Genomic DNA, 138,261 nt, shown 5'->3' on the forward strand with positions numbered 1-138,261 from the left:
TTTTAGAGTGATCTAATTCAGAAGGTCACGTTTTTCACCAACTGATGGGCCCCTGGGGTCAGCCCAGGTTCAGAGTGGTATTCTGACTTGCAGTGGGTTTCCCAAGACCAGCACTGAGGTTTTGTGGGGCCCCAGAGTTGTCATGGCCCTTGGGGTATCCCCTAGAAATACCTGAAAGCCTGAAGGCACCCTTTACACCATCACCATCATAAAGCATCCTCCGCTTGTTTTTCCTCAGTTACACTTTGTTTACATTGGTTGGGATACTCCAGTTCTGTGGAGGAGCACTGACACACAACTCTGAACATTTGAATCAGTATTTTCTGGAACACAAAATACTTAGTATATTTTGTATACTTTCAAAATCAGACAGAATTTAAAGCCCATCAAATGAAAGAATGACTCACTTTGAATTTCACTTAGATCCTGCAAAATCCTAACCCTTATCTTATCCCTAGTTGTTACTAGACTTGAAGATGAATCTTACTATTTGGGTGAACAAAATCTGCCATATTCTTGCTAATAAGAAGGGGCTATTTCATAGAAAATTCTCTTGTCCTTGGTGTCTTAGCCACTCACCTTACATGAAGACTGTCCAGATGCTAACACCACATTTACTTTTCCTGTGTGCCTCTTTAAAGAGACAATTAATCCAGTGATGTGAAGGAGAGCCCACGGTAAAACATCTGTTAAATAATGCTTGGAGTCCTAGAGTTAGTTTTTATTAATTCATGTGCCAAAGTTCTTCATGCCCTCGTAAGATCCAATGCATGTACCAGGTTTCCAATCTATGACCTCAAAACCAAAGAATTTTAATTACCTCATATAATAGCAACATCATATTAAGGGTAATGGTAAGGAAACCCATCACCCATAAATGAGAATTCCCAAACTGAAAAACTTCCTTTAACTAAAAACTGCACAGAAAGCAAAATGTAATGCTGAACATGAACTGTAAAAATACTTGTGGTTTATATAGGACTAGAGGACTGGTGCACGAATTTGTGCACAGGTGGGGTCCCTCAGCCTGGCTAGCTATCGGGGTTCATCTCGCACAGTCCTGATTGGGCTATTGGGGCTGGGGGTTTGGCCAGCCCTGACTGAGCAAGGCTGATCAGGCCCCCGCTGGCTGAGGGGAGAGACCACTGGAGGTTGGCTGTGGAAGCACACTGACCACCTGCATTAAGCATCTGCCCCATAGTCATCAGTGTGTTGTCATAGCAACCAGTCATTTGGCCAACTGGTTCTAATGGTCACTTGGGCTTTTATATATATAGATGTGCTGCAAGGTTGAAGTATGCTAACATTCGATTATTTATGGGAATGGCACCAAGGCAGAAATTTTTCATTAAAAAGGTGAATTTATCTTAGGGCAAAAGAAATGTCATAGAAACAGTTTACTTGGGCAATGGGTAAGTTGGGTGAGGGTGTAGGGAAAGAAGTACCACACCAAAAAGGAAGAGTCCACTCCTCACTGTCTCCCTTTCTCTTTACATGGCCTGGAAAGTTGACCTCTGAGGTCCTTTGACCTCTAAAAGTGAATGGGTCCATGCTGGCTTGTCATTGGACCTTATAATACAAAAGTTTTTAGGAAATGTGTCAGAGCCCTTTCTCCCCCTTGGTAAAGTGTCAGACAACATAGCTTTTATTCTATTTTTAGGAAGCTATATTAACAGGCCCAAGTATGCTGTGCCATCTGCATGTCTGAATAAGGATTAGACCTGTGATAAATGTTCTCATGTGGCAAATTGATAATGTCATGAAAAGACAGGAGAACTAATGCTGGTTTTCTTGGTCCAGCATCTAGAAGGGTTCAGAAATCTGGAGAAGGTGCTGTGTGTAAATTAATCAAGAGTCCAGAGACAAAACAATTTTGGAAGGCATTTGGGGGGCCAGAGGAGTTGGCCAAGTTCTCCCCTGTCTCAGGACCCCTTGCTTTTTATTAACACAAATTGTCCTAAGGCAAGGTACATCTACACATCAAAGGTCAGGGTTTAGTACACAGAGTCCATTGTCAGATTATCAGGTTTGGGAAAAACTGCCTTAGGCTGTTCAGGTATTTGGTCAGCAGGAGGAAATAACTTGTAGATTGAAATGCCCTCAGCCATTTCCAGATGATTCAGCCCTGCTGACATGCTGGAGTTGGCTTCTGGCAGAGATCCATTTGCATTGGATCAGTTCTGTTTTTAATGATCTTGACTGTTTTTGAAAGTATTTAAATTATATATTTACATCTTTTTCTACAGACTTTTGAGCCTGGGTATTTTAGAATAGCCTTTTAATGGCATAATTTCACTCAAGGTATGTTTTAGAAACAGACCTCAATGGTCTAACACAGTGGTCGGCAATCTGTGGCTTGCGCAAGCTGCGGTTTGCCAACCACTGGTCTAACATATCTTTTGACAGTCATTGATGAATAACATTCCTGATGCCCTTCACTCTTTGCTTCCAATACTCAACTGCACTGTAGGAATGCTTTTATACGTTGTAAATGTCTCAGCATTTTGCTGACAGGGAAAGCAATAGTACTGTACATAGCTTGCAGATAAACATGGAGCCTTATGCTTTTAATACATGTTAAAATGAATGGAATGTTTAGATACAGCATATATGTGATGTAAATAATGTTAATAGTAGTCTCTCCCTTAGAGCTATAGGCTGGTAGGTAACAATCAGTTTGCCATTAATAAGTTTTAAAAGTATGCCTGTTCAACCAAAATGCCATTTAACATTCAATTCACTTAAATGAAAGCTTTGGTTTTCATTAAAATAATACTTGTTCAGTTTCCTTGTCTATCTCAGAGTCAGAGAAATCAGGCTTTCTCCCAACTATAAAACATTCAGACGTTCACTTTTTCCTTTCACCTGCCTTTTGAACAAGCAAGACAATAAGCTCCTATTTCTCATTGCTGTAGGATACTTAGGAATTCATATCTAATTCTAATTTAAAAAAAAAAATGAAGCTTGCAAGCAAGCAGACTTTTTTCTCTTTAGAAATATCATTGCTTTCTGGAGGCAGCAATAATTTTATTTTTGAACATGGGAGATGATAGATCTAGGCAGATCTGTGCCCTGGATGTAAGTTATATACAGCTTGCCTCTGCACAACACAAGTTGTATTTTAGAAATTATTTGGGGAGTACAAAATTGGCAAGGAAGATATGTTTATTTTACATATTTAAAATCTTGTGGGTTTTGAGGCATGGGTAACCCATAGTGTGATGAGTTTTATTCTGAATGCCTTGAATCTACCCCATCCTCAACTCAGATTTTACATACTAAGTATTGTTGGTTGCCTAACAACAACAACAAAAGCAGTTAATGATTATTTGTTTGCTTCTGTCTCTATAAGCTCCTTGAGGCAGGGACCGTGTTTATTTTTCTTATATTACCCTTAGCACCTCTCCTGATGCCTTACTATATAGAAGGTACTCAAATAGTGATTGATTGAGTTATCGGCACATTTCTAAAGCTCTATAGAGGTCATCAAAGACAAAAGCATCATGGCTTCCAGTCCGTGGGTTATATTAGATCTGTGGAGCTGGTTCTAAGATTGATGTCTGGCTGCATATTTTAAAGTGAAGAGGGGCTTGGACCTCACCTGGAAGGTGGCAACAGTGCCCAGGCAGCACCCTCTCTGTTTGCACTGGAACAGAGCAAAGCCTGGGGGGACCAGGAGGTGTCTCCAAGGCTTGTTATGGTGCCCCTTCTTTTTCTAACCTTCCCAACACCCAACCTGCTGGCCTTGAGCTCCTCTAGCCTGGAATGTAAGCCTACCTTGACTGTTGGGCCCAGACCAGACCCACCACTCTTTCCCTGGGGCCCTCAGGTGGCCCTGCTATTCCTGACTGGCTTTTTTTCCCCTCCTTCCAAGGCGGGAGAAAGCTCCTCCAGTGAAGCTTGTTTAGAAAGGCATTCCTCTGGGGAGCTTGCTTTGGAGTTGAAGAATCTGGGACCAAATCCCTCAGGATGTTCTCGGGGCTGCTTATTGTCTGGAAGTTTCTATGGTAATTGTCTCAAAGTCCATGAACCCTCCTAGGAATAGGTCTGTGGCGTCTTGGTTTGCTGCTGCATGCCAGCAGGGTCCATGGGGCTTGTGGCCTGGAGCTGAACAGCTTAATAGCTTCAGGAACAAAATCATCAGGTGTGAGTAGGTATTTCTATGTAACAATCAAATGGCAAATTCTTAATAGAATCATCAATAGAAGAGTGAATTCTAAGTATGAAATATTCAACTAAATAAATCTCAGAATAATGTAAAACCTATATAGTATGCAAAATTATTTTCTCTTTTTAAATTGTTAAAATACGATTCCTGTAAGATCAACACAACACAGAGGAAAGAACAGGATTTGGGCCTGGGCAGAGGACATTAATTGTCTGTAAGATTGTAGACAAACTGACTCTTCCAAGTTGGTTCTCATCCATGTAATGGGGATTACAGAGCCACCTCGTTAGATTGCTTTGAGATGATAGGCATAAAACATCTGATAAAATGTGTGGCAGTCATAAGCATCCAATAATTATTCATTCCCTGAATTCACATTCTTGACATGTGATTCTGTTACACTTTTGATAGCTTCTAGAATATCAGGTTTTTCAATAAGGTTTAAATGAACATCAAGAGTAGCCCTAAAAAAAAAAAAAAAAAAAAAGTTACACGTAAAACACTGTTTTCATCAATATTTGAGTGCCTGTGAGTGCCAGACAGTTATGGTGCTCAGCAGTGAACATAATTCTTTTTTTTAATCTTTATTGTTCAGATTATTACAATTGTTTCTCCTTTTCCCCCCAATAGTTTCCTTCCACCCGGTTCCCACCCCACCCTCTGACCTTACCTCCCCTCCCTCCCCCCCAACATAATTCTTTACCTGATCCAGTTTACATTCCAGCGGGAGAAGCAACAAATAATGCAAGATAAATAGGATATTAGTGGTAAGTGCTGAGGAAAAACAAAGCAGGAAAGGGTGATGATTCATGTTTCTCAGATTATAAGAATTATGCAAATTAAAAGAACTATAGTACAATTAAAAGAGCAATAAATGAACTAAGGTGCATAATGCAAAGCTAATACCCCACCACACCAGTTCACCCCCACTTCTCAATGGCCTGAATTGTGTATTTTTCTTCATCATACAAATATGTATACACATATTACATATGGGGTTTTGTCTTCTGCAACAAAATTTTTATGTGTATTGTGAGCATTTTACAAGTGTGTATATATATATATATATATATATATATATATAGTTTTTAAATTTAATATACATATATAATCTTATGCATAAAGTGAAGTTTTTCTAGTGGGTCAGTTGGTTTTAGATAATTGGGATATATATATATATATAGCATCTTTTCTCATCCAACAATATATGGTGAAAATCCCTCCAAGTTACCTTTAGCTCTTATTTCATTCTTTTTTAATGCCATGTAGTATTTTATGACGATGACTTATTAAGCCTCTTCCATAATCAATGGGTATTTACTTTGTTACCAGATTTTTATGACTATGGTAATTTTGCCTGAGCACATATTTACAATCCTGATTCTCTGGAGTAAAATTGCTGGGTTGAGAGATATATACATTAAAACATTAAAACATTTTTAATACCCATTGTCAGATTGGTTCACAAAATGGCTGGAACAATTTATATATGTATAAAAATAATATTAACCTTTATACCCACTAGCAATAGCTATTGCATCATTAAAAACAACAATAAAGACACCTGGCAGTGAGTATTTCTCAGTGTTATTTTGTTTGCATTTTCCTAACAAGTAGAAAGCAGGACAAGTTTTCATTTGTTCTTTGGTCATTTGGATTTCACCTAAATTAAATTACCTAATGCATTAGTGCTCTATTGCTGCATAACAAATTTCCATAACTTAGCAGCTAAAAACAGGACCCATGTATTATAGTTCTATCTAGGGGTTAGAACGTCCAGCACACTTGATTGGGCTCTCTGGTGTCCAAATAAATCTGAAACAAAGGTGTGTGCCAGGCGGGGCTCTTCACTGAAGGCTGGGGAAGAATTCACTCCGAGCTGACTCATTTTGTTGGCGGAATTCATTTCCTTGCCATTGCTGGACGCAGGGTGGCAGTAGGATGGAGGTCTCTGTTTCCTTGCTGCCTTTCGCCAGGCATTGTTCTCCGTGCCTAGAGGTTGCTCTGCAGTGCTTGCCATGGTCACCTCCATCTTCAAAGCAATCAAGGATTCATTAGACCCTTTTTATGCTTAACTCCCTCTGTAATCTCTTATGCTAGCAGCCAGAGAAAATCCTCTGCTTCCTTTTAAAGGGCTCATGTGACTAGGTTAGACCCATGCAGATAATTCCAGTATCTTAAGGTGACCTGGTTAGTGACCTTGATGACATCTGCAGAATCTTTTTATTCTGTAACTATAACCATCATGGGAGTAACACCAGGGGCAAAAAATGTTGGGGGCCATTCTTTAGAATTCCTCCTATCATGAATATTTATATTTTTACTTCTTCCTTTACATTTATTTTATTTATATTTTGTTGCCCATGTTTCTTTTGTGTTTGGCTTTTTATTTAACTAGTTTGTAGGAGCTTTTTGTACATTATATATATTAAGAGTTTCTACTCTTGGTTGCAAATATTTTTTCCAACTATTATAAGTTCCCTATTGATCACATTAATAAATACCTTTTCCCTAGAAAACTTGGCCATTTAGATTTTACTCTTAAGGTGAATTACATATTTATATTTTTATTACCACTTAAATTTTTTAAAAAAAATAATATATTTTTATTGATTTCAGAGAGGAAGGGAGAGGGAGAGAGAGAGAAACATCAATTATGAGAGGGAATCATTGATCGGCTGCCTCCTGCGCACCTCACACTGGGGATCCAGCCCACAACCCAGCCATGTCCCCCTGATCGGGAATCGAATTGTGACTTCCTGGTTCATAGATTGATGTTCAACCAGTAAGTCATGCCGGCCAGGCCACACTTAAAATTTTTATTTTTATTTTTTCCATTCATTTCATTTTATTAATATTTTGTCCATATTTGCACTTTTTAAAAAAATTGTAAGTGCTCTTTGTATATTGTATATAAACTCATTTGCAAGTTTTCTCCAAAATCTATAATTTGTCTGTTAATTATAATTTCTTTTTCCATTCAAAACTTTATTGTAGTATGTATTAAAGTACATTATTTTACAAAATATATACATTTATGAATATATAAAAATTTCAAAGTATTCTATTGATTTAAGTTCTTGACTCCTGGGTGGCATGTATAGTCTGGAATGGCTCCTGCATTTTACTGTTGGTTTTTGTTGTTAGTGGTTTTACATTTGTCTTTACTCGATTTGGAATTTGTTTTTATATTGAATACAAGCTACGGATCCCACTGTACTTCCTCCTAATGGTTTGCCAGTTGTTTCAGCACCCTTTAGTAAATAAATTGTCTTTTCCCAATGAATTAAAATGTCGTCTTTGTCATATATTAAATTTTCACGTACAATGAGATTTCTCAGTGTATGATTCTGTAGCACTTATAGTTCTCTTTACATATGGCAATATCATATGGATTCAATTACAGTGACTAATAACGTGTTTGTATTCAGTGACTTAATAAAATGGCCAGGCAGAGCTTTTTCCCACCCTGCACTCCTGCCTGCTGTTTTTTTTTCATTTGTTTGTTTGTTTGTTTTTAATTTAAAAAAAAGTTTACTCCCTTTCTTTGCTATTCTCAGGTATTTAAACTTTGTGATTATTTTATCCAATTAAGGGTTGAAATTGCATGAAATTTACAGGTTAATTTTGGGAAATTGGACATTGTCTTCTAAGAACTAAGAAAATCATATTTTCCATTTGCTCAGATCTTGTCTATATTTTCAGTAAGTTTTGAGAGGTTTTCTCATTTAAATCCTGAGACTTTTTTTATTAGATGTATTCTTGTTTCTTAGTCTTTTGGTTATTACTGTGAATGGATTTTTAAAGTCCATTTCCATTTCTAAAAGCTTATAAATGAAAAGCCTATTTTTATGTGTACTTTCCTTTAATACAACAAATTTATTATATATACTTACTAAGTTTTATCATTAATTCCAGAAATTTTCCCTAGAAATATAATGATGACTCTCACAGAAATAATTTCCCCCCAATGTTTGACAGATCCTTTTCTTTTCTAGAATCTTCGTTGTATAAAACACTATTATAGTATTGAGTGATAATGGTGATAGTAGGCATTTCTGTTAATGATTTTAGTTGAAAGAGTTTGAATAGTTATTTAGAATATTTGTGTTGCTCTGGTGAAGACTCTTATTTTATTTAAATAAGTTATTTCCCGTTTTAACGAGATTTCAGTAGGAATAACTGCTGAATTTTATCAAACATTTTCAGCATCTCTTGGCATGGTCATGTGTTACGTGTTACTCTCTAATCTGTTGACTGACTGGATTGTATGTAGAGTTGCTGACCTTAAATCACTCTTGTGTGTCCTTGGAATAAAGCCTACTTGGTCATAATGTGTTATTCTTCTCTTATAATCAGTATTTCAGTTGCTAATCATTTAGAATTTTAACATGCATATTCATAACAGATTATAACTTTCCTTAGTGGACAATTTTACTAAATGTAAGAAATGATGAAGTTCAGCAAAATGTGGAAGTAGTCAAGTCTCACTCACTCTTGGTGAGAATGTAAATTTTTTCAAACATGGAGAACCATTTGGCAAGATCTGCAAGAGTGAAATATTCATAACATTTAGTCACTGTACTTCTAAGCATATATCCAACAAAATGCATACATATGTTCATCAAAGGTATGTCTTAGAATATGTATAACAACACTATTAGTAATAGCCTCAAACCAGAAACTACCTAAGTATCCCCCAACTATTGAATGGATAAATATGTTTTTATGTATTCATATAATGAACTATTGTAAGTACATGCAACATATGAATGAATCTCAGATATTATGTTGAGCCTTAAAAAGCCAGATATAAAAGAATACTGTATGCTTTCCTTTAAATAAAAGATAAAACAGATAAAACTAAAATAACTCTATCCTATGCTCTATGATCATAAATGGTGAACAGTTCAAACAAAAGAAATACTCATTTTTCACATATAATTCATGGCATGCTGAAGGATGAGAAAATCAAGGTGGATCAAGAATTTGCTCAGAATCCCTTATAAAGGTTCCTGGATCAGTAACTGAGGTGGTATATTGCTCAGCCTCTCCATTTCCCTTACCATTGGAAAGTAAGGATACCAATTATTTTCTCCTCTTTCCTCAGATCTAATTGCTTTACCCAAACTTACCTCTTTTTCATGTCACTTGGAATGTTTTTAAATTAGCTTGATTTCTGATATAGTTAGTAGACAGTTTCCCACCAATTGAAAAACTCTTCCAATAAAAAAGCACAAGAAATTGTAATAAATTGAAAATGACCCAAAATTAACACATATGATGAATTTAGTAAACAATGACATTTAAGTGTTTTATAACTATACTGGAGGCCCAGTGCATGAATTTGTGCATGAGTAAGGTCCCTGGCAGCTGCTGGCTGGGGCCTCCCTTCCTGAGGTTGGCTGGCAAAACTCCCAGTCCAGGGGCAATTTGCATATTAGGCCTTTATTATATAGGACTGATATCCCAGAAAATAATGGAATACTATCTTTACTGAAAAGAAAAAAAATCCCCATCAACTTGCAATTCTATACCCAACAGAAATATCTTTCAAAAAACAAAGGCAAAGACAAAGAGTCAAAAGTATTCATGACTACTAGATATATTAAAGCAAGTCTTCTAGGCGTAAGAAATTGATACCAGATGGAATCAATATCAGCTAATAACAAAAAAAATGACTTTTAAAATCACCTTAAGTAAAATTGACAATTTAAAACTGTCAATAATATACGAGGGTTATAAAACAAATGTATAAGTAAAATAAATGACAATAACACAAAAGTCTAGAAGAGGTAAATAGAAGTATACTGATAAGTTTTTATACTATATATGAAGTAGTATAATATTAAAGATAGACTGTGATAAGTTGTATACTATTAAACTTAAGCCACTTTTAAAAAAGTGTAGCTAATAAGCCAACAAAAAATACAAAATAGAGCAATAATAAAATAGCCAATTAATCCAAAAGAAAACAAAAGGGAAAGGGGACAAGTAACAGATGTGGCAAATAAAAAACCTACCAACATGGTATATTTAATGCCAACCATATAAGTAATCACATTAAGTGTAAATGGTCATAATTAAAATGCCAGATTTACAGGTTGGGGTACAAAAAATGGGACCTTATTTACATGAAATACTGCATACAAAAATAACCATTTTAAACAAAGACAGTGCTTACTCTGGTCTGAGATGTTGACAGTGGGGGAGTCTGGGGGCTGGCCAGGGGGTATATGGGAAATTTCTTATTCCTTCTGCTCAGTTTTGTTGTAAATGTAAAACTCCAAGTCTTTTGAAAAAATATTGTTGGGAAAGTATTTTGAATAAGCTCCTGCCTGGATGGATCAAGGACTTACCACACCTTCTCACACTCAGGAAAAATGACAAATTAGAACAGACTTGCTGAATCTCAGGGGGAATGCAGGGGAGGGTGGGTGAGTGGGAAGAGATCCACCAAAGAACTTGTATGCATATTATATGCATATCCCATGGACACAGACAATAGAGTGGTGAAGGCCTGAGGTGGGCGTGGGGGGTGGTGGGAAGGGTTAGAAGGGTCAAAGGGGGAAATGGGAGACATATGTAATACTTTCAACGGTAAATAGTTTGTGTAAAAAATGAAAATAGGTCTCTGGTAACAAGAAATACTTCTTTTCTACGTGCTGGTGGCTGATCGAATTCCAAAAATCAAGGAAGACTTAATGTGCTTACCTGTGAGGAAAAGGCACGGGATTTCTTTGTTCTAGGGAAGTTGTTCTTACCTAGTGTTTGGGGAGTTTCTATATATACTTGAAACATCTCCAACAGTGTTGTTTCCATACTTCTTCATGTTTTAGAGATCTTTCTTTCATCTTTACTCCATATGATTTAGAATTTATAAAGTTGAACCTTCTTTGTAGCTTCATTTAATGTTTGATGGCCTTTTAGCTGATTGCCTTTCTGTTCTATGAGGACAAACCTTAAATAACTGTTGTCTCCCCAAAAATATTGGTGCATAGTGTTGTTGCATTTACTTGAATTATATTGTATTTAAGTGTTTTTTGTTTGTTTGCTTTTTGGTTTTTCTGAGACAGACTTGGGTTTAAACCTGCCTGTATATCAGATGTTTGACCCTGGGACAAATTACTTAACCTCTCTGAGTCTCTATTTTTCCCCTCTAAAAATTGTGTCTTCACATCTGTGATCCCAAGTAAGTCCCCCAAAGATAGTGGCAGATGCAAAACAGCCCCTCAGAAAGGCCAGTTTCTCCACTCCCTTTTTCCTCCTTCCCGCCCCTGCACACCCAGGGCAGCTGCTAACAGTGCCTACCCCACACTGACAGACTCCACTGGAGAGCTCTGGACCCAGCAATCAAAAGCAGCACACTAACTACAAAGACCTCTTGGTTTAGAAGCACGCATGGCCTGAATGTTTCCAGGTGATTTATTTAGAAACCTCCTTGAGTCAAATGAAAGCAAAACTAATTTTCTCCAGACCTATTTCCCCCCCCCTTAGAACATAGATTTATTTAAGTAAACTTACAGGCGATGCCATATTCATGAAGAAAGGCTAAGAATCATTTTGATTCCCCAACTGTGCTTTTCAAGATGCAGCGTTGCTCCTTAAATCAGAGAGGAGGGTAAATACCAACTAGGACAGCGGTCGGCAAACTCCTTAGTCAACAGAGCCAAATATCAACAGCACAACGATTGAAATTTCTTTGGAGAGCCACATTTTTTAAACTTAAACTTCTTCTAACGCCACTTCTTCAAAATAGACTTGCCAAGGCCGTGGTGTTTTGTGGAAGAGCCACACTCAAGGGGCCAAAGAGCCGCATGTGGCTCGCGAGCCGCAGTTTGCTGAGCACGGAACTAGGAGAACTGACACGGCCCCTCCCTCGCCTTGCCAGACATCACGAGTTGATTTTAGCATCTCTCTCTTTGAGGGCCTCCTAACGTTCATATGCTTCTGCAGGCCGTCACTCCCAGCTGATCTGCCCAGGCAACACCTACCCCCCCATCCCAGGCCAGAAGCTCTCTGGGCGGCCCTGGGGTGAAGGCAGTGTAATTCATTGTCAACATTCACAGATCCGAAAAGAAAATTCTTTTTTTTTTCTTCTTCTTTTTCTGCACTTTGCGAAGGAGGCTCCTTCATATGAAAAAGTTCCCCAATCGCTGGCAGGTCCCCTGCAGCTGTGGTGAATGTGCAGGATCAGGAGCCTTCGGAAACCTCCTCTGGCGGTAGGAGGGCCTGGCACCTGGAACAAACAGCTGCTGTCGGGGAGCCAGTCTCTACGCCGTCGGCATTACTGTCATGGCTGGGTGGCTGTCACTGAGCAGCAGGCTTGGCAGGTAAGGACTCAGCAGACCTGAGTGGCTGAAGACAGCTTACTGCATAGTCCGCTCTCTTGCCAAACGAAAGAGGCCAGACGTCAGGCAGAGTGAGTGATGGGGCAACCATTCCAAAGGGCCGTGGATTCACTCCATAGGCGGCAGCTGGGCCCTAAGGCAGGCCCAGGTGGAAATTCCTGGGCATCTCTGAAGCCATGGAGGCTAAAATGAATGTTTATAAAAAATATATTTTACTGATTTTTTTTACAGAGAGAAAGGGAGAGGGACAGAGCCTTAGAAACGTTGATCATCTGCCTCTTGCACACCCCCTACTGCAGAGGTGCCCTTGAGAATGGAATCGAACCTGGGACCTCTCGGTCCGCAGGCGGATACGTTATCCACTGAGCCAAACAGGTTGGGGCTAACATGAATGTTTTGTGGACCCTCGTAGGAGACGGAGAGGGGAATGAAAGTGGCCTTGGGACAGCCTCTCCGAAGCTGCCTAGGTATCTCGCTTTGTTCTTTGGATCATCTTCAGACATTCCAACAAGACTCTGGTCATACTGTGGCTGAGCCTTGCCCACTCGGCTGTGTGAAGGTGGCAAGGTTGCCAGAGTGCCACGGTGTAACTCCAGAAGGAATATAGCTAACAAGGTGCACGGACACCTGAGCACAGATTCACACTCAGGCCCAGCAGCCATTGCTGACAGAGGCCTCTCACACGCCCTGCACTTCGGGGCGAAGCCACAGACTGAGCTCTCAGCCTGGGGCACTGTGCTCCCGCTTCTGAGTCAGCCCTTCTAAGGGAGCTCAGCCCCTGGTGTCCTCCTTCCCCAATGGGCTTCTAATCAGAACCGCTCAGCTGCAGTCTCCTTTGCATCAGGCCCATCAGAGCAGCCTGATGATAAGGACCAATCAGAATGCACGGCTCTGACCAGTCAGGCCTTGTGCTATTTGGACCAATCAGAACTGCGTGATTCGGAGTCCTCATTTACATAAAAACGGACCAATCGGGAACCAGGGCGGGGGTGGGGCTTTATAAAAGAGGAGCCCACTTCCAGTTTCCACCTGGCGCCGTGTTCTCCGGTTTGCGAGCTTCACCTGCACGGAGGCCTTCCTCTTCCCGCCTCCGTTCGAGGACTTCTGTGGGGCCACCCCGTCTGGAAGCAAGCTTCCCCCTGGGAGTCTGGAGCGGAGCGTGCATGGCACACACCTGAGACGGCTTTTCCTCAAGGTAAGTATCCAGAGCTACAAGCAGGGTGTTGGTCAAAGACAGTTTTGTAGAGCAGCTTGTTTCTAAGAACGCTCAGTGGCAAATGTTCAGAGCCCCTCGAACATGCTGCTGAAAGCCAAAACCGTTCGTTCATTCCCTTCTCTGTAAACGGGAAGAAGGTCCGCGCTGGGACTCCCCCGGGCTCACCCCTGGGCTGCCCAGCGAGGTCCAGAGGCACCTGAGCACGTACTTTCCGAGATCCTGGGTCCCGTGCTGCAGAGGAGATGGAGAAAAACATAGAGGCACAGTGTGCGGAGCTGAAAACATGGGCCTAGGAGGGCGGAGGAGGGGAACAGCTGAGGGGGGAAGGGGGCACTCACAGGTGAAGCGAGAGGAGAAGCCAGGCCAGGCGGCTGTTCTGTGCTTAAGAGGGCGGGAAGGCTGGAGTCAGCAGACGCAGGTGCCTGCGGCCTTGGCCAAAGCCTTAACCTCTCTGAGTCCCATCATCCTCATTTGGAAAACGGAATACTAATGGAAGGTGTAATCAACCATGAAGATATACATACACACACACACACACACACACACACACACACCGGTATATATATTCATCCTGATAGATCCTCCCTTCCTCTTACCTGGTGTGTCGGGAAGGAGCGAGGGCGGGCCCCACCCTGAGAAGAGCATGGATGGCAGATATCACAGTGTTTCCCCGAAAATAAGACATCCTCCGAAAATAAGACCTAGCGCAACTTTGGGAGAAAAAATTAATATAAGACCCTGTCTTGTTTTCGGGGAAACAGGGTAGTTAGCTCCTGTGTGAAGGAGGATAAAGACGGGAAGGACTGAAAGCTGGTGGTGTATAGCAGAAGGCACACCGGGTAAAGAGAGGGAGCATCTGTCACATCCCATAGCCAACTCCCAGCGATGACTGTCATTCAAGGCCAAGGCCCCCCAAATGGAGCGTGGGAGAAGGGCTTCGAAGCGCACATTCGTTTGGCAACGTCCATTTTGTGTGTCTTGCATGGCATGGCCCAGTGGTGCGGGGCACGTTGGGACTCCATCGCTGATGTCTGATTGGTTTTTATTCTTGTGATTAGAATGTCCCGCCCCAGCAGGGGGTGCAAACCAAGTCCTACGACCACGAACTGATGACTCAGTGGTGTTGGGCTGCCCTCGCTGGCAGGGACCCGGTGTTCTGGCAGCAGAGGCATTTCTGAGAGACGTCCCAGATCTGCCCGTGAACAAGCCTGCAGTCCTGCTGGGACAGTCTGGCTGCCCATGTGGCCACCCCTCCCGGAGGCTGCCCTGGCTGCCCCGGTATTATGTTTCCAGAGATCTTTGCTCACTGTCCAGGATCAGAAGGGCGCCAGCAGGAGTGGTTTCTCCACTCCAGGAGAAGGCCCCCTGTCTGTAGGGAGAGACAGGCATGTGGGTGTTCCAGGCCTTTCATTGAGGTCACAGGAGCTGGATAGATCCCCCGAGTTTCCACACTGCAGTAGGAGGGCCCCGGTTCAAAGAGTCTCTTCTCCGGAGAAATCCAAATGACACTGCTGCTTTGCCCTTCAGAAAACTTCATCTGCTCATTTATTTTGCTTGGTGTGTGTGTGTCATGACCACAGTGGTTTGTAACCTTCGACTTGTCCCTGTTCCGTCTTTGGCTTTAAAATGCCACACAACCTCCTCCTGTTGAGATTGGAAAGAAACTCCCTTTCACTCCGAATGCAGGGAGAAACTGGTGGAGGATTAAGATGATTGGGGGTGGGGGAGAATCGATATCATAATTAAACAATTAAAATGATTTCGGGTCTTGTTTTGGTGTTGATACAGTTCCCATGGCTTCCAGACCCTCCCGGAGTCTGGGCCCTGGGCAGTCATGTAAAGGCTCTTTGTTGAGAACCCAGATTCCAATTTGCCATTAACCTGAATACACCCTGCTCACCTCAAGGAACTGTGAAAACAGAGGAGTCACAGAAAGGAGCTATTCAGCTGGAATTGTGTGTGTGTTTTTTTATAAGAAAGTCTCAGTTGCCAAGCCCAGGATAGCATTTGCTTACTTGGGCAGCTTGTTTGCTACAGGCTCCGTTTGTATAAGAGGGATGGCAGGGATAAAGCTAAGCTCAGTATTTTTCAATTACGGGACAAGTTTCTGTTACTTGCAACCAATGGGGGTGCGGGGCGGGGGGAGGAGAGAAAGAGGGGGAGGGGGAAGGAGAGGAAAAGAGGGGGGGAAAAACGAGCAAAGCCTGCACTGAAATCGTGGTGTTTTAACCTCATTTGTTTTCAACGCGGATGTTATCAAAATAGACATTTATCCTCAGCCAGACCTTTGTGCTAAAGACAGAAAATGGCCCAAACCGCTTTGGCTCAGTGGTAGAGCGTCGGTTTGTGGACTGAAAGGTCCCAGGTTCGATTCCGGTCAAGGGCATGTGCATTGGTTGCGGGCACATCCCCGGTAGGGGGTATGCAAGAGGCAGCTGGTTGATGTTTCTCTCTCATTGACGTTTCTAGCTCTCTATCCCTCTCTCCTCCTCTCTGTAAAAAATCAATAAAATATATTTCAAAAAATAAAATAAAGACAGAAAATGGACCCCAGAATGAGCACCTAAAGCCTCCTTCACAGTTTTCAACCACTCATGTCCTATAAATGAGTGACATCTTGTAGCCATTGAGGCAAGAGAAGGAAAGGCGAGTCTGAGAGAGTGATTTGTTTTCTTGGGTAAAAGCTTCTAAGCAAAACAGAGGAAGACTGTTAGCCAGCCTGCATCTGGTTTTCCAAGCTCAGGTACCAGTGGACATATATCTGTCAGCATTTAAGACCACTTGGCGCTTCAAGGAATTTCCAAAGGCTATTCTTTGCAAGGTGATCAGACAGAACTCTGTGGTTTGCTGGTGGCCGTGTGGAAGGAGGCTGGGTCGTGGGGTCGGTCTTTACTGGGTGGGAAGTCCTGCTTGGTTCCCTCTGCTGGGATGTTCTGTTCAACAATTCCCAGAGGAAGATCCTTCTGGAGGAAAGGAGTGTGAGAGGGTCAGGTCTCCCTGACCTTGGAGTTCATGAGTTACTCCAGTTTCTGTTCAGAAATTCCCCTTTTGCTTGAGCTAATGCGAATTGAGTTTCTGTTAACTTGCAACCGAGAGAACTTGAGCCAACACCACCTTCCATGGCCTGGCCCCTGCTCCTCCTCCGGCCTCATTTCCTGACAAGCCTGCCTCCAGCTTTACGCTGTCCTTCTGTCTGTCACCCTGTTCCGTGCTCCCATTCTTTGCTCTGTTGGGACACCTTGTCACCCATCGCCACTAGGACCTTTATCTCTAAACTGCTCTGTGCAAACTCAGGCCTGACCCAGCCCCACTCCCACCTCAGCCTCCCCACCACGTGGTGAGGGGCTGCTCTCTGTTGTCGGTGAGCTCCCAGAAGCCTCCACCCTTTCTCGCCTCCACTTACCTGGAACCTGGGTGTCTTCTGCTACTTTCCTAGTGGAGCCTGTGCTCTCTCACCCCTTGGACTTCAGGTCTGGAAGGGATGGGTCTGCTCTTTGCCTCCATTGCTCTTCCAAGCTTCTTGTTTTCTTCCCTCAAAGCACCCTGCTCTCTGGAGATCTAGCGTCAGCTCTCCACTCCTGTCACTGCTGCCTTCTCCCACCCTCCCAGTCACCTTCTTTCACTTGCTGAACCTACCAGAGCTGGGTTCCCTCTTTCCTTTTCCATCCTGACTCCTCTCACCGTCTTTGGTGACTTGAACATCCACATAGACAATTCTATGTGATGATACCATAGCCATAAGCACCTCATTTCTGGTGATGCCTTCCTCCACACTCAAGCATTTATTGACGACAAGCATAGAGACAATGGGCCCAACGGAGGAGGTTCTATGATATTTATCTTCAAAATTATAATTTCTGTAACTGGGGTGACTTTATTTATTTCTCAAACTGGGACAATTTTGTGAATGAGAGAGGATACCAAAGTAATTAAATTATATTATTTTGGGAAATATTTACTTATTGATGACAAATGGCTTTTGTACTAAGACCCCTATAAGATAATTATACTCAAACTATTTTCCGAAAGAACATTTTTCTTTTTTTAAAGAACATTTTTCTTAAAATAATAAATTACTTGTGTGTGTACATTGAAAAACAAACAAACTCCTTTATATCGATTATATAGATGTTTAAAAATATAGGCAGAGTAACTGTTCGTAGTACTTACTGACGTTCTTTGATTAGTTTCTGAGCAGAATCTGTCACTAATCGTGTATCACTGGTATCTTTACAAAGAATTTCATTTTTTTGAAAAATAGTTTTCGTATTTTGAAGTTTTTGAACGTATTTGTGTGCAATTGCCTTTAAACTTAAATTTATGGTTAATAAATTTGAAATTGCTGTCACTTTCATTGACTCTTCTTTGTAGCCCACATTTTAAATTGTTATACTCTCTCTCCAGGTACTGAGAGATTTGGTAAGCTTTATGCAAATTCTGCTAAATGGATGATGACTTCGATTCAAAATGTTTTATGTAAATCTTTTGTGCCAGGTATTTACACAGGTGTTAACCTTTTTGCCTCCTGTCAGAGTAGCATGCTTCAACACACATTTCTACAAAACATAACTTGTCGAATGTCATCTCTATTTGTGATTCTTCTGAGCGTTTCCCGGTTGCACATGAGTTTACAACCTAACACACCAGTCCTTCGCAGAAGCTGGGCGCAGAAAGTGGAGGTCAGCCAAACCCATCCCATCGTAATGCTGCCATGAATGATAACATCCGGTTAACAAACAAAAGCATCCGGGACAGATGCCACACTGGGTGGGACCCAAACAGGCCTCCTGCAGGAAACAGCTGTGACACTGCCTGCTCAGAGGGAGCTCAGAGGTTCTCAATTCCGATGACATCTCAGCCCCACAGAGAGCTCCATTCCCAGACCCCGACTTCACTGGACTGGGGTGGGGACTGGGAAGCAGCGTTGTAGTCTTCACATGATTCTAACCTGCAGCCTGGGCTGAGAGCCTCTGCACCAGCTCAGTGCACCACTGGTAAGCCGGATGGCCGTGGCTCTCTATGGCCCTAACACCAGCGGGTGCCAGCACAGTGTCTGCACCCGTGGGTGTGCGTCACCCCGAGCTGGGAGCGAGGGCACGGCAGGAGGTCTGGGGAAGGAGAAGAGCAGGGGTGGCCCTGCCACACACACTGTACCCCTGCCCGTGACGCAGAACGATCACATGTATCCTTTTCAACATTTAATTAAGCCACTCCTACACGGTCACAACAAAACGAAACCCGTTGACGGTTACAGAGTTCTAATGACAGGCCAAAACAAAACAAAAAACAACAAAAGCTTTGGTTAGGCCTGTCTCAAGTGCTGTCCTCTATTCTGTGTAGTTATTTTGAAAACAGTTGTCAAAACGTCAAACTCTCAGCATCCTCAAAAGGATGTCTCATTTGGGCTCATTTCTACACATTCATGATCATCTCCCTAACTCCAAGGTTTGAGATAGGAAAAGGGCACACTGGCAGAGAATAGTAGCCCACGTGCCTCCTGCCCAGTGCGCGCCCAGGAGGCCCGGGGGGCTGTCCCGGCGCCAGGCAGGACAGCGGCGACTGGCCGCCCAGCCCGGATTCAGTTCCGAGGCCGGGAGTTGAACTCCGCACAGATGTTCCGGATGACCTTGGGGACCAGGGTGTGGAGGCTGTCGAACTCGTCCACGAAGAAGGCGTGGTCCCTGGCCGGGTGCGTGGCGATGACGTCCAGCTCGTCCTGGGCGGCCCAGGCGATGCCCACGGCGTAGGTGATGACTCCTGTGGGGACAGAGCGGCCGTGAAGCAGACGGACAGTTCCAGGCAGAGGCCCTGCTCATGAGCACTCGCCTTCCCGCTGCTCTGCTGGCGGCCAAATGCAGACTGGGAAATGTGCGCCAGAGTATGGGCATCTGCCAGGTACCCGCAGGAATAAAGTGAATGCAGGTGCTATCTCACCGGAGCTTATCGTCTTTTGAGGAAAAAACCCACCACAGATAAAATGCAGTGAATGCATGATCAGAATTCCATATCCATGAGCCACAGAGGGCGTGACATTTTGGGACAACTATAAACTCTTGCTGCCCATGCAGACCATACCATTCGGCGCAGGCCTGCTCTACCTGCGTGAGGAGCCAAACGAAATGTCAGTCTCAAGTGCATCAAAGAGTCAGTTCAAGATCTTTCTAACTAAGACGGTGGCATTGGAGGATTCGAAGCTCTATAAGCCACGACCTCCAAGCTCAGCCCCAGAGCAGGAACCCTGCACAAGGACCCGGAGAGACGGCCACTGAGGACGGGCTCCATCGCCACCGGGAAGGGAGGGTCTCAGGATAAGTCAGTGGCCAAGCGTGTTGAATGCCGCAAGGAGGCCATGTAAGATGCAAACAAAGACGTGCTCAGTGGATTCAGAAAACAGGAAAACGAGGCATTGGTAGCCTGAGGGAGCAGCTTCAGGGGAGCAGATGCAGAAGGAACCAGATGAACTGCAGTGCATTGAGAGGGAAGAAGGAATGGAGATCCGGGCAGCACAGACGGCTGACCCTCTCCAGTAGAAGGGCTGTAAGGGGAGGAGGCTGGAGCATGGGGCCAAAGAACATGTCTTATTTGTCGGGAAGGGAGAGGCTTGAGGAAGTCTAGATGCAGATGGGGAAGAAGATAGTGGGGTTCCAGGGGTGGGACTGCAGCAGGGAGCAGGGTGTCCAGGGAGCAGAGGACAGATTCAGAGACGGGGCATCCGCTCTCGGTGGGAAATCAGGGACACGGCCTGGTGTATGGTTCTTGATTTGGGGTGGGGGCAGCTGGTCAGCAAGTGCATGACCTCACTGTACAAAAAGCCTATTCCCAGGCCACCTTCAGGCTGGCCGGAGTGGGGTGAGCAGGCTGCTGTGAAACAGAGGGCAGAACGGGTGAGTGGCGATGAGATCTGGCTCATCCTGTGCGGCCCAGGCGATGCCGACTGCATAGGGCGATCACTCCTGCGGGCCGTCCTGTCCAGGCCTCCGTCCTTCGGCCACCCAAGTGGCCCATGCCATGATCTCATGATCGCTAGCGTCCTCTGGGCGCCCCGTCCTGCCGACTGGAGAGCCATCCACACCTCACATGGCTCTGGTCTAAGCTGCTTTTCAGCTCTGGCTCATTAAACTGCACGTAAGCTGCCAGTCCCCGTGCTGACCGTTCCAGGGTCTTCTCTGAACACCGCCCACGTTGGGGACATCCAGCTTTGGGCCTCAACACGCTGGCAAGTGGCAGAGGAACAGCTTTGCGGCAGAACGGGGCTGGCTTAGACCGGCTAAGCGCTCATTTCTGCTCAAAGTCGGAAAGGCTGTCCCCTCACCCCAATAAAAATGCAAACGGTGTTAGACATTTGGTTTTTCAGCTCCTCGAGCCCACCCTTGTAGAGAACCTTGTACTAGCAATTCTGATGGATGTCTGCCCAGCCTTGGCTCGGATATTTCCAGGGACACGTATATATATGCTCTTGACTGGAATCGAACCCGGGACCCTTCAGTCTGGGGGCTGATGCCCTATCCACCTAACCGTACCGGCCAGGGTTCTGCCTGTGGTTCTGCACATCCTATGAAGTGTTAGGCGAAAGCCAGGCATCAAAAGACAGGCGCTTCCTCGTCCCACCGGCCCCCTCGGCAGCAGCCTGGCCGGCAGGACCCACTCACCCTTGAGATGAGCTGCCATGGCCGGGATCCGGATGTCGTCGTAGGACCTCCCGTCGGTGATGAGGACCATCAGCTTCCTCTTGTTGGGCTTGGACTCCTTGAAGAGCCGCTCCAGGGCGTAGTTGATGGCGGCGCCCGTGCTGGTCCCGCCGCTCCAGTAGCCCACCCTCCTGATGGCGCTGAGGACGTCGGGCTTGGTGCGGTAGGCGTCGAACCCGAACTCCAGCCGCTGCTCGTAGGTGTACTGCACGGCCCCGACGCGCGTGTCCGTGTCCGAGATCTCGAACTCCCTGCTGAGGTTGGCCACGAACTGCAGGACGGTGCGGAAGTTGGCGGTGCCCACGCTGCTGGAGCCGTCCACCACGAAGCCCAGGTCGGCCGAGTTGAGGCAGGTCTTGCTGCAGGCCAGCCGGCCGGCGTCGCACACCCGCTTCACCAGGGGCTGCGCGCTCTTGTGCAGACTGAACCAGCTGGGCACGCTGAGCGAGTAGAAGCCGTTGGTCCTGCACACGGCCTGGAAGACAGAGGGGGACACCTGCCATGTCAGGGGTTCAAGTCTCCAGTCTGTCTTTTTTTTTTTAAAAAAAAAACACATATATTTTATCGATTTTTTTTTTTTTTTAACAGAGAGGAGGAGAGAGGGATAGAGAGCTAGAAACGTCGATGAGAGAGAAACATCGACCAGCTGCCTCTGGCACCCCCCCACCCCCACTGGGGATGTGCCCGCAACCCAGGTACATGCCCTTGACTGGAATTGAACCTGGGACCTTTCAGTCCGCAGACCGACACTCAACCACTGAGCCAAACCGATTTCGGCTCCAGTCTGTCTTGATTACCCCCGTGGTCGGCAAACTGTGGCTCGCGAGCCACATGCGGCTCTTTGGCCCCTTGAGTGAGGCTCTTCCACAAAATACCACGGCCTGGGTGAGTCTGTTTTGAAGAAGTGGCGTTAGAAGAAATTTACGTTTAAAAAATTTGACTGTCAAAAGAAATTTCAATCGTTGTACTGTTGATACTTGGCTCTGTTGACTAATGAGTTTGCTGACCACTGGACTAGTCCACCAGGCCAAGGAAAAAGCAAACAGACTCGTGTTTGCTACGCCAGTTAGTCCTCCTAACGTTGTCTATCTCGGTTCACCTGGTTTGGCCCTCGCTGGGGTCGACCCCTCATGTTTTCTCTGAACTCACTCCCACCCCGTCCTCAGCAGGGTCTCTGTGGGGGAGAGCCATCCATTAAGCACTGGCTCTGGCTTCATATTTATGCCTCTGCAGAGTTGTTGGTTCATCTGTGCTGGCAGTCGGCCATACGATTGGCGCTGGTGGCCACCAGACGCAGGAGGATTAAAGAATGCTTTCGATCTGATAGGGAAAACGAGACACACACGAGAGGCAGCTACAGAGATGTCTTCAGAGCCGCCCTGGGCCCAGCGAGAAGGGGCCCCATGTGTGTCACGGGTTACAGTCCCTGGAAGAGATTCTCTCTCATTAAACCCCCACCCTCATCCTGCAAACTGGAATTATCACCCCTCTGCCATGACGGGACAAACCCAAGGCCAGCTGGGAAGGGACATCCCCAGTCCCCGAGACCAGCACATAAATCTCTCTGCCTGAAAAACCCAGCCCGTGTCCTCCAGACAACCCTGGCTCCGGGCAAATGAGTATTTACTTGTGCCCAAGCTCATTCCAGAAAAACTGTAATGCAGCTGCGAATAAACACGGAGCCACCTGGTCAGTGAGCTCCTGGAAGTGACCGGGCTGGCCTTCCTGGAGAGGAAAATCGCAGACCTGCTGTCGCCACATGAGTTGGTATAGTTCACATTTTATTTAAAATAAGAAATGGCTTAAAAGTGTCCCAAGAAATATTTTAAGTTGGTTTCTAAGGACCTAAATGGCGTTCATAACGCTTTGCCCGGGCGAGGTGACATTTGAGATGCGTGTGGAGGCTGAGCTGAAATCCAGCCGATGGATGGAGAGGAGAGATCCCCCGGCAGCCTGAGTAAATCCTGGCGGAAGAGAGCAGTGGTGTGGGTGTGGACAGACACCCGTGGGAGCCCAGGGCCTGTGTGTGGGAGTCACAGAAGGTGGGCCAGGAGCGGCGTTTGAAAGCATGATCTCCCTGACCGGGCTCAGCACCGCCCTTCCCTTGGTCATCAGAGTGGTTAGCCTGCAGTGTGCCTGCATGCACATGTGTGAGCTAGTGTTGGTGCCCATGTGCATGCTCACAGAGAGGCCTGCTGGCTGCCTGGCTGAGGTCCCTTGATATGTGGAGGAGCCTCTTTGTGGGACCTGGGGACTCTGCTCCCCCAACGTGCTGGCGCTGGCCTCCGCGCACCGGCTGCTGTGGGGTTTTGCTTTGAGAGGGCAGATCCTGGCCCTGGAGGTACTACACCCTCCCTGGAGGGCCCTGCCTGGACGTGAGCTTAGCATTTGTTCGGAGGAACAGGAAGCACAGCCTCGATGGCTGTTACCGCTTTGCGAGGTGCAGAGAAGCCTGGCGGCAGGTGGGCCTCCGGCAGTCACACACCTTGCTTGCGAAGTTGGGCTCCATCACGTACGGCTTCTCATGTTCCACGGCGCCCTCCACGGTGATGAAGAAAATGTTGATCCCTGACTCTCTGGCGAGCCGGGAGGCTTCCTCCACCATGTCGGTGGGCCAGCCGTCCACCAGCACCACGGCCACGTTGGGGGCGCCGCCTCTGTTCCCGTTGGCTTTGGAGAAGAAGCTCTTGGTCACAAAGGAGATGGCCTGGCCTGGGAGAGAAAGAAAACTCACGCCTGCAGTGATTATAATGATAGGAATAGGTCATCATGGCACAAAGAAGCCCAGAACAACGCTCTCATTCCCTCCCTCGTTTCTTTGCTTGCCGAGTTCACTATTGTTTTGCTCAGTGGCTTCTGCACATTCGCAATGGTGCGCAGCCATCACCACTATCCATTTCCCTCTGCTTTAGGCCTTTGACTTCGAATTGTCTCATATTGAAAAAGAAAAGAAATACGGACCAACAAGGAGGTAGGAAAGACTTTCAGGGGAACAAAGAAGTCCCTTTTCTGCCTGGTGCTGGAGCCCCACAAAGCCCATGAACTTCTTGTTTTCCAGAGCATGGAGTGGGAGGAGCCTGCTGAGTGACCGGAGCGTCTGCCTGCCTTCCTGCAGCTGGAGGTGAGCCTGGGGCTGCAGGGCCCCTGGGTGTGGAGGACTGAATGCCGGATTCATGGTCCCTTCTGTCCAGTTCCATGCCAGGGGCACAGGGGTGGCTTGCTAGGGCACTGTGACACCCACTGAGAGCTGAGGCACTGTGTTCGTCCTGTTGCCTATTGGCTGTGTGGCTCCAGGTAGGTCACTGCCTGTCTCTGTGCCTGGATTTCCATGACAACAAACTGCCTCAGCTGAGAGCTTGCCAACCACTGACCTAGACTCTTGATTCCAATAATTACAGGCTGTTGTGATTCCTTATGATTAAGCCCCTATCCTAGTGGTCGGCCAACTTGGACTAAGGGAGCCTCCAGTATGCCTTTCCCAAGCACATGTTTTATACTGTCAAGGGTCTCAGGAAATTTTTGGAGTTAATTGGGGTGACTGTCCAGTTTGCCAGGACTTCCCCAGTTTCAGCACTGAAGGGCCCATCTGCTCCCAGGCCCACTGGGATGACTGGTCACCCTCAAGTCAGCAGAGCCGCACGTAGTGAGACGGGGCCGTTCACCTGGGGTCTGTGCGCCCCTACGGCACTGGAGTGTGTATACATAAATCCCCTGAAATTATGAGTGTTTTGTGTGTATAAGTATCTATTTGGGTCGAAGGGTCATAGCTTTCTCAAGGGGATTCTCAAAGGGTCTTCAATCTAAATGAAAGTTAAGAACTACCTTCTTAAGGCTTTAGGATTAATGTCATTACAAAAAGCCAATGCTTTTCTGGTGTTGGTGAGCATCGTGGCTCTACCGGCCAGGACAATCTTACCTGTCCAACAAAAGGATCAGCTGGTTACATACGCAGTTGCTGGAGAAATGTCTTAGAGATCCCATGTGAGCTGGCTGCTAAGAGAAAACCTTGTGGAGAAAAGCTTTCATAACTGAAGCATAACTTCCCTCAAGGCCCCAGGGCCTTTGACATAGGGGTGATGACGATTCTTGATCATACTTGATCCGTGATTACACTTGAGATATTATAGATACTGTGTGAATCATTTCCTGATGTATTACTATTGTCCTCCTCTCTATAACGCTAGAAGACAATCACGTAGAAAGAGAGCCCGGTAGAAAGATAGAATGAATCCGGATCACATACCCACGTTAGACAGCCCTCCTCTCTGGGTGATCTTCTCTATGGCTGCTTTCAGGTCTTGGGAATTCATGTGAGTTTTGAGGTTGAATTGGGTAGCAGGGTTATCTCTGAGGAGCCAAAACAAGAAATAAAAATCAGGTGGACAGTTATTACCTGTGGAGGAAAGCAGAAGCCATGGCGGATTCTTTCCTTTACACCAAGCGTGTCAAACTCGCGGTCCGTGGGCCGCACGCCTTGTTTATTTGGCCCATGTTAGCCTTTGAGTTTGACATGCTTGATGTACACATAGAATGGAGGCTGCTTCAGTGAAGTGCCCCACTGTGGACAGGAGTAACGGCGAGACGGGAGGATGGGCTTCCCCCAGTGTGTGTGAGGAAAGGGGGCCGGCTCAGGCTTCAGGACACGAGGGTTCTAGTTTTGACCGTCCTTCCTTAGCTGTGTGACCTTGAGAAATCATTTCACTCCTCTGGGCTTCAGCTGCCTCATCTGGCAAAAACAAACATCATAGCACTCACGTTGCTAATAAGCAGGACTCTTGTCAGGTGGGGTTCTGCAAATGCCAAGATGTTCCCAGGCTGCCCCCAACCCTCTTCACCAGAAAGAATCTCAGCTGCTGGCCACTCCCTGGGTTACCTCTGCGCTGGAATGGCATCCTAGTGGCGTCAAGCAAAGACACCCTTCAGCTTTTCCATGTTGTGTGGCTCCTGGGCTGGGTGAGAATATTCCAGTCTCACCCGGAAGTCAGCATCTCCTTGATGGAAGCCTAACAATGATGAGCCCGAGAGGAGCTGGGGTGAAGGACATGGAGAAACAGAGGGTAACTCTTCTCTAGAAAGGAGCCTCGTGGGGAAACCGAACAGCACTGGGAGCAGCTGGGCAGAGTGGCAGACCCTGCATGAGCAGGTGGGGGGAGGGTGCTGCCAGGGGTGTGAGCACCATGCCCAGGAGCAAGTGCGGGTGAGTGGGGAAGCCCCATGTTTGGAAGCACCGACCAGGCTGCTGGCAGGGCTCCGTGGAGTGTGACGTCTAAGGTCCCACAGGGCCCCTAGCCTCCAGGCGAGCGTGCGTGTGCCTGGTTCAACGCTCCGATGCCGCTGTCTCTGACTTCTTTATCGTTTTTCAATAAGAGTCCCTGCAAATTATGTGGCTGCTCTTGGCTGCGGGTTGCTAAGTCTCCAAGGAGAGAGAGAAGGAGACTTTAAAAAGCAGCCTTTGCCAAAACTGTTTTGGCTCAGTGGATAGAGCATCGGCCTGTGGACTGAAGGGTCCCAGTTTGATTCCGGTCAAGGGCATGTACCTTGGTTGTGGGCACATCCCCAGTAGGGGGTGTGCAAGAGGCAGGTGATCGATGACTCTCTCTCATCGATGTTTCTAACTATCTCTCTCACTTCCTCTCTGTAAAAAATCAATAGAAAAATATATTAAAAAAATATAAAAAATAAAAAGCAGCCTTATCTCAGTTAATACAATTACAGCGGCTACAACTCAGGACATAGCCTCACCAATGCTGCCCAGCACCAGTTTATACTGAAATTAAGCACTAAGTAAGTGGCTATCCACAACCACTGGCCACTGTGCATATGAACTGAAATTTCTAGATTTGGGGAGAAGCAAAGGCTGTATGTGCTTACATAAATGCAATCACTGGAAACATCTATCTGATCTGGGAGCAGCTTTAGACAGTCCCAGGTTGGAATTTGAAGGGGCCTCAGTGGATGGAGCATTAGTGGTCCTTCAGAGGACCTGGCGCTGCCATCACCCTGGGACCTGAGAGGGGACAGTCTCGGCCCCCTCCCTCCTTCCCTAGCTCCTTCCCTGTTTGCTGACCTTCCCAGTTAGGCAAGGTGACCTGTCAGAGGAGAACCTGTAAAGAAGCTGGAAAGATGACCTTCTGTCTTTCGTTGTATTAATTAGCACAAGAGACATGGGCTGGTTCTTAAGCAAAACCAAACCAGCTACCTCCAGGGAAGACTAAGGAAAGTTGAAAACAAGCTCAACCGAGGCGGATGTTAGGCAGAATCCAAGGAGGTGCAATGCTACCAGAGGAAAACAAGTTCTCGGTTAGGATTAAATTAGAAAAACAACTACCGGTACTCAGCAAAACACAGGCAGGTGGGCCAGAATGAGAGTGATGCCTCTTCTGAAGGGCCTGATTCTGTATTTGTTTTTTTGTTTTTATATTTTATTAATTTTTTACAGAGAGGAAGGGAGATAGAGAGCTAGAAACGTCGATGAGAGAGAAACATCAACCAGCTGCCTCTTGCACACCCCCTACCGGGGATGTGCCCGCAACCAAGGTACATGCCTTGACCGGAATCGAACCTGGGACCTTTCAGTCTGCAGACGGATGCTCTACCACTGAGCCAAACCGGTTTCGACTGATTCTGTGTTTGTAATTTCATGTTATTTTTCCTTAAAGGAACCCCAAATTGCATGCATTTCAGGGTCCCTAAAGTCTGGATCTTCCCTTGGTGACCAAAAATAAGGACTTTTTCAGGGCTTACAAGAAATAGTTGAAACAACAAAAAATAATATTGGCTACAAAATAAGAAAAGGCAAAATTGATATTTATATAAGATAATGTAATTGTTTACCAAATGACACTATATATACTTTTTTAGTTGTAAAAACTTTAACTCCTAAAACTTTAATTGTATTTGAAAATGATTTGTGGGCTCGATTTTCTCACTTTGAAAGATTTCCTGAGTGTGTCTGATGATTGTCAAGAAATCACACCTAATTATAATATGTATTGCTCATAGACAAATAATTTAAAAAGCAAAAATATAAAGATTTCTTTCAAAAAATTTTACAGGAAAACAGTATTTAAATGTGGAACCTAATCGCCTAGTCACATCCATGGTGTTCCTCTAGAACCCTGGGCCGAGGCTGTGTTAATGTTGATCACTTTGTAGAGCGATTGTTGATTACCTGTCTCTCTCCTGATCTACGTAAACAATGGGGTCTCTGTTTTTTCGTGGTAGTTACCTTCTATGACGTCACTGTGAGCATCAAATTAGCGAACACTGAGCCATTGCTCCCAGGGGAGAAACAGGGCTAGGTTTCTGTGAGCCTCTGGTTACAACATTTCACATCAATAGATCAATACAGAAACTTGATTGGTGTATGTTTCTGTTTGAAGAAACCTAATTTAATATATGTTTCTTACAAATAATTAATTATATGGAATATTTCTATGTAATAAAACACTAGCTGAGAAGGGTTTAACATTTTCCTGACCCTGGGTAATGTTTACACAGTATCTTTGGCTTTCTGCCTCACAATGCCATCCACTATGCATTTTTTTAAAAAATCAGCTGTAATTTCATGAATTTATAAGTTCAGCCACTTTTTCATAACCTCAGCATGTACCATCGATGTTCTAGAGCAAACTCACGTACGGATCAGCAAATGTCCTTTCTTTTTCTAAATGTATATTTAACCATTGAACTTACAGCCAACAGTGCTATAACTCATACTTAAAAGGAAACTTATCCAGCACTTGTGTTTTCTCCATAAGCACACCATAACCTTCTTGCACTTAGAACCCTAGACTGGGGGTCATTGAATTTATTTAGTTTTTAAAATTGAGATAATATTGTATTAGTTTTAGGTGTACAACGTAATGATTTGATACAAATATACACTGAGTGGCCAGATTATTATGATCTCTGAACGCATAATAATCTGGACACTCAGTGTGTGTGTGTGTGTGTGTGTTAGAGGCCCGGTATAGTACATGAATTTGTGCATGGGTGGGGTCCGGCCAGCCTGGCCAGGGGAAGGGGACATGGGCAGTTTGCCCGCCTGCCTGCTGGTTGAGGGGACAATTTGCATATTAGCCTTTTATTATATAGGATATACACTGAGTGGCCAGATTATTATGCGTTCAGAGATTATAATAATCTGGCTACTCAAGGTATATATTGTGAAATAATTACTGGAATAAGTTTGTTGAACATCTATCACTACACATAGTTACAATTTTTTTTTTCTTGTGATGAAAACTTTTATCACCAAGTACTTTAAGGTTTCTTAGAAACTTGTAAGTACATGGTACAGTATTGTTAACTATAGTCACCATGCTGTACTTGACATCCCCGGAACTGACTTATGTTATAACTGGAAGTTTCTACCTTTGACCACCTTCACCCATGTCATTGGGGGCCATATTAAACAGTGAAATTATCATCAGAAAAGCACAAAAATGCACAAAATGTGGCACTAAACAGGCTGTGAAAAGAATACTTGTTTAAGGTATGAGCTGCAAGAAGAAAGCAGAGCATTGCTCTGTTTGACCTCAGCTGGGAATGTGTGTGTACTGAAGGACTCAAAAACTTCTCCCTCTGTGCTTGACTACAAATGACCAGGAAAGTACCACAAGTAAATGATTTCGGAGTTACAAATAAATTTTAGGGAGTAGGTGTTTTTGCAAATATGGAAGCTACTTTAGAGCAGACACTATGTCTCAGTGTTTCCCACCCTAGTGCTTATCAGATAGGGGTAATGGATAATCGTGCAAACACTAAGAATGGAGGCTCACATGTCTTCTCTCTCGGATCATCCCGGGTGGAGCTGAACTCTGCCTTGAGCTCCACAGATCACACTCACTATGACATCACTGAGGTCGATGAATCCATCTTTAGAGGCAGACACATGAGCTATTCATATGACCAATGAATAGGCGCTTTTAATTTTATTTAATGTTATTTCTTTAAAAAATACTGCCTCCCATACTCGATGGTGAAGTCCGGAAGAGCAGACTCTCTATCACATGTATTTATTTAGTGTTATTGGACTGAAAGTTTGGATCAGAGGGCCTCAGAAACGCTTTCCAACTGCTAAACTGATGATTAGGGGCAAAACCACAGCTCATCCCCCAAGGGACTTATAGGCAAATGTGATCAAACCACTTCAGTGAATTTTACCTCATTATCCCCTGCCAATGGCAGAGTGCTTAGTGCATGGGAAACACTCAATAAATCTTTATTAAGCTGTAATGCAATTAAATCATAGGAATGAATGATAAGTCTTTCACCTGCACACTGTGGCGGCTCTCTGTACCAGAACACCTGGTGTATGTGTCCTTTTCAGGATATATGGGCTGGTGGCCTGACATCCTAGCTTGGCTACTTTTAAAGGTTCAAAGAGCTTTGCCACTACGTTTTTATATAAATAACCTTTTAATTTTATTGCAAGTACTTTTTAAAGGAGACCACGTGTTTTTTTTGTGTGTGTGTTTTTTACCCTTAGCAATATCAAAGCTTTTTCTTTGAAAATAAGAAAAAACAAAACAAAGACATTTATAGCTCAAGGAGAAAATATAAAATTGTGTTATGTTTGAAAGAAGAGTTAGGACTAATGAAGAGACATTGTGGGGGTCCAGAATTTGGCTGTGCATATTAAAGGGATTATTTGTGCAATAGAAAATGATTACCCTGCAAGTGTTCAAGAAGAACCAACACCTGTAGGAAGTGGGTACAAGTGATTCCTAGCAAGGCTTGGGGGCCTGATGGTAGGGAATTGGGGCTGTTGGTCAGTGTTTCCAAACCTCCCTGATCTGACTCACCTTTAATTAATGGGACATTAATTAAACTACACGGGTTACTAGGCCTCTCGGAAGAAGCTCCATTCAGTAGGTCTGGATGGGGTCGGGAATATTTTCTTAAGGGATCCCGATGAATCTATCTCCAGGAATGTGAGGAAGCCCTGGAGTCTGACCTCTGACGACCCTTTTAGTCCTCAGGCTCCCATTTGGCTAAAGTCCCAGAGCTTACTGACTTGCTCCATAACAATTTCAGTTACGTGAAATGAGCTTCTCGAATGAATTTTTATGCCAGTAGAGACATATCAACTAATCATATTCCCTGTGGCAAGAACCTTTCAAAATCGTTTCCTTCAAGAAGACATCAACTTAAGGTTATAATAAAATAACCTAATTATGTTTAATTTTCTTAACGGCTAAAATGTGGTGATTTATGGACTTAGTGGAGAAGAACCTGTGCCTATGAAATCAGTGAGATGTTCTAGGGTGTCCCTGGGGCCCAAGGATATGCTGGCAGCTGTAGGTTGGGTGGCAGACTTGCTCCTGGAGGAAGAACCTGGCTGAGATGAAAATGATCCTGCCCCAGTCCCTAAGAGGGCTGAGCAGTATGGCCAGCCCAGTGGCCCCTTTTGAAAAGATACTAGCCTTTCTCACATTTCCGAGGATCAGAGATGGAGAGCAGGGACTTGTAACCAAATTTAGTTTTAGATGAGTGCTTTTTAAAATTAGTAACAGAAATTCTATCCTCCCACCACCTGCATGCTTCTTCCTGCAGGAGGAAAGGCAGGTGTGCAATCTGCTGGCCTGGGAGGAACTGGGGCTCGCTGGTCTGGTCTGTAACTGTGTCCTAGGGTTTGGAAAGTGCTGGCCTGCTGGAGTAGGGGTGTCGAACTCAATCAGAGAAGGGGCCAAAATCTAAAATCCAGCCTAAATCACGGGCCGAATGGTTTACTGAACAGTCATAGACTGTCATTGTGATGGAAACGCAGTGGAGTGCAGTGATGACAGCGCGGTGCGGGCCACATTGCAAGGCCTGGCGGGACGGATTTGGCCCTCGGGCCTTGTGTTTGACACATGTGTGCTGGAGGCAAAGACCAACAGTAGTTAGCATATTAATGCGAAAGTTCCATTAAGGCTAACGGACTGATATTCAGCAGGGCTGAATAATCGGCATAATATTGCTCTGCTGTTGGCCAAATGGCTCATGGCAGTCCCCTAACCTGATAATCCTTTTACTGTTTACCAGACTTTACCTTTGATATGCCTGTTTGCATCCCTAAAGGGCAAATGTGTATTCAAGTAAATAAAAGCCAGACGGGATCAAGTTTTCAGGTTAGCTTCTCTGCTAGAGGGAAATTATCCACCTGGCTCCCCCACGATTTCTAAATTCAAATTTCTTGTCTGGTGTATTCATTTGTGTGTCAGCCTTTTCTTCAGATCCTGAATCCTAGCTGTGCTGGTTGCGGCTTCACACTGGGTCAGGGAATGTCCTGGCAGTAGAGTTTCCTGAACTCATTTGGTCACATGGGGATTCTGATTCTGTTGTGCTGAGTGAAGGCTGAGATCGGCCTTTCAACAGCCTCCGGGATGCTACTGTGGGTCACGCTTTGAGTAGCAGTGACTTGGATGCTGTAAGAATCCCAAACATCAGCAGTGGAGCTGCCAGTGACGAGAGGAGGGAGAAGGAGAAGTCCAGAGGAAGAGAAAGGCCAAGAAAAAAGGGAGGGGGTGGAGCTCCTAGGGCCTCCAGTCAGATGGGATGGTCTGGGATTCACCTGAGGACAGCACAGGCCTGAAGAAATAGTTGGGCCTTCACTCTCTGCTTGCCCAATAGAATCACCTGAAGAGCGCTGAAGGGGAATTCTGATTTAATTCATCTGAGGTTTGGTCTGAGCAGTGGGATTTTGCAAAAGCTCCCCAAGTGGTCCTAATGTGTATTGAGGTGATCATCTGCTTCTCTTGGGTCTGGAGATCTTGGGAGAATGGTCCCAGAGGCCTCGGACAAGCCCTGTGTCCGTGCAGAGGGAGTCCAAGGGGAGCCCTTGAGTGGAAGTGGAGAAAGTCAAACGCAGGTCCTGTGGTATTTGTACCTGCGGGAGAACGGCATGCTGGGGAATAGAGAAAGGATATGACTTTTGTGCAAATGGTTTCCCACAGCTCACTCAGCTTTGAGATTGTCCCTGAGGAGTTGGCTCATGGGTTCGCCTGCCTGTCTCAGAGGGGTGGGCCTCTGCCGGCGCCATTAGGCCCTGGAGAGCACCTGCTCCAGGCAGAAGACAGGCAGCTGCTCGGGGTTCGGTAGTTCCCCTGAAGGAGAAGTGGGCTGAGGGGGGAATGGCTCTGTGGGTGTGGGGTGGGGAGAGGTCTGCGGTCCAGGTGGGCGCTGCCGCTCTGTACCGGGAAGCTGGGCAGTGCACTCTCTCTCGGCAGTTGATAATTTTCAGCCTTGGCTCAGCCCTGGCCTGGACCAGAGGTGGAGCTCGGTGCAAGGTGAAGTCACGGGGAGCAGAACCCAAGAGCCTGGTAGAGGGCGATGCTGGTCTGCTGAGAGGAGACCTGAGTGGCCCAGAAGGAAGACAGACAGACAGAGGCAGGGAGAAGAGGAGGAAGGGGATGACCATGGTCTCGGCAGTCCTGTGATACAGGTCCCCCTTCACCTGGGCTGCCCGGGCTGGGGTTCTGTTCCTCGTACCCCAAAGATCTTCGTGAGGGACACCCAGGGGTTAGGGTGTGGGATGAACATTGCATTTTGCAAGTCAGACCGTGTTTATATTTCTTGTATTTTTTTATTTTTTATTTGCCTTCTTTTCATAAGAACGATAAGTATTTTCAGAATTAAATTCCATGAACATATTTAGTACTGTCTTCTATTTCTGTTAATACCTAGTATGAGTTTTTTCAATTCAGAGTTTGAAAGTCTAATTTTAGACATGAATGTGTAAACCCTGACAGCTCTCCTGAGAAGAACCAAGCACAGGAGCCCTCCTGGGAACGGGCGGGCCAGTGGCCGGTACCTTAATGGAGGCGAGAAGCCGAAGAGGAGGGGAGCTTCCAGGGTTCAGGGGCCTCCCTCCTTGACCAGCTCCTGCCCACCGAAGCCTCCCCTTGAGTACCGGTTCTTGAGGGGTGTCACTTCTTTTGGTCTCCTTTCCTCACGATAGTATGAGGAGCTGGGACCAGGGGCTTTCTAAGACCCAGTGCGCTGTGATTGCCAGGCGTGTAGAGGGCACTGGACTCCGGTGAGGGCCCTCAATGCCAGGAGAGGCCTCAGTTTCCTGGTGTGCCAGATGCTGGCCTGCCTGCTTTTCCTTTTCATAGTGGCATCTACCTCTGTCTTCCTACTCTTTCCTGCCCCACTGCCTCTCTCTCTATGCACCTAGACGGCTTGGAAAAGAAAGGATAAAGGAGCCCTAGCCGGTTTTTCTCAGTGGATAGACCATCAGCCTTCAGACTGAAGGGTCCTGAGTTGGAGTCAGGTCAAGGGCACGGACCTCAGTTGCAGGCTCCTCCCTGGCCTGGGCCTTGGTCAGAGCTCGTGCAGGGGGCAACCAATCGATGTGTTTTTCTCACATCAATATTTCTCTCTGTCTTTCCCTCTCTCTTCTACTCTCTCTAAAAAACAATGGGAAAATAGCCTTGGGTGAGGATTAAAAGAAAAAGAGAGAAAAGAAAGAAAAAAGGAGAAAGAATAGAGGGAACCCACCCAGGCAAGGAAGCCAGGCCGCTGAAATCAAAAGCAATTTCAGCTCGTTCTCATTACCCCGTTCAATAGCTGTGTTCCCCACAGCTCACTGGTGGATGTGTCACTCAGTGCACGCCAGCATTTCATTATTTCATTATTGATCATCCACCTACTGGGAACCCAGGCTGCAGGGAGAGGCGGCTCATGCAGTCTGTTAGTCCGATGCATTCATTGATTGGATGTCTTCCCAGTGCAGAGCTGGTCCCTGAATTACAGAGGGCAGGGCTGGTGGAGCCCGATAAGCCATCTGCTCCACCCTGGACTCTATAGATGGCAGCACTTCCATGGAGAGAGTACGTGACTTGCTTAAGGTCACACAGCGGGACTCGGGCCAGATTTCAAGACAGCCTGTCACCAGTTCCTTGTGCTTCCCACCCCACCCTGTGGCTGTAGGAGGGTGAGGATGACGGGTTCGTTTGTATGAGCATTGAGTGAAGGAAAACAGACATAGTCTCCTTCTGTGCTCCAAATTAATAAGGAGCTCAGGTGAGGGGGAGGAAGACAAATAGCAAAGTCATTTTTAGAAAGTGTGGGAGATAAACTTTTAACTGCAAATGGTGTTCACATTAGGAACACGGGGGAAGATCTTTTGGGTTTTCTTGAGGGAACGGAGTCTTTCTTCAATTGTTTTTCCTTCCCTATTATATTGTTCTTCCATCCACGCTCTCTCTCATCAGCACACAACACTGTTCTGCAATTTCTCTTCTCCTTGACATATTTATCACTTTACTTTCATAGTATGCGATAAGTCTCGGTTTACACAGCCTTTAAAGCAGCTGTTTTTAATGCAAGAGGACATAGCAAGTCTTAAGCCGCCGCCCTCCCCCCAATACCATTGACTGGGGCCATCTGGCTCGAAAACGCTTCCATTTCCTCCCTGGAGAAGCTTCTCTCCACTTTCTACCTTTGAAAAGTGACACAGGAATGAAATAGGTTGACATTTTGAAAACAAGAAAACAGTGACCAAAAGAATGTATTTTCCCATTTCAAGTTAAATTCCTCAAGCTAGATCATTTGACATTGAGCGTTGGCATTTGTAAGCATGGGTTGTTTCCACATATTTGACTCTAACTCTGTACAAGAATCAGTTAACTCTTCTGATTGAAATGGAAGATGGTGCTAACTGTGCTCTTGAAATTTAATTCTAAAATTACTTGTGTTATCGTTCTTAAGAAAAGAAGGCATTTTTGTTGATTTCTCTTGACAACTGAAACATAAATATCTCGTGTCTTTCATGGAACGGCCTCTGTGGCCACACTGCTCTGAGGGTCTGGAGGGCCCCTGGGTGTTGTCGGGTATGAATGCTGCTGCTTTTCAGGAGGAGCAGATAAGCTGTGTTGTTGCTTCTGAGCAGGAGGCACCATAGTGTCCCCTTCGAATCTAGGCTGCAGGACTGGGAGGGGTGTCATGCTGTGTCTGATGGCCCTTTGTGGAAAGGGAGATAATTATTCTGCCCTGAGTGTCTCTTGATTAAAAGTCAACCCATTATTTGAGATTTGTGCTTGCTTGATCTTTTCCTAGTTTGCTCGTTATCTGTCAATATCTGTGTAGGGAGAAACCTATTTGTATCTGAAATAAGATTCATTTATTATCCCAAGTAAGAGAAGAGGTTGAGATGGGAAGTGGATATGAATGCTCCGTTTCTCCCCTAAAACAATAAAACGGATTGGAGACAGTCCCCCGGGTGCTCGCTGAGGGATGGGGCCAGCCTCACACCCAGCCTGGCAGCCTCTCAGGACCAGTGCGAGGGCTTAGGGGTGTTCGGAGAAAGAGTTCAAGCTAAAGCTCCATCTTCCTTACATGTGGGAGCACAGGGCGCAGCCCCTCACACAGATGCTCTCATAGTCAAGGTGGAAACTGATAGAGCTGGAGGCCTTGCTCAAGGTCACACAGCTGAGCTAGGACTTGAACCCAGAGGCCCTAACTCCCACATCACTGTCCTTCCACCAATCCCAAGTACAAATGGGATTCGCTTACAAGTGTTCAGTAATCTGTCCCTTCTGGAATCTCAGATCCCTTAGGGGGCATCTGAATCGCTTCCGCCTCTCTTCATGTACATTAGTATCAGGGCAGAGAATGAGCCAGTGCTCATGGACGCGCTGGTATTATCTGTGGCACAAGATGAAGCGTGTGACTCCTCTTGGTTTCCGAATTGGAACAGCACTTACCCGTACTGAACCACCCCCACCAGGGGGCCCGCCGGGCCAACATCCAGAGCCTGAGCGACGTCAGCCAGGAACTGCTTCTGGATTCGGAAGCGCCGCCCGCCGATGCCCGCGCTCCCGTCGATTAAAAACGCCAGGTCAACCCTGCAGTCTGAGGAACGGAGGAGGGCCTGTTACTCTGATCTCTCATTGCATTTACCTGTGCCTGCTCTCCCCCCTCCTTCTCCACCAGAGCTCCCTGAGGTTCAGTGAAAAGCAGGTAAAAAGAAGTAGCAAGATGCAGGGTATATCCACTTATTTACATCCAATACTGGGCACCCTGGTCCTGGGTGGGTGGGCCAGAGCTCTTACCACCGCTGTTTTAGAATTCTCGGTTTCAGCCATAATTACAGACTTCAGAGCAGGGCCCTCCAGTCAAGCCTGGGAAGGCCCTCAGAACGTGTCCTACCCTGTTTTCCCGAAAATAAGACAGTGTCTTATATTAATTTTTTCTCCCAAAGTTGCGCTAGGTCTTATTTTCAGGGGATGTCTTATCTTTCCATGAACTAGGTCTTATTTTTGGAGGATATCTTATTTTCGGGGAAACATGGTAGGCTCTGACCATAGAAGTGCAGACCCCAGATATGGGATTTAAAAAATATATATATTGTTTTTTGTTTTTTTTTTTACAGAGATGAAGAGAGAGGCATAGAGAGTTAGAAACATTGATGAGAGACAATCATCAATCAGCTGCCTCTTGCACACCTCCCACTGGGGATGTGCCCGCAGCCAAGGTACATGCCCTTGACGGGAGTTGAACCTGGGACCTTTCAGTCTGCAGGCTGATGCTCTATCCACAGAGCCAAACCAGTTTCTGCCAGATACGGGATTTTACTCTCGGGAGTCTGTAGTCTTTTCCTCTCCATCTAACTTTTTAGAAGTATATGTTGGGTCTTTATAAAGGTGGGAAAGAATCCTCAAAGCCAATGCTGAGCAGCAGGAATTTCAGGATGAGAAATTGGTAGCAATCTGCCCCCTCACTCCTCTGGGTGAGGCAACCATGGAATTACTACCCGATGCCAGTGCTCATTTGTAGCCGCCTTAGATGTCCTCCTGTCGTTCAGCTGCGATGATGAGCAGGACAGTTCTGTCCGGTGCCTCTGGACCTCTGCGCATATTTGAAGGTTATGATGGAGGAGGGGAGGACAGTGGGGCTGCCAGCTACTTCAGCCTTTAAATGCTAATCAGAAATGGTGGACAGCCACACACACCGATAAAAGTTAGTGTCGTCTTTGCTCTTGGCTGAAGTGATATCCTCTCAGTATGTTTAGACTGATTATTCTGTGCTGATCAGAATTTCTTAGGGGAGGTAGACAGCCTTTTGATGAATAAAAAATGAGGAATGAATTATTTAATGACTGCAATTTAGGAAACAACATATTTCAAAACCGAGTTTGATGGGGAGAAGAAGAGGCAGTAAAGACTGGCATTCCTGGGCTGGAGGAGTGAGGGTAGGTGGTGCCGAGGCCCAGACAAGCCTGGGTCTCTCTCAGCTGCTGCGTGGTTACCATGGGGCTGCTGGGCAGCTCTTCGCTGCGTGGCATGGGCAGTGTGTCCCTGTGGCCAGAGGATGAGGAGCTTTGTAGGCAGCAAGGGGTTTTTATGTGTTTTTGTTGTTCTTTTTGTTTTTAATAAAAGCAAGAAATGGGCATGAGTTGACACAGTTTTAAAAGCAAATTGAGGCTGAAACCAGTTTGGCTCAGCGGATAGAGTGTCGGTCTGCAGACTGAAAGATTCCAGGTTCGATTCCAGTCAAGGGCATGTACATTGGTTGCGGGCACATTCCCATTACGGGGTGTGCAAGAGGCAGCTGGTCGATGATTCTCTCTCATCGACGTTTCTAGCTCTCTCTCCCTCTCCCTTCCTCTCTGTGGAAAATCAATAAAATGTATTAAAAATAAATAAATAAAAGCAGAATTGATGAGAACTATTTAATAAAGAGAGATCACTGAATTGGCAGGTTAAGGGGAAAAGTTCCATGTGAGAATGTGCTTTATTTCCTTGCAGTGGTTCATGGCAATCCCAGCCAGAGAAGTGGGCTTTGCCAGGGACCTCTGTGGGCCTGGCTGGCTCCGCTCCAGCTGCAGTTGGTGCCTCAGCTCATTAGTGGATCTTGCAAACTGTTAACTTCCTTTTTGCCTGGATAGTGCCTGCTGACTCTTCCTGTTCAGCTGGCCTGCCCTGTCCTTGCTGCCCCCAAACTGCTTCTGCCTAAGCATGACCCCTGGCATGAGGATTGGAAGGAGCAAATAAGTCAGGAAGTAGAGATGAAAGATGCCACTAAAGCCTGGGATAAAGCAAAAGAGAAGGGGAACTGCTATGTGGCTTGTGGGCTCCTTGCCTAGGCCTGGGCTTGCAATGTGAATTGCTGCCAGCAGGTGGCACTGGTGCTCTTCAGGGCTTGCTGCCCACTGGCGCCTGTGGTTTGCTGGAAACAGGCTCCACCCAGACCGTAGCTGATCTTTTAGAACTCCTCTTTAACAAGGTCTCCAGGTGGTTCAGGGGAACATCCAAGTTTGAGAAGTAACTCCTGGAGAGGGCTCGCCTTCAGATGTCAGCTGAGCAGTTCAATGAACCTTTTAAAATGATCACTGTTTTTTGGTGTGTGTATGTGTGTTTTAGTAACTATTAATTAGAGCAAGAGCCAAAGGAGATTTTGTTCTAAAATGCATAAAGTAGAATACGTGGATTTTGTAGACCATTCCCCCCTTATTTCTTATGTTTTTGAACTGTGTCTCGGATAGGCATGTTCATTTTGCAGCTAGGTTTTGAGGAAGTGAGGTGGCTTTCTATTTGAGTAGTTCTCTTCGCTTCCTAGCCTGATGGCTGAATTGAGGTCATCTTTGTGTGTCTCCCTCCCCTCCCCCTTCCCCAGAATGATCTAATGACAGTGGTTCTGTCTCAGGGCACGTGCTCACTGAGACCTAGTGGCTTTCTCATATTGAGATGAGATCAGTACTAAAGGGTGGAAGTGGGATATGAAATGTTGAGCATGAGCGATTTACTGTGGTAGAGATTGGAGGACTAGAAAGAGAAGGTAAGATATGTCGTCTATAGGAATCAATTTATCAGTTTTCTTAATTGCTTTGGTTTTCTGCAACAAGGTTCAATTTTATTGATTAATGCCTTGTGTTGCCATATAAATACACGAGGCCAGTGTTTCTAGGTAAGTGTCAGTCGCTTAGGCAGCTTCAGCGAATAAAGGTGACTGGGAAGCGCTCTGGGCTGTGCTTGTCAGGAGTTACTGTGCGAAGTCACCACTGGATTTGGGGGCCTGGCCTTCTGCATTTCTAACAAGCAATGTCGATACTTCTGGTCCCCAGACCACACTTTGAATAGCAAGAGCTAGGCTCAGATTCAGTAGGTCTGAGGCAGGAATTTGTCATCTTTAATTTTTAAAGATTTCTTCTGATGGTTGTCATACACTGTGGGGTTGAGACTCACAGCCCAGTGGTGGCTGACTCGTAGTAAACTTCTGGGGGAATTTGCCGATGCTCTCCTTGGCTTGCACACCCAACTCCCCTCCTGGTTTTCCTCTTTTCCTCTGGTCCCTCCTTTCTACTATCCTCAGGTGGCCTCTCCTTCACCTATTTAGTGTTAAAGTTTATCAGGTGTAAGTTCTAGGTCACATTGCCTTTTTTCATAGGCTTGGTTTTGAACCATAGCTCATCATCTTCCAACTCTAAATTTCCGGCTGGGCTGTTCTTTCTGAATGTTGTATCAGGGTAGTCTGGGTAGTCAGCTCTCAGTGTTTTGCAGAAGATAAACGAACTTAAATGGCCTCCCTGCCTCAACCTGCCCTGTTCCCAGTGGTCCTCAGGGCAGTACCTCTACCTAGTTGCTCTGATCACTTTTAATTGCCCATTCTCCTCCTCCAGTCCTGTAGATGCTCCCATCTTTATATCTATTGAATCTGCTCTTTCTCTGCAACTCTGAGCTCTGCCTACTATCCTCTCCACTGGCCAGCCTCCTCTTCATATGCTCTTGTGTCCCTATTCTGCCCTGTTGCCATAGTGATGTTTCAAACGTCTGATCCTCTCCCCCTCAAGCACACAGAAAGTTTAAATCCTTCAAAAACTTCCCTTTCCCCTTAGAACAAAGTGACAGGAGAGGGGAGGTAAGCAGAGCCGAGGTTGGAAAGAGGCAGGTTTGGGTGGGAGTGAGTGGGAAGAGAGGAGCCAACAGATGAGATGTCGGAGTCACTCCCGGCTTCTCGTTGTTCATTAACTCACTCGGATCTCCCTGGGAGACGGGGTCCAGAGGCTGTGTGCTTGTTTCTTCATTCAGGACAAATCCTGGAAAGAGCAGCAAACTCTTGGTGATTCGGAAGCACAGGAAGCTTCTGGTCTTACCCGAGGGATGGGGACACAATGGATATTCGCACCCAGCTCAGGGGGCCGGCTTACTGCTAACTGTGCTCTTCTCCTCACCACCCCCATCGGAAGAGATAAGAGGGAATGAATATTGACTGACTGCCTACTGAAGGCACAGTTGGTGCTCACAGGGATTGGAAGTCACACTTTGAGTTCTGTCCCCTCCTGTGAACTCACTCTGCTTGAGCCTCAGTTTCCTTATCTGAGAGCCTGAAGTGCTTCGCCCCTGTGGTTTATCCCTCTGCAAAGCCCTGGAAACCTCCAGGGGCGGGCCTGCGCCTCGCTCATCATGAACCTTCACGGTGCCCACCACCTGCAAGCCCTCAGCGGACATTTGGTGACTGAGTCAGTGAACAAAGATGAGTGAGACACAAGGAGGACCATCCTACGGGGTGGGATGTAGACTGGAGGGGCCGAGAAAAGGTACAAGTAACTCAAACAAGAGGATCTAAAATGCGGCTCCTCTGAGTAACAGTGCGAAACGGCCTTGTGCTCTGAGCGGCTGTAGGACCTGAATTTCAACCGCAGGGTTGTGTGTGTTTTTTAGGAGCCATTTGCATGGCAGCCAAGATCACACATGTACCGTTTAAGGGATTAAAGACAGCACATAAGCACTCTCTTAGGCTCGCTAAGGCCAGTGAGCCTCCCAGGCAGAGGAAAACTTGCACTGGGAGTGGGTTTCCCTGTTTTGAGGATGCTCAGGACACCCCCAGCCTCCCCGTTGGGCTCTGCCCACTCCTGGTGCAGTGAGCTTGCTCCCGGCTTGTTAGTTTTTCCAACTTGCAGAGCACCTGATTCCATCTTCCCATTAAGGGTCGGCATGCTCTTCTCGCTTCCTCACATCGTTAGAGAGCTCACCGGGTGTCTTCGGGCCTTTCTCAGCCAGGAGCCTCTCAGGAAACTGCCCCAGACCCCTCATTGGAGGGAGGGAAGGAAACGGAAGTCCCTGGCTGAGTCCTCTCCTCTACCTCTGTCCCCCCTCTTGCACCGAGAGCCGGAGTCCGGGTTTATTGCTGCCGTTTCACACACGTGAGGCAGCGAACAGTGACCAGCGTGCCTTCCCTGAAGGGGAAGCCTCAGAACCACTTGCAGAGCAGGAAGGGGAAATGGAAGGAAGTCAGTGTGTCCGGAGGGAGAGGGCCTACATCCCCTTTGGGGGCAGGGGACTGCCTCCCTCTGCTGTCTTCAGCCTGCTTTTCCGCTTTATTACAGCATCCCCCTCAGCCCAGGCCCCTGTGGGAGTTCCCAGGCCCCGAGGGGGGGGTGGGGTGGGGTGAAAGCGCCTGGCCTCTGGGCCCGGCTGGGTATGGGCCTCCCTGGTTCTGAGTCCTGTGTGTCACCATCGGGTCTGGGGAGGAGGTGGGCTGTACAGTTACCTGCTTCCAGAAGGACCGATCCAGGTTTCCACATGCCCGTGTCCCCTGGTTTTCAAAGTAAAAAGAAACAAACTTGTTATTTGGATGAAACCAGCAGTCTCTCCAGTGATCCCTGCTCCCTCCCCTCAGGATGATCACATTTTCCAACTGCGTCAGGAGGTTCAGTGAAGGGCGAGGGGGCAGACTTTTGGATGAAGCAGCCAGAAACGTGTGGGATTTTCTCATGGAAAGGTCTGAAGCCAAAGACAAAAACACTTTTGCCCTTTTCTTGCTCTCCATTGTGCACGAAGGATCATGGGAAAGTGGGAATCCTGGGATTCAAGGGGACCTAAACGGTCATTCAACCCAACCCCCCCCCCCCCCAGCATGCTTCTGCAGCACCCTCACCAAAGCAAGTGGATAGCTAGTGCTTGAATGCCTCCAGAGATGGGGAACTCATTACGTGCACAACCCAAGTAGTGAATTCTTCCTGGGACTATGGAGACTTTGAGAAAAGCTTTCATTGTAGCTGAAATCTGTATCCGCCACCCATCTCTCCGCACCAGTTAAACACACAGTGTGTACCCAGCATCGTTCCAGGCACATTCGCCTCAGCCGCCCGTCTGTTTGTGTTCTCTTCCTTGGAGAACCGTGGCCCCTTCGGGGAGCAGGCACTACGTTCCTGAGGCTCTGCTTCTCACCGAGCGCCTCCAGCAGAACAAAGCCAGTGGCCCCGGCATTCCTTCCGCAGTAAAATGTTTAACGCTCGCCGCCCCCTGCACCCAGGCTGGTGCTGGCTGATACCGAGGAAAGGGCGGCTGGGAAGGGGGGATTCCTACTCCAAAGTCCCTGACCTGTTTGGGGGCCGGGGGCGGGGGGAGGGAAATCATGGTTGAGAGGGGCTTGGAGGTAACACTGGCATATTAGGAAGTCTCAAAAAGATACCCAAACAGCTGTTTTCCTCCCTCTCTTCCTCTTTTCTCCTTCCCTCCTTCCCTCCCTCCCCCCCCCTCCCTCCCTCCCTCCCTCCCTCCCTCTTTCCCTCTCTCCCTTCCTCCCTTACTTTCCCACTCCCCAACCCACCTCCAACTCCGAAAGCCCAAAGCTAAGGTATGATAAACGGTCTCATTTCTCAGAGACCATCCCTGCTGCTGCATGCTGGAAGTATTGACACACTCAAAAGCAGTGGGTTTAAGATGGCAGGCGATTCTGAAAGTCACTCTGTGCTCTGGCACATTCCGATTTCATGGTGGGAGCGGAGTTTAATGTAGCTCAGCCATTAACCAGGCGGATGACCTTGAGCAAGTCACATGCCCTCTATGAACCTCCATTCCTTTGTAGATAACACTGGCAGGTTGAGTGAGATGATTGCCAGGTTCAAAATATTTAGGATTTACATGTTCAAACACTCCGCTGCTTCAACCTTATCACTCTATTGCCACCTACTGGTAAAAATATGCACTTTGCCCTTTCCCTTAAGAAAGTAAATAAAAAGGTGCTGGTGACATCTGTTTTTGCCCAAGGCTGTCAGCACCTGGAGGTTATGAAGAGTTAGGATTCTGGGTGCTGTTGCTTTCGCTGGAGATAGGCCGTTTCCATGCCTCCGCCTGTCCTGTTGGTGCCACTTCCATTTATTTGGGATGGGTTTGAACCAAGTCACTTTTACCCAAACGCCGAGGGCTGGGTAATATTTGGACAGCTGAGACCTGGTGCTTTTGGACTTGGTTGTAATGAGAAGGAAGCACACTTGGTAGAAGGTTTGTATTCCTGTGCAGAGGCACAGGGCGGTGTGGAAAAAGAAGTTGGAAGACCCATCCCAGGTCTGCCCCAAACCAGCCAGGCACTTGTGGGACTCGCCCGCCTTCTCTGACCTTAAGTCTCCCCGGGGAAGCTGAAGTCAGAGAGACTTGTGCTCGGCCAGCGTGGCTCAGGGGTAGAGTGTGGACCTGTAAACCAGGAGGTCACGGTTGGATTCCCAGTCAGAGAACGTGCCTGGGTTGCAGGCTGGATCCCTCGTGTGGGACATGCAGGGGGCAGCCGATCCATAATGTTCTCTCATCACTGATGTTTCTCTCTCTCTCCCTCTCCTTTTCTCTACAAATCAATAAAAATACGTTTTGTTTTGTTTTTTTAAAGTAGGGCCTAGAGATAGGTCTCGTTTCCAACCGTGCCCTGGCCGTGCCTGATTCCAGTGGCAAGGCCGAGGCTGCCAGCTGGGGCCTCTCATGCAGACCAGCCCCGTGAGAGCCCTGTGGTGTCTGGACTGGCAGGAATTTTCTCTTGGACACAGAACAGACAGAGCCAGGAGACATTTTCTAGAGGCTAACGCACCTCGGGTGACCTGGGTTGAGCGGCAGAGGCCCTCAGCGTGCGGGGAGGGAGTGTTGGCAAAGGAAGCGGGCGGGGGTGCTGAGCAGTGGGCAGCGGGGCCAGGCTGACACCGTCGCCCGGCAGGCTTCTGGATAGCAGCTCCCGAGCGTCTGCTTTTGGTACCTGAGGGGATTACCCGGGGCCCGCTTGATCCACATGCAGCCAGCAGTCTGCTTTCTTTCCCTCATTTTGCCCCTGATGAGAATGCCCTGGTTCAGGTTTTCCTTGGAAGCCAGCTGAGCTCTCTGTGGTGGGCCCTCCTTCTGGGGGTTGCAGAGGAGGCAAAGCTCCTGGCCAAGAGGACAGGAGGAGGGAGTGCCCCGCGCTTGGCTGCCTGAACACTCCCCGGGGCCTGGTGAGGACTAAAATGGCCTTGGAGTCCTTGCCCCGCCCAATGAGCAGATTCCTAAGCCCTTTGTCGAGGACAGCAGCGCCAACGGACGGACGGACGGATGGACGGACGTAATTGGGAAGCTCGCAGAAGCTGCTGGTCCTGTCCGCGGGACCTCATGGAGTCCCTGCTCCAGTTGGCATCAGAGCTAAAGAGAACCTACAGTCTCTTTAGGGGTCTTTCAACATGTGGAGGACAGGCAGGTATCGCCCACAGTGGTCTGCAAACTGCAGCTGGCGAGCCTCGGTTTGTTGCTCTGTTGACTAATGAGTTTGCCGACCACTGTCCTAGCAGAAGACAGACCTGCTCCCTTCCCTTGGAGGTCTGGGCCCCCATCCCAACGCCCTGGGGCTGCAAAGGGAACAGTCCTTCCATCAAGTCTGTGAGCTCAGGGCCCAGAGTTAGCGGAAGCCTCTGAGGTCACTCAATCCCCCTTCTAATCGCTCCAGCTTCACCATCAGGAGAGCGCTCCGTCCCTCTGCGGTGCCAGGGCTGGCTCAGACCTGGAAGGGCACACAGAGGGAACGGAGGGAGCCAGGGAGAGGGTAGTGCAGAGGAGACTCCGGGAGCAGAGGGGATGTGCTTCTGTTCCTCACCTTCCTCACCGCTGGAAGTACCAGGGCACACGGAGCTCTGCCTTTCCCGGGAAAAGATAAAAACTTCTCTGTTTGCCCAGTGCCTCAGGCACAAGCCCCAGAGAGTATCCCTTTTCAGGTCCACAGGCGTCAGTTACTGAGTCCTGAGGAATTTCTTACTAAACCCCCCACAGAACTGCCTCCAGGGAACCGCGCGGAGGGAAAACCTTGCTTATGTAAGGCTTCCTTGCTTTCCTTACAAGTTTCTTTACAAGCGGGGCCCTTGGGCTGTATCTTTTGTTGGCATAACCTGGTGGAATGCTTTCTGTCCAAATCCAAATCAAATGGCAAGGGTTTGGAAAGACAAAACCCGTGTAAACACACTTAACTTTCGTCAGCCAGAAAGGTGAGGGCAGGCTCTTACCTGGGCTGGCACGGGGGCTGTTCTGGCTGCTTGTGTCGGAGGCGGTGGGCCAGGGATCTGTAATAACATTTGACTGGTCAGAGCGTGAATGTTAATCTAATCGCTCTCCTCCTTCCCGTGATTCTAACCTAATAAGACATGACCAAGGCCAGACCCAAGGTAAAGCTTTGTCCTTGGGCGGTCTGAACCTGCCCCAGAGGAAGCATTGAAATGGAAAAGAAAGAAAGAAAGAAAAAGGGTTTAATTCAAAGCACTATTCCAGGTAATAATAACCCTTGTATTTCACTTGTTTTATGAAAGTACCATATTTTTATACTTCATTATTACAATAATTCTCCTCAGTTGTGCCACTCCCAAGGAGGTTAAAGTAATCCTTCAATAGACACGTCACTTAACATTGAGCAATTTGCTTAAACGGTGTTAACGTGGCATTGATGCAAAGAGCGTTAGTGCTCAGTGATTCTTAAAGGTACACAGTGGGTTATCCTTAATTACTCTGAGAGAGAATCAAATATGCTTAAGCATTCATTATTTATTGGGCAATTTCTCTGAAGCAAAGGAGGAGGGAGATGGGAGAGGTGGGGGTTCTGTAAAGAGAAATGCAAAATCCCTTTGCGGGGGAGAGGGGCCACGTAAAAACCAGCAGAGGGGAAGACCAAGCTTCATGGAGGGGCCATGGAAAACCATCAGCTTCTCTTGCAATCAGATCCATGTGCCATCCATTTCCCATTCCTGTTGTCTTTGTTATTTGGACACAAGTAAAACTAGCTAATTATAAAGACAACACATGCTTACTGTAAAAAATATACTAAGGATAGTAAGAAATCACCTGTAATGTAATGAATCCCTGTATTCGAGTGTACAGTCTATACTGGTATACAGTTTTGGCTTCTAGAGTTAGATTCCCTTTTCTGTGCTGTGTTCTCACCCACAGGACACAGTTATGAGCATGAGATGGTGCCCAGGCTGTTCTGTAGCCGCTGCTTTGACCTCCCAGGCTGTCCCAGGCTAACCTTCTGTCAGTAAGTGCACCTCGTCATCAAAATTTTAATAGCTGTATAGTAGCTCCATTACTGGTCTGATGATGGACAGTTAAACTGTTTCCGTTTAGTTTTCTATGATGAACAGCATCTGTGTCCTGGCTTCTTTATGTCCTTGGCTGGTAATTACCTGAAAATACGTTCCTGTAAGTGCGAATTCTGGGTCAGGTCTCCACACGCTTGCCATAATTGTGTGTGATCAATTTCCAGTGTGAATTGGTGAAAATGACATCGTATTGCTTAATTTGCATCTATTTTATTCCTGGTGGGGTTTGAACGTCTTTTGTTATATTTATTGGCCACTTACAGTTCTTCCGCTTTAGCTTTGCCTGGTCATGACCTTCACCCATTTTTCTTTTGCAATGTTTGTTTTCCTATTTGTAAGACTGGATTTTAGGAAGAACTTTCTCCAGACACGTTAAGGGAATTAAACCTTCAGAGACGAGATAAACGTTGGTAGACAGGGAAGTTGCATGAGGAAGGGATGGGCAGTTAGAGAAGCTGGTCTCCTTCCTGTGCAGAGTTCACCACTTCCTTCTCCTTTCTAACAGCTGTCAGAGGGTGGAGTAGGAGGTGATCAGAGCCATTACTATGCCTTGCCGTTAGGTGGTGCTCTGCTTCCTTCATTGGTCTACCCTTCCTTGTAGAGGCATTTAACAGGCTAGATTAGCTGAAGCAACCATAGAGCTTCTTAATACAAACCCGACCAGGAAAGCAATGCTGGGCAAAGCCACTCCACATTGCAGACCTGGTGGATTCAGCTGACTCTGCAGGTGGGCCTGGAGGGATTTTTCCATCTTCTCCAGAACTTTCCTCAGCCTATCTATGGATATGGTTCTCTAGGCTACCCCCCTCTGGTCCTGGGATGCAGCTCTGCAGCCTATTGACTCCAGTGGGTGCCGATAGTCTTTTGCCTCCACCTGAAGAACAGCCTCACTCCTGCCTGGGCGAGGCGGTCTCTGTCACTCTGGCTCTTGGGACCTCTTTCCCCAACCTTGAGTTGTTTCTCAGTGTCTTGTTAGCTTTGCACATTCCTGGATCAATAAGGGGCTATGATGAGGCCTTGGTGTCCAGCCCCATCTTCCTCAGAGCCCTTCCACCTACATCAGCTCCTCTTCCCCTGTCTTTTCCTGCCACAAACTTTCTACTTTCTACTAAAACCCATCCAAGTTCCTACGTCCCATCTGAGAGGCAGCTCTGTACCTCCTTGTAGAGCAAAGATGAGTCATGGACCCCAAATGCAGATTGCTCCTGTCCCACCTGCACACTTCTCACATGTCCTAAGCTGAAGCGACCTGCTACAGGGATCCTGGTGGGATGTGTCCACCAATGCAGCCCAAGAGCCTAGAACAGTGTCTGACACATAGTAGACCTCAATAAACATTTGTCGAATAAATAAAATGAATTAGATTTTACTGGAATGCCCTCATTCACAACCACTACTTAAATCTTTTGACTAAAGTCAAAATAAGAGAAAACACGAACAGAAAGCCAACCTTGATAAATACAATAACAGCAACTCAGTTGTCCAGCATCAGCAGAGTTACTCTCCCACTACAGGTGGCAGATTATTTCCAGCTCATTTGAAGAAACAGAGGGGTTATTTGTAAACTAAAGATTATATAGTTGGGATACGATATCACTGAAAGCAACTATAGCCATATATTAAGATAGGCATTCATGAAAGTATTATAGATAGATTGGTGGTTACCTGGGGCTGGAGGAAGGAGAGATTAGGGAGATACAGTGAATGACTCAGTTGGGGAATAGGGTTTGTTGTTGGGGAGAGAAAATGTCCTATTACTCATTGTTGGGGAATGATTGTACAACCTTGTGAATATACTAAAAAACCATTGAATTGTACATGTTCAATGGGTGAATTGTATGCTGGGCAAAAAGTATCTCAATCAAGTTGTTATTAAAAAAGACATAGCTCTTCACACATCAGTTTTCACTCCCTTCGGTCCTACAGAAAGTCCTTTGAGTAAGCTTTTAAAAGTCCTCTCTCCCTCCCCCCCTCCATGGTCTGGCTCCTTTCTTAGCAAATACTGGGCATTCTGCATGGATGCTCGCTCAGAGTATCTGTCTAGCAGCCTGTGGGGCAGCATGGGCGCGGGCGCTGGACGAGGATGAAGAAGGAACACTGATGGGCAGGGAGGCTCTCGTCCAAGGCCCTATCCCCCGGCCAGGAAAAATGAAGCGTTGCCAGGTTGGGAGCCACTACTTCAAGTTGCTTGTGGTTTTCCATAAGCACAGGCCCAACCTGTAATAGGATTTCCAAGCTCCCAGGGCAGCCAAGTAAATATGCCACATGTTTAATTATACATGTTAGGTGAAAGCTGTCCTCTAAGGAGACACCAGGAGCAAACAAGAAGTTACTCAGCTACTCAGAAGTCTTTGAAAGAATCAAGGCCTCCAAAAGGCAAGAGCCTGAAATTAAGAAAATGGATGGAAAATGTTTGCCATGGGAGCCCTGTTCCAGGATCCTTCCTAAGTGCTTTCTCGTTTGCTGTCAGGCATAGTGTGCCTGTGTTCATATTAACCTGAGATGAGTAAGAATAGGGTGGTGAGAAGTGTCTGTCAATCTTCAGAAATTATTTTTACTTTTTAAACATTTTTTAAAATTGATTTCAGAGAACAAGGGAGAGGGAGAGAGAGAGATAGGAACATCAATGATGAGAGAGAATCATCGATCAGCTGCCTCCTGCATGCCCCACACTGGGGATCCAGCCCACAATCTGGGCATGTGCCCTGACTGGGAATAGGTTGATGTTCAACCACTGAGCCATGCCAGGTAGGCCAAAATTATATTTATTTGGGGACTTTATTTACATAGCTTCTCCCATGAGTTGTTCATTGAATGGAATAATAATCTATTTCATAGGGCTGTTGGGAAGATTAAATGAATTAATGCATTCAGGGTGCCTGGCACATGAAAAGTGTGGACTATGTGCATTCCATTACTTATTATTATTTTTAATCCTCACCCGAGGATATTTTACCATTGAGTTTTAGAGAGAGTAGAAGAGAGAGGGAAAGACAGAGAAATATTGATGGGAGAGAAACACATTGATTGGCTGCCCCCCACATGCGCCCTGACCAGGGCCTGGTCCGGGGATGAGGTACATGCAACTGAGGTACATGCCCTTGACTGGAATTGAACCCGGTACCCTTGGGTCCGCAGGTGGACCCTATCCACTGTGGGCTCCATTACTTACTATTCATCACAGTGGGAGTTGGCTGTGTCTAATCTTGCCACCCATCCTGCTTCTGTGATCTTCATTAGCACCTGGGGTGTGGTTTATGGCAGGGAGGCCTTTTGCAAGGGGAGTCACAGGAGGGCCAGGTTGCCAGGCTCAAACCCAGCTCTGCCCCTGCCCAGCTGTGTGATTTGGGGCTGGTTTCCTCGCCTCCCTATGCCTTGGTTTCCTCATCGTCAGCACAATGGGTCAGTCAAATGAAAAGAAACCTCTACGTGATAGGGTTGTGGTGAGGATTTAATAGGCTGATATTTGTAAGATGCTCAGGAGAGTATGTTGCACATCTAAAGTGTGTGTTTATGAAATAAAAAGATGGAACAAGAGTTAGTTGGCTTTGATATGGAAAGGAAGGGCCATGCTGGGTGGCCGGACTGTTTGGAAGCTGGCGGTAAGGCTGGAAGGACAGAGTGGCACCAGGAGGGAAATATTAGGACAGATTGCTGAGGCAGCGGTGGCACTTCTGTGGAATTTCCCACCCCCCTTTCCCGAAGGGCCATGGAAGGAGGAGGTGCTGATGATCCAGGCTCCACAGATGTGGTATAGAAACAGGAGATGGGGTCACCAGCGCACCCTTCGTGTTGTGTTTGAGGTAATGCTGGGATTGCTCCCATAAACTGGTCTTTGGTGAAACCTAACGCTTCACTTAAGAAATGGATACAAGTAGCAGGACAAAAAGCTGTCAGAAAAGGAATAAAAATGTTAGCTATCTGGCTTTTCCTAAAGGGATTTGTTTTGTTTTGTTTGTTTCTAATATTTGAAAACTCCCAGGAGTTTATAATCTGTCACTTAAGACGGAACAGTGTTTACGGAGAACCTCCTATGCCTTCAGCTGAGCTTCTGGAGAAATGGGGATTTTGTAACGGGAAAGTTTCGTGTGATCTCCTACCTTCGAAAGTATAACAAAGGACCTATTTTTGAATCTATTTTAAACCCTTTCTATATATCAATAGTTTGCTTATTAGCTCTTAGCTTGATCCTAAACTATTCTTATTGGGCTCACAGTTACCCTTTAAAACTGGGAGAACATATACCCCTGGCCCAGGTCTCAGGCTTTCCCCCCTCCCTCAGCTCCACAGGTGAAGAAGGCACTCCACAGGCGTTCAGACTGAGGGCTAATCTAAGAGCCAGACTCCCGCTTTCTTGCACTGGAAACACACAGTGTACCTACTGACCCAGCTGCTGGCTCCTGTGGCCCGCAGGCTGTGGTCTGGGGCTGCTGGTGGCTTCGCCTGCCGGTGGGGATGGCTTGGGCAAGGTGGTGTGGGAGCCTTCTGCAGAGGTGGTCCCCGGTACCTGCATCAGGGTCCCTGGCTGTGCGGTTGTCCCTGGAACTGATGGTTTCTGAGAGGCTTTTGTGGTCTCATCTGTAAAAAAAAAAAAAAAAGAAATTACACTGGGGCCTATCAAATAGCCAGTAGACCCCTCAGGACAGATATACAATAAAAGTTTATTGGACACCAGCTTGTGGGCAAAGACCTGAGCTAGCGGCTGTGGATGGCGGAACTCACCTGCCCTACAGGATGGAGCAATCAACCAATACACAAACCAAAGAGTGAAGAACAACAAAGTAATTAAAGACAGTTCAGACCTCAGAGACGTGGATAAGGCAGAACATGATTCATTGCTAGAGGCAACGGTCATAAACATACTTCTTTGATATTTCAATTACATTGGTCCAGGGATAAAAAGTACTCTAGTGTTCACTATCACTCACTTTTAGAGAATGCATTCTAGATTGCCAGTTCATGACTAGTCAGCTAACTCCTCTGGGCCTCAGTTTCCTCATCTGTCCAGTGAAGTAAGAGAACTAGTTAGATTGTAAGGATCATGTTGATTCGGCTAACCTGTGGTCTTCATCCGTGTGAGACACATTAGATTGCTTTTACACAATTTTAAATGAGTGTGTTTGTTACTACTCTGGCGGCCCTGAGAGTATTTCTGAAGGTTTAGGGCAAGGGGACATGTGACTACCCACTGGGCATTGGGAACTGTCTTCAGAAGCATGGGTTTGTGTCGGAAGGAGACACAAAAGGGTCCCACAAAGTGAAAAGCACCCCAGTCCTGGAAGGACAACAGAACCCTCGAAAATGCCCGGTGGGTCCCATGGGGGTTATGCCAGCTTCTCTATCTGCCCATCTGTATTCTCTGACAGTTCTGGAGGCCAGAAGCTGGAAACTGGTGTCATCCTGGCTGAGCTCAAGGGGTCAGCAAGACTGAGCTTCCTTGGGAGGTTGTTGAGTAGAATTGGTTTCCCACCTCTTCCATGTTCTGGTGGCTGCTGGCATTCCCTGGCTTGTGACCACACTACTCCAACCTTAATGGCCGGTGTCCTCAGTGTTCTCTGCTCCACCTCGGTGTGTGAGTGTGTCAGATCTCCCTCTAGCTCACTGTTATAAGGATATGTGTGATTGCATGTAGGGCCCACCCAGATAATTCAGAATAAGCTCCCCATCGCAAGATCCTTAGCTTTATCCCATCTGCAATGCCCACTTTTGCCATGTAACATTCACAGTTTCCAGGGATGAGGACATGGGTAACTTTGGGGTAGGGTGGGTGGGGGGGTACATTTCAGCCCACCACAGCATGCTAGCTCTAGCCTTAACTTGGCTCCCGGTTGGTGTGTCTCAGGTACACAGACCAGCAGGCATAGGGGGTAACGTCTGAGATAGAAAGGTGATGCACTCTGTGGGAACCACCCAACTTCCTCTTTGACATTGTGCAGTGAGTGCGCAGGGAAACTGTCTACCATAGCCCAGGCCAGCTGTGCAGAGGGATCCACTGCCCCGCACTGGTATTCCCTACCCTGACACTGTCACCTCCTGCGCCAGTCAAAGCACAGACTTGGGGGAGCAGTCAGCAAACGGCACCCGCCCTGCTATGGGGCTGGAGTCCGGTCATCTGGTCTACGCCTGCGGGCACCGGCCTGTCAAGGCAGGAAGCAGATCCTTTCTCCAGCCTGTCCCGCCTCTAAGTCTGCCTAGGCTGTGCCAGACAAATTGCTAAAGAGCTGGCAGCAGCTCTGGGGTTCGGCCAGTGTTCACGCCATCCTTGGGCAAAACCGAACCTGTGTTTTATGGCATTTCCATGACTTTAGAGGAATTGCGCTCTCATAACAAGTCTTTGGGGAGTTTCTAATCTCTCTAAAGTTCTCCTCGGTCTCACCCTCTGGTGAGCGCTACCCTCTTTAATGCCTCTTAGGGAGGAGCAGCCCCAGGTCCAGCCTGCTGCATAGAGGAAAAAGCCCTAATAGAATCGTCTATTTTATCAGATGGGATATAATTATTATGTTGGAGAGAAAGATATAAATAAACTGACAGTACACTTTACTTGCAAATTATGATTCAAACACTCACCTGTTTTTATTGAGCTCAGAGGAGCTCGAGGCTCTGCCAGGGGTCCTCAAACTTTTTAAAGTGGGGGCCAGATCACGGTCCCTCAGAGAGCTGGAGGGCCGGACTATATGAACTACTAATTCCTACTGTAACACCTCGGCTGCGCTCACTGCCCAAAAAACCTGGCGGGCCGGATCAGACTCCTCTGCGGGCTGCATGTGGCCCGCGGGCCGTAGTTTGAAGACGCCTGCGTCTAGCCAAATAGCAGCTGTTTGTCTCTGCCTGGCGAGCAGCGTTTAAATCTAAGCAATGCCTGTCCAGCAGGAGCTGTGCGGCCAAATCAGGGGGCTTTCTGTTTTCTGAGTGAGAGAATGTCCCGGGGAAGAAGGCTGTGATGCTTTGAGAGGTCATCCTAACCTGATTTACCTGTTAACGCACATTCCTGGGGAGGTGAGGGAGTGTTTTATAGGGGCCTGCTGAGACCTGAGCAGCTGCTGGCCTCACTTCACCGTCTCTTCTGCTTTCCAACGCTGCTACAGGAATCTCATCGTGTAAGGAAGAGTAGCAACAAAGAGGCCACGCTTTTACGATTCTCACTGGATGTTTTCTTTGAGTTGGGGACCTCACTGCAGGTGAGACTGGTCCATAGGAGGTGTTTGATGTAATGATTATTGAGTAAATGAATACATAATGAATGAATGAACTTAACTTTTCCCACTATGACAACTCTACAAGATCTTATAGTAGGATAGTACTGCCCAGTGGCAATGTCATGGAAGACAGAGAAGGTTTGGTAGCGGGGACAAGTGACATCAGCAGTACTTGACTTGATGCTCTAACTATGGCTCTTCCTCATTTTCAATGTACGTGCCAGGAAGCCCGCCTGTCTGCTCCGCACTCCTCTTGGATGTCAGTGACTCAGGCACGTGGAATAAGTACTTGCCAGAAGTAGATGGTGGTGAGCTGGGCCTTGGCGCTTGGGGTATACAGAGTTTTGGAAATGACCTCTGATGTGGAGTATGTAGAAACCCGATGGATTTTATAACCTAAGCTGCCAATTGGCTGTAGAGTCTCTCCCCTTCACCTCTCTCCCCACTCTTTGCCTTCTCTGAGGGGTGCAGTCAGCGTTGGAGTGTGGCATGGGGCAGTCGGAGTGGTGCCCTGAGGCAAGGCATTAAAAACAGCGCCTCATCGGGAAGTGGGGGCCACAGGCCCCCTGCCTCAGGACCTGTGGAGTCCAGGTGACTGCACAGAGGAAACACTTGGTCCTGGGTAGCTACCTTCGCAGGCTGTCCGGGTTCCCTGTGGTCTGGATTCTGGCTGAGGCCTGGAGCTGAGCCAGAAGGCCCTGGTGCCCATTCTAAATGAGGGCAGTGCCCCTGACCTTCCCACAGGGGGTCAGGGAGCATTCGATTAGAATCTGGCCATCACCAGCCCCACCTCACCGGGGCCGGTCAGCAGACGGAAAGGACCAGAAGAGTTGGGGTTAGTAGCCACTATTTGGGCCTCGCCCTTCCTCCTGGCCTCGCCCTTCCCAATCCATGGGAGGGAACTTCCAGGGACTGGCTCACCACGACTGCAGGGGCCTGCGGGAGGGAGGCGGGCCTCTCTCTTCTCTGGTCTTGCTGAGCCCCAGCACCCACCAGCCACCTGGTGCGCTGCGGAGGCAGGCTTGCAGGACAAGTTTTGGAGAGTATCCTTGGAGTGTGGAAGTATTCTCCCTCTCAGTGTAAAAACAGGGGGTACTGCCGAAACTGGTTTGGCTCAGTGGATAGAATGTCAGCCTGCAGACCGAAGGGTCCCAGGTTCGATTCTGGTCAAGGGCATGTGCATTGGTTGCGGGCACATCCCCAGTGGGGGTTGTGCAAGAGGCGGCTGATGGATGTTTCTTTCTCATCGATGTTTCAGGCTTTCTATCTCTCTCCCTTCCTATCTATAAAAATAATCAATTATATATATATATATATATATGGTCCCTAAAGTTGGGGGGCTTGCTTGAACATAGGGATTGTTTCTGAAGGGGTGGGTGCAGGGCTGAGAAGGCCAAAGGAGATGGGAAGGTAAAGGTGACCTCACCCTGTCCTTGCTCCCCTCGAACCCCTGAGAGGAAGAAGACAGCCTCAGTCACTCCCGTGGCTCTGCAGAGCGGCTGCCGAGCCCAGGGGCGGACCTGACTCAGAGGAAGAGGGGGGCCCAGCTTCAGGCCCAGTAGCAGGGGACCACCGTGCAGCCGAGCACCATCCTCTGGCCCCAGATGTGTCCACAGGTGTCACCTCCCAGAAGTCACGGAGAACTGCTGGCCTCGATGAGACAACAGAGAGGCCAGGGACGCTCTCCCTCCATCAGCTGGTCAGCCTTTATGCCCCCTATTCCTCCTCTGCGCCCACACCAAAAGAGGACAGGAGCCAGGTCAGACATGGTCCCTGAGCCACCACGGTGTGCTGCCAGCGTGGGGATAGGGGTGGGGCGCGGCTGTCTCCTTGCACTTCAACCAGAACAAGGCTAGATTGCCAGAAACATTAGGTGTCATTAAAGATAGAGTTGGAGAAGTAACTGGGGGAGCAGGGGACAGGGGATGAAAACCAGTTGCTATTTGTATGCCAAGGCCTCTCAGATCAAGGCTCCTTATAGACACTGTTATTAGCACAAACATACAGATGAATAGTATAGAGAGAGGTTTCTGGAGCCACACTGTCTGGGTTGGATTCTCAGCTCTGCCACTCACTAGCTGTGTGACCAAGGGCAGGTTACTAAGCTACTCTGGGCTGTATTTTCCTTAAACTGTAAATTAGGGCTAAGAATAGTACCTACCCATGGTGGCATTGGGGCGATTGAATGCAGTAATCAGCTCTGGGAACTGTGCCTGGCACACACAGCACATGTTCGATAAATGCCAGCTTCTCACACTATTGTTACGCCATGTTCTCCTTAAGTCCAGGAACAAAATAGGCCAGCCCAGCAAGTTTCTGGGAGCAATGCAGAAATCCCATTATAAAGCAACGCACCGGTTCTCTCTGTGTGGGAAATCAAAGAACCCGCACAGACACACCGCTGCAGAGCACGCTTCCCGCTCTCACACAGAAACTAGAAAAAGGCGTTTTCTTGGCCTGAGGGCTACCAGTACCACCTTTGTGGTTTACCTGATGCTAGGCCGCAGCCTCAGAGGCAGTGTGTCTGTGGCCTGGGTTATTCAGATTCGCTGTTTGCTCTTATCTCCTAAGCCACATCCTTCCCTTCCCTTCATTTCACACCTACGGGAAGACAGCCTTTCCCCTTTCAGATGCCTGGGAATAGTTCCAGACAGAAGGCCATGTCATCTTCAAAAGTAATGCTACAATAAAATTCAAGGCGGCAGCATTGATGTCTGAATGAACGACACAAAGAGAGACAATCTTGGAATTGGGAAAACAACAAAGAGCCTCATTTCTCTGCCCCAGCTCTCCCAACCCATTGATTTCTGGGCCCATCTTCCTGGCATCTGTTAAAATATTACTGAAGTCAGTGGACCTTGCCCAGTTAAGATGTTAATTTCTACATTATCTCCTAAAACACAACATTGCATGTTTACGAACTTGGAAGATTTAGATGAAATCGCTTCTGAATACTTGCCTGCGATGACAGCTGGGCTTTTAGCTGATGAATATGTAAGAGCTGATGGGTAGGTTACGCCCTTTTGGGGTTTACCTTCTGCAAAAGAGAGAGAAAAGATTTATTTCTAGGCTTTGGATGGCTCTGTTTTGATAAGCTGCTCCCCTCCTTCCAATTAGTCTTTCTTGAGTTCAATAAAATCAGTCCGTCTCCCCCGTGCCGAATTATTGATTACGGTACGAAAGTCAAGTGGCATTTTGCTTTCCTGGATGGCTTGTACTTTATTAATATTCAAAAGGAAGCAATGAAACCTCCGTGACTGAGTCCACATGAGCATCCACTGTTTTGCCCATGAGGATGTGACATGGAAGCTGAAGTTTTCATACACGTGGCTTTGAATGTTTAATTGGGTCAGGAGACAGATGTGAAAACATTCCCCATGCCCCTCGTCAGATGCTGGAGTGCTCTGGCCACAGGCTGGCTATGCCTGACTGGCTGCCTCTCACTTTCATGGACCCTGAGGGATCCATTTGAATTCCCTGGCCCTCCAGAAACCTGGAAGTAGGGAGATGGAAATGTAGATCAGCCTTGACAATAAGCAGAAGTTGCCCACATAGGGAGAGAAAGTTAGATGCCAGGCAAGAAGAAGGAATGCTAATGTATAATATAGTAGGGAAATAATGGAGACAGAGAGAATAAGACCACCCTAGCTGGTTTGGCTGATAGAGTGTCAGCATGTGGATTAAAGGGTCCAGGGTTCAATTCTGATTAAGGGCACATGCCTGGGTTTTGGGTCCGATTCCCAGTGGGGGGCGTGTAGGAGGCAGCCGATCAACGATTCTGTCTAATCATTGATGTTTCTATCTCCCCCTCTCCTTTCCTCTCTGAAATCAATAAAAATCCTATCTAATAAGGATTATACTAATTGATATAATATACTAATTAATATACTAATTGACCCTCTTGCCATCACAAAAGATGGGGGTGCCCACAGCCAATAAAGAGGGAATATGCTAACTGACTTCCCCGTCCTCAAAGATGGCAGCGCCCAGTCCCCATGAGCCTGCCTCTAGAGTCCCCCAGTCTCCTCAGCCCCCAAGCCACCCAGGGCCAGCCCAAGGCACAGGCAAGCCTCAGATGGCAGCTGCCCAGCTGCCCACGGTCACCCAAGGCTAGGTAACCAGTGGCAACAGCAGAGGTGTGATGGGGTGTCGCCTTCCCCTGATTGCCATGTCACCTCCTGCCCCTGAGGGCTCTCAGACTGTGAGAGGGGGCAGTCTGGGCTAAAGGACCCCCCCCCCTTTCCAGTGTATGAATTTTCATGCATCGGGCCTCTAGTATATTTAAAGAAGAAAAGAAAACAAGACCAATCAGTGACAGGGGCTGGGTAAGGAAGTACCAAGCCAGATAGGACTGGAAATTGCCCTCTGTCTTCCCCCACCATGAGGTCATGCCCGAAATTCCACCAGGAAACAGAAAGTGTCCCTGGAATGTAGAAGCCCCCCAAAGGCAGGCACTTTGTCTCATAAGTGTTTGTTATCATTGGCCAAAAGGGTTTTCCGTTATATGTCAGGAGATGGAATGAAGGGATGTGGAAGTTGAGATTTATAGGGAATAATCTCAGCAGATTGATTTGCTCATGGAATTAATTTTTCTTTTAAACCTCTATTGGGATTCTTGGATTGCAGGCTAAATACTTTAGATCAAAATACTCTTATTTGGCCAGGAGCTACTTGGTAAACACCTATGAGGAGATTATATTTCTCTCCATACTCAACAAATTTGTATTCCAGACATAGCCTTTTCATAAGTCCTCTATTCTGATTCTTTGTGACGAGGCAAACCTCATAGCACTATGGTTGATGGCTTTCTGCTCTCTGACTTAGGAAGCAGTCTAACTTGTATCCTAAGGGTGCAGCAGGGAGGAGGGGTAGTTCTTTCTATAAAAATACTATCTAATGCATGTGGAAGAAATGACAGAATTAGAACAACTATAATTACTAATATAATTCTTGCTGCAGCAAGGGTCAATAGATGTTTACACCACTGAGTGATTTGTTGGGAAACAAGCTATTCATGCTGTTTCGAAGTATCACCCTGCAGATTGCTTATTAATTGTGAGGTATTTTCAGCATGGAGAGGGAAGGTAACATATCCAATTAATCAAATTTAGCCTCACCAATAACTGGCCACATCGCCATTATGTGCCTTCTGATAGGGTCATTGTGATAGGGCATAATTATATGCTATGAGGCTACCTGTCTCGTATCCTTGCCAAAATATTTAACCTGAATTCAACCAGGAGGAAACAATTGGAGATGTTTATGGTCCAGATTGTGGGACATACTACTAGTCAACTGGCTGGGACTTCAAAAATGTCATTTGCTGTTCATGACCAAAAAGGTAATGTATTGAGATAGTTCTAGATTGAAGGACACCAAATAGACATAACAGCTAAATGCAATGGATGATCTTTGGACTGTTGATCCAAAAAAGGAATAAATTATTCTGAAGACTATTTTAGGACAATTGGATACAATTGAATAGGAACTATTTATTATATAATATTGCATCAATGCTAATTTTTCAGATATGGTATTGGTTATTTAGGAAAATGTTCTTGCTCTTGCAATATGAGTGTTGAAGATCAAGTGTCATGATGCCTGCCTGTTTTAGACAAAATACAGGTAGATGATAGGTAGACAAACAGATAAGGTAAATATAGCAACTTATTAACAATTGGTGAATCTTGGTAAAGGGGAATCTAGATACTCATTGTATTATTCTTTGATTTTTTCTGTAAATTAAAAAAAATGCAAAATAAAAGGTTAGATTGGTGCTCGACTGGCATGGCTCAGTGGTTGAGCATTGACCTATGAACCAGGAGGTTGTGTGCTGGAAGCCAGTTCCAACATGTCATAATTGCAAGAGTTTCATCGAAAGGTTGGGATTTGGGGACTCAACAAGGGCTGAGTCACACATGTTATCACCTGTTGGGGATGGCTGAAGGCATTTCCCCAAACCTGAAAGGGATGCATAAATTGATTGCTTGCTGTCAGACAGCTCAGGGTATCTTAATCTACATGTTATTGCCTCCTGTTGGCCAAACACCTGAACAACCAAAGGCAATTCCCCATACTGGCAATGAATTCTGTACCTATCCCTACCCTTCGATGTGTATATCTCCACCTTGCCTTAGGACAAATTGTGCTAATAAAAAGCAAGGGGTCCTTAGATGAGGAGAACTTGATCTTAATCTTTAGCCAAGCTCCTCTGCCCCTCCCAAATGCCTTTCAAAATTGTTTCATCTCTGGACTATTGTTTAATTTATGCACAGCCCCTTCTCTAGGTTTCCAGAACCCTTCTAGATGCCGGATTAAGACCACTGGCATTAGTCGTGCAGAGGGCATGTGGGAGGCAGCCGATCAATGATTCTCTCTTTCATCATTTATGTTTATGTATCTCTCTCCCTCTCCCTTCCTCTCTGAAATAAATAAAAACATATTTTTAAAAAAAGGTTAGGTTGGGAAAATTCACAAATATAATAAAAAAAGGGGGGGGGGAATCATGATAATATAAATATACTTGCTTACCTTTTCACTGTGAAATTGTACTAGTCACTAGCTCACCGACATTACCTCTTTGGAAAAGGGGAGAAAAGTGAAAATGATTTTCTACAAAAATCCAAAAGAGCTAGATAGTGAGGACTGATTGACTAGTGCAACAGTTACTAAATAAAAACAAATCTCGAATTGTTGCTCAGTTCTTTAAGAGCCCATGTCCCTAACTGTTCATTTACCAGAATTCTCTAGGAATAAGGTTCTAGATCTGAGATTCATTTGGCCTAACAAAAGGAATAGTTAAAAAAAACACACCCAAGTTATTAGATGTAATTCACTTAATTAAAAAGTTTGATTGGGCTTACAGATAGCTGCAGTGTGTTTAACATGAGTAATTGCAGCCTTTCAATATTTCCAGGCTGCAGTGATTTATCACTGTAATTATAATTCATTGTCTCATGATCCTAATTATGAGAAGAACTAATCCTTCAGGTTTTATGAAATGAGGTGGGCCATGAATTAAAACTAACAGCACATTGGAAAGAGCACATTTTGTACCAAGAGGTTACTGAACCCCAAGCACCTGTGTTGGCGCATCCCCGCAGAGTGAGGGCATACCTGAGACGACGAAGGATTCTCTCCAATGGGGCAGGGATAAGGACTGGACGCCATTGGAGTAACTCCCTCTGTAGCCAGACTGGCCAGCTACTTTCTGAACAAGTACTTTCCCTCCTGAATTATCGAGCACACCACTGTGAAGAGAAAATAAATTTTTTGAAGAAAGAACAGAATATTGTTTGATGTGGTCAATAGAATACCAAACCAGCCTGTCTTTATTTAGAGATAGGAGAGCAGTGAGATTAAGAAAAGGATCACTTTAGCCAAGGCTGATTTGGCTCAGTGGATAGAGCGTCGGCCTTTGTACTGAAAGGTCCCGGGTTCGATTCCGGTCAAGGGCATGTAATTGGTTCTGGGCACATTCCCAGTAGGAGGTATGCAAGAGGCAGCTGATTGATGTTTCTCTCTCATCGATGTTTCTAACTCTCTATCCCTCTCTCTTCCTCTCTGTAAAAAATCAATAAAATATATTTTTTTTAAAAAGAAAAAGGGTCACCTTGACTTGCAGTTTCCCCCTCCCCCCAAGAACCGTGCCGCCTTCTTATGGCCCAGAATCCACCTCCCACCTCTGATGTCCTTCTTTTTCTTATTACAGGATCTGATTGTTCAGTCAGGAATTTCTCTTTACTACGCCTCAAATTTCTTTTCCCTGGTTTACTCATTCCCATTAATTCTTTCTTTTTGATGTTGTTAATCCTCACCCAAAGATATTTTTCTATTGATTTTTAGAAAGAGTGGAAGGAAGAGAGGGAGAGGAAAGAGAAGAACATCTATGTGAGAGAGACATCAGATGCCTATTGTGTTGGCTGTTGTCATTTTTTTATTTGACAGTCAGGGAAAAGAGGTCAGTGTTCCTGACTAAATAGTCAGGTTTTGGAAGTTTTAAAAATTCTGCACACATCCCTATTAGGCCGGGATCTAACCTGCAATCCAGGTACATGCCATTGACTGTGAATCGAATCCACAACCCTTCCGTGCACAAGCCGACACTCTAACCAATTAGCCATACCGGCAAGAGCCCCATTTGTTCTTTTATAAGTAAAACCTCTTTCCTGACAATTTCCAATTTCGTTGTGTGACATCACAGAATGAATCCAGTTATTTCAAAGGGTATGGTATGATGTTTTTAAAAGCAAATTATTCCTTTTATTTTGAGCCAGAAAGGTGTGTAGCTAAGTTAAGCCTTTTAAAAGAGTCCTCCAACACAAGGAATTGTTTATTTATTTTCTAGGTTTTGAAGGTTTTGGATCCTGACATGACGTAACTGTGTGAGACAGACGCTCAGTTCAGGTTTCTGAATATCATTTATGTGTGCCAGGAGATGAAAAAGGTTGAAAGTAGCTTGTCATGTATGGTATCTCCTTGGGTCCCTCAGCAAACCTATGCGTTGTGGAGTGGAGCGAATATGTTTTTCCCAGATGGTAGAAACAGACTTAGAGAGGTCGAGTGACTCCAGATTAACTATTACGTTTCAAGGCAGGGATTTGAATCCAGGTCTTGGTGACCTGGAACCCTGGGTCTGTCCCACTGGTCACAGTGACCTCTTGGGTTCAAAAACACAGGTACCTCCTGGCACAAACTCATGTCCTGGCAACCTGCTGTCTCTTCTCTCAGGAGCGCTCAGAATCCCTTCCCTCACCTCTCCCAGCTGCAGCTGGGCCGGTCTCTGCGCCTGACAGATGCCGGTTCTCTCTCCCGTGTCTCAATGTTTGCTCTGAGAACCTGGCTCCCACTTCTGCCTCACTGGATCCCTAACACCATCTTCCTCACCGAGATTGACACGACTTCCCTAAGCCCCTTCCTAGCAACACCTTACATCCTGTCTCCCAGTTGAGACTCTGAGTTCCTTTGGTCTCCCAGCTAGATTGGAAATTCTCGTACGGGAAGGACCATGTTTCATGTGTCTGTTTTAGAAGGCCTGTCAATGGTGTGTGGGTTCTGCTTGCCAAAGCCCACTGGTAAGCTTTAGGATTGTGGGAGCTGGTTCATTTCACATCAGTAGCTTGAAATCAGATACGATGGGAGTATTTATACCACCCAAGTCGGTAAATCAACAACCCCAACCTTTTCGGAGAGCCGGTGGTTAAACATTTACCAGCACATACCGGTGGTGTATCCGGAAACTTCTAATTATTAAAAGAAATTATCCCGTGGTCCCTTTACTCATAATTAACGGAGGACATAAAAATAACTTATGGTTTTTATTTTCCCCCAGAGAAATGATTCTGCTCTTGGATTTATATTCCATTGTGTGGACGAAGTGTGTGTGTGCACACTCCCTGTAGCTGCCACAGAGTGAGGGAGGGGGCCCTGCTGGGCCTTCCTGGGGCCTCCAGGGTTCTCACAATGGATTGTGAACGTTACGTCAGACTGCAAACCCAGACAAGGGGAGAGGTGCAGGTGTAGACCTACTGCGCTCCCATGAGGGGCTCCATGAGGTGTTCCGGGACTACAATAGGAGAGAGTGAGCCTCATCTTGTGGGCTGAACCAGAGGCTGAGGACATTCTCCCAGAGAGGGCAGATCCTGGGAGGCTCCAGCAGTTCAGGGAGGCGGATGTACCAGCCACTTGACCACCACGGGAGATCCTGGGGGAGGGTCGGAGCCTGCAGCGTATCCCCTGGGCTCTGGGCTGGAAGTCGTGGGCATGACTTCTAATCCTGAGTGTGCAACTCAGCAATTTAATGAACCGCCCTGTGCTTCTGCTCCTCTTCTAACAAATGGGGATGCTAGCAGCCTCCTGGGTTGAGATGATGCTAAAAGGCGAGGATTACAGTGCAAAGGAATACTGCCCTTCTGATGGCATCTTTGGTGAGGTCACATTAAGTCGCAGGGCTCTGTCCTGCATAGGAAACACGGAAAAGCAAGAGAGTGCAGGAGTGGTCGGCGGAAACCAGAAACCAGTGCCAGCCATCTCAGATCACAGCTGGAAAAACACAAGCACCTAAGACAGGCTCAGCCTCTGCGACAGAGGTCAGTGTCTACACAGCCGCAGCCGGGAGAGAGCTGATGTGGTGGAGCTGTGGGCACGCCCACGGGCGTGAAGGATGAATGAGCATGCACACGTGTGCAGATAGATATGTTTGGGAGGCATGCACGTGTGTATTCGTGCACGTGCAGGCGTGTCTATAAATCTTTACATACCTGTTTTGGCATGAAATTGACTTCAGAGTGAAAGCAGAATATTTTTATTCCATAGTCTGGAGTTAAGAAACCGCATTTAGTGTGGTTTCTCTTTAATATCCCTCTACCTGTCTCTAATAGAGGCTCCATCATCCTGTCACATTGAACGATCGGTTAATTCCTTATCTCTCTGCAGCGATGGGAAAAAGAGGAGTACGGCCAACAAAACCCACTAGTAATTCTTCCAACTGTTTTACACGTAGTTTTCTTTTCTTACTGCTTTTCCAATTTCAGAGAAGCTACTGGCTACATACCTTGAAGGGACATGCATTTTTACATCTTCTCTCCTCTCTCTGGAGAGGTAACACTGAACAATCCACCAACTGGTGTGCCGGGAGGGAGAAGGAAAAGAAGCTAGAAGCCTGAATAATTCAGACACTCCACGCCCTGAGTCAGGAGCCACGTCTCCCAGCAGGGCCTGCGGTGGGAGGAGTGCAGGCCCTGACGTGGCTTTGGGTCCCCATCTGCTGCTACATTTGAACAGTGTGGCTCTTCAGCTTCTCTTCTTCCTTAGGGTGTGGTTAATCAGAGTAGATACCGCGTAGGGCGGTGGTGAGGTTTAAATAAGATAGCAGAGGTGGGGTGCTTGGCACCTACACATTAGCCTTATTATCAAAGATATTAAGCAAAGCCCTAGCCAGTTTGTCTCAGTGGCTAACGCGTCGGCCTGTGCGTTCGATTCCGGTCAAGGGCACATGCTCCCGTTACGGGCTTGATCCCCAGAAGGGGGTGTGCAGGAGGCAGCCCACCAATGGTTTTTTTCTCGTCATTGATGTTTCTATCTCTCCCTCTCCTTTCTTCTCTGACATCAATAAAAAATAATCTATATAAAAAGATATTCAATAAGTACACATTTCCTGTGTTGTCTGAGGATTCTCCTCCTTTAGGCAGTGACTTGGGCCAAAGCATGGCAGCCTCCTGTCCTGCCTGGTCTCAAACCAACAGCGGGCCAAGCAGTGTCACGGCGCCCTCCTCCTCACCCTTCCTGTCCCCCGGTCTCAGGCATCACCATGGCCTGGACAATTCTTCTCCAAATGTCTGGGCCTGCCTTAGTCTCATCCCTAGAATCTCTGTGCTCAGCACACACAGGTATTTACATCATCAGGAACTTTGGTGTCCCTGGCAGGAAGGTGAAAGAGTAGGCTCTTCCCTCGGCTCCATTGGGGGGTGCAGAGGAGGGAGCCCTGCCATCTACCGAGCTTGGGGAAAGGAGATCCAGGACCACCCGCTGCTCCGGCGGGATCCTCCGGGGCAGGGGGCAGATGGATTCCCGGGTGCTCAGTTATTGTATATTGTATGTTTTTGTGTGCTGCATCAGCCACCCTGCCCGGCTCCCCGCCCGCACCCCGATTGCTGGCTGTTGAGTGGCTCCGCGCTGCCCACCTGTGAACCGCAGCGGCACACACGCTGGAGGAGGAGGCGTAGACGTTCGTGCCGTACACGTGGTACTTGGGGTCCTGGCATCCTGCCGGGCATTTCACAATGAACTCGGGATGGACGATCTTCCCAGCTTTGACATCACAGTTGATCGGAGGCACAGCTGAGAATATAAAATAGGTCCAAATCACACCCTGTGCTCTCAGCTTATACGGGGTGACTCTGTCAGGTCACAGCTATTCATTTAGTTAATCACGAAGAGCCAGAGCCTGGGCTGACCCCAGGTCCCCTCCATGTAATGAAAGCAAAGATGTAATTAGTTAGGACATCCCTCAGACCAGACGAGCAAACGCCGTCCGTTGCATTTAACTGCCGAGAGCAAAAGCAAAAAGCTCATTCCTGTGTTTATCTGGGCAATCAATTAATGGATCCGCGGTCAGGATGGGAGTGATCTTTCCTCCTCTGCCTTCACACTGGTGGGAAGCTGGGAGCTCCCTGCTGAGCACCCGGAAGAAGCTCGTTCACCCCTCCCTCTCCCCCCCCACCCCCCCTCCTGTTTTTGGCTGTGACTGCAGTTGCTGGGCCAGTGCTGTCCAGTGGAGGAGGCCAGTCTCCTGGAGCTAAAAGCTTGCTAGGGGTGCGGCAGGGGGAGGCCCTAGTGGCAGGACCTAAAGGAAGTGCAGCTGCATCTTCCCTGAAAAAGTTTACCTCTCACACAGGGAAAAGATGACACTATACCGATGTCCCCCCCCACCCCTCCTTAAAAATATATATATATTTTTTATTGATTTTTTTTTACAGAGAGGAAGGGAAAGGGATAGAGAGTTAGAAACATCGATGAGAGAGGGATGTGCCCGCAACCAAGGTACATGCCCTTGACCGGAATCGAACCTGGGACCCTTCAGTTTGCAGGCCGATGCTCTATCCACTGAGCCAAACCGGTTTTGGCTTACCAATACCCTTTGAGCTGGGACTGTTTCCCGCTCTGGGCCCATTCTTCAGAGGGGACTTGGAAACGTGAGCACAGTTCAAGGAGTGAGCAAGCTCAGGGGCCTGGAAACAACCAGATGAAGGGCTGGCTGGTGGACATGGGCTGTTTGGCCCTAAGAAAGAATCTGGAAGCCAGTGACGGCTGTCTCCACAGGGAGGACTTCTGTGCGCTGACACCAGGGGGCAGCGTTAGAATGCAAGGGCAGACAGGAGTGGCCAGGAAGAACTCATCTAGTAATAGAACCTGCCCTTGAGGAGTGGGCTGCCCCTTGAGCACTGAATGGGCTGACGTGTGCAAGGAGGGACTGGCCAGTCGAGGAGGGGATTTCCACCGTGGGCAGGAGGTAGAACAAAAGCCCCGCCCAGTGCCAGGAGCCTGTGATTCCATACATGTACCCGGGGTCAGGATCTCGGCCAGGCCACCCACCCGCTAACTGGGTTCCTGAGATGGTCTCAGAGCTGCTAATGGCTTCCAGCTGGAGTCAGAGCACACTGGCTTCCTTAACCCTTCCCTCCCTGAGCGGGGCAGAGAACCGGGTGGTAGGAGACTTACTCTTCTCTCGAACACCCCGCCCTGGCAGTCTGCCGCCCCGGGCTGAGCTTGATCACAGGCTAACACAATCTGCGGTCCCGCTAAGGAGCGGAGCGCTGTGCTTAGAGCAGTTTTGTGGTTTCATCCTTCCCGCCACAGGTTGCCTCCGGAGTTATTTCCTTTTTATCTTTCATTCTTTTAAACCCTGAGACTCAAGGCTGCATTTACTATGTTGAGTCGTAGAGTGTTGAGTTGTTTTTTTGTTAAAAGGCAATTTGGGGGCTGACCAGGCCAGTGTAGTCTCTCCTTGAACTGGTTCGTTGCTTGATCCCCGGGTGTAGCTCAGTGCGTTCAGCTCTCCTCCTGTCTCAGATCACATCCGCACTCCCACATGCACCTCCTCCCGTAGGCGGGAAGAAAAGGAAAGCATTCCTTCCTGGTTCTTATTTAGTTGAAACAGGAGGTGACAAGCTCTATGAACCGGGGTTCAGTTTGGATGTACCTTTGGCTCTCTTAAGATTTTGGGTCTCCTGGCAGGCCAAGCCAGATCTTGGGAAACGGAATAAATGGCCACATCTAGACGCTTACTGTGTGAGCTGTGCATAATGACTAAACCTATTGAAAGGCTTCAGGGAGCACATGGCACATGCAGTGGGATGTCTCCTGAAATAGTTGCTTTAAAAAGATAAGGGGGGAAATGTTCCATGGGAATATTATGCTTCCTGCTAATCAAATTCCCTACCCCTTCCTTTAAGGGGAATTTTAAAAAATTTGTTTGGTCTTGTTTGCACATAGACCTGAGAAGTACCTTAAATAAGATCTGCTCTTTCTGCACCCAGCTGGGTTAGCAAAACTGGTGGACCAGCCCATCCCAGAGGGAGGAAAAATGAAAGCAGGCACCGAGGTTTATGCGCTTTGGAAAAACCAAGGGCAATGGCAAAGTGTAGCTAAAGGTCAGATGTCTGTTGATGTGTACAGAGTGTCAAGCTGGAGAGAGGGAGCTGATTAAAGATGTCAGAGTAATTGTCCATGTCACTGGCAATGAGAGTGTCTAACTCCAGCCGGGAGAAGCAGCCATTTGTCTCTTTGGCAGCTCATGTTGGAGTCTGTGGCGGCCATGGTTTACCTCCTCACAGTCTCCTCACAGTTACTTGTGAAATTGTCTGTTGTCCCATAACCTTCCAAGAACCTTCCATTTTTCTACTTGAAGCACGTATGAAATGACTTGACTTTGCATTTCCTCTGAGTACTTTTGAGCGATTCCATTTTATAGCTTAGGTTTCCCTTGTTTCTTTCTCTTTTGTTGTTTAGGTTCACTTGCATATCTCCCTTCCCTTCTTTGGGTTTTATCCCAAAAGTGCAGAAAATAGTCAAAATTAAGGCAGCTCAAGAAGTATCATTCCCAGGTCTGAAGGGACAGGGAGATATTTGACAGATGTCAAAACAGAGAATCAGGTGCTGGGGATGCTGTGTCCCTGTTGCTAACTCAGGTGAGAACTTAGTAAGAAGCCATAGAAGGGTTTCCTCCCAGGAGCGTTTGGAAACAACAAGAATTGAGTGGACGGTTGCTGGTGGGAGTGAGGGGACCTGGGCTAACGTCACAGAGGTCCTGGGGGAGCCCAGAACTGCTTCACTGGGGCCTTTGCACAGAGACCTGTTCCTTGGCCTCCTGCTCTGCTTCTCCCTCATAGGATTCCTTTAGGTGACCTTGACTTCTCAAGGTCACGGTCACTTTCATGACAGAGCTCACACTGGAGCATCTCAGAATCTGCCAAGGATCCCTTCCCAGTGGCTCTTGGTACCAGCCACATGGAAAAGAGAAGAAGCACTTGCTACCCAGATGGTAAGGACTGTGGGATAGCCTTTAGATGCTACTCATGGTGATAATGTGTCTGTCGCATTGGTCTCCAAGAGTTCCTGGGAAAAGTGGGTATTGCCTGAGCCACTATTTTCATGCAACATTGAGATCTTAAAGGTGGAACTGCAAATGTTTCCGTTCTGCACTGAGTCTCCTGCCGCGTCCAGTAACAGAGGCATTGTTGAGGGGTGTTGCATGCAATCAGCCAGGGATGTAGCAAGCCAAATCAGACTGTGTGCGCTACTTCTTATTTTGCCATTCATCTTTTCAATGGTCCTAGGCAAGCCCGTTGCTTCTGGAAAACACATTTCCTAACCAATTTGAGAAGGCCATTATAAGTTTGCCTCCTGGATGTCAATGAGGAGGAATTATTATAACATAAAAGCACTTATGCATAAACACTTCGGATAGTAAATGGTTCTGTTGGACCATGGTATTCCAATAGAGTAAAATCCCATTTTAAGAGATTTATACAAAAAGTTAGCTTAACAAAATAAAAATGACCATTAAGTAAAATTGGAAAATGCATGCACTCTTCTTGATCCTGAGCTTCAGTGGCCAGATCATGTTAATTCTTCCTTTCTAGTGACTTAGGTCGTAAAGCATTTTCCCTCATTTTTCTTAAGCAGCCTCTGATCACTTTTGATTCAAACAAATTTGAACCTTTGGTCAATGGCTTTTTGCTGCCTTCAGGAAAAATTCCAGAATCCTTAAGGCCTTTCCACATCCCCTCCGTGGAATGTCCCTGTAGGTTTCCGATGAATGCTATCTTGCAGACATGGCTTGTGCATTTCTCACACCTGGAATGCTTTCTCCTTTCATGTGTTTAAATCATAATACATTTTCTGTGTCCCAGTTCCAGTTAATAGTCTACTCATCTACTGGAATATATACTCCATGAGGGCAGGATTTTTGTTTGCTGCTCAAACAAAAATGTATGCCCAGTGGTTGGTGAAACCAGTCCACTAGCAAGTCCTGCTGGTTTTGTTTCCAGATCTGCTATTTCTCTCTTACCTCCACCTTGGTCCAAGTCACTGACATTTCATGTCTAATCTGTTAACCCAATAAACAGCCTCCTGTCTCGTCTTATCCCTTCCATGTTACACATTCTTTGCCTCAGTCCTTTCTCCACTGAACAGCCGGTGTGATGCTTTTAACAGCGTAATCGCATTTCATTGCTCTCCTGCTTAAAACCCCTCATTGGCTTTCTGTGGCCCTCAGGATAATGCCAACGCTCCTTAAGGTGATCTCTAAGGCCTTAAAGGATTTGGTTCCTGAATTTTTCTCTACTTAATCTCCTAATACTGTTACTTGATGATGAAAAGGTGTCCGTCAGCAAAGGCCTGGAAGAAAATCTTCTAAACAGAAGGAAGAGCCAGGGCGAAAACTCTGATGTGGGAACGGGCGTGGTGGTGAAAGAACACAAATCTGCAGGGCTGCACAGAATTCTTTTCAGGAGGGACTTCTCGACAAGCCTACGTGGGGCAGAGGCTGAGCTTCCTGCCTGGAGAAGAGTCTACCCGGAAAATGGGCTTGTTAAATGGGGGAGAGAAGGTTGTGTGTAAAGTGGTGAAGAAGAGAGGGTGAGGGTGTAATGAGGTGCTGGTGGAAGATCTTGTGTTCTGTGAGGTGACTCCTTCTTTTGATCCTTAAAAATCAGAAAGGCCCTAAATATGATAAAATGTTCATTGAAGGGAAGTTTCTCTGAGGAGCTGCTGACGTGGCTGAGTCACAGGGCAGAGCCGGGCAGGAAGGCCATGGGGACACAGGATGGGTGTGGTCGATAAAACTGAGGAGTACATTTCAGATTCCCCATAAACCACAGGGAGAGCTCAGGACTTTTAAGAAGGTTGTAGAATTGGTATTTACACAGATACAACCTGGCATCTGAGGAGCCATGTGGCCAAGCTAATACTGGATGGCCCCACTCTAGATGATGAAACTACAGCTTTGGTTAATGATGGGGCTGGATTTGAACCCAGATATGTCTGATTCTTACACTGTATCGCATTCTCTCCTGAGCCAAGCCTTTGCCAGGAAGATGTGCAGCATGGTGGCGGTGGTGGCGGTGGTGGGGAGGGGTTAAAGAAACATTTTCCCTTGGTCATTAAAGGTTTTCCAAGAAGCATATATATAAGCACCGGTTTGGGGAAAACAGGACACATGATGGGAGTAGCTGATAAAGACAAACCTGGTAAAGCGCACTTGCCTCACCAGATAGCACCACGCCCAGGCTTTACACACTTCAAAGTCTGCTCAGATTAGCCCTTCTAACCAACGTTTTTGTCATGGAAGGATGGCAATGAAGCAGTGATTGGATAACAGAGGTTAACTTTTCTGTAGCAACACACCTTTTGGACAGCTGCAGAAGTTTGTGATTAAAAATATCCTACTTTTAGTTTACCAAGGACAGTGAGACACATTTTTTTCACTTGACCCTTTGAGAACTCTGAGAGGCACACTGTCCTCATTTTCCAGAGAGGTAAGCTGAGTGTTCAAACTCAGGTGCCAATGAAGAGGCAGATTCAGGGATCCTCCAACTCTAAACCAGAAGCTTTGCCAGCTCTCCCTGGCTGCCTCTTTCATAAGTGAAGAGAAGGAGTTAAACTGCTGCTTCCCCACTCTGATGCCCCAGGGCTTGTCTGACTGAAGGTCACTGACAGCCACCAGCAGGTGAATGCAGGATATGTCTTGGAAATAGGTTGTGTGGATGAGTGTTTGTGTCCATGTGTTTTTTTTTGTTTTGTTTTGTTTTGTTTGTTTGGTTTTTTTTTTTTTTTTTTTTTTTTTTTTTTTTTTTTTTTTTGTGTGTGTGTGTGTGTGTGTGTGTGTGTGTGTGTGTGTGTGTATTTCCATCTGTGCATTTATCCCAAATACCTGCAAGGCAACTCTTCTAGTGTAATTTTCCTTAATTGGTTTCCTGTTATTTCTGAGAATTGCTGTGGTAGGATTTACATAACTAAACATCTGTAACACAGAGAGAGTTCACCTCCCTTCTCACCCACGCGTCAGAAGAGGCTGGAGCCCTAACTGGTTTGGCTCAGTGAATAGAGCATAGGTCTGGGGACTGAAGGGTCCCAGGCTTGATTCTGGTCAAGGGCAGATGCCTGGGTTTCGGGCTCAATCCACAGTTAGGGGTGTGCAGGAGACAGCCAATCAAGAATTCTCTCTCATCATTGATGTTTCAATCTCTCTTCCTCTCTCAAATCAATGAAAAAAGAAGAAAAAAGGAGGAAGAGGGGGAAAGGGGAGGGGGGAGAGGGAAGAGGAGGGCTAGAAAGCAAATCCTCGTCTGTTTTCATGGTCTGAGAGGGCACAGGCACCTGCGGGTTACTTATAAGTTGCTACAGCTAACAATATGGGAACCTACTCAAGAAGCCAAATGTATGTTATGCCAAAAATCCCATAACCTCAGAGCTGTATATCTCTTCATTAGCATCCAATACTCGAAACAACCCAGTCCCAGAACAATGGCCTCTCCATGCCTGAGGCAGTACCTCTGGGAATCATCTATCCTTTCAAGGTTGATTGCAAAAATCTTTCCCTGCCTTATAAGGTATTAAGGTTAACTTATTGGAGAGAACTATGTGAATTAAACGTTGTACATTTCACCCCAGGTTAAGACAATTTCAACAGACTTTAAATATAATAAAAATATTTCAGAATGTAGCTTCACTGCCCATGGAGAATAGCTTATTTATCTCACTGATTGTTGTCTTCATCATCTAGATTTTCTGCTTGGAAAACTCTCAGTCCCCACCCTGTAACATGTGGTTTATCACATCACCATATTTTCTAAATCAAATAAGTGGGACTGACTCCAAACTGCCAATTGTCAGGAGCGAAAACATGGGGAAGAACAAAGCTTCTCAGACTGGCATTGCCCAGTCTGAGCCCACCTTCCATCTGCATCTTCCATGACACCCTGGCACTTAAACCAAACCACTCCGCTCACTGTTTCCCCAGGAAACTTCTATGTGTTTCCCATGACATCTGGGCTTAGTGCGCCTAGAGAGCCCCGCCGTCTACCTCCGCCTGTAAAATTCTTCTTCTTTTTCATGTCCTTCCTTGGATGCTCTTTCATGAAACTAGTATGAATCCTGCTGTAGTTTATAGTGGTTTGTTGTTCATTTGTCTATCCATCCAACAAATATCTAATGAGCAATAAGCATATCTTCATGGTGCTTTTGGTTTGGATAGGAAGACAGACTGTAAAAGAGATCTTACAATAATCCGTAATAAGTATATAGTAGAGGAAATGTAATACACACAGGAGCCATCTTAACTAGTTTTGTATGTGTGTGTTGGCATTTGGAGTTGGGTCCAGGAAGGCTTTCCTTTGCTTACATTTATTTTATCTTCTATAAGGTTGGATGTCCACTGATCCAATCTTGGATGGAGTTAATAACCACAGCTCTCACCTGTGTAACGCTAGCTCATCTGAACCAAGGCCATTGCATCCGGACTCTTCAAGGGCTTCCTTACAAGTAGAAAAGCCACTGAGGGTATTTTACAGTTTAATAGATTTTCCCCTCTCTAGCACACTCTGCGATGCAGCGATTGTTCTGGAGTTAGTGGTTGGCATAATTTACGTGGAAATGTCCGATGGGTCTATTACAATATGTGCTGAGAGGCTCTGACGTGGGTAATCTACACTTAACTGAAGTTAATCTACACTTAACTGAAGTTAATTCTTAAAATCAATTTCACTTAAGTGTAGATTAAATTCTTAAAATCCATGAGGTGTCATGCCTGCCATAGGGCTAGGAACACACCTAAACCCTTCAGTCATTATTTGTAGCCTTCAGCAATGAAGAGAAATGCAGCCACATTTTGGTCATTTGTTCCAAACTGCTTGGGCGGGTTAGGCTGACTGAATCCGCCATGGAGCTGCCTCTGGGGAAGGTCAGATCTGTGGCTCCATAGCAGCAGGAAATTGAGAGCCTTGGAAAGTCACCTCTGAAAACAAACTTGATAAAACTCATTCCGTTCAGTGAGGTAAACTTTCCCATGGGCTATACAACAGGTTAATTTATGAAGACATTAATTTATTCTTATTCCCCCTCCTCCTTTATTATTCTAAGATGGTAGGCAGGCTTTTGTGATCTCAGGGACCTCCCTGAACGTTCTAGATTGCATAAGACATCTAGGGGCTGGGGTAGAGAAGGAGGAAGTCCTGTAGTGTTGGAATTTGACCTTTTCCACCCCGACAGTTGGCAATTTGGAGTCAGTCACACTTGATTTGATTTATAAAATATGGTGATGTGATAAGCCACATGCGATGGAGTAAAAGTGTACCCATTGTAACTGTATATGTGAAAACGGAACAGTAGCTTGGAATGAATGGTCATACACCACTGGGAGTAGAGCTGTAAGAAGGCATCCCTTTTTTCATCTTTGCTTTTCCCTTTTTGAAACCCCCATGCTGGATTATTTTCAACGTATACTACCATCTGGGTCCTAAAGGCCCCCACTAGGGCCATGAGAAGACCAAATAATGGAAAGAAGGAAAAGGTGATGACAAGAAAAAGAAGAAATAGGGAGGAGAGAAAGAGACAATTACCTAAAACAGCAGTGATCCCATGGGTAGGCAGAATAGATACACCAGTGTGGCATATGGTCTCATCCTGGCTTCTCCCTTTCCCATTATCTCCACGTCTCTTCTGCTTTATTTCCTATTCAGTTAGCCCTTGGTCATCCAACGCCTTCATCTGACTCCAGGCAACAGGCATTCCATTCCTTGTCCTGGCTCACTGGGAGGAGGCACTGGGGAAAGTGTCTAGGGTTGATCCCCTCATGGACCTGAGTTTCAAATCTGGCTCTGCCAGTTGGCTGGACCAGCAGATCCTCAAGAGCTGAGAGCAGTGCCACATGTGTAGCAAGGGTCAGTAAATTATCCACTGACCCAAGCCCTCAAACTGCCTCCTCCTCATCATGTTACCTCCTGTCTCCTGGGTGGAGAAGACTTTTGGTCTGGAACAAGTGCTGGTGCAAATTGAGGCTGGCTAGAAGAGGTCAGAGGATACTGAAGAGAACCTGTCCACACTAATGTTCACACTCCTGATCTTGATTCTCTCTAGTCCTCAAATTTTACTGGGCGTTGGAGAGCTTGTTAAAACAGATTGCTGCCCTCTCTCCTTTCCAGAGTTTTGGATTCGGGGGTCTGGGGTAGGTTCCAGGCGAGGCTGATGCTGATCCAGGAACATCCCCTGAGAACCACTGACCTAGTCCGTTTCACACTGAAGCCAAAGTGATTTGTTTAAATCCCTGCTTTTATGCTGTTGCTTTTCTGCTCAAAACCCGTTAGTGATCCTTGTAAGGTATATTTTGAAGTGTCAACTGTAAGAGTAAAATGATCCGTAAATATTCCCTCCAGAAGGAGTCAGAGGTGTCTAGGTTTACCAGAGACAACTGCGAGGTGTGTGTATCTCTCAAGGAGATAAGAGAAATTGTAATCGTTTTGTTTCCCATTTTACTGTAATAAACACAAGAAATTTGTGTGACATTCTTGGTAGACACTTACATTCCACCAGCGTGTAAACCTGAAATGCTTTTGTTCTCATTCTGTTCTCTTTATGTGTTGGTACAAAGCATTTTTTTGTTGTTGTTGCCAAGATTGATCTTTTTCTCTCTAACACAACCCTAGTCACTAAACCACTGTGTCAAGCTAGGCTAATACAATTAGATTATCCATCCCCTCAAACCCCCTACCCTGAAATCTGGGATTAACTGAGAGACATGGTCTGCAGAGAGAGAGAGAGAGGCAGTGAGACAGATACACACAGAGAAGCAGAGGTGCCGATTTGTGAGGGCTTTACATCTGGGGACAGTCCCAGTGAGGTCCAGCTGTTGTCTCTGCCTTGGATTCTGCAAGCGACCCGACATCCTGCCCAAATCCCTTTATTGCTTAAGCAAATTGGCCTTGGATTTCTGCTAATTCCATCCGAAGTAACCTTCACTGAGATACTCCCTGATGAAGTCCAGATTCCTGGACACAGTAACAAAGATCTGCAGGATCTGGTGCCTGCTTACCCCTCCATCCCTTATCTGAACACACTTACCTCCTACTCTCTATTTCAGTCATACTTAGCTCTTTCTATTCTTCAAGATTTGAGCATGCTGTCTTCTCCCCTCTTGTAACACTCTTTTCTCCTTATTGTCCGGCCAATTTCTATTTGGCCTTCCAAGATACACAGCTTCTTCTCTAGAGTCTCAAAGCGCCTTTAAAAGTCTGAGCACTTACAGAAGACATCCTCATTGTCTATTGACTTGTCTCTCTTCCTCCCTCGATTTTGAGCTCTCTTAGGACAAAGACTGAGTCTCCATGGCTGTCCTCTAAACACAACACCTGAGCTTGGCTGGCACCTGATAAATGCTTGTCAAATGAGTGAACGAGGTGCTCCTTGTCATCTGTCACTTACCCATTGGCAGATTGATAACACGGAGTAGAAAAAAATGAAAATTACTTTGGCCCCAAGCTATAGACTATAATTTGGAACTAACAACTCCTGAGGTGAAGAATCAGATATCACCATGGTTTGGGAATATCCCATTACCTTCATTGTATCTCCAACCCTTCCCCCCCCCCCCTTTATTTAATGATTGTGCCAGAGTTTCTAATTAGAGAAAAGGGCCTCATGCACTTATTGATTCAAATGTTCTGCATTTGAATCACAGAGGAGATTTTGAGAATAAGGGTAGAATTCAGCATATCAGAAATTCAATCCATCTGAGATCTCTCAAAGAGGTTTGCCCTTGGGTCATCTAGCACAGACTTTCTTAGTCACTGAAAGCGTTGTCATGGTAATCATGAGGCCTTTCCTGATTCTGTATATGAGTTAATGAAGATACTGGAAACAACCCAAAGGAATTGATACTTGGGTGTGCATTTGTCTCCATATTAACCCAATCATTGTTTTGAACGCACATCTGCCCCCGGGGCCGATTCTCTTGGCTCTGGGTCCTGACAGGAATAAATAAACAACAGATTCCTTTTTAGTATTTCAGGCGAGGAGGCTGTGGATGGCTGCCCTTTTGGTCTCATTTCAACAGGAAATCCCACATGGAGGTTATAAAGGAGCAGAAGAAAAAAAGAATGGTGCATGAAGCAAATCCCTTTCTTTTATTTCAAATTATTAATGTTACTGATTTTAAGGCACCAAAATGCAATGCCCGTGAAGACGTTTCAGTTGGAGAGCCCAGAACATTGATGATATCCCAAGCCTTTATTCTATGGTCCTTTCTACATATACCGTAACTTGAGCCTCCATCAAGCCCACCAATCTTGCTCCAGGTTCCTCAGTGTGCTCACAGCGTCTGAGTGTGAGATTTCCCATTGAGAGGGCAGGGCGGGGCGAGGATAAACTCCTGACTCCACTGTGGGGCAGGGCGGAGTTATCCTCCATTTGTGTAACTGGACCCTAACCCTCACCCAACCAATCAGGGTCAGCGAAAGCAGTGACATCACCACTGGAGTAAAGCCCAGGGGCTTGGAGAAATTCGCTCTCTCTTCCGCCATGCTGCCGGCGTGAGTGGGACAGAGCCCATGCTAACATGGAAAAGGCTCTTTTGTTTATTGCATCGGACTCGGCTCCTTGGTGGTCCTTGGGGATCACGAAGTTTGGGCGTAAAACCATCTATGTCCTGTCCTACGTATCTCCCAGCATCCATTCTCCTAGCAGTGCAGATGCTTGCCAGCAAGACGTTTCCCATCCTCCCTTAGTGATGGCCGAGGGTCTTTCAGTAGAAGTGGCATTTTGACTTTTTGGACTCATCTTTAAAGGGAGTGGATGTGTTCCCTTCTTTCTCCCTTCTCACTGGCTGAAATGTGAGTGATGGGTGGAGCCGGGCTAGACATTGTAGACAATGAGGGGGGAGCCACTCGGAGGAAGGCAGAGTAACAAGACAGAGGCGTCTGGGTCCTTGAAGATGGTAAGATTTCTCTGAAAGCCCAGACTGACTTGTTTTTGTCTTATTGAAGCAGAAACTGTTATTTTGGATGTTCTGTTATCTGATCTTAACTAATATACCACCCACAATGAGATTTATTTTTCCCCTTCCCATGGGGGGAGTGTGAAACCCACGGGCTCTTCTGAGAAACGTACCTTTGGATTCCAGGCCGTGGGCAGGTTTGCTGGACCTTTGCATTAGCCAGACTGAATTTTCTGGTATGGTGATGAAGACATCATTTCAATGGCAGGAAAATACCTTCTCACAATAGCCGTAGCGATATTGTATTGCCTGGTCTTTGTGTATTTTGGATTTTTCTGGTATAGAAAACGTATCTTTCACCCTAACCTTAGGATTCCTGTCTCTCATGCTTTTCGGAATGGGATAAGTGATAAATAAGAATCATTGCTAATTAGTCTGAGCCCAGAGTAGATGAAGTACAAGACAAAGAAAAAAAAACAACGTTCCAAATTATCTGAACAAAAAACACGTAACAACCCTCCTCATGGAGACACAAGCCTTATGTGAGTGAGGAATTGCAGCTTTACTTACTGAATTTAGGCCTTTTAATCTTCTTGGTCGTTTCTTTATTTGAGTGTATTCCAGTCACCAGCAAAACTACATGAAGAAAACACAAAATAACTCATCAATATTAGTTCACCTCAACACTTTCTCAGTCTTGATCCTGATAGTTGCTTAGGTCACATATTAAAATATTCTCATTAGTTAAACTAATTTCCCCTGATATTAAGGTGAGGAAATAAGACATATCTTTTGTATACGTGGCCTCCTGGAGGAAAGGTTTTCAGAAATACTTTTCAGATGCCTAGCCTTCGTTGTCTTTAAATGTCACCACACCAATCCTACCATCTCCGTTTTGCAAAGGAGGGAATGTGGTTTGCTTGGCCCTAAGAATGGGTGATAGAGGTACATGAGCTCCAGACCCTTCTTGTGTTCTTTCCTCTTGTCACAATGAGTTTCCAAATGGTCAGAGAATGGCATGCTTGTGTGCATGTACGCGTGCACGCACCATAGATTTAGGGTGGTGAGTGGAGGGGATATGTAAAAAGCCCCAGAGAAGGGCTCTCTGGGAAAGGAAGACAAGGAAAAGGTGACAAGGAAAAGGAGTAGAGAGGGGCTGTAAGATCTGAGGTGTGATGTGTGTTCCCCAGGTGGTCCCTCCAGCAGCACAGGGCTCTGCACCCACCATGAAGGACACCTGCAGATGCTGGAGCTGCCTCAGAAACAGGAGCAGAGCTGCAAGCAGCATTTGGATGCTGTTCTCCTTTGGGAAGTGTAACAGTAGGGGAAGTAGGGGGACCTCTTTATCATTTAAAATTTAAAGTCACATTACCAGTTCGAGCCTTGTGTTTTTAAAAAATAACATTGACCGATTTTTAAAAATCTTTATTGTTCACATTATTACAGATGTTCCAATCCCCCCCCAGCTCCCCTCCACCCGATTATCACCCCACTCCAGGCTGTCCCCCCCACCCCACTGTCCTTGTCCAATCTCTGCACGCCAACAACCCTTTCCCCTTAAGAATTGTCAGTCCGCTCCCTTTCCATGCCCCTAATTCTATTACATTCACCAGCTCTGTTCATCAGATTTTTTTTTTATTCATTTGATTTTTAGTTTCACTTGTTGATAGATATGTATTTGTTTTTCACCTCTCTAGTTGTGGAACTTCCACTCAGCTAGCTTTCCCACGGTTCTGGATGGTGGTAGTTCTGCCTTTTAGTTGTAATTTTGATGTGATGGTGAGAGGCAGCAAGTATAGGTGTTTACCTATGCCGCCATCTTGGTTCTCCTCAATTTTTTTTTTTATTACTAAAAGAATACATAGATTCCTTGCAGAAAAATGTAAAAAAACACAAAAAACAGAACAGAAAACATGGATGAACACAAACATATATTATCAGTCTTTTTCTATATGTATATATGTATTCATATAGGTACTTTTAAACAAATATTTGATCATGCTCATACTGTTTCCAATGTTTTAGAACTTATGTGTATTAAGAATATATGCGGACTTTTTTTGTCATTAAATGTTACTGTTAAAATAACTTTAACTGCCTGTAAATATATGTATTGGTGCTCCTCCAGGGAGCACACCCATGCCATTGCCTCCCCTCTCTCCTTCCCCTATAGGAACTTATCCCCTAACCTCTAAGGGTCCCCAGGAGACTTGCAAACAGAGGAGCAATGGGCAGTGGCAGCTCGTCCTGGGCTAACCTCCTGAACCTGTCTCCGAGGCCCTTTCTCTGACTTCCCAGTGAGCCAAAACAGCCCAGCCTAAGAATATTTTTGCTGCAGTCAATGAATTCTTGCTTGCTTTCTACAAAAAAAGTGTGTATGTGTGTATATTATATATATAATATGTACTATATGCATATATCATAATTTAGGCAATTTCCAATTTAACACGAGTAGCTCCATCTTTGTACTGATCTATTATCATTTCCTTAAAACAAACCTCCAAATAGGATTTCTTGCCTGAAAGCTATGCCCTCTTAAGATTTTTTATTTATTGAGGTATATTGTGATTTTTTTTTTATTGGCAAAATTCTCACTACCCTGTATGTAATTCTACCAGTAATGTTTTTCCTTTCAAAGGGTCAGTCTGTTTTCTATTCTTCTTTTCTCTCCAGGCATTCTTTCACTCCAAGGTAGTGCTGCTTTAACTTCCCTCTCTTTCAACCACTTTTCTGAGAAACCCGCTTTCTAGATAGAGTTGGGACTCTGAGGTGAACATTGAGGCAACAGACTAACCAAAACAGGCGTTTTCCTTTCTAGTTTTTATGTTTGTTTTTTCACAGAACACAGAGGCTTGATTTAGGCATAAATGGACTTAGAAATTCTTGAATTGGAAACTGTCTTTAAGGTAAAAAAGGAGGCAATGTCCCCAAGTTTGTTCTGGGGACTTTATTTATATTTATCTTATGATTCTCTAGCTACTCTGCCAATGATGCAGCCACTGAATTATCCCCAGTTTTGACAACCAGCATTAGCCAAGGTCGGGACAGATGACATACCATGTCCTGTACAAACAGAAACATGAAAGAGAATTCAGTGGCAGCCCCAGGTCTAGCCAAGCAGAATGAAAGCAGACACTTGTAGGTGTTATTTACTTCTGGGGTTTGGGTGTGTGTGAGCGTCCTGCAAGTTTCATTTTTCATAGTAGCCTCTGTGTCATTTAACACTGCAGAGACCACATTTTCATTTTATAGACAAAAATAAATAACTAGAATCCTTGAAATTAAAAAAAGTACTAAATATATAGAAAATAAATGACACAAGGTAAGTTGATGGAATAAGTGACACAGTAATAAATGTGAGTATCCATTTTGTGGAAAACCAAATCCTGTCCTGGGCTTGAGTGTCTATGGCAAGTGGTGTACATAAGCTCTGGTATCATTAGGACTATAAATATTTCAGTAATACCCCCTCACCCGCATTTGCTCACCCACGACCCTCCAGGCTGAAAACAGCCCTGCTTCATCAAGTCATTAATCACTTTCCGTGGGTCACAGAGGCCATCCCCTCGTGAGACTTGTTAATTAAAGCTCCCAGAGGTCACTTCTCCAGGAGGGCTGGGCAGTAAGGCTGCAAATGTGCTTGTGCCCTGCGGCGAGTCTTCATTCCTCATCAGTAAGACTCCTCTTGCTAAAACGAAATGCTGCATCGGGTGTTGAACTTGGGTGAGAGAAAAATCAGCCGTGTTCCTTTTCTCAGGAAGCCAGTCAGAGGTGGAGATGGCTGGTGCACACTTCAGAGTACAAAGCGAAATACGGGCTTGAAAGCCAGGCCCTCCGCGGGGAGTAGTCAGTCATCTGGCTAGTGAGGCCATTAGCGTCTCGAAGCCTCGAGGAAAGGATGTCTAGATGCCAAAGTTCCAAGGCAGTCATGGCCTTAGAAACATTCATAGTCTTTGTCCTAGAATATATACCCCTAGGAACATAGCCCACGTTATAGACAACAATTAATGTAAACAATGTTCATTATAGCATGACTTCCGGTGATGATCTGGAAATAATGAGATACTGGAAATGTTCCAACAACAGGAACATCATAAGGTTTATTACAAATGATATGTAGAGGATTAAAGGACGTGGGACAGGCTCAGCCCTCGCCTTAAGAGTAATTCTGACAAAATAAGAATATATGTAGAGAAATAACTGGAACAAATATAACAAATGCTAATAAGGATGTAATTATAATTTCTATCTTACCTATATTGCTTCTCATGTATATTCTATGTCTTATATTGATTATGCTTCTCTTACATTTAGAAAAAGCCAGCAGAGTTGTTTTTTAACTTGGTCATATTGAAATCATATATCTTCACAGTAATGAGAAATGCTTTCTAAAACCATTGACAGAGTTCATGGGAACTTGTGTTCCAGTTTTCTTGTCAGTAATAAGTTACAATCAGAATCCGTTTACTTTCAAGGAAAGTCATGAAGGGCCAGGACATCTGGTCAGTGGTCACATCAGAAAGCACCTACTGAATACTTAGCATAGGTCTGGGACTTTTAAAGAAGGGCCTCATTCTAGCCCACACACTGCTGGACCCTGAGGTTACTAACTTGGGGAGTGTTGACAAGGACCCTCTCCTTGATAAAATGGTAGTCAGATTCCTCTAAGCCCTCCCCTCAACTATGCTTTGACCTTGGGCTTGAGTGTCCACCTTTGTTGGACCTGCGTTGCCCAGTTTTAACAGGAATCCTGTTTAGAGAGAACCCTTTCCACTCCCCGGAAACCTGACCACCCTGTGGCCTTTAGCAGGAATCCTGTCAAGTTGCTTCAGCAAGAGCCCCCGGACTCTTAGAGATTTCTATCCACTGACGCCTGCAGCCTCCTCCTTGGTTGTGAAGCCCCACTTTCATTGTTGTCTTTGGAATTGAGCCCAGTTCTATACTGTCCTTTTTTCCTGATTATAGTCTGTTTTTACCACTTTAACCACTGTCCAGCTCTGGTCCTCTTTACCACTGTCCACAATGCCTTCCTGAAAACTGATTTAAAAAGCAGATCATTTTAAAGACATTCACATTTCCCACATGCTTTAATTTGGGGTTATGTACTCAGTGAAACATCCAGCATCAAATAAATCAGAGCTTCATAGCAAAGACAGGACACCCTGCTCTACAATCATATAAATCACAAAATTACGTTTCAAGTCATAAAATAACAATGCTGGGAGGAGCTTTGGAGGCCATCTCTTTATTTTACAGAAAAGGGTGTATTCTTTGGTTAAAGCTACAGTTCTTTGGGGACAGAAATTGGAACCAGAATGCAGGTATGCTGGCCACAGCCTTTGCCTCTTCCTCTACTTGCTCCTCCTCATAAGTGCAAAGACAAAAAAAAAAAAAAAAAAAGGTTGTTTTTAGTAATAAAGTTGTTTCATATAAGGATGAAGTAAGTCCTGTCAGGATATCATCGTCTCATGTGTTGTGGCTGATAATCAATTAGTAGCTCAGCTGCTGAGAGTCCCTGCTGGGGGCTTATCCATAAGAACATGGGGAGAAACACCTATGCCATTAGCTTCTGTCTTGGCAAAGGGACTCCTCTCGGACAGTGGTGAATGCCACACACTGACCTAGCGAGGACCATCTGCCTGCCAACACCAGCACTGTCATTCCCTAGAAACGTGGCAGGAACACGTGGCTTGCATTTCGGCACTGGCAGCTGTAGATCAGTGGGCAGTTGGTGAAGCTGCTCTCCTGCGGGCCTAGCATATGAGAAGATACACCTCATCTGAATTTGGACTTTCTCTCTTTCATCTCGCCTTGCCTAGAAAAACAGTGCCATTAATCCATCACTGCTTTGGAGTATTTTCTTTCTTAATTGGCTCATTGAGAGGTGTTATCCTGTGTGCTGCTGGCTTCTGAAATTTTTGCAGCAAACCTGTGTTGAATACATTGCTGGCAAAGACATGATCAACATCTCTGGTCATAATTTGTCACCCAACACAAAACGGGCAGGTTTGGACTCTGCTGCCTTAAAAATCTGGCATCCCGTAGGACAGTGGTCGGCAAACTGTGGCTGGCGGAGCCACATACAGCTCACGAGCCGCGGTTTGCCGCTCTGTTGACTAATGAGTTTGCCGACCACTGCCTTAGGAGAAGAATTTATGTAGCAGTGTTCCTTGAGGGCCTATCTGGTGTGCTCAGCACTGGAAATGCAACATGAGCAAGACACCGCTTTTTGGAGAACCAGACTGATGGCCAGGCGAATGACACACAGATATGAGGAGGTTCTTTATGGGGCATGGAACAGACATGTAAATATCTGTGTTTTCTATGGTCTTAGGCGACCCTGCTAGCGGTTCTCAACCTGTGGATCAAGATTATAGAGAACCGCTGCTGTAGAGCCTAAGACCATTGGAAAACACAGATATTTACATTAGGATTCATAACAAAAGCAAAATTACAGCTATGAAGTAGCAACGAAAATAATTTTATGGTTGGGGGTCACCACAACATGAGGAACTGCATTAAAGGGACGCAGCATTAGAAAGGCTGAGAACCACTGCTCTATCTGAAATATTTGTCCGTTGCTGAAGAATATAATACATACAGAGATGTGTGTACGCAATACATAGAGACATTCTAATGTAATGGATGTACTTACTGTACATAAAAATATATTTACACATACGCCCTGAACTTGATCTACACTTAGCATTCTCACTTGGACTTCTCTCCAAAAGGTTTACCATAAAGCGATGCTCTGTGCTGTTTATATGCTTTTCTTGGCAGGATTTCTTTGGACCTTAGGAGAATGTTAACAGAGTATCCAGATACACATATAAAAGTACTTACCGAGGAACATTTCAATAACAGATGCCTTCATAGTGAGGACAACAATCCCCATAAATCTCCCAATGGCACCCTGGAGGGGAGGAAACAATAACACCATCACATCTCAGCCAGAGTTCTGAGCTGGAGGCACTGGAGTGTGGGGCAAGGCTGTTCGCGCTGCATTGCCCTCTGGAGTCTTAGGATTTAGCTGCAAGTTCCTATAAGAGGTCATGCAGATGGTTAGTGGCCAATGCGCTGGTACCCAGAGAGTCTGTTCTCACTGAGAAAACCGGTTCCAGCCACCAGCATTCTGCCCTTCAGAGACCTGGTCTTTGCTTAGAACTAACGAGGAAACAACTTGACAATTTCAAGAGCAAGTTGCTAACCAGCAACAATATGGCCTTATGGTTATGTGTGGGGTTTTTTTTTGGTGTGTGTGTGGTTTTTTTTGTTTGTTTTTTGCAGTATTTTTCTCTTAAATTTTTTATTGTGGTAAGATACACAAACATAAAATTTACTATCTTGCTGAAGCCGGTTTGGCTCAATGGTAGAGCATCGGTCTGCAGACTGAAAGGTCCCGGGTTCGATTCCAGTCAAGGGCATGTACATTGGTTGCGGGCACATCCCTGGTAGCGGGTGTGCAAGAGGTAGTTGGTCGATGTTTCTCTCTCATCGATATTTCTAGCTCTCAATCTCTCTCCCTTCCTCTCTGTAAAAAGTCAATAAAATATATTAAAAAAAATTTACTATCTTAACCATTGTTAAGTATTATAAACTCATTCCTATTGTGCCATCATCACCTCCATCCATCTCCAGAACTCTTCTTGTCTTCTAAAACTGAAGCCCTCTGCCATTAAAAGCTAACTCCCCATCCTCCTGCTTTCCCAGCCCTGGCCATCACCATTCTGCTTTCCATCTCTGCCGTTTTAACTACTCTAAGTACCTCATGTAAGTGCAACCATATAGTATTTATCTTTTTGTGACTGGCCTGTTTCTAATAGTGTAATATTCTCAGGACTCTTCCACATTGTACTACATGTCAGAAGTTCCTTCCTTTTTTTTTTTTTTTTAAATATATTTTATTGATTTTACACAGAGAGGAACTGAGAGGGACAGAGAGTTAGAAACATCAATGAGAGCGAATCATCGATCAGCTGCCTCTTGCACACTCCCCACTGGGGATGTGCCCGCAACCAAGGTACATGCCCTTGACCGGAATCGAACCCGGGACCCTTCAGTCCTTAGGCAGACGCTCTATCCACTGAGCCAAACCGGTCCCGGCAGAAGTTCCTTCCTTTTTAAGGCTGAATAATATTCCTCTGTGTGTATATATACCCCATTTTTAAATTTATTTCTCAGTTGATCATTCATCAGTCCATGGACACTCAAGCTATGCTATGAACACGGGTGTGCATTGTTCTCTTTGAGTCCCTGTCCAGAATGGGATTGCTAGATTATATGGTAATTCTATTTTTAATTTTTTGAGGAAACGTCATATGTTTTCTAGAGTGGCGGTACAATTTTACAATCCCACTAACAATGCACGTGGGTTCCAAATCTCACATCCTCACCAAGCACTTGTTATTCTCTGTTTCCTTTGCTAGTATTCATTCTAATGGGTATGAGGTGGCATCTCATTGTGGTTTTGATTTGCACTTCCCTAACGATTACTGACATTGAACATCTTTTCACGTCCTTGTTGGCCATTGGTATTCTTTGGAGAAATGTCAGTTCAAGTACTTTGCCCAGTTTTTAATCATTTTGTTGTTGAATTTTAGTTATCTATACAATCTGGATAATAATCCCTTATCAGATATATGATCTGTAAACATTCTCTCCCATTCTGTGTTGCTTTTTTACTCTGTTGCCATGGTCTTTTGATGCAAAACAATTTTTAATTTTTATGCAGTCCAATTCATCTATTTTTTATTGTCTATGCGTGTTATGTCTAAGAAGTTTTTGCCAGATCCAGTTGCTGTGAAGCTTTTGTCCTATGTTTTCTTCTAAGAATTTTTTCATTTTTTGGTTTCATATTTAGATCTTTGATTCATTAGGGTTAATTTTTGTATATTGTGTTGGGCGAGGGTCCAAAGCTATTCTTTTGCATGTGGATATCCATTTGGCTCAGCACCATTTGTTGAAGCAACTGTCTTTGCACCTTGTCAAAAACTGCGTGGCCATGTACATGAGGGTTAGTTTTTGGACTTTACTCAATTCCATTTGTTTGTATGTGTGTCTCTATGCCAGTACCACACTGTTATGGTTACTGTAGCTTTGTAGTCAGTTATAAAAAATCAGGAACAGTCCTTCAGCTCTCCTCTTCTTCTTCAAGAATGCTTTGGCTATTGCGGTCCTTTGAGATTCCGTATAAATATTTGGATGGGTTTTTCTATTGCTTCAAAAAACACCATTGGGATTTTGATAGGTTTTGCATTGAATTTGTAGACAGTTTTGGGTGCTATTGATAGCTTAACAATATTAAGTCTTCTAATTTGTAAACATGGGATATGTACCCATTTATTTATGTCTTTTTAGTTTATTTGAGCAATGTTTTGTAGTTTTCATTGTACAAGAATTTTACCATCTTGGTTAGGTTAATTTTTAAGTCTTTTTTTTATGTAAATGGAATTGTTTCTTAAATTTTTTTTTGAATTGTTCATAGAAAGGCAACTGAATTTTGTGTGTTAACTTGGTAATCTGCTACTTGGCTGAACTTAGTTATTAGTTCTAATTGATGGAATATAATCTTGTTATGGGATCTTTAGGATTTTCTGCATATAAGATCATATGTTTGTAAACAGGATAATTTTAATTCTTCCTTTTCAGTTTGGTTGCCTTTTTCTTTTTCTTGCCTAATTTCTCTGGCTAGATCTTTCAATACTATGTTGAGTACTGATTCCATCTCCTTACTACTCATAGATCTATTTAGATTTTTTTATTTCTTTATGAATTAGTTTTGGTAGGTTTTGTGTTTCTAGGAATTTGTTAATTTATCCAATTTGTTTCTGTAAAATTGTTCGTAGTACTCTCTTAATTCAATTAATTCTTTTTAACTCAATAACAGTTATTGCTTCAGGGAAACAGAACTGGGTAAGTGGTGATCAGAGATGGGACTGAGTTTACAGTTCTGTTCTATTTAAATCTTTACCCTGTGCATATATGTTAATAAATCAGAAATTAATAAGATGATCTCTTGGGAAGATTTACCATTTACAGACGATATTGATATCAAATAGAGGTCATAGTCATCTCCTAAGCCACTCCTTATTCCTTGCTTTCTTTGCTGAAGGTCACCCTTCAGTTGGAAAGAATCAACTTCCTAAAGCTCAGGTCTGATTATGTATTCATCCTCTCAGAACTTTTTCTCTCAGTCCCCTCATTTTGTACAGAATAAAACCCAAACCCCTTAGTGAGGCACTAAAGACTTTTCATGAAATGGTCTAACTTGCCTTTCAAACCATCTCACAGCAATTCTCTTCTATAATCCTCCCCTCTGACCCCCACACCCCAGGCTCTTGTTTTTTCTCTACCGACTGCAAATAGGGCTCATGCTCTTATTATTGTTCTGGCTGGAATGCCTCACCTTACCACTCTTTACCTGCCTCCCACAACTATCCATCTTTCAAGGTTCAACTTATAGACCACTTCTTCTATATAAACTTCTTGTCTCCTAAAGTCAAAATTCATCTTTAATCACACATCTATTTAATCCTTCAGAAAAACAATCTCTGTGCATACTCTGGGCAAGGTAGACGGGAGTAAGATGCAAGTCCTATCATCAAGTTGCCTTGAGTCTTTTAGAGCAGTGTTTTTCAACCTTTTTTGGGCAAAGGCACACTTGTTTCATGAAAAAAAATCACGAGGCACACCACCATTAGAAAATGTTAAAAAATTTAACTCTGTGCCTATATTGACTATATATAAAGTAATTCTCTTGAATAGGAATCAAATAAACACAAAGAAAGTATTTTATAATTTCTTTATTATGAAATATTAAGTAAACAAAATAGTGAAAAATTATAAAATTCTTGTCTTGTCTGCACCTACGGCACACCAGGCAACATCTCGTGGCACACTAGTGTGCCGCGGAACAGCGGTTGAAAAACGCTGTTTTAGAGGGAGATTGGTGCACTCATCATAATGAACATTAATTGGGCACATACCAAGTGCCAGTCATATATTAATACACAGTCTTCACAACAACCTGGTCAGGTAGGGGTTTCTCTTGCCTTAGTTTTAGAGGTAAGGAACTGGAGACACACATAGGTGAAGTACTTTGCCCACGGTTACCTACAAGGCTGGAAAGAAGAGAAGCTGGAATTCAAATCAGAGTCCAGAGGCCCTGCATTTGCATCCCACCACTTGCCATAGCTGTTTCATAACAAGCAAGACATTTCCCTCACCTACATTCTGATTTCATTGGTCTGAGTTGATATCAATATTGCTTTCAAGCTCCCCAGTGACTCCACTGTGCAGTCAGATAAGAGCTTCTGCTGTAGAGGTTACAGTGATGGCAAAAAGTGCGGGTGGTCAGATAGGCCTGGGGTGTGGGGATTGGAAGAGACTTGGATTAATTTACCTAGCAAGTTGAAAAACAATGATTTGTGAAGAAGAGACAGGACGCAGGGGACAGAGCAACTTCAGGAGCTGGGAGCTGCTCGGCCAGGCTGGGAGAAGAATCAGCCTGGTAGAGAGCAAAGAAGGGGCCATGTAGGCCTTGAATGTCATTCCTGAAGAATGTGGAATTGGTCCTTTAGGCTATCGGTAGACACTGGAGGCTTAAACATGATTTTTGCATTCATCGTTTTTAATAAGCCCCTTAGAGGCTTACTTGAGCCACTCGGTTGCAGAAAATACGTCCTGGTGGATGTGTAGAATTTATATATTGCTGATGTTTGCCTGATCTACGATGCTGCATGGGAGCACCTAGCAATACTCTTTGTCCACGAGGCAGACAAATCTGAGATCCATCTGGAAGCATTTAATGTTTCTGAGAGGCTTGTGCTGTATTTCTAAAATGCCAAAACTCCCTTGAGGACAGCCATCTCTGAACGGGGAGTGGCCACATCTGCGGTCTTGCTTTCCTCATCCCTGCCTGATGCGAGGCCTCGGCTGCTTGTCTGTGGGCGTGAGTCTATCTGGTGAAGATGGAACAAGGAAGGCTGGTACTCGGAGGGGCCTTTACAATGTGGAGATGGCCTCCATCTGCTGAGAAACTTTACACACACCACATTGCTCTGCGCTGGGACTGAAACACCACATTTCCTATTGCCATGACACCAGTGGTGGCTATTATACCCCCCCCCCCCCCCCCCCCCGGAATTCTATGACGAAGAGAGTGAGCTAGAGAGAGGACAGTGGTTGTTCTTTCCTTCCTTCTTTTTCTTCTCTTTCTAGTTGCTTCCTTCTTTTATCTTAAAGAAAGGCCAAGAGCAAAGTGCAAGCCAACTAGGCAGGAAGGCAAAGGAAATGTCGCCTCTTCTCAATATGTTGGTGCCTGAAGATGCACCAGGCTATGGATGGAAGGAAGATGTGCTCTGAGATCTCAGGCTTGAGCCCACCAGCACAGGGCCTCCTTGTCCAAGGGATTGGGACTAGTTCAAGGTGGGCATGTCCCGAGCTGTGTCAGGATGGAAGTACTTGACTCCCATGTTTTTCAGGGAGAGGTTACCTCTGAGGTTGGGAATGGATGGGGGCCAGTTTGCTCTAGGTCTGTTGGCAGCCATCTCCTCACCAGGTCAGTCCTCAGACAGGTTAGTCTGAGGCCAACACAGAGAGGAGGCGGGGGGTGGGGGGGGGGAGGGGGGGGGGGGGGGGGGGGTGCTCAGTGAGTGGCGGAGAAATGGAGCTGGAGCACTCCACTGTCTGCGCCTGGAGGATGCTGCAACAATGAACTTCCCTTTCAGTTGGACTTGTAGCTCCAAGATTATCCCTGACCGCTCCCTACTTTCCAATGCCTGTCCACACAGAGCACACAGGTTTATACCAGTCTGTAGAGTGTTTCCTGAACAGTTCTCTTGCCTGGACCTCCTGAGACCTCCTGAAGTAGAATGGACACTATTTCTACAGTCTGAGCAGTAAATTCCCCTAAGGTCACACAGCCCAGATCTCTATATTAACCTTGTGCTCTTTTCACTATATTGAGCACCTCATGTGACTGGTATTATAAATTCCAAATAGTTTCATGATTTATGGTATAACATTACTATAAAATGGAAATTCCACTTACTCTTCCCTTTTAAAAGCCTAGTTGCATCTGTAACTTTAATCTCACAAGACTTCTGAAGGGCCTCATGCTCAGATGCAGAGAAAACACGCGATGAAGTTCAGTGACTAAGCTGGACACTTAATGGCCTGGCAAAAAAAAAAAAAAGATAACTTAGGCCAATCAAGATCTCCCTTGGGATTTTGGAAGCAAAACACTGAAAGCCTTGAAAATGGTGGGAGCCAAGCTGGAGGCCATATGGGGCCCTGAGGAAGATGTGGAAGATGAGGACAGAGTGAGATGGAGAGGAGCAGAGGGAGCAGATGCCTCCGTTCCTGGCCACTCCCCAAGTCCCGTTTCCAGGGAAGGAGGTCCAGCTGGCCCTGGTCTCCTGTGCATGACAGGGATGTTGCTGGGCCCTTCTGTGCCAGCCAGTGTGAGTTTCTGTGCCTGGAAGCTTTGATTGCTGTTTTACTTATCTCCCGTTTCCCTGAAATGATTAGTAGTAAAATGAAAACAATTAAAATGGGAAGGGCGTGTGTACTTGTCTTTTGGTGGCATCGAGGCAGGAGTGGGAGAAGCTGTATCTGACGCTGGAGCTAGCTCAGAGAAGAAGAATCTCATGAGCTGTGGCAGCCACTGAGGAGGAGAAGCAGCCTGTATACCTGGAGCACTCGGGGAGGCAAACAGGGAGAGCGTGACCCTGAAATTAATGCTGTAAGAATGTCACTGTGGAGTCCCTGATGTGTCTATGGTCAAGGTCCATAGGGTTTGTTTGTTTATTTATTTATTTATTTATTTATTTATTTATTTTCGTCACCTGAGGATAGTTTTCCATTGATTTTTAGAGAGAGGGAAAGAGAAAGGGAAAGACAGAGAGAAACATCGATGTGAGAGAACTACATCGACTGGTTGCCTCCTGCACAAGCTCTGACCAGGGGCCCAGGCCAGCGAGGAGCCTGCAACTGAGGTACATGCCTCCTTGACCAGAATCGAACCTGGGACCCTTCAGTCTGCAGATCTGTTCCCTATGCACTGAGCCCAACTAGTTAGGGGGCCATTCGGGGTGCTTTTGCCACTCCCGTCCCCCACCTCCAGGAAATTTTTGGAAATGTTTGGAGACATTTTTGCTTATCATAATTTCGGGTCGGGGATACTACTGGCCTTTAAGTGGGTAGAGGCCAGGGATGCTGCTAAACATCCCACAATGCACAGCACAGCCCTCACAACCAAGAATTACCCAGTGCGACATGCTAAGAGCATCAGAAATGACAAACTCTGATTTAGACCATTGCTTATTTCCCCAAGTATTTACATATATAAAAAAAGAATGTGCTAGCCATTTCCCACATGTATTACAGGTCATTGCCTTGATGACTAACATGTGATCTCCTTCTCTGGGATCACTTGGCTTGCCATGTGCAGCCAGGGCAAATCCTAATGCAAAGGTCTTCACCCCTGGGCCCTTGGGTGTGTCAAAGCGCTCATGCGTGTGCTCAAAGACCGATGTATGCCTTGCCTCGGGGTTCGTTGGTCCATGTGGCATGTTTCCACATGTCAGGAGACCAAAAAGGGAAAGGCTTCTGTGGTGCGTGTGTGTCAGACCATCACCGTTACTCCGTTAAGAACCTGCCATATGGTAATGCTTACCACATCCACCCAGGCTTCCACCAATGGTGATTTCCAGGGAGGCTGCACGCAGTAATTATGTTTCTGAAGTGGTAGTTTAGATCTTATATGGCCACTGGGAAAAAATACCAGTTTGCAGGCATGCCCCCAAACGAGCTCTAAAGAACTGCTTCCAAGAGTCATTTATCTTCGGTAATGGAAGGGGCACGGGGAGCAGTCAGTGGAGGGGTGGGGGTGTGGGGGTGTGGGAGGAGGAGGGGGCAGGGATGTCTCAGTAAAGGATGGGGTGGGCCCTGACAGCCCCTCCCAGTTACTCTGGAAATGGCGCGGTCTCAGAGTTCCCGACGAGTTCTCTCAGCTGAAGCTTCTCCACTTAAGCGTTTGACACAGGGTCAGCTCTGCCTCCGCCCAGCGCGCTCTCCTGGGGCACCGTGGTCTGCGGTTGCCAAGGGGCCCTGCACTGTGAGCTTGGAGCTGGTGTTTGGTTCAGTCCAATGTGATCCCCAGAGCCCGCCTGGCCTGGACATTCTGTTCTTTTCGCTCCGCCTTCACTTCGGAGGCACGGGAAAAGCACTCTGCGCATCTGGCAGAGCCTTCCAGCTGAGGTGAGAAGGGGGATGAGGGTGTGTCTGTAAAACCCATACCATCTTCCTCTCTGCCTTGGGATAAAGATGGGTGTGTCTCAGACCTCTCCCCTGGCCTCCCAGAGGCAGGCCTGGAGCTCTGGGTCAAAGTCCCAAAGTGAATTCCTGAATCCCAGCAACCGCTGGGGAGCTGGAGGGCGGAGGGGAGGGCGGAGACTGAGGCTGAGCCGCTGGGGGCTCTGGAGGATTAAGTCTCAGGAGGTGGCGGGGACCAGCAGAAAGAGAGTCAGTTCAAAGCAGGAGAGCCAGCTCCTGAGGAAGCCACGCAGCCTCATGCCTGAGAGGCCCCCTCTGGACCACTGCCAGCTCTGATGGGGCCTTCGTACCCTCTCTCCTGGCCCTCCTGCCAGTTTTGACCCAGCTGTCCAGTGGCCTGGTACACAAGAGGGGATTGGTGCCTTTGTTCTTTATGGAAAGTGTTAGAAGTTTAGAGTCCACTCCAATAATAACCGTCACCTACCGAATGCGTACCATATGATACACACTGCACATATGTGACCTTATTTAATTATCATGGTGATCCAGTCAGGTAAGTACTCCTATGCCCATTTTTCAGAGTAAGAAACGAAGGCTCAGAGAACCCTAGTAAGCTGTCCAAAGTTATAGAATGTCAAAGAACCAGAATACCACCCCAGGCCTCAAACATTGAACCCCACACTGTGCCCCCATTTGACCACCCTGCTGATGGTTTCATTTTCCTTTTTACCCTGATACATATATCCTAGGCCGGTGGTCGGCAAACTCATTAGTCCACAGAGACAACTATCAACAGTACGATTGACATTTCTTTGGAGAGCCAAATTTTTTAAACTTAAACTTCTTCTAACGCCACTCCTTCAAAATAGACTCACCCAGGCTGTGGTATTTTGTGGAAGAGCCACACTCAAGGGGGCCAAAGAGCCGCATGTGGCTCGAGAGCCGCAGTTTGCCGACCACAGTCCTAGGCTTTTTTAAGTATTCTGTTGACAATAGATGAGACTCACATGTAAAATACACTGTGTAATGAGGTTGTCTTAGTTCTAAGTTCAAGAGATTGTCCTGAGTTATATTTGGGCCTGAGCTCACTCACAGCTCTCTCTCTCACACAAATGTTATTTCTGGTAAAGTGACGCAGCAGGCATATTTTTAAGTCTGACCAGACATAATACGCCCATCTAAATAGACATTGGAGCGCATTGTAATTGACTGTGCCATGGGATGATAAACTGGGATGGTCCTTTGTCTTAGCTTCAGCTGAGATGACGTGCCAACTACTCCCATGTTCCAAAGGGGTCCCGAGGCTCCTCTCACTGTTGCCTGAAGTGGGAGGAGTGCGGGGGAGTGGGAGGAGGAGGAACAGGAGGAGGAGGAGGGACATGCCAGCAGTTTTTCCTAAAGCTATTCCAGCTCTCCAGTCTCCAGCTACCCGCTTGGCATCTGTAACCTCTGGTATGGCCAGGCAGTTAGCGGAAGATTGCGGTTCTTGGTTACTCCTTTGAGTCCAGCTTGGATGCCACCAATGAACGTTGCCTCTGCATCCCTAGATTCCTTGTGGCTTTAGGATACAGGTTCGCTCACTGTATCACACAGGAAAACCAGTCCGGGCACGTCGACTCGCACCTTACAGACAGAGCACGTCTTCTCTGCGCCACACACGAGCCGAGAGGAGGGGATTCACTGAGCACCGAGACACCAGTGACCTCTCCCCCTGAAACCAGACATTGGGGTCCCCGAAGGAAGAGATTTTTCTTTTCAAGGAGAAGGAATGCAAAAACAGAGTCCCATCTCACGATAGCCTGGAGGGTGAATTTTATGAGTTTTTACCACATGTCCACACACAACTTTTGCCTTTCTATCACCGAGGGAAAGAATTTGAAAAATTTCGAAGGGGGTCTTGTCAACGTAGAGACTTACCAGGGAAAGTGATTCTTTGGAAGCAATCTGAGTCACGGGAAAATAAGATTCTGTCTGTGACTCACTGAGGATTTAACCTGTAAGGATAAAGGATACCTTTTGGGGACTGGCTACTCAAGGGGCTTGGTAATGATGCCTATTCCCTGCTTTCCTCCCGAGAGACACTTTTTCCCAACACACTTGAGAAGCGATTGTTAATCAGGAGATGGTCCAAGAATGCCAGAAATACCTCCTCCTTCCCATCAGCCCTCTGGGAGTTCCTTGCCTTCACTCTTCACCATCATTATTCCTGCCCCGTCTGTACTTGTGAGGAGGAATGGTTTTTATTGAAATTTGACGTGGCTTGAAAGCAACGTTTCCCGAGATGACCAAGATTAATTGAGGGCAGCGATAGAAAACCAGGACTGTGCAACGACTGCCTGATGGGCTAAGAGAGTGAGCTCTGGAACTAGACTGCTTGGGTTTGAAGTTGAGCTCCATCACTTCCTGGCTGTGTGACTCAGACAATTTCTTTGTCTTCCCAGTACCTCACTTTTCTCACCTACATAATGGGGATAGTGATAACCACCCCAGATGGCTGCTGTTAGGATGAAATGAATTCATATGTGTAAAGGGCTCAGATTTCACCCTGGGCAGAGGCAAGAATGGCTCCCTTTCCTACTGTCACATGTTTTCACAGCCCAGATCCCCGCCAGACCTCTTGTGTGTATTTGTTTATTGTGCGCCCACCGCTTGGCATCTCTGGGAGGATGGAAGCTATTTTGTATAATATAGTAAGTCTGTACCCGCTGTAAGATGAAATGAATTAACATGTGTAAAGACCAGTACTTGGCACATAGAATAGCTCTGTACATGTTAGCAATTACTATTGTTGCTGGGGTGGTGATTAATCGTGATCTACTGTCATCATTCTCGTCACCATCCTTTTGCAAAACATAGCCACTTAGAGTCTCGTTGAGGACTTAACATCGGTAAAGCAATAAATTTAATCTCTCGCTACAAGGTGCGGTCCAGGGTGGGCCGTGCTTGATTTTTGGAATTCTCGGCGAAGGAACCAATAGGTTTGTGACCGCCATTGAGTTCAATTCTTCCAGGACACAGAAAGGAAGCAAATCTGTAGTTTTGTTCCTTCTCTGCTCTGAGATCTGTAAGGATCTTTAGCTCACTGTCTTGAAAACCTTTTAGACGATTGTAGGATAATTGGGCCAATCAAGTGGCTGAGGAATGATACCCACCATTCTTAAAAAGAATCAAAGAAAAAAAAAATCTAGTGAAGTGAAAAGAAGAAGAAATGAGCTAAACATTTTTTTTTAAATTATAAGGCCAGAATAAAAAACAAACACCAATGAATTTTCCAAACTGAATCAAAACCAAACTGATACGTATTTGTTTTGCTCTAAGACCCTGGCTTGTGGCTTTGTCTCAGGAAAGGATTTTGGCAGCATTATCTCGGCTCACCTTCCTCCCCGGGGATACCAGCCCTGGAATGCGATGGGCAGGGGGTTTCAGCCTGGTCACATCTGCTTCCTGGGGGAGGTGCCTTTTGCAGGTTGCCACAGGACCTGCCTCTTTTATATCAACTCAGGGCATCGCCTGGTGCCTGCTGTGTGCACCCTGCAGCCCCAGCATTCAGACAGGCGGGGTCTCAGGATTTGCAGTGGAAGCGGAAGCGTTTGCTGGTTGATTAGAAACAAGTTCTAAACCCAGTGTCCACAACTGTTTGTTTTACCGATGAGGTAACGTAGGAAAGTGCAATCCACCAAACCGAACTGGCCTTCGCTCCTTGTGGCCGGAGGCGCTGGGAATCTCCTTGGAGTCTGGCCCCTCCCCTCCTGGTCTGTAAGCAGGAACTCACTCAGGAGATCTCGGAAGACTTACGTTTTGTGTGTGTGTATATTTTTTAAAGTTAAAAGTGTGTTCTCCAGCTCCAGACTTTCCATTTGGTTCTTTTCTATGCCGTCTCTTTGTTGGATTCAGTCCGTTCTTGAATTGTCCTGATTTCATCAGATCGCTTACCTGTGTTCTTTTGAAGCTCTCTGTGCTTCTTTAGAGCAATTGCTTTGCGTTCTAGGCAGTTCACCTGTTTCCATTTCTGGGGTGGGGCGATTTTTTGGGGGGAGGACAGTTCCTGGAGGTTCGCGCTCCTTTGGTGTGTCATGTTTCCCTGATTCTTCACCATCCCTGTAGCCTTGCAGAGTCAGGAAAGCCCATCACCCGGGGGTGGAGGCCTGCAGGGGCTGTGATCCTGGGTCTGGTGGTGAAAGGCACTGAGCGTGGGCTTGTGGTGGCTTTGCTGTCAGGGCATCATGTTGCCGGGGTCCACAGCACCAGCTGTGCAGTGCTCGAGGAGCACGGCGGGAGGTCTGCAGAGGCTGGAAGGGCTGTTGGGGTCCTCAGTGATGCTCTGGGGTCCAGCAGTGGTGACGGCCCGAGCTGGTGGGTGCTTGTGCTCAGTTGCAGAGCCAGCCATGGATGCCTGTGGGTTGCAGTGGCAGGGGCCAGTTGCAGATGCACATACAGCGGTGAGAGCCAGGGCCAGTAGCAGGGACCGAGCTAACTGCAGGGGCACTAGCAGCTTTGGGGCCCCTACCTGTCAGGCACACTCCTAGGGCTTCCGGGTTTCCACAGGCTGTGCACGGCTCCCAAACGGTTTGGGAGCTGGGCCAGCGGGTGCAGGTGCACAACTGGAGTGGCTCGTTGCAGGTGACCCCAGTGGGGCATCTGGTGACAGGAGTCAGGGCCAGATCCGGGCCACCAGGGGCAGTGGAGGCCCTAGCTGTCGGGGTATACTACTGCAGCTTGATTACAGTTTGACAATCAGCATCATCAAAAAGCCGTCTCCGATGCCTACCCTAAATTTACCCTGGCCTGTCGCTCCCCTTTGCCCCAGTCTCCGCACCAACAGAAGCTTTCACTGCTCCTTCCAGGAGGACTTTCATACCTGTAAAGCAGCAAAGTCCTTCGCATTTTTCTCTCACTCACACTGTGTTTGTTCAGGGGGCCAGGCATCTCACCGCCTTCTGCCACCCCAGAGGCACACGTTTTTAGGCCGCCAGCGGGGGACCCGTGGGTTTCTCATGTTACGGACATCACAGAACTTGCCTCTCGAGCTTATCACTAGCTGATAGATTGATTAGCTCAGACCCTCTGAATGAAGAGATGGCTACACCTTTCTAATAATTATATCAATACCACATAATTCCGTGAATCTATTTGCTGACCATAACCTAAGAGTTAATGTTTAAAAGTTTGAAGAGGGTTACAATTGCTTTGCTTCACAGATGCTCTGATTTCTTCGTTCTATCACATGTAATGGAGAAAGTGTTTGCTAACATTTGGGTGCTGACGATGTGCCGAACACTGACCAAAGACTTTGCCATGGTCCTAAGAGGGAGGCACTAACAATAGACCCCTTTTAGAGATGAGAAAACTGAGGTTCAGAAAATACCTTGCCAAAGTTAATACATTTAAGAAGTGGCAGAGCCTCCTGCCTGACAAACTCCCATGGGATCTATAGTACAGGAGGGCCATTTGACCTTGGCCTTGGCCTTGGCTGTGGCCTTGTCTGGAAGGCCTTACATCTGGATGTTTGACATTATCTCCACATGATATGTTACAGGCAGTCATAGAAGTACAATAGAGAATTGAGAAAAGTCTGTCATACAACTTGGACCTCAGTACACTATGGAGATACACACACACACACACACACACACACACACACCATTTCTGTTTATGTTAAAGTCTTCAGTTAGGTAAACATAAACATTTTAAATATATCATAGCTCTGAAACCCCGTTTTGATATTTCTTCCTTTGGTAACATACAAAGAGTCCCATCAATGAAACTGGCCTGGCCATGTCTTGACATTGGAAAATCATAGGATCAGGAGGGAAATGTTGACTCTATTTTGTCCAACTCCTTCATTTCATATGCGAGGAAATGGAGACACAGAGGTGGTGAGTCACCTTCCCAGGATCACCCAGCTAGAGTGCCCTCTGAGAATGGAGAGACCCGTGTCCTGCACCCACTGCCATTGATACCAAGCTCACGCTTCCAACGGAGCAAGGGGAGAAGCTACACAGGTGGGCACAGAGACAGGAACATGCGGGGTCCAAGAAGCATCACTTTGAAGGCCAATAGCTTCTTTCAGTATGATCTTCTTTTAAAAAACATGTGCAGGAAGAGATTGCATTTCTATAGAACTTCCCACATTCCAAAGCCTTTTTGGAACTAAGTCAACATTGAGCCTCCTGACCACCCTGGGAGAGGGGTGTGCAGACATTGATGTTTCTGTGTTCCAGATGGGGAAACACACGTCAAGAAATATCACACATCTTTTCCAAGGTGACGCGGGCAGGCGGTGGCGCGGCTGTCCCTGTCATTTGGGACTCCGGGCCGGACAGTGCCCTGCGCCTCACCCTGCTCAGGTGTACGGCGCATCTCACAGCAATCACAGAGCGAACGGCGCAGGCAGTTGTGTTCTGATGCTATCCATACGCTCTTTTCAATCCCAGTGTATTTTCTCTGGGAGACACTATTCTTCCTGTGTTCAGTAACTTAGGGAAAAAGGTAATTAGATCTCAACCATATTCATAAAGTCACCACGATTTCAGGATGGAGAGGAAGCACTTCAACTGTTCCTAAGGAGTCTCTCCTGTCAGTGGTGAGGCATGAGGACACTTACATGAAGCTCAGCCTGGGAGCCCATCCTATTGCGATGAAAAAATGCAGCCCGAAACTGGTTTGGCTCAGTGGTTAGAGCATAGGCCTGCGGACTGAAAGGTCCCAGGTTCGATTCCGGTCAAGGGCATGTACCTTGGTTACAGGCACATCCCCAGTAGGGAGCGTGCAAGAGGCAGCTGACCGATGATTCTCTCTCATCGATGTTTCTAACTCTCTATCCCTCTCTCTTCCTCTCTGTAAAAAAATCAATAAAAATATATTAATAAAAAAGAAAAAGAAAAAAATGCAGCCCTTGCAGTCTTGCAACTCTTTGTCTAAAGCCCTTGTACCAAAGAGGGTATTTTAATGCAGTAAATAAAAGCAGGCGCTTCCAGCACACAGCCACCACTTGCGGCTGACACACACACAACAGAGAAGGCACACCAGCCTCGGGTCCCAACTCGCTGCGGGGTGCTTTCATCTCTTAAGAGACGGAAGGAAATAACCTCAGAACCTGACCACCAAGACTTCCAAATCTGTTGCAACACAACGTCATGGCAAAATGCTGTTTTCTTAGCGGCTCACATTTTTGAATAACCACCGTGGCCAAGAATGCCTGGCTTTATTTTTACAATAAACCCCAAAGAAAGCCTTGAATTCCACTCCCGGTTCTGAGGTGGCAAAGATGCCTTGGTTTGTTCAGAGCAAACCACCAAATCTAATAAAGCAGCCTTCCCCTCCCTGGATTATCTGGACCCTGAGGCGTTTGTTTCACGTTTATGCTGGTTTGACACTAATTGTGCTTAAATGAGATTTCGTACCACGTTTTCCTACGCAGATCTGAGCTGCAATAGTTAACAGTGCCAGCTCTTCCCCAGGCTTATCAGTAAAAAAGCATTCAGCCTGAGAACACACTTCCAGTGTAAACAAGACAGAATTGCACATCCAGCCACATTCCACCGAGAGCTGTCTGAGCAGAGAGAAGTACAGAGCCACAATAAAGAATTTCCCTTTTAATTTAGCACCAGTGTGCCTACTTCTCATACTGCTTTTGATAGCTTGTTATCACCAATTTGTTACAGCGCTGTTAAATTTCATAGAGGAAGCAGCAAGGTATAAAAAAAGCCTTACATGTACTTTAAAATTCTACACAAATGTCACACTTTTCCATTTATTTTCATTATAATTAAGTTGGCCTACAGACATAGTAAAAAAATCTTCTTCTAATCTTATCTTAGTGCAATTTGTTTATAGTTGATATACTTGATATTAGTTGTTTGCAAGGATGTCAGGAAAATATATATATATATAACCTCTCCCACCTCAGTTCTCTTGAGACTGAAATTTGCACAGCCTGATTTCTTGGTCCAGGTATGTATTGTAGCTTCTTAATGACAAATACATTTTCATAATAAGGAATGGAAAGCAAGCTAGCTGCATGGCTTAATAATTTATCAGACGTACCTTGTTTGAAGAAAGCAATATTTTGTTCAAGAATTTTCCACCACACAGAAGGGATGTCCCTTTTTCCTTAAGCTTTTCTGCATCACAGATCCCATCCAAATGTTGTTTGTTCCAAGGAAGAAACAACAAGAGGTCCAGCCACCCTTTCTTCTCAGAGGAGCTAATCAAACATTCCCATCGACCTCTGAGCACTCTGAAAAGCACACTTTACACCACACACACACACTCACTGCTTCTCACACTGGTTTTAGTGCTGAATTAGGCGGTCCTCTTTCAAATTTCCACTCCCACTTGCTTTTTTTTTTTTTTGATGGTGGAGATGTGTATGTGTTTGGGGGTGAGGGGAGGATAAGGATTTCTAAATATTCTTTTCTAGCCCAAAGCATGCATTTTCAGTAAGCAAATTCTACAGTTAGAAATTCTAAAAAGTAGAAGAGAAACACCTAGAAAAAAAATGAAAATATATAATTTGAAGGCAGCCTAAGCAGGGCAATTCCATTTTCTCTTTCTTTTTCAAATGCTGGTGAACAGCTAGATCGAACTGCGTAAAGAAAGACACCAGCAAACACCACCACGCTGAGTCTACTAGCCTCTCACTTTTGGAGTGAAAATGCTTGCTTTTCCGACATGTCAGAGTTATTTTTTGGCTTAGTTCGTTTTCGGTTCCTTCTGCATTTTGGCAAGCTTACTGAAATGACTGTAGTGTTTGCTGCTCGTAACAGGACATAAGATAATAATAGTGGGAAGCAAAACTGGACTCATGCATGTTTCAAAAGCCCAGTGGTGGATAGCTTGCTTCATAAGTGAAGTCTGCTGATTTTAGTTATTTACATATTAGTGTTATCGATTAAATGGAAGGGATTCATACGCGCATTAGCATGTCACAGCATTATAAAAACACCATAAACAAGAACATCTGGAGCTCCTTGAGAGTCAGATGTGTATCAGTGTGGCAGAGCATCTGTTCTCCAGCAGGGGGAGCTAGCACAACGACTCCCTCTTGGGGATGAGCACTCGGGCAGCCTGGAGAATTTTCCCTGCCAGCAGCTCTCCCATCCTCAGCTGGTGGCCCTGGATTGCTTTGTATTTAAGATGATGGTTTGAATGTTATTTCATCCTTGTTTCTTCTGTAGGTTCTGCATTTAAATTATTTCTCAATCCTCTTCCTTCCTCCAAAAAGTCCTGAGTATCGGTCCATTGGTGGTAAGGACGATGCCATCACGTGGAAGGTGACCTGTCCCACTGTTTGAGTCAGGGAAGGTTCAGATGAAATGGCACCCAAGAGCTAGCAATATCACATCATTAATATTAATACTAATGCTAAATGCCATTCATCCAATTTGCTAAGCATGGTGATAAGCCCTGTACATTTATCATCTCATTTAATACTTAGAAGAAGTTAGAGGGGTTAGTACTATTATTTTCATTTTACAATAAGGTGCTGTGTTAGGACTTAAAGTTCCTTTTATTATTTAAATTTATTTTCTTATGATGAACTAGAGGCCCAGTGCATGAATTTGTGACCAGTGGGGCCCCTCAGCCTGGCCTGCAGGATAGGGTCAAAATTAGCTCTTCAACACCCCCTGAGGAGTCCTGATTCTGAGAGGGCACAGGCCAGGCCGAGGACTCCACCAGTGCACGATCGAGAGGAGAAGGAAAGTGGGAGGTTGGCCAGCCAGGGAGGGGCCGCAGGAGGGCTCCAGGGCGTGTCTGGCCTGTCTCGCTCAGTCCTGATTGGCCAGACCCCAGCAGCAAGCTAATCTAATCAGAGCATCTGCCCCTGATGGTCAGTGCACGTCATAGCAACTGGTTGACCAGTCAACTGTCTGCCCCCCTAGTCTTGTACTGTATTTAGCACAAAAACTCAAATCTCTTTTAGAACAGTCTCTATTAAAAGTTTTTTATTATTGTCATAAATATTGGACTTGATGGCTTTTTAAAATACTGCCTCATTCTTTCTTTTTTCTTTTTTGACTCTAGAGTTAGGACTCAGGGAAATCAATGTACTCACTTCACACAAATCCATTCTTTTATGTGACTTTTAAAAATGCAGGATGGCAACTTAAGAGTCCAAGTACTGAGGCAGCCTTTTCAGACACTCCTGATGCTTTTACTGAGTGACACCTTTTATAACACAAGCTCGCTGAAGCATAGAAGGCTCTATTGTGTTGGATGCGTCAGTGATTTACCTTGAACTCCTCTCCAGCGGTTCTGAGGCTCTTCCTGCACACACTGTGCAGGTGTCGCCGCAGTTTCCCGGACGCTGTTGAATGCTCCTCCTAAAAACACGTGTTTTGCGTAGTGTCAGGAGAGTGGGAAATTTACTAACATAATTGATTTTTGTTAAATTTATTTTACTACTGTCGGTTAGAAGCAAAGAAGTATTAGAAGAAAAACACATCTTTCAAAATATTGATGGAGCCAAATTGGGACCACGGATAACTTACAAACAGGTAGACTGTAGGTGTTCCAGAGAGATTTTGCCATGAATGTAAAAGAGCCTCCAAAATTAGAAGAAAGAGTTGTTAGGTATATAGAAGAGTAGGAAAATGGATTAGAGATTAGATAGGAATTACTAAATATGATGCAAAAGGTAAATTTAGTGGCACAAAAGAGATAGTGAACGAATAGAATTCATTTCCTTCCTCAGTCTACAATGACCAGGTAGCTCAGTTGGTTATGGCACTATCTCGATATGCCAGAATTGCTGGTTGATCCCTGGTCAAGGCACATGCAAGGAGCAACCAAGGAATTCATAGATGGGTGGGAAAGCGTGCCAGTGTTTCTCTCCTGCCTCTTCCTATCTCTCTCTAAAGTCCACAAATAAAACATTTTCTTTAAATGTTAGGAAGATTACCATTCCCAAGCACTTCCCTGAACAAAACGAGCTGGAACCACTGTGCATTGGACAGCATCCACAATATTCAAGGCCAATTGACAGGAAAATAAATACAGATAAGTCGCTGTGATTGCAATAGCATAAAAGAGATTCAAAGACCAAGAGGATGCTATTGGCAACTGGCGGCTATCACGACGATCCTAGAATTTTAAAAAAAGGCTGCTGGTTGGCAGATTAGAAAAATATCTACAAAAGTACTTTATTCAAAACAAGGGCTCAAATGAGTTGGCCGGAGATTATAGGCCTTATATCTCCCTTTTTTGCCAAATAAGCAAATGAAGTCTGAACTGGAGGATTGGTTCACTGAGCACTGGCCAGCTGGGGCTCTGCGGGCTCTCAGCCGTGCTGCGCTGTGCCGGGCAGCTCTGTGGGCTGGCTGAGGAGCCTGTCCTGCGTGTATTTATTTGTGTGGTCAGGCTGCAGAGGGACGCTATACCAGGGACCAGCTTCTCTGGGTCATGGCAGAGCCACAGAAAAGAGAAAGTACGTGAAGGCTTCGTCTCAGAACTGGCACACTGTCATTTGTAGCCCATTTCAGTGGCCAAACAAGTTTTTGACTGAGCCCAAAGTCCAGGAACAGGGAATGAGATTCTTCCCATAAAGAGACTATGGCAAAGGTGTGAATGCAGGTAGGAGTGAACCTTTTTTTTAAAAATCCTCACCTGAGGATGTTTTCTATTGATTTTTAGAGAGTGGAGGCAGGGGGTTAAGGGGTGAAGAAACATCGATATGAAACACATTGATAGGTTGCCTCTTGCACATGCCCCAACCCAGGGGCAGGGATTAAGCCTGTAACTGAGGTATGTGCCCTTGACCAGGAATCAAAACTGAGACCCTTTGGTTCACTGGCTGATGCTCTAACCACTGAGCAACTGCCCAGGGCAGGGGTGAACATTTTTATAGTTCATACACACACTGGCATATTTTATCCGTGTCCATGTTTACCACACTGTCTTTCTTCCCATGTCTTCTGTCTGGATTCATCTTTGTTCTTGCTGGTAAAAATATTCAAGAAAATAAGAATTGGCAGGTATTTTAACATAAAATAAATATGCCTCTGTCCTAAAATACATCATCTTACTCAATGGGAAAACTCTAGAGACCTCTCCCAATGGGGACTGATTGGTGGGAGCCTGTGGCAGGCACAGTGGGGCTGGGGTGAGCAGGAGCAGCAGGCAGGAGCTGCAGGCAGCCTTGGAGTGCAGGTTTCAGCCTGATCCCTGCAGGCCACCCAGAGGGACCCCGCCTTTGCATGAATTCGTGCACCGGGCCTTTAGTTAATTAAATAAGGGAAAATAATATCTTCACCGTGGAGAAACCTAGAAGACACCCCTTAGCCTAATGATCACCATATACACGATTCGTAAATAGACAAATTGCCATCATGTACCTCCAACACAATAACTTTCATCTAAGGAATTCCGCTAAAAAATACTTAACTAACTTTAATTATGAGGACACATCAGCCAAACCCAAAGAGAGGAAGAGTCTACGAATGTAGTAGGCTAATACTTTTCAAAAATACCAATTGGGTATGAAAGGCAAAGACTGAGGACAGAGGACAAGTAATGCCATATGTGCTTTTAGATTCTATCTTGGATCAGAAAAACGTTATTAATGGGAACATTGGCAAAATTCAAATGAAGTGTAAACATTAGATAATGATGTTGTTTCAATGTTAACTTTCTGACCTTGATAATTGAATTGTAGTTAAGCAAAAATCTTCATATCTGGAAAAGTCACTTGAAAACGCAGATTCTTCATTTGTAAAATGAGGAAACTAATTTGCCTGTTTTAACTGTCCAATGAGATAAAGCTGATAAAATCACCCTGTAATCTGTAAATTGCCACACAAATTGTTATTATTAATGATATTTATTATATGCCCTTGTTGTGGGTAAGATCAGAGTATTCAGGAATCAGATCCTTTTCTTAATATTTGTTACAGCTGCTCTGGAGGAGATATATATATATATATATATATATATATATATATAGATATATATCTATATATATCTATATCTATATCTCAAACTTTACTGTTACTGTGCCTACGGCACCCCACTGTGCTGGCTGGTGAAATCTGTGCGAATGAGAAGTAAATGGAAGCCAGGCCTTGATGGGGAGCAGCCAAGGTGGTGCCCCTGGAGGTGAGCCACATCCCGCCACATGCCTGAGGGCGGGCTCAGAGTGCCTTTTAAGCCCAAACCAGGGCCTGGCTCTCTTTATGGAAGGGATCCCAAGAGCCTGCGCACAGCCTGGTCACAGGTCAATGTGTTTGCCATCATGTTTGAGTCTTAATGTAGAAACGACGACAGATTGCCATTTGGAAAAGCATGTTTAAGTGACTCGCCTTGGGATAGAGGTGGCTAGAGAGGTGGGAAGGAGGTCCTATGGGGAATAGAATTTCTGTTTGAAAGGGACAAAACTAAAATGGCAGAAAAGCCATGGGAGAAATCACAAAAGAAAAGAGTGATAGGTTTACCACAGCAAAAAACTATAATACCGGTTTTTAAAAAATACACACACACAACATGAAGGAATTAAAAGACAAATGCCTAAATGGGCAAAGATATTTTTAATAATTATGACAAATGGTTAATATTTGTAAGATAAGAAAATCTCAAAATCAATAAGAAAACCTCAAAAAACCACCAAGTAGAAAAAGTAGACCATTGATAGAAACAAATGCACATACACACCCACACAGTAAACAAGTGGGATAAACCATCTACCCTATCTTGACATTCAAGAAATACAAATTAAATGACACTGAAACCCTATCTTGACATTCAAGAAATACAAATTAAATGACACTGAAACACCATTTTTTATTCAGCTTGTTGACACAGATTTGTTAAAGAAAATATTCAACATTAGTAAGGGTGAAAACCAGCATTTTCATGGCACTGCTTACAGCAAGCAGTAGGAATTGTTGTAAATTTTTGGAAAGCGTCCCCAATCAGCGTGGCTCAGTGGTTGAGCCTCAACCTCTGAACCAGGAGCTCACAGTCTGATTCCCAGTCAAGGCACATGCTCCATCACCAGTGGGGTGTGTGTAGGAGGCAGCCAGTCAATGATTCTCTCTCATCAGTGATTTTTTTTTTCCTCTCTCCCTCTCCCTTCCTCTCTGAAATCAATAAAAATATATTTTAAAAATGTTTTTGGAAAGCAACTTGGCAAGTTGTGCTATGAGGTTTTAAAAAAGTTTGTAATCTTTGACCTAATAATTTGCCTTCTGGGAGGAATCTATCCTAAAGAGGAAATTAGACACACATATGGTTGTACCTGGAAAAAGGACAAATCTAGTCATCCCTTGGTTGGTTCCAGATCCCCAGGGATACCAAAATCCACAGATACTCAAGTTCCTGACATAAAATGGTTAGTGTTTGCATGTAACCTTACACACATCATCCTGAACTCTTTAAACCATCTCTAGGTTACTGAGAAGACCTAATACAATGGGAGAGTTCATTTCTCAGCGAAGGGGGTTTCTCATTGGCCTGATTTGTTGAGCTGGAGTTCCTTCCACCTTGCTTTTGGGTTGACGTGGCTTAATTTAATAATTTTCTAATAAGAAAAAAATGGTTTTCTCTCCCATGTTTTGTGATGTATTCATGTATAAAAAATTAATCAGCAAAGACCACTAATGACAAAGCCCTTGAAATAAGTGAATGCTAATTATGGTGACAGCTGAGCATAACCACTTCATTAGCAGAGCAGAATGAAAACAGCACAGTGGAAAGAGCACGATGTTCCCAGCCAGGTGACAGGTGAGCCAAGGCAGAAACACTCTGTTTCATGAAAGTGTGGACGTCTAGTGGTCAGTGTTCAGCTAGCAGGCCAAGTCCTGGGGCAATGGCCATCTTACCGAGTCCAGGAGGGGTGCACTTGACCCCCCAGAGTCCCTAACTTAGCAAAGCTGTGCTTAGAGATGCTCCCTAAGATTTACTGAGGAAGTGATGGGACTGGATTCAGCGGGTGGGTTGAGGTATTTATTTACCCCTTTGCCTTCTGAGAGCTTCTTTTCTGACACCTTCCTCTGAGGGCATCCTTCTGCTGTTCCTTAAAATGACTGTCCTTAGTGGTCTAACCCTGGCCTCTTTCCACCAATGGGCCCTTTTGGTTTATTGAATTCACTACCATGGATTTAAGTACAAAATAAAGGGTGTCCCCCAAAATGTACACACACTTTAAGTAATTATTAATTCCAAGGGGTTAAATCTGAAAAGAACAAAACAGCAGTTGAGCTACCAGGAAGAAAATGTGTATTCAATTTTTGGGGGGACAACCCTGTATATGCTCAATTCTTTCTATTGTTTTTCTCTTGACTCTTATGAGTTACCCTCGCTATTATTCATCCTCCTTCTGATACTTCACAGGTGCCTCAAACCAAAACTCCAGAACTGTCCAGACAGCGGCTTGTCATCTTTCTGAATTCCAGGTCTTGATTTGTGGCAGCTTCATTCGCCCAGTTCAGTCGGTCAGAATCAGGATGGTCCCTACTCTTGTTTCAGCCTCATTGTTTTTCTTTAAAAAATACTTTATTAGGTGTAATCCACATATAAAATTCTCCCTTTTAAAGTGTACAGTTCAGTGGCTTTTAGGATATTCAGAGAAGTGCATTTTTTAACCACAATCAATTCCAGAACATTTTCATGACCCCACAGAGAGCGCCGCTTACCTGTTTTCCCAACCCCCCCTCCTCCCAGCCCCTGGCTACCACCGGTTATTCTCTGTCTCCAGAGATTTGCCAATTCTGGACTCTCCACAGAAATGGAGCACAACCCTATGGGCTTGTGTGACTGGCTCCTGTCACTTAGTGTCCTCTCTTTGAGGATCATCTGTGTCGTAGCATAGGCATGTACTTTAATTCTTTTTAGGGTGAAATAATATTCCCCTGTGCTCGTACACATTCTTAATTTGTTTCTTTGCTCCCAGTCTTATCACCTCCAGTCCACTTTCTGTGCTGCTTCCAGAGGAATCTGTAGGAGGAGGTCTAACCTCTGGGGCATGGCCTGCCAGTCCTATGATCCTGACATACCGGCCTCTTTCCCACCCCGTCTCCTCCCTACCCGGGCGCAGGCGAAGCGGATCACCTGCCCATTTGTTCTGTGTGAGGTGACTCCTTCCTGTCTCTGCAGGTGCAGCTCTTCAGCCAGGAATGTCCTTCCTCCAAGGCTCCATCTAGCACACTCCTGCTCACTCTTCTCTACACACATATCTTCTCCACTGTTCCTGGGACCTTAAAGGGAATTCAAGGTATGTGTCACTTGCTGGGATTATTCAAGCTCACAAATGTGAGCTTGAATCCAGGAGCATCTCTCTCCTTGCTCTGTCCTCAGGGGCTGGTACAGAGCCTGGAATACAGGCAGACAGTGATAAATGTTTGTTAAATAAAAACATGTTTAGTGATAGAAATATAATGTTTTTGATGTTCCTGTTAATAGCTTACAAAATCATAAATAATGTGACTATTTTGTCTGAGCATGTATAATAACTGGAGTTATTAAATATCAAACTGTCCTGGAAAAATGTAAAAGCAAAGCTACCACTAAAGAATAGAAATTTTATTTTCTGGGAATGGTTTAACTTGTTAAAAATTCACTGGACAATTGCTGACCACTCTATTTCACTCTGACACTAATAGCTCAGGGGTCTCAGTAAACAACTGGCTTGTAGAATCTGCTTTTAAACTTCAGTGTGCAAAGTGCCCTTTGCCCAGACTCCATCAGTTCTGATCATGAAATTCTCGTCACGGAAGGTGTGGTCACGGAAGGCGTGGTCATTAAATGTAGACGTCAGAGGGCTCTGTTGCCACATACTATTGATAAGTCTAAGAAGCCAGAATAGAAGTCCTTCTTTTTAGGAAGTGCGGGGCAGTCTCGCAATGAATTGATCTGGTAGCAGTTGATGTGTTGTTCCGGAACTGAAGTTAATGCCATGGTTTGTGTGCGCCATTTTTGAGGATTAAAAAAAACAATGTGTGGAATTCTCGCTCGCTCTCATTAATAGCAGCAGTATGAGAATGTCCTTTTGGGATTCTCAGATGAAGGTGGAATTGTAAAGTTAGTGGACTTGGCAAACAGGCTCACAGGTATGGAATGTCCAAGGGCAGGTCACAGCCCTTACGTGCCAAAGCAGCCTCTCTGACCCATCCCTCCACACCGACTCCTCCTCCGTGCCCTTCGCTGGTGGGTCCTGCTTTGCTTCTTCTCTGTTTGTTGGTGTTTCCAGGGCTCAGTCCTAGGCTCCTGTCTGTATTTTACTCTCCTCCTAGGTTCCCATGGTTTTCCCTTCTCTATCTGCCAGTCACCTTGATCCTGCACGTGACGGCCCCTAACCCCGAGCAGTAGGCTCTGATGCCAAGGTCAGGCCAGGTGGGACACATGGAGTGTGGTCCCTTCCCCTTTACCTCAACGATGGCCATCCTGTCTAGTTAGCAAATGAAGATCTGTCTTGAGACAAAAAAAAAAAAAAAAAAAAGTAAAATTTATGAGTTGAAAAAGCTATTACTTATCATTAAAGAGGATTTCTAATGATAAATTATTTTATGATTTCAGCATTGGAAAGCTCATTTCCTGCCACCCGTAGCCAAATGCATCGCCGTTTGTTTTCATTTCAAGCTTTCTGGCTCTAAATTTAAAAGTGAACTCAAGCCAACCAGAGTTCAGATTCTCCGTGGGTGGCCTGCCCGCCCTCTTTCCCTAATTTTGTAGTTGGGAACACCTTAAAAGGAAGAAAAGTTCCCATTTGGGCAAAGCGAAGCAAAGATGTAAACTGCTTCTTACGCTATCTTGAACAAATACATGTTTCCTATCATTATGCTTCGTGGTTAACAGTGGGCTCTTGAGGGGAAAATGGGGAAAAGAAATAGGAAAAAAAATCAAAGCACATGCATAAAACTGTAAAGATAGAAGAGAGGGCTGTGGGAGAGCTTACCGAAAAACAAAAAGTAAACCCATCTACTTAGTTCTCGGCCAGCTGAACGTTAGCCTCTTTCAGAACAGGCTGGTACGGACGGCCTTCCTCCAGCCTTCCCAGTGGCCATGGGATCCAGGCCACTGTGCACTCCTCACCCTCATCCATTTGGCCAATCAGTTCAGCCCTAACTCAGTCCGAGGAACCCAGGGCATTCCACCACGTCGAAAGCATACCATGTCACCCTGGACACTCTTGAACTCTTGAAACATGTCCCATCCCTGCTTGGTGACTTTGACCTTGCTGCTCTTTTTCGAGTGAAAAGGGAGATTTTGGTGACATAGTGGCTCCCGGCTCTAATGGAGAACCAGGTATTACATAAAGGGCCCAAGAATTTTTTTTTCTCTCTCATTTTTTATTAAGGTATTATATGTGTATCTATCTTACCATTGCCCCCCCCCCCACTTCCATGCTCTCACCCCTTAGAGTTTTGCGTCTATTGGTTATGCTTATATGCATGCATACAAGTCCTTCGGTTGATCACTTATCTCCCCAAACTCTCCCTAACCTTCCCGCTGTAATTTGACATCCTGTTTGATGCTTTACTGTCTCCGTATCTATGATATTTATTGTTCAACAGTTTATAATGTTCTTTATTATCCATAAATGAGTGAGATCATGTGGTGTTTTTCTTTCATTGACTGGCTTAGTTCACTCAGCATAAGGTTCTCTAATTCCATCCAGGTTGCTGCAAATGGTAAGAATTTCTTCTTTTTTTATGGCAGCATAGTATTCCATTGTGTAGATGTACGGGCCCAGGAATTTTTAAAACATGTATTCAATTGCACCCTGGGGAAAAGAGTAACCCAGGAACTAAAGCTGGCCCGGGCTGGCAGCGGGAGCGGGTAGCTGGCGTCTGTCACACCCTCCTAGACGGTCAACGTGCGGGTTCCTTCCACCCGGACACTGGCACGTCCATCTTAGCCCTGCAGTCTTCTGGCCACGGCGTATGACTGTATCTCCCACATAATCCGCTCAGACAGCTGCCCTGAACGCGGTATCTTCCCTCCATTCCTCTCTGGGCATCACGGGGTCCTCCCGTCCCCTGGCTCCCAAGTTTCTGAGAAAAGCAGTCCTGACGCTGATCAGGAGAGGGGTATGCTCTGGGAGGCGGGCTGGCCACGCTGGCTGCCCAGGTCAGCAGCAGGCCACGCTCAAGGAAGATGAGCACATCAGCCACAACTCCGGCTCTGTCTCTCCCACTTTCTAGATTTTTTTCCCTATAAGATTCTTTAGTTTTTAAAGCCTGGATAAAAGACTCCTATTTGTTCTTACCACTTTCATCTTTAGGTGTTTCTTCTTGTTTCTTCCTGGCAGTCTTGAAATGTTGCCTTGGTTCAAGTGTAAAATCGTGACAAGTATATGTTCGTGCGGACGGTTTCTGAGTCAAAAAGAATGGGCTCTCTCTTATTTGCCGAATAATAACACACCGAAATTATCCTTCAGATCAGAAAATGGTTTGTTTTTTTTTTAATTTCCTGCTTATATTTCCTTCGTTGTTGGCATTCTGTGATCGCTTCATTATTTGTAGTTGCAGATACTCCTGTTGTTTATCAGCGCCTCTGAGTTGTTGTCATCTGTTTGATTAATGGCATGGCGCTTCCGCCTGGTAAGTCCCATCAGCGTATCAGTCATGCTTTGCTTTGCAGCACCCTCTCGGCCTGTGCTTTCCTTGCTCCTTAGTGTCCACAAATGTGGCACATTCTTCAGGTGTCTTCGCGCCTCCCTCCCGCTTTAACCATCGTTATTTATTCTTTTGAAGGAGTCAGGGCCATTGCCTTCAGGACTTGGGCAAAAAATGTCTGTTCTTATTACTGCTGTGATGAGGCTACCACCACTTTTGGAATTCTTTTCTCCAGGTTTCTGCTGGCTTGTACCTCTTTGACGGGAACTCAAGTTTTGATGTGTTCCTTGCTTTAGAAAACGCACCTCACTGGGTATTGTTGTTTTGGTTCTTTCAGAGAATTTTACATTTATGTCTTAGTTTGAGTTTGGAGGTGCAGCGGAGTGAGAAGCAGAGGAACAGTGTTGCATGAGAGAGTATTTAAGATCATGAGAAAAGTTCACCTAAAAAAACAGAACACTCAGGAAAGCATAAGGGCTTTCTCCAAATATTGGGATAAGGAGGGAAAGGGGACTTGACAAGGAAGAAGTTCTAGCTTTCATATGCAGAGAAAATGTTAATTGCAGTCATTCCACAAGCAGATGGACCACACCGCAGTGAGGCGCGTTCTGCCAGTGGGGCTTGAAGGAACAGGCCCCAGGCTCAGCTCGCTTTTAGACCTGCGCAATATACATTCCATAATAGAAAGGAAAAGATAAGTGTGTGAATGATATACACGGCTCTCGTAAAATTTAATTTATTTAATTATGAGATGAAGCTTGGAAACAGAGTGCCATTATATTTTATGCCCATTTTTGCCTCTTACCTTTAGGATAAGAGAATTCTATGATGTTGCTAATGTTCTTTTTATGATTTAAATAACCTTACCTTGAGGACATCAAGTGGAAAAATAAGACAGCATTTTGAACAAGTATATTTTCTTTTTAGTTGTTGGAATAGTCACAGCATCTGAGTTAGTATATATATGTAAGAAGGGTATTTTGTTTTCAGAAATAGAAATTTAACTATACATGCATATATTAATACACTCATGGAAATGACCTATCCTTTGCTTTTGTCAATTCCTAAAGAATTTTATTATAGCTGAACTAGAGAAAGTTTCTCTCTTAAAGAGAAAACCTTAAAACAAAACAGAAACAAATCAGAAAGAAAAATAATGCAACCCTTATTAGCTGTCAGTTGTCCCACAGTTCCACAATGGGGCGCTATTGAGTTTTGTATCTTGCCCTTTCAGTGGCAGAAAGGGAACCTTGATACAAATAATAACCCAAGGCAAAGCTTTAGTTTCTCATAAATGAATTATGTAATATCTATTATTCTTAAGCGAAGGTAACAAGTCCTCACGGAATCGCTGGGTATATAATAGTATAATCTCATTTCAGAAGTGCCACACTCTCCTGTTGAATGGTATCAATTGGGCCTGAATTCTTTGGGGATGTGAACAAGCATAGAGGAATTTTAAAATATGCAAGTTACAATATATGCCATATTACAGATTCTATTTTAGGTGCTGCTTTTGTGAATATGGAAAGAGTTATTTCAGCTATTAGATTATTTCTAAATATTCCAAAGGCCCTAGAGTTCCATTTACTTTGAGTCTTTTCAAATATAATGCAGTGTACCAACTTAGGTTGAGGTTTTATGCTATACAAATAAACTGCCATCTCAGATAATTTGGGGAAAACAGCAGTCTGGTTGTTTGGTATTGTGTATGTAGATGGAATGATTGATGTATTGGTTCTATATTCCTTTATAATTGTTCTTTAACCTTTTTATTATTAATATACATATGTAAGAATGCATTTTTCTTACTGATGTTTTTGTTTCTTTTTGGATGTAATAGCTCTTGGGTAAGAGAGCAATTTTGAAAAGAAAGGGGAAATGAATGTGCTATGTAAATCAGGTCTCATTTGTGTGTATTACCTCAGAGAGGGGACACAGGTACTCTGGTGGCATCTTGCTCTATTCATCTTGGCCTGTTGGTAAAATCACCCACCCCACTGGTGAACGCGTTGCAGAAATACATGGTCCATCCAGATAGGCAGAGAGAACAAATGGACACATACTGAGAGACAGTGCAAACACCTCTCAGTCCACTCCTCCTGTAAGCCTTTTCTGACACTCAGACCTTCCTGGTCTTGTAAAGTATGGCAGGTAGAGAACACGAGGGATCTCAGAGGACACTCAACCTAGACCTGCATCCAGAGGGACCTAAAGTATCCCAGAAACAAAGCCACTCGGCTTTTGCTTGGCTACACCCAGAGAAAGACGGCACTTTGCCTGTCGGAGCAGCCTCTTCAGATGGCAAATTCTTCACGGTCTTGTCCCTACGGCTTTGAAAGGTTATGCGTCATTTTTCTGGTGGTCTCTGGGTGCCGTCATAGTTGCAATAGGCCTGCCAGCTGTCTCCCCTATGGAATGTGGCCTCCTGGAAGGCAGGATGGCGCATTCGTCATCATTGCATCCCTGGCACAAAGCCTGGGCAGTAACAGCCATTGAAGAAATGCTCATTTCTGCATTAACTTTCTAGGGATGGGACTGGCCTGAGGTTCCAGCCTTTCCATCACTGTCTGTTCCATTCCCACCAGAGCACAATGGAACTGTTGCTCAAAGAATATCTCATGCATCTGCCAATTAGAGCTAATTTAATGGGTAAAAAGAGAGCAGGAGTTATCTCCCCCCCCCCCCCCCCAGGGTTTCAAAGCTGAAATACTAGCATTTTTCAAAGATTAAGGCCAATTCATTAATTCACACTAGACTTTTCCTGGAGTGGCTATCAAACTCCTCTGTCTGCTGCTTTTATACCATGTTTTGTCCTCTTCTTTGGAGTTCAGACTGCCCGAGACAGGCCTACCATTTGTCTGTGATCTTGTCACACTTACCTGAAGGGGCTTTGCTGTGACACTGATGGATTTTTCCTGCGCTCTGGGCATTGAAGCCTGAGATCAATTCATTCGGCGCATTTCCTTCTCCTACCTGCTGAGGGCGTGTTTTCCATTTTGAAAAAGATTCCACTTCATGAAGAACAAGTAACCTGACAAGCTTGGCTTTCCCCAGTTATCACATGGAGCTCCCCGTAGAGTCACGCTGAGTTCATTCTGCTTTTCGGTTTCTCTCCTTTTCATCCGCTTCTCTGTCTTCCCTCACTTCTGTCCTCCAGGCCTTTTGGAATTACGGAGAATCTTATGGTCGGATTTCAGTTTGTTAGATGCATGTATTACTTTGAAACCACATACTCTGAGGATATCTAGGCATTGAATCTTCCTCCTCTTTATTTTGATTTATTTGAAAATCTTTTAGGTAGCAAACTCCCCCAAACCCCTAATCATAAAAGTAAATTTGATTCATTGGCAAATATTTGGAAAATATAGAAGAGTAATGAGAATAAAATAAAACAATTTGTATTTATATCCCTTAGAGTAGGGGTGTCAAACTCAATCAGAGAAGGGGCCAAAATCTAAAATCCAGCCTAAATCGCGGGCCGAATGGTTTACTGAACAGTCATAAACTGTCATTGTGATGGAAACGCAGCGGAGTGCAGTGATGACAGCGCGGTGCAGGCCACATTGCAAGGCCTGGCGGGACGGATTTGGCCCGCGGGCCTTGTGTTTGACACATGTGCCTTAGAGGATTCCATTTTGCATTTTAGGGTGTACATGTTGAGTGTATATGTGTGTGTATGTGTGTGTGTAAGTGCTGAGAAAATGTCTAGCACATCTCCTTGAATATGTGGACCTCCGTCTTGGGGAGTAGAAGAATATGAGACACCATAAAAAATGGCATTCAGCATTCTGTTTTCATATAAATATGTATACTTTTTATATAACACTAGAAGCCCAGTGCATGAAATCAGTTTTGGCTAGATAGGATTATTAATAACACATTACAATGTTCGCTAATGACTGATTACTATGATCGTGTTGCATTCATTGCCCTTATGTGCCTTACACGCAGGTGCACCATTTCTCTCCACTAATACTAGCAGCAAATAATTTAGCAGATGGTTGCCATGGCATTAGTCTTGGACTGACTTGTTTGGTGTGTGCAAAAGGAAATATTTCACTTTTGGAGAACAAGAAAAATAGGGTTTTTGCATTAAGTTTAATAATTTGTGCAGTTATTCAGTGTCTGGTAAGTTAATGTTCAAGAAAAAACATATTAATTCTTATTAAAATGTTCTATTATTTTATGTTAATGATTACTAATTTTTTCAGCTCTTTGTATTCAACGTGTCTCTATCGAAATAACCTATGCTTCTATAAAAATTGAAGCTTTTGTTTTTTTGCAGCCCACATAAACTTAAACCTTGTTTATTTAGCCTGTGCTAGCCTTTGAGTCTGACATGCTTGAACTAATACATGAGTCTGATTTTATAAGATCTTGGTGATATCTAAGAAATTGCTTCTATCTTATGTTAAAATTCTGAAATCACTTCATCTTACGTTAAACTATGTATATATTTAAATCGATGTATATAAAACACTTTTTGCCATTCGCAACATCATTGCTCCTCAATCTTTCAATGTAAGTTGCTGTAACAGAAACTACCCCATAGGCCGTGGTTTAAACAATATAGGGGCTTATTTTGCTCTTTAAAAAGTTGCTGAGCTGAGCAGTTCAAGGTCGGTAGGGTGACTGCAATGCCAACATGCATTTTCCATCTCCAAGCCAATGGGAGGAAGGAGGCGCAAAGGGAAACACGGGCTATTCCATTTTATGGTCAACTCAGAGGTCAGTCACATGACCAGGCATGCACATGAACATAGCGGTACCTCTTCATGGGGGGGGAGGTAGGAAACACAGTCTTTAGTTGGATAGCCTTATCCCAAGCTCAGCTTCAGTAGTTCCATTGTTAAAATACAAGGAAAATAAATTATTGGTGGACATCAGTCTATGCCTCAAAGAGGCACTTGGCCCCAATACCACTGAGCTTATTCTTTTCATTTATGTTTTTGTTTAATTAGTTGTTGTTTTTTTTAATTAGTTCTATATGGATTTTCCCCTCTGCTGAAACTCAAGATCCCAAGTTTGTGTAGGGAGGGCTCTATTTTCCTTGCCGGCATCATTTCCTCCAGTCTTTGCAAAAATTTATTCACTCCGTTGTGTGTCAGGAAACTCATTCCCGCTGTAATGTGGGCAGATTGAGAAAGCCAAACCAGGTATTTCAGCACCATCTCTGTCCCAGGTGTTCATGGGTTAGCCCCTTTCCTGCTCCCAAGTTCACGTCCATCGACCTGGTTTTATAGAACAGGGTCAGCACTGCTTTCCTGGGGAGGGCAGGTAACAGATGTTTTGTGGGCCACATGTGGTCTCTGCTGCACACTTTTTTTGTTTATTTAACCCTTAAAATGATCATTAGCTTTCAGACTGCATACAAACAGGCTGCTGGGCTGCCTGTGGTACGCATCCCATAGCTTACAGAATGGTAATGCGTGGAACAGTGAGGGAGTAGAAGCTACAGTATCCTGGGCCAGAGGGTATATATCAAGGAACTGCAAGGGCCATCTTGCTACACCCGAGCGATGGCTACAGCTTTGTAATGCTGATATCGGTAGTTTTGCTGCTAGACACTGATTCTGGTGGCCAGCATTATGGTACAGTCAGTGTCATAAGCTTTATGCTCTCTGTTATGTCACCAGAATGAAAGTTGCAGATATATCCAGAGCCTTTTTAAATGTTACAAACATAAATTCATCTACATGTAAGTTTGTTGGAAGAATGCTGAAAATACCCTGATAGCTCAGGAAAAGCAGCTGAGAAATTAATTATTTTTTAATTCCTAACTTAAAAATATCTATATATTGCTTTCTGGTCTGAAGCAATCATGTCATTCGTTATACAATTAATCAAAGAGTGTTGAATACCTGTCATGTATCCCAGGCACTACACTGGATTGTGGGAATGCCACTGTGAACAAATAAAGCCCATACTCTCCCAGTAGGGGGAGCTCACAGTCTAGAGGAGAAACATGGACAACCACCTAGTAAGCACATTCATTTATAACGTGATGGGTACTAACAAGTGCTGTGAAGAAAAATAAAGCATGCAGTGTAGGGAATAGATGTTGTTTGAAGGCGGGGGGGGGGGGGGTAGGGAGGAGGGGGAGATATCTTGGAGTAGTCACGAATTTCTAAAATGAAGTGAGAGTTGAACTAAGTCAAGAATGCAGTCAGGGTCCAAGCTATGCCGGTATCTGGGGGAAAGTACAAAGCCTTTGTTGGGAGTGGTCAGGAAGGGGCCGGCTGTCTGGAGTGGAGAGAGTGCAAGGGGAGGATGTTATAAAGAAGGTCAAAGGGCTGATGCAGCCAGATACCGTAGAGTCTTGTGATTCACTGAGGACTTTGGATTTTATGTTGAGTTAGTTAGAGAGTCTGTGGAGCATTTTTGAGCAAATTAGTATTCTGGTCTGACTTTGGTTTTAAAAGGACCACTCCAGTTGCTATGTGGACAGTTGACTAAGGGTTGAAGCAGAGACACTGGGTGGGATGTTATTACCATTGTGCAGGTGACAGATGACAGTGAGTAGACTGGGTGGTGATAGGAAATGTAACTGTTTTCATTCAGCTCAGCACTTAAAGAAGAGCATTTGTCTTCAATTGTGTATATTTCTAATCCTGGAGGGATCCAGTACCACCTAATTGTCTATCCCAGAATAGATATTGCTACTGAAGTTGCCAAGGCCTCTTTCAGTGGAAAACATGGGCTTAATTAAACTAAGATTTACTTCAGGGTTTATTTTTATATCTCAAAATCTAGACATTGCCATGTTGTTATTACTAATAAAGAGTCCTGCCTATAAGTTAGGATGACCTCGTGAGGCAGTGCTTCCTTTAATATTGAAGAGCTGATGGAACTCTATTTGGAGCTGAGTTATGTAGAACACTAGTCTTTCAGCGGTGGCTTGGTTTTCAATCCTCTGCTCACATCATGGGATTGCTTTGTTGCAATAAGGGGTGGACACAATCCAAAGTTAGCTGTGCAAGGCAACAACTGCACATAAGCAGAGCTAAGCTCACAGTGGATTCCCAATGACCTGGGAATGACAACTGAGTGATGGATTTGAGCCTTTAAAAGCTAACACATTCAAGTGCTGAGGACACCATGTAAATTAGAGAACTATGAAAATACCTTGCAAATTACCGTGTTTTTCTAATTTACTGCCGGGGAGTGGCTTGGTTGCAGGGTGAATGAAGTTTATTATTGTGTCTCTGACTTCAATTTCTTTGCCATTTTCTGAAGTTCACTTCAACACTAACTTTGGAATTATTTTGGCCCTACTCACCATTCCTAAAACATACCTGTTATTTGATTTTGTAGTGATAGCATATCTTAAAAAGCAAAAATGGGGCTATCTTATCAATACAAATGGATCCTTTTTCTAAGATTTTTCTTCTTTCACTTTTTTGATAGTTATAGCCTGTATAAAGAAAAATGTACAAATTTCAATATACTATACAGATTAATGGATTTTCATATAAGTATGCACTTATGTAACTACTACCCAGATCAAGATATAGCATATTTACAACATTCCAAATAACCCCTGTATACCCTACCAGTATATCCTGGATTGAAAAATATCCTCTAGTTTTAGGCAAACATGTTTTAAAGAAATGAGATGCAGACTGGTATCTACTAGATATACATGTGTGTGTTTTTTTATTAAAGTTTTTGTAAAACCTAAATGTATTTTCTCACACAGGCTTCTCTGCTCCCTTGCTACCACATGAATGGGTTGGAAAAGGGTGTAATAATATCCTTGAAACTGAATAAAATTATATAAGTACTGGTTTTAAAGGTAGTGAGGCATGATTGCTGATCTGTAGAAATTAAGAATTTACAAGTACCAGATAGCTATTCTCTACCTCTCTCTGATTAAATGAATCTATCTTTGTATTTCTGATCTTTGCATGAAACAAAAAAAACTCTGTGTCTCAGAAATAACTTTAGAAGCATTCGGTCCACAACCTAGCAGGTTGAGATTGTCAGTAGACGTGACTGAGTGTAAAGACCTCTTGCCAACAGCTGTGCTTGTGCTGAAGGCCCGCCCACACAGCATATGCTGCCTCTGCAGGGGACCACTGCCTGCAACTTCATTGTGGGCACCACAACTTTATGAGCAAAGTTGAGACATCATACCTTTCCTCAAATGGCCATGAATTTAGGTTGGCCAGAGAGCATTGAATGCACACAATTGTTAATGTATGGCAAGCTTTTCAGCCAAGAATTTTATCGGCCCTTAGTTATTCTAAATTCAGCTTCCTGAGTTGACTGTACTTGAAAATAGACTGAGTTATTCAGATGCTCAGAAAGAGTTACCATTAATTGTCATGTAATTTGTGACTTGGTTTTTACCTCTTTTGGGGCAGGAGCCTTTGGGGTGTTCTTGGGCAATGTTTGACCTTGAGCAACTTGCCTCTTATCTTACCCTTGCCACAGGGCCCATGACCTAATTTCAGAGTAAAGGATAGAAAAGCTGCCTCCATCTCGCTACTTCCCAAATAGAACCCAGGTAACAGCATTGTAATGGCTAAAGAAAGTATCATTTTTCTCATTGGTACTCTGGTTTTCAATATAGTAGATAATATAAATTATAATACTACACATTTTCTGGGGCTAAATATAATTATTTGTATTTAGAATGAAAAAAACAGTGTAAACAATTTCATTTTCCTCCCTGAATTTAATTTCTTCTCTCTCTCTCTCCCCCTCTCTTCATATACCAATTGAGTCAGTTTGAATTCTAGATCCAGCAATCTCAAGTGGGCTCTTACTAGATGTGTAAATTTGTCCCCTCAATGCATGTGTTTCTCATCTTATAAAATAAAGATGGTGATTGTATATTCCTTAGAGTTGCTGTGGCGATCACGAAATGTTTCGTGCATGGCTGATTATAAGCACTCAATAAATATAAGCCACTGTACATTACTAATATCCTGGGCCCCTATAACATAAGCAACATCAAGAATATTTATTTGGAGCAGGAAAAAAGAGGGAAAAGTTCCTTCATGTTGTCCAAAATTTAGATGACAATGGCAAATGTTGAGCAAGATCTTGAATCTTAACAAATTAGATACAAAAAAAAAGTGAGAAGTAGGAAAAACATATAATTTTAGTCAAGTGGAACAACAAGAATAATGTTGTTGCACCAAATGAACAAATATTAGTTCAGGTCAAAAGCCACAACAAGAATTTTCCTAATCAGGAGTAACACTTATATTGTTAAAACTGTTTTAGAAAATGACATTTCTTCAAAGTATATCAGAGTCCACAAAAATTTAGAACTTAAAGATCACCTGGTTGAACTCAGTCATTTCCCTGGTAAAGAGGTTCTAAGAGAGTAAGCGGTTCTAAGAGAGTAAGCACCTTCCCTAAGGTTACACCTCTCCTGACGGCAGAGCTGGGCCAGAACGTGGGTCTCCTGACTGGATCCCAGCGGGCCATGCTTCTGGAACACACAGCTTTCAAAATGTGACAAGATCAAAAAGCCCAGTGAACTTTCATGCCGGAGTGAGAACAAGTTTGCATTCACATCAGGGTTCATTTCCACGCCTGGAATTCAAAGTATGTGAATACCATTATCCCTGTTTTACAAATGGAAAAATAGGCTCTAGGTTGGCTGGCTTTGTTGCCCATAAATATATGCCTCATGACCAAGCAAAATGGCATATGAACTTGCCGTAGCTATCCACCCCTCATTCTGGGATACCTTCCAGCTTGCTTTCTGTTTCACAATTCTATATCCCTTCCACATTGTCCCGTTTCTACAGAACATCAGACTCCCAAAGGATGAGTATTTATTATTGTTGATAGCCAAATCCCCAACTTTTTGAACAGTGCCTGGTGTCTATTTGATGAACAATGAATTTTTCTTGAATAAATGAACAAAAAAGCTGATACTCTGGATTTCTCCAAATAGACCCTTAGATTCACAGATGCATTTTGGGTCAAGTGTCTAGACTCTGGTTTTGAGATCTCTATTATTATATGTTGGCCAGTTCCATGTTCTGCAATCTTGGGTAAAGAGCTTGCCCGTGGACCACACCCAGGATCCTAAGACGAAGCCTTCTGAGCACATTTCTTTCTCCACCTAAAATTGACAAGAAAGAGGGTAAGGAAGGGTACTCTAAAAAATTAGACTTCTATATTGTAAAAAACAACAACAACCCAAAACAAAACAAAACAAAAACCACTCCAAACCCTGCATGCTGATGCTTTATTAGTGAAGTTGCCCCTCTGAGAGCAGGAATAAAACCCAGCACTATTATACATACACATAATGAATGCAGACAGGGTCTCTCCCCACGGGGCTCATCCGCCCGCCATTATCAAGGCTAACTCACCCTTCAGACTGGGTGATATGGTTTCCTTTAGCCGGAAATGGCCTTTGATGTGTGTTTGAAGCATACCTCATCGGCATATACAGGCTGCCTAATCGCTGCTGACACCAAGAGCTGGACAGCAAAACAGTTGTAGGCTTTTGCTGTGTTTCTTTCAACAAAACACTTCAGTCTGTCTGGTGAAGTAGTCTTCCAGGCACAACCTGTGTGTGAACGAAAGACCTTCCACAAAGAGAGCCTGAATGCAGAACTTGTATATTTTCTGACTCCCAGATGTTGTCTATAGGATGTTATAGAATTCCCCAGTGATTTACAGATGTGGTCACCTTTCTAGATGGCATCTTAGCCCTCCCAGGCTCCTGATACCCACCCCTTCTGAGATTTCTTACCACTTCAGGAGTCTTACAAAGCTAGGATAAGTGTGACCTTCTCCTCTGACCCCTGCCACAGGAAGAGAAGTTATAGGGTGCTCTGGGTGTTGGCAGATACATTTTTCATGATGAAGGCACCTCAGAGTGGATCATGCATTTTCATTTCTAACTCAGTAAGAGCAACCTTATCATCATCAACTACAGCTGAAACGGGCTCATCAGGCTCTGAAATCTGACCATCTGCAAGCTGAGGCAAAACTCACTGGCCACAAAGAGCAGGCTGGTGGCCAAATCTGCTTCTGGACAAAAGGGTGGACAAGCCATTCAATGGGCCTTCGACATGGGCCAGCACCTCCAGGCCATGAAACTTCTTCAGTGTCCTCTGCTTCAGTCTGAGTTGCTCCTATCTTTGTGCTGTCTCGTGATCAACAATAAGCTATGGGGGTTAGATAGGAAGATTGGAGTAAAGAAGTGAAGTGAGAAACAAACATCATGTGAAACACAAGATACTCCATGAACATAACTGGCTAGTCTTCTGATGGTTAGGTTCTATTCGTTGCTACGCAGGTAACCTGCAACACCTAATATGCCAACGCATCAAAATGCCTTCTTGTCAAATCCTTAAAAATAAAGACCTTTACTTATGGCCCCTAGAAAAGAAAATTATAAGGATGGGAGAAGCTTTCTCTTAGAAGCAATCCTATACAACTACACTATGCAACCCTAAGACAGTTGGATGGGTGTGGACAGTTTCGTGGCCATAAAGCATTGGGATACTATTTGTGAGGGACACGGTTGACATCAGAGAAGGAAGTAGAGTGGCTCTTCTGGCTTTGATGAGATTGAATCTAGTTTTCTACCTGTTTCCCTGGTTCTCCATTTTGCCCTATAGTTGTGTGTACACTTTTTTAGGAAGCTGATGTGGGTGGATCATGGATGTGTCTTTAATTTAAAGAGAAAATCAATATGACTCTCTGTTCTTCTGCCTGCCCCCCATGAAAGTTTAGATGAAAGTACTAAAAGTTTGGATTATTGTACGGGTCATCAGGTTGCAGGCTTAAGACAGGAAGTCTCACAAAATGTTTTTGCAAATAGCTTATTATCAGAGGAAATGTCAGCTGAGTCAGGAGCATTGTTCCTCAAACGGGCCTGGGTGTTGAAGGATTTAATTAGGGTGAATAGTTGAAACAGGACAAAGATGGTTTTTCCTTGGGGACCCAATGTACTCTGTTAAAAGGCCAAAACAAAAATGCTTATGCAATGACTATCTTCCTAAAAATTCAGAGCACTTCAAAAATTTCCATTAATTGTATTCTCACAGCTTTGAAGGTTAGTTAACTTATGATGCGAATATATTTTTAGGGAAGTTACATATACAGCCATTACTCCTTTTATAAAAATGTATAATTATTAGGAAAACAACATTTATTGAGTACCCTCACCAAATATTTCCCTTGTCCTGGGAATGAAAGGTATTTAGAGACATTTTGAAGATTTCAAGATGAATCAGCTTACTAAGTCTTCCTACAACTTCTATTTTCGATTCCAAAATATAAGCACTGGATATTTCTTCTTTTGTCTTGTATGGAGAAATTTTGTTTTAAATCTTTTTTTTTTTTTTCTATCCTCAAGGATATTTTTCCCATTGATTTTTAGAGAGAGTGGAAGGTTTAGGGAAAGACAGAGAGAAAAATCGATGTGAGAGAAGTTCATTGTTTGGTCGCCTCCTGCACCCACCTAACCAAAGCCTAGGCCACGGAGGAGCCTGCAACTAAAGTACTTGCTCTTGATCAGAATCAAACCCGGGACCCTTCGGCCCACAAGCCAATGCTCTATTCACTGAGCCAATCCAGCTGGGGCTATTTTAAATCTTTTATTACAGTGGGTTTGCATCTTCCCACCTTTATTCTTTATGAAAGATGCTGTTATTTGGTACATAGATATTTATAACTTTTACATCGTTGTAATTTGGAGACTTTAACATTATAAAGCAGCACTATCCAATGGGACTTTCTGTGATAATCAATAGAAATTTCTGTGATGATGGCAATGGTTTCTGCACCACTTAATTACGGAAATTAAAACAATTAGTTACTCAGTCACATTAGCCCACATTTGAAATGCTCAATACCTGTAAGTTGCTAGTGGCCACTGAATTGTACATTTAGATATTCCTTTCTCTGTTTAGCTTAATACTTTTAGGCTTGAATTCTTCTGGGCCTCATTTCAAAGCTTTGACCTCCCTGTCTTTTTGTTTGCTTTTGACTGGCACTCCTTTGCCTAACTTCTTACTTTTAACCTTTCTGCATCACCCTTTTAAGGCAAGTGTCTTATAGAGATCATACAGTTGAATTCTGCTTTTATCTTAGGTTATTTAAACCCACTTACACGTATTGACATAACTGCTATGTTGATTTTATTTCTTTCATTTAAAAATACATGTTATAAATACTAGTAATCAATCCGTTCTCTCCTTACTTATTGTGTACTAGTTTCAAGCTCTGAACAAGTAAAATTAGCTTTTTAGTCATCTCTCCACTGTTCCAATTTTAGTCAATGATATTCTCTTTCTTAGTGTTTATCTTTGTTTGTTAGGCTTCTACAATTCTGTAAGTCAGCATTAAGTGATATTCTCTGGCTCCCTCCAATTACTCATGATGCAATTAATATTATCCTACTTACCCATTGCCTCTCCCCTCCCCTCATGCCATTGTAAAGATGGCACCGCCCACAGCCAATAAGGAGAGAATATGCTAATTGACTGTTCCGCCCTCAAAGATGGCAGCGCCCACAGCCACAAGATAGCGGTGTTCCCAGTCCCTTCAGCCGGGACAGCAGGTATTCAGCAAAGCTGGGCCCGCCCCTGCCTCACGCCTGGCTCCAGAGTCCCCCAGTCCCCTTAGCCCCCAGTGCCCAGAGCCTGTCTGAGGCACAGGCAAGCCTTGGATGGTGGCTTCCCAGCTGCCCAGGGCTGCCTGAGGCTCAGGTAACCAGGGCCAACCAAGGCTTGTGCTGCCGCAGTGGCAGCAGCAGAGGTGTGATGGGCCGAGCTGTCCCCTGATCGCCATGTCGCCTCCCACTCTGAGTGCTCCCGGACTGTGAGACAGGGCAGGCCGGGCTGAGGGAACTCCCTCCCTCCCTCTTTAGTGCATGAATTTTCATGCACTGGGCCTCTAGTGTGTTCATAAAATTGCAATTTTCTTTTATTATTTTAATAAAACTTTTTTAAAAATACAATTGCATTTTAAATAACTCATTTTGGCTTCTGCTTTCAACAAGTATGAGACTATTGGTGAATAATTAGCGCTATTCGGGGTGAACAAGAAAAGCTGTGAAATCTTTAGAACTAAGGAATCTAATTTTATGCTACAAGATATGGGAAGCCAGTGGTTACTGGTCAAGGCAAAAAGTTGGGGCCAGGCGCATCTGCCTTGTGCCAGAGGTCAGTGTCTGAAGGATGAGAGTTACCAACACAAGCTTAGATGTCAGGAAGTGAAGGCAGGCCAGAGTCAACAAAAAAGATGACTCACAGGTAACAAGACACCCACAATTCAGAAGCCAGGGGCCTGGCTACAATTATGGAAAAGCTCAAGCCCAGAGATATCTCAGACCAAAGCATGACCTAAAGTCCTGAAGTTCAAGGCAGCCAATCAAGGATCCGGGGCCCAGAGCACACCTCTGTGCTAGGGAGATGTGGCTGCTAGCTGTTTCTAAGCTCTTACAGGCGTGCGTGGGTCAGAGGGTCAGAAGCCAATCACAGAAAAGCTTGTCTAGGTCCTCCAGGTACAAGTAGGTGAATGGGGTAGCAGAAAGTCAGATCAGATAAAAGAAGAAATAAATTTCCTGTGAAGACTGAAACACACTGTAATGGAACCCTCCTCTGGCAAAACATTAGAAAAGTTTCACGTGCTTTATCAGCAAGCCTCGTAGCTGCTGTCATCTCTTCAGAAATAGTATGTTGCTTTCTAAGATGAAGATCGAAAAATCACACAGCTCTGCTAAGATTTAAGCAATTGTGGCACTAAAGCTTCCATTGTGTGTTCTGCCTGTGTCTTATCCTCACCTGTTTCTTCTTGAAAGAGCTTGTGGGAGGTGATGGCAGAGGTGACGTTGCTGTGTGCTGCGATGAGGCAGACGTGAGCTATTGTAGAAGCATCGCTCTTATCCTTGGAACCAGGTGACAGCTATGGAAGTCCAGGCCCCGGCCCTTGAAAACAGTGCCCAAGGCTCAACCTTAAGATATTTTAATGGGGAGCGCAAATCTGGGAGGCAGGAGGAGACAAAGGAGAGTGGGTTAGGAAGTTGGCCTGCTTGGTGACAAGTGCTGGTGAATGCTCCTCCTTGCAGGATGTCTTCAGAGAGATGGTACGAGGCTATTACCTCTCCTTTCCAGGGGGTTGAGGGAGGAGGTTTACTCTTTGGCTTCCATTCAAACTGATGCCCCGGCAGCAAGAGGGAAGTCCAAGCTGATCATAGTCACACGAGTCATGAGGGACCGCAGCATTGGCTGACACCACAGCCACAGGGACAGTGCAAGCCACTGGTTAGGGTCACCTCCGTGCCCAGTACTGGGTGGTTCACCAACTGAACCCAGAACTAAGACATTTACAGGTTTCTGATTACACAATAATAACTACCACCACTGAACACTTACTAACAAAAAGCAATTTATATATAATTTCATGTATGAATCTCATATGTATGAGGTGTGGCAAAGTAGGCTTACAGCTGTATGTGAAACACAGTTTATTTTTTAATTATTATTACTCTATTATTTTCCATCTGAACAACTGTAAACCTACTTCTGCCTCACCTTGTACATTGTTTTATGTTCTGTTTGTTTTTTCCCCCCCCATTTAATGTCCTATGGTAAAGATTTCCCCATCTCATTCAATATTCTTCAAAAGTACTTTTCACTGGCAACAATATATTCCACAATGTGGACGTACAGTCATTTATTTCACTTTCCCATAAAATGCAACACTTTGGTTGTTTGTGATTCTCTGCTCTCACAAGTCATTCAGTGTGTGTAAGTCAGATTTTTCTAGTCTAGGTTGTTATGACAACCCTTAAATCTCAGGGGCTTGCAATAACAGATTTATGTTTCACTCATGTGTGGGGTTAGCAGGGGACCTCTGCACATCACGCTCTCATGGCGACCAAGCCTAACAGAGCCGCACCATCTCAGATGTCATGGGTCCCCGTGCCAGAGGGAAAAGATAGCTGTGGTAATTAAATGCATCCCGGAAGTGATACATGGCCGCTTCTGACCTCATCGGTCAGATCTAGTGGCAAGGTCTCACCCAACCACAAAGAGGCCAGGAGGGGAGAAGAGCCAGGCTTGGCAAGCATTACTGAACATGACACCATTACAAACGTCCTTGTACATAAATCTTTCTGTGTTTTGCTGCTTATGTCATTAAATTTTTATAGGAAAATTGAAGTAGACAGTACAAATATTTGTATGTTATTGATGCATGTGCTGGACGGACTTTTATATTTTGGCTCTGAGACCCATACTTGCCCTTTTATACCCTCCTCTGGGGACTAGGAGCCTATAAACTACATTTCCCAGATTCCCTGGGTAGAACACTTCCTCCCACCCCCCACCCCTGCCACTTCTGGCTCCATCCACAGCCAGGGGAGCCAACTGTCTGTGATTACAGGGGAAGCAGCAGCAGCCAGCCCAGAAACAGCAACGGGATTGTGGGCTCCTTGCTCTCTGCTCAGAGTGGTGGTGCTTACAGATCCGGGTAATGCCGCCTTCTGCCTTTCGCTTCTCCAGCCCAAAGCGTAGAGGTAGTTCCCTGTAATTGATGACCTCTAGGGAGCACCATCTTCTCCTTTGACACCTCAATTCCTCCTAACAGTTTTTAAATCAACCCTTGTATTACATTTCCCCCGTCGAAAACGTGTAACTGGACATTTACTGATACCGTATATATTGCCAGATTGCCCCCTAGAAAGTTTGTGCCAATTTATTCTTAGTCCCAAAGCATTGGAAAGTACCAGTGGCTACCCAGTGAAACGTTTATTTGTCGCTCTCTTAAAGATCAAACTGGTTATTCAAATTTGGTTTCTTTCTAATCAGTGAATCAGAGACCCGGCTTCCTTCCATTTCTTGGCTCTGTCATCTCCGACAGTGGTTTGCAAATCCAGTTTGCTCATCTTCGTTCAGCCAGTGGAAGGGGAAGAAATGGAAATGCGTGTATGGGAAGTTTCCATGGGCTAAGCCTGGGAGGGGTGTAGTTTCTCTCCCCCCCCCCCGCCCCCCGTCCACGTTCCATTGGCTAGAACTCATTCACATGACCATACCAAGCAAGGGCCTGGGAAAGGTAGTCCATATGGGTGCCCAGATAGGCTGAGGGTTCGAGTGGTTACAGACTGGCAATGTCTACCACAGGTCCCTCCCTGTTTGGCTCTAATAAAAATCTCCCCTCTGACACTTACTGTAGATACTGAAGGATAGTTTAGTCTATTTTAATTTTAACAAAAGCTTTAAAAATTGTATATTTGTGAATATTTAACTACTTGGAAATAATGGTAAGTGTCAAACATACCTGTATGACTCTACCATCTCCTTAGTAGAGGCCACCTGCCTAGGGGGGCAGATCCAGACTTTGTGGGTTCTGAAGCTTGTATAACTTGGTGGGAATCTGTTTAAGAAAAAGAATACAAAATTAATTACCAAAGTAAATATGTATTTAGAATGAGAAAAAAAATCTGTAACTAATATTATATTTTCCAAAATATGGCAAGTATCAAAGACATTATGAAATTCAGAAGAAACAATATAATATTTTAAAATAATTAACTTTCTAACATTTCTCTAAAATACTTTTCCCTGACATTTTGGCTGTTACTCTTAAATTGCCTCTTTCTCAGGCTATAATTTTGTAGCGTCATTTTCCATAGACAATAGAATTTAGTCTTTCCTCTAACATACTTGTCCAAGTACTTTTCTTTCTTTTGATAGTTTAGGAAAGTTTCAGGTTCATGACTTATAAGTAATACTGCCAAGTAAATGTGTTAGATTATTGGCAAATTTTGGGGGGAAAACATGTCGTTTCTCACATGAGCTCTAAGATTTCTGAGTTTTGTGCAGTGACTATTGTTTAACTGTCCATGAACTGACTCCACTCTTTGCTTTGCTAGGACCTCTCCCAGAGTCTCTCCGGTGCTGGGGCAAATGAGAGTGCCTTGTTGAGAACTAGTTTAGCTTCTTGGTTATTCCACCTCCGCAGCAGATCCTATTGGCAGGCTCAACCTTGGTTCATTTTCTAAGACCAGTCATGACTTAGCGAGGCTCACTGCTTGAAGACTACTCTGCGCTTTACCCTTTTGGTGTCTGACTGAGTCTCTACATTCCCTGTTCCTGGAGCTCTGGTCACCATGCTTTGCTCAGCTGTGCAGACAGAGAGCCCTGCTAACCTCATATGGATTGCTGTAGAGTCCATTACTGTTCTGTGAGTACTTTGTTCCGCTGACACCTTAGATGCAGCCTAGACATATACATGTACACCCTCCCCCACCCCCACCCTTCAGGCTGACCTAAAGGTCTGGTTGAAGGCCCTGCACCCTCATGTGCCTGTCCTGCTAGACTGGGTTGGCGAGGCCCTGTGCAGCCTGATCACTGGAAATGACAGTAAGACGAGGTGGGGGGAGTCACAGGTGGTTTACTTATCCTTTTGGGTCAGGCTTGGGTTAGTGGTAGTGCTAAGGATGTCCGACTGACAGCTTAGGCCCACTCCCCTTAGGCCTAAGTCATCAGCCAGACATCACCCAAGAGCTCCTGGACTGCAAGAGGATGCAGACCGGGCTGCGAGACCCTTCCACCCCCACCGAGTGCGCAATTTCCATGCACCGGGCCTCTAGTGTGTAGATAAGGAAGGATACAAATAGAAAGATTTGAAGGAAAGGGTATAAAAGAAGATATGTATGTAGGGAGTTTGGATCAGGAATAACATTTGAAGGCTGTGGTTGAGCTGAATGAGTGAATGCATGAATTTAAATCATACACAGCATCTCGTGGTGTGCTTACCCATCATTTATTTTAAAACCAGTTATTTGCAAATTGTCAAAACAAGCAATATGATAATACAATTACCAACCGTGAGAGAACTTTCTGTAATTCAAAGGACTTCAAAACCTAGTTAAAAATCCCAAGGCTATAAATAAAAATATTATTATTTTACGGTTAAGTTTAAAAAAATATTTTTCAACAATAACTTGGTGCATTACAAACTATCATTACTTGCAGATAAAATAAATATGTCAGGAAGTTAATAATTAGACCATCCTTCTTTGCTCTTCTGACATATTTGGAAGGCATACATGCCATATTTCCTATGGCACATCTTCGATAAAGAATTTAATTTCAGAGAACTGAACATTGTTCATTGGAAATGAGTCTCTGCTTCCAGGGTCACTTACCATTTATTATTAAACACATATAAAATCAATGATGCTTCAGGGAAGTATTAAAAGCAAAGTCTTCAGCTTATGTCACCCTTAGCTTGTAGGAGACTATTTTAATATCGCTTTTAGTTGTAGAACAAACTTAGAAACAAATCGATCTTGGAAACAATTCATAGAAACGCTTTCCCCTTTACAAATCCCTCATAGGTAGGACACTGCCCTTAATAACAGGCGCTTATCACAGTCCACCTTTGTCTGGATACAAGGGTCCTTCCAGGGGCTGTGCACTTCACTGGGAGAACTGAGAGAGATGTTCAGTTCTCTGTAACCTAGAACATTTCTCAGCTGCTGATGGCAGAAGAAATGGACTTGGCTGCTTCTTAACTTTTGGCTGTTTTGATCCCATCGGTGAACGTCATTGAACGAAGGGGTGAAATCTCATCAGGAACGAGAGGCTCTAGAATCTTTGACCTACTCCCCCCCCCCCCCCCCCCCGCCTTTCTGTAGACATTTTCCACAAATGTGTTCACAAGCTGTGATGAAGCAAACTCGAATGACAAAGGAGAAAAAGATGCATAATTAAAAAATGTGTCTTTTTGACAAATAAAAAACAATGATATATTAGCATCAAACTAAGTATTCAGTAAAGGAGAAATGGTCCTTGTTTGTCAAATGCCAAGCCCCTACACTTTGGGGCAGGAATGCTGGATGCATGTGGTGACCCAGATCGCAGCACCTCCCAGCAGAAGGTGACCGTCACCTTCACCTGAGCTACACTTTCTCTCCAGCTCCTTTTAACCCGCAGAACTGGTGTCTGCCGTCTCCTGGGACTTCCAGTAGTCGATATCCTCCATCCATCATTCTTTTATGATGGGACCAGCCATTTGGTGGTGTTGTTTTTAAGACTCAGCAAAACAGTAATTTATGACATTTGTCCAAAAGCCAACATAGTTCCAAGTTCAACAGTAAAAAGAAAAAAGAAATCACCAGCAGTTACTACTTTAGAGCTCAAAACATTGTTTCCTAGAGGATTTCATGTCTTCTGTTTGGTTCTCTGTTTCAGAGCACGAATTGCATTTCAGACAAAAAACCTGTGGTGGGGGGAGTGCTGGGTATGTTGGGGAGAACCCACGGTGGAAGAAAGCTGGGGAGTAGCAAGAGGTTCCTTTCTCCTGTCAGCCGCCCATGTGAGGAGGCAGTGATTCTGAGAACAGCTCACACAGAGCATGTGGTCCTGATGCACTGAGAGCTGAGGAGGCAGCAGGATCTGCTTTGTGGTTTGAGGATGACACAGAGACACTTCTCCAGGGACCTCAGAACCAGGTGTCAGTGCAGCTTGACCGAGACTCTTCCCTGATGCCAGGACTTCAGAAGCATCTTGTTACATCACCACACAAGGCAACGCCATGCAACCTCGCACCCTTCATCACAGCTACGGAGTTTTTTCATTTGGCACTGACCTATTTCTCTTCCCAGGGTCTAAAGGGCATCTTCAGCACCGTGTCTGGTCCTGGCTGAGGTTCCAAAGGATGGAATCCCATAACTCTCGGGCAGTGCATGGGCTTGTTTTGTGTCCATTGTCCTTGTTGGCACATCACACGTGTTTCCTGCTAGCACCATTGGTACGCCACTGCATCCTTTGCTTTCTGTTCCCTATGGAGGTCAGTATCTGCAGGTGACTTGCTGTTACTGATGGAAAATACACAGAGGAAGCCTTGGCCTGTTCTCATGGACTGGTCTCTGATGACGCCGTACTCCTCTTGTCCAGTTGTATGTCCACAGACAGGCTTCACCTACTGGGATGTGCCCGCAACCAAGGTACATGCCCTTGACCGGAATCGAACCTGGGACTTTTTAGTCCGCAGGCCAACGCTCTATCCACTGAGCCAAACCGGTTTCGGCTATCTCAGCTTTTGAACACTCTTTGCCCAGTTTCTCCTCACCACTCTGGCTGACATCTTGGTCAGACTTGATGGCTTTTCCTCACTTTTGGAAATCAGAAAAGTCTCATTTTGAGGGATAAAGAAATCTGACTCACTGTGAATAACAACTTCAATCCTATAGTCATGTCAGAGTGTCTCCCCTCCCCTGCTCAGGGTGGACCTGGGAACTGAGCGGGGGAGGGGTTGGCTTGTTCTTTCTCTGCCTCCATCACATTCCCTCTTGCTCTGCATCCTTTCCTCCTTCTAGGTTGAGGTCGACCTTACTAATATTTTTTGGGACACTCAGGGTACACACCAATCCAGTCTTTCAAAGGGCAAATCAGTCCTTCAGAGTTAAAAGGTTACTTTCTCTCTACAACCTGGAATAAAGCAGCATTTCTTAAAACAAAACAAAACCCAACAACAAGGAATTCCCAGGGCACAGTTTACCCTCTAACATCAGATAAAAAACAATTAACTTACTTTTGGGTTTACCCTAGTCAAATCAATCAGGAAATTGAGCAATTATGTGTGTTTGCTTAAATTATGTAGACAATTATCTTAATAGACCACATTGTTCTGCTTTTGTAGATCCAACCCGAATCTGACTTGTGGTTTGTTTAAGTCCACAACATTTTGATGAGGCTATTTTGATGCAGCAATATTGGTGCAGCTCTTCTGATGTCAATACATTTTTTAAAAAAAGGGATAAACCCTGTTAAACTTACAGTTTTAAAACATTATAATATGGGTAGAACAGACATCCCCATTCCTAAGTCTTCCCCCATCTTTTTAAAAATATATATATTTTATTGATTTTTTACAGAGAGGAAGGGAGAGGGACAGAGAGTTAGAAACACGGATCAGCTGGCTCCTGCACACTCCCTCCTGCGTATGTGCCTGCAACCAAAGTACATGCCCTCAGCCAGAATCTGGTCCACAGGCCGAAGCTCTATCCACTGAGCCAAACTGGTTAGGGCAGTCTTGTCCCATCTTAACCCCATTCACAATGAAATGTTCCTTCTCTAAAAACAGCAGAAGAAATTTTAACATCTCTGGAGGGAGAAAACATGAAAAACAAAGACCTGAAAAAATAAAGTTCTAAGGAGTAGGATACTTCACTTTTAACATTCATTCTTGTTACACCTTCATCAGTGCAAATTGGGGGAGTCGGTCTGATTTTGTGGAACATTGCTGGATGGTATGGTTATTTTGTCCTAATCCTCTTGAGATTATAGAAAATTGGGGGACAAATACCCTTATGAGAACTTTATATAATAGGCATATCAGAAAATAGAACGTGATGCATATGATTAACATTAACTGTGCAACCTGGATCAGACAAAAAGTACCATCACTTACAGAGTCCATTTATCTCATCCAAATGTGATCCAAGACTCCTGGCTTCTGGTCAGTTACAAATTCCTCTGAATTGTCTGCATCTTTCTCTTTCTGTGAACCTCGAGGAGCCTCTGTTTATGCCACCTTGTCTCCTGAATGTACCCTTTCCATCTCCCATCGTGCCACCCTCTGACAGCTTATCCTTGTGCTCCGTAAAGCTTTCTTACTTTTTCACCCATTCCCCCACCACCCCCCCCCAATTCAATGGGAAGTGGTCTTACTGTTTTCCTTTATTTCTTTTCTTCATTTTTTTTTTGTCCCTATGTGGGTCAGAGATTTCCCATCTCCACTGAATTTCTTCTCAGAATTAGACCTTCAAACTCAAGTCGTCAAATGGTAACAGTCTATTATATCAAATCTTTTATTACTCTCTAGTGAAGCTAATTTGTATAGCTGCAGTACAAGAAACAATAAAATAGGAGAGCTAATTAACAAGTTAATAATTCATTAACAGTTATTACACATAGCACATGAACTAATTTTAAATGTCTTACTTGAGTCCACTTTTAAGGAGATCAAATGTTAAATAAGCGGGGCACATGTGTACAGGTCGATTCTAATAAGTGATTCATTAAAGTCACACCTGTTTGCAAAAATTTTGGCTAAATATACATCGCTTGAAAGCTACTATTTTAACAATTTTCAAGTGTACTGTGGCCTTAAATACATTCACATTATGTGCAACCAGCACCCACCTCCCAAACAGAAACTCAGTATCCATGAAACACTCCCCATGTCCTCCCCCAAAAGCCCTTGGCAGTCTGCATTCTACTTTCCATTGCCATGACTTTGACTACTCTAGGTACCTCAAATAACTGGAATTATACAGTACTTGTCCCTTTGTGTCTCGTTTCACTTAGCATCATGTCTTCAAGGTTCATCTATATAGTAGCATCTGTCTGAATTTCACTCCTTTTAAAGATGGAATCATATTCTATTGTATGCGTATGGCACATTTTGCTTACCTGTTGATAGACATGTGGGTTGTTTCCATTTTTTTGGTTATACAGCCACACCTTTTGAAAAATAATTGAGTTACAATTTACATGCAATAAAATGCACTTGTTTTAAGCCTATCGTTGGATAAATGTATACACCTGTATAGTCACTGCCATAATCAAGAGTATTTTGGAAAAATTAAAAAAAAAAAATTAGCCGAAACCTGTTTGGTTCAGTGGTTAGAGCTTTGGCCTGTGGACTGAAAGTCCCGGGTTTGATTCCGGTCCGGGGCATGTACCTTGGTTGCGGCACATCCCCAGTAGGAGGTGTGCAAGAGGCAACTGATTGATGATTCTGTCTCATCGATGTTTCTAATTCTCTATCCCTCTCTTTTCCTTTCTGTGAAAAATCAATAAAATATATTTTTTTTAAAAAGTATTTCCGTTACAGGCCTCCAGAAGTTTCCCTCGTCTCCTTCCACAGTTATCTCTCCTACCCCAAACCTTCCCACGCCCCGGGTACCACCAATCTGCTTTCTGTAAACTATAGGTTAGTTTTCAGGCCTTATTAGACCCGAAGGCGCTAAGTCAATAATGAGACAAAGAATTCAGAATGAATTCAGAATGAAGGCTACAATATAAAGGAAGCAAGAAAATCATTCTACAATTTTTCCGACTCAGAGCAGCCTCTTCCTCTTGTTTGTTGAAAAAACTTTCCACATTTGTTCTTTGTTCCATCGTAATATGAATAGCAAGGACATGCAGTGCTGACCAGCATAGGAAAAAAAGAGAACATAGAGGGTTTCACTATCCCAAGATGCCTTGGCACATAGAACACTGAAAGTCTGCAAAAAGGAAAATAATAGGTAAAATTTGGTATATTCAATTCGGCACGCTCTTGATTTCAGATGAGAAAATTAAGAATATGCCAAGGCAGGAATTTAGGCTGTTCAGAGTGTTCACTGCTGCTCTCCATGACAGTGTCCTTGAAGGTCACAGTGAGAGCTGTCATAACGTTAGGTAAGTGACTCCTGCTGAAAGTTGTTTGCGTTCATTTTTCTGAGACCAGCGTTTGACACCTGGAACGCAGCCAGGCCCATGTTTGGCAGTGTCTTCCCCTCCCAATGTTCTG

The 138,261-nt window shown here is 45.0% G+C and overlaps 1 protein-coding gene across 4 annotated transcripts; it reads right to left on the reverse strand.

Annotated features, from left to right (window-relative positions):
• Window positions 1-18,173: 18,173 nt before the first annotated feature.
• Window positions 18,174-102,480, reverse strand: VIT (vitrin). Of its 4 annotated transcripts, none has more exons than XM_045580523.1 (15): window positions 102,237-102,479; window positions 85,757-85,828; window positions 79,481-79,546; window positions 66,606-66,762; window positions 62,041-62,174; window positions 57,884-57,961; window positions 52,115-52,306; window positions 46,643-46,699; window positions 42,904-42,948; window positions 41,387-41,449; window positions 37,119-37,266; window positions 25,667-25,770; window positions 23,909-24,135; window positions 21,385-21,898; window positions 18,174-19,492 (listed from the first exon to the last, which is right to left on the reverse strand). In XM_045580523.1, exons 2-15 carry the CDS (start codon window positions 85,806-85,808, stop codon window positions 19,314-19,316), a joined length of 2,016 nt encoding a protein of 671 aa, XP_045436479.1. In that variant the 5' UTR covers window positions 85,809-85,828; window positions 102,237-102,479; the 3' UTR covers window positions 18,174-19,313. The 4 variants fall into 4 exon arrangements, with proteins under 4 accessions (XP_045436479.1, XP_036290656.1, XP_045436480.1 ...); XM_045580524.1 differs by lacking the exon at window positions 18,174-19,492 and adding an exon at window positions 20,599-20,688 and having other exon boundaries at window positions 85,757-85,826; window positions 102,236-102,479; XM_036434763.2 differs by lacking the exon at window positions 42,904-42,948 and having other exon boundaries at window positions 85,757-85,826; window positions 102,236-102,479.
• Window positions 102,481-138,261: the final 35,781 nt, after the last annotated feature.

The sequence above is a fragment of the Pipistrellus kuhlii genome, unplaced genomic scaffold, assembly GCF_014108245.1.
Source record: "Pipistrellus kuhlii isolate mPipKuh1 unplaced genomic scaffold, mPipKuh1.p scaffold_m20_p_13, whole genome shotgun sequence".
Lineage (NCBI taxonomy): Eukaryota > Metazoa > Chordata > Mammalia > Chiroptera > Vespertilionidae > Pipistrellus > Pipistrellus kuhlii.

Bases quoted from the DNA above. Each gene is read 5' to 3' on its own strand.
- VIT (XM_045580523.1), bottom strand. From the start codon at position 85,808: ATGGGGATTGTTGTCCTCACTATGAAGGCATCTGTTATTGAAATGTTC. The intron at 52,307-57,883 runs GCAAGTATTCAG...TTTTTTTTACAG, and splicing joins AAGCCCAGCTGTCATCGCAG to ATGAGACCACAAAAGCCTCT. The intron at 25,771-37,118 runs GTAAGTGCTGTT...TTGGCTCCTCAG, and splicing joins GTGGGGGTGGTTCAGTACGG to AGATAACCCTGCTACCCAAT.